Source organism: Alligator mississippiensis, chromosome 5, assembly GCF_030867095.1.
Source record: "Alligator mississippiensis isolate rAllMis1 chromosome 5, rAllMis1, whole genome shotgun sequence".
NCBI lineage: Eukaryota > Metazoa > Chordata > Crocodylia > Alligatoridae > Alligator > Alligator mississippiensis.
In genome coordinates this window covers 220091384-220226083 of record NC_081828.1, presented here as the reverse complement: position 1 = coordinate 220226083, position 134700 = coordinate 220091384, and the positions used below count along the sequence as shown (strand labels likewise).

General features: G+C 64.2%; 2 protein-coding genes across 8 annotated transcripts; one reads left to right on the top strand and one right to left on the bottom strand.

Annotated features, from left to right (window-relative positions):
• Positions 1–5719: 5719 nt before the first annotated feature.
• GBX1 (gastrulation brain homeobox 1) lies at positions 5720–12997 on the top strand. The gene is made up of 2 exons (XM_059729306.1): positions 5720–6271; positions 11960–12997. Exons 1-2 carry the CDS (start codon positions 5836–5838, stop codon positions 12478–12480), a joined length of 957 nt encoding a protein of 318 aa, XP_059585289.1. The 5' UTR covers positions 5720–5835; the 3' UTR covers positions 12481–12997.
• Positions 12998–19727: 6730 nt separating this feature from the next.
• AGAP3 (ArfGAP with GTPase domain, ankyrin repeat and PH domain 3) lies at positions 19728–128622 on the bottom strand. Of its 7 annotated transcripts, none has more exons than XM_059729302.1 (18): positions 128217–128621; positions 81946–82004; positions 76401–76488; positions 76156–76241; positions 75723–75864; positions 74083–74217; positions 68270–68397; positions 64520–64675; positions 61367–61459; positions 55810–55914; positions 52430–52598; positions 35874–36047; positions 31676–31837; positions 23144–23298; positions 22811–22901; positions 22363–22585; positions 21417–21672; positions 19728–20840 (listed from the first exon to the last, which is right to left on the bottom strand). In XM_059729302.1, the coding sequence occupies exons 1-18, from the start codon at positions 128485–128487 to the stop codon at positions 20628–20630; spliced, it is 2706 nt and encodes a 901-aa protein (XP_059585285.1). In that variant the 5' UTR covers positions 128488–128621; the 3' UTR covers positions 19728–20627. The 7 variants fall into 7 exon arrangements, with proteins under 7 accessions (XP_059585285.1, XP_059585282.1, XP_059585286.1 ...); XM_059729299.1 differs by lacking the exon at positions 128217–128621 and adding an exon at positions 89668–90589; XM_059729303.1 differs by lacking the exon at positions 35874–36047 and having other exon boundaries at positions 128217–128622.
• Between the last annotated feature and the right edge of the window lie 6078 nt (positions 128623–134700).

The following is a 134700-nucleotide window of genomic DNA, read 5'->3' as shown; positions in this document are numbered from 1 at the left end:
GGCATGCCTTCAACCCGTCCTTGTAGCGTTTCCTCTGCCCACCGCAGGATCTCAGGCCATTGCTAAGCTGGGAGAAGGGCACTTGTTTTGGGAGTTGAGAGCCAGGGATCTGCACGCAATGTCCGGTGGAGCTTGAGGATCATCGACTCCATGCTGGCAACGTTGGCTTCGACGTGGATGCTGGTGTTTGTGCGGCAATCTTCCCGTTAGATGGGGAGGATATTCCAGAGGCATCGTTGGCGATGGCTTTTGAGATGACAGTGGTCGGTCACCCACATTTCACGTCTGTAGAGGAGGGTGGGGATGATGACTGCACAAACCCCTGGCAAAACCACTGGAGTTTGCCAAGTGCGGGATATCCCCCAGCTCCCGCAGAAGTGCGGGGAGAGTGGGTGGGACTCCGACCCGGTGGATGTGGTGGGGAGCCCAGGATGCTGCGTGCAACAGGGCCTGAGATGAGCAAAGAAACCTCTTCAGTCTCCTTCCAGCCCGGCCCTTCTCTGACTGAGGCAGGCCGAGCCCAAAGAGCAGAACCAGGGGTTACACATGCTCTGGCAGACGGTGCAGCCCCCAGACAGTGCCCGACACCTGGAAATGGGTACCAGTACATCTGTGCTTCCCTTTTCCAGGCTAGTGATGATGTGCAGGATGAGTGGAGAGGACGGTAGTGGTGCTGCCAGCTTGGAGGGGCAGGAGAGGGTGCAGAGATGATGGATGGTAGCAAAAGGGATGCTTGTTGCTTTTCCTCTGGGCTCACAGTGACCCTCGCACTGACAAGGAAGCAGCAAGTGGACACAGGTGGAGCTCAGGCTTTACCGTGGTGACTAAGGGGGATGCGAACTTAGTGCAGGGGTGAATAGAGAATTGGGAAGGGGGCACCCTGTGAAGGTACCGAGGGGGGAAAGTAGCTTGGTTTTTGGGCTAAAATCCTCTTAGTGATGCTGAGAGGCTGCTTTCAGTGCAGGGGCAGGAGGCCAGGACAATTGAGGAAGGATTTGAGGATGGCTGAAGGGGCTGGGATTGCTTGGCAGAGCAGGGCACGCAGGGAAAAGGGCCTGACCCTCTCCCCTCTCGGGCAGGGGCTGGAGCTGGAGCTGCACAGGCTTCCTGCCCGGGGAACCACGGAGAGACGGCAGGTGGAAGAGGAGAGCCGGCAGCGGCTGGTGGTTTTAGGGGAGAGACAGCTGGAACAATTTACTATGGACAGACCCAAAGGACCACGCAGATGTACAGGAAGGGACACAAGGACGTCAGAACGGCCCTTTCCTGGGCCAGACCACAGGTCCGTCTTGCCCGGTCTCCTGCGTCACGCGGGCAGAGAGCGGAGGCTGAGAGGCAGAACGAACAGGGTTGACCAGGGGTTTTCTCCAGTTCTTCCCACTTGCAGCCTCCAGCACTGAAGGTCCGGGCAGGTCTGATGCCGAGGCCGTGCCCCTCGCTCCCCTGCTCAATAGCTCCCGATGCCCCTTTCCGCCAAGCACTTCTCTGATCCCTGTTTGAATCTAGTTAAACTCTCAGCATCCACCACATCTGGTGGCAGCGAGTCCCACACTTCGACGACACACTGCATGAAAAAGAACGTCCTGGTGTTCGTTTTAAATTTATTAATATTTTCCACAGCCCGCAGGGGAAGAAATCAAGGAGTGGGGGCTGAGACATGGCTTCCACAGGCTGCCGGGCTAAGCGTGTTTGGCCCTCGGGGTGTTTCCCAGTTTCTGGAAGTCCGGTGACATTTTGATGCGGGGCAGAGCAGCGCACAGCACAAGCGGAGGCTCCTGGCAGGTCTGGGAAGAGCAGAGCAGCTGCATGAGAGCTCAGGCAACAGAAATGTAGGTTCAGTCCAGCAAGGGGTCAGAGTGGGGCCAAGTCTGTTGCCAGCTTGCCTGTCCCTGCCCACAAGGAGTGTGTCCAAAGATGCCTTAGAGAGTTGAACGATTCGGGGAAGTCTGTACTGAGCCCACCCCCAAACCACCAGTCTGAGCACATGACAGCAACCCGGGGCCCAATGCATGCAGGGCTTAACCAAGAGCCTGAGAAATGGGAGGATTTGGTTGAAAGGCCACAGTCCTGCAGTCCTGTGACAACGAGAGCAAGCCTCGGAGGTGCTGGTGCATGCGTCTTAGGCATCCCCTCTCTACATGGTGCTCAAAGCTGGACGCCGGTCACTTCGGCTACAGCAATACGCTCAAATACAGGCAGAGGCTTGGCACCGAGTCCCGGAGTTTCGTGTCTTTAGTCCCGGGAGGCCAGCGTGACCTGAAAGGGGGTGGTACAGACTGGTACAAGCCTGGGAGAGAGTGGATAGTTGCAGCTGCTCGCTTGTGCAGATAGCTGAGTATGAGCGCCAGAGCTACTGCTGAGGATGAGACCCTGCTACTGGCACAGAGCAGCTTAGCCATCTATTCCCACTCCCTGTCACCGAGTCCAAGGAGAGCTCTTAGTACAGGATGGGATTTTGTGTGAAGGCATCTAGAACTGTTATAGAAGAAGATATGAAAAGGCTGCAAAGGCTATTTGGAGACTGACAAATCCCCAACAGAAGGGCAAGATCCTGGGCTCAGATAGCCAGCATCACCAGAGACTCTGGATGTGTTCATAGTGCCTGCCAACAACACGCACTTGTCCTGAACTTCGCTGACTTCCCTGAGCGGGCCTTGCCAGGAGGTACCACAGTGGCAGGCTGCTGCCGACAGCTTTGGTTGCACATGTATTGTTGGCACAATGATGTGTTGACAACGGGCACAGTTTAGCAGGCTTGAGTTTAAGCAGTGATGTCCCAGCTGCATCACCCAACACTAGTCCCCTTTATCACCTCCGTAGTGAACTGGTCAGGAAGAGTGTCAGAGCAACAAAGCTCCTGCTGAAAAGGGCTGCAGAGTCCACCTCCGATCCATGCCTAGTGCTACTGAATTACAGCAACAACAGTCAATGTGGCTTGATATTTTGTTCAACAAGTGCTCTGCTCCCGACTCAGCTGTGGCCTGAGACCTCATGGCAACCAGAGGAGATGCTACGAGGACACGTTGAAGGCAGACCTCAAGAAAACAGATGCCAACGTGGAGAGCTGGGAGGAGCTGGAGGCTAACCAACTCCCACGGCGCCGCAACCTCCACCAAGCAGCAGCCCACTTCGAGGCTTTGTGTCTTGCCCTCAGAGGACAGAAGACAGCGGAGAAAGGACAAGGAGAAGAACTGACACTCCCTGTGGAAAGACCTGCGGATGGATCCGTGGCTCAAGGACTGGACTCTCCAGGCACCTCAAGACCCATCAGTGAGCTGCGGTAGAGATCATCCTTGAAGCGAGGGACAGCCGATGATGATGTTAAGGGCCTGGTTGGCCTGTATTGCCCAGAAGAGATATCCCGGCCCCCGGGAGCTTGCAGATATAGGGATGGGAGCAGTCTGGCACCAGGCTTCCTCCCAGGAGCAAGGTCTTCCTTCTCTATGAAACATCTCATCTAAGTCCATTGGCTTCCCCACCCTTGTCTCCAGGAAGGGGGGGTCCAGCACTATGGCCTGGGCACAAGCAGCCCTGGCTGCTACCCAGTGCCGCTCCCCGCATAGTGTGGTACACTTGGGACCCGCCAGGGCCTAGGGGCTGTGCCAGCATGCAAGGCTGCAGAGCTGGGACCAAGCTAGCCCCAGACCCTTGCAGCCGAGGTCCGGAGTGGTCACGTGGAGGTGGGAGCTGAGCTGTGTGCAAAGGGGGTTGCAGAGCCCATGGGATCAGTTGTGGGGGGTTGGTGCAGGAGAGAGAGGCCAGAGGGTGCCCTGCCTGGCTCAGTGGGCTCTAGCCAGGGCCTCGGTGCATGGCAGGCAGTGCACACATGCACCGTACAAGCCAGGCCATCTCCAGGTGGGCAACCGGCCACTCCAGCGCCAGGACGAGCTGCAGAATAAGCCGAAGTAGCTCTGCTCTGCGTGGCTGAGAGCTCATCTAGAGCCCTGCAGGGACGGCCGTGCCCCACGGCGGGCACTCGTGGTCAGCATCCCTACAGGTGCTCCAGGAGGCTGGAACTCCTGCCGCGGCAGCAGGCCGCCCCCCTGCTTTGCTGTGCCCCCCACCCAGCAAACAGGGGCAGCTCCCTCCAGCTGCAGATGCCTGAGGCCCCGAAGTACTGGACACTGTCAGGGCAGAGGCCTGGGGGGGAATGTGGACAGGCCCTGCCAGTGTCCTCCCCGTGCTGCTGAGAGACGGGGCACAGGGGGTGTGGAAGGGGCATGCTGCTCTGCTGCTGGATTTTCACAGGCCAAGTGTTGCCCCGGCTGCCGCAGCTGCCTCTGCCTGTTGCTCAGTTTTCTCACTACAGCACAGGAAAGAACTGGCCGGCGGGGCCAGGCGTGGATCCCTGTGCACGGGGGACCTCGTTCAGGGGTACAAGCACAGCCCTTCTGGAGCCATGCAGCCACCCGCACCCCAAGCCCTGCCTCTGTCTGCGGCTGCAGTGCACCCCCCCGCCTTGTGCTGCGGCTGGAGCTGGGAGCCCCTCTGCTGTCAGCAGGGGAGGGGATGGGAGGGGCAAAGCCCTTGTGCTTTGTGCTGTGGCAGCGAGTGGGCGGCAGAGCTGGGGCGGCCGCCCCCAGCAAACTGCCAGGGCCCGGTTCCAGCATGGCAGCTCCTGGCCTGGTGGGATGCACTGTGCAAGGCCTGCGCGGGACTGCAGCTGTGACAGGCCCAGGAGCCACCTCCCCTAGCCAGTAGCAAAAGCCAGAGCACAACCAGGGAGTGGGGCTTAACCCCCCAGACCCCAGCTGTGGTCCTTGCCCCCATGCAGGGTTCCCAGGCTGGAGCTGGGCGCCTGAGCCCTCTCCCTCCTGCTGTCAGAGCCCTATAGACCCGAGAGGCCTCCCCGGGTACGTGGAGCCAGAGCCAGCTGCTCCCGGGAGCAGGCTGAGGGGCGACTGTCCCCACTCCCTGGCACCGAGATGCCTGCGCAATCCGGGCCACGTGTGTGGGCGCTGGACCCTCCACCTGGTGCTGAGGGTCTCTTCAAAGGCTGGGCCCCTGGCACCCAGCCCAGCCCAGTCCTCTGGGTCTCGGTGCAAGAGCCCCGCTGGGGGCTGTGGCCACGATCCTGTTTCGCAGGGCCCCCGGGAGCCGTGCGGAGAGGTGCTGAGCCACGGGGCCCTGGCGGGAGCGGCTCCCGCGGAGGGGCTGCTCGGGAGGCGGGGCGGGCGGCGGGAGCTCCGGGGAGACCGGCGGGGAGCGGCCGGGGCGCGGTGCAGCGGCGGGGAGCCCCGAGGAGTGTGGGGAGCGGGCCGGGGGCGCGGTGCGGGCGGCGAGGAGTCCGGGGGAGCCCCGGGGAGCCCCGAGGGGCGCGGGGGCCGCGGTGCGGGCAGCAGGGAGCCCCGAGAGGCGCGGGGGGAGCGATGCGGGCGGCGGGTAGTCCCGGGGAGCCCCGAGGGGCGCGGGGGGCGCGGTGCGGGCGGCGGGGAGCCCAGGCCCGCCCCGTCCAGCCGCGGCGGCACAAAGCGGCCTTGTGCGGGGCCGGCCCGGGCCGGGCCGGGCGGGCTCCGCATCCATCACCCGCGGGGCGGTGCCTGCGGGGGCGCGGTGGGAACGGCCCGCCCGGCCCGGCCCCGCCGCCGGCGCTGAAGGAGCCACTGAAGCGTAATTTGAGGAAGATGGATGAGTCCGGAGGGCGACACCCGCCCGCCCCGCTCCCCCGCCCCCCGCCCTGAGCGCGGCGCGGCGCGGCGCGGCTCGGCGCGGCTCGGCTCGGCTCGGCGCGGCGCGGCTGGCGGCTCACTGCACTGCTCCGCTCCTGCCAGGCGGCCGCGGGGACCGGACCGGACCGGACCGGGCCGGGCCGGGCCGGGGGCCGGGGGCCGGGCCATGCAGCGCCCCGGCGGGCAGGGCGCCGCCTTCTCCATCGACTCGCTGATCGGGCCGGCGCCGCCGCGCTCCGGCCACCTGCTCTACACCGGCTACCCCATGCTCATGCCCTACCGGCCGCTCGTGCTGCCCCCCGCGCCGCTGCCGTCCGCGCTGCCGCCGCTGCCGCTCGCCTCCTTCGCGGGCCGCTTCTGCGCCGGCCTGGGCCAGGCCGTGCCGTCCATGGTGGCGCTCACGGCGGCGCTGCCCGGCTTCCCCGAGCCCCCCGACGGCTTCTACCCGGCGGCGCCGCAGGAGCTGCCCGCGCCCCGCGCCCCGCCGGAGCCCGGCGGCCGCCGCGCCGACAGCCTGGAGCCCGACGACCTGCCGCCGGCGCGGGACAAGGGCCCCCCCGAGCCGCCGCTGCACTTCCCGGAGCCCTTCCCCGGCCTGGCAGGTAACGCGGCTCGCAGCCCGGCGGGGCGGGCGGCGGGGGACGGGGGGGACGGGACGGGGGGCGGCCCGGAGCGCGGCCGGGGCCGTGGGAAACCGGTGCCCCCGGGGAGGCTCCGCCCCGGCCCCGCCGGAGCTCTCCGAGGTGCTGCTCCGGCCCCGCTCCCCCCGCGGGCGTCGCTCCCCTCCCGGCCCCGCTCCCCGTCGGGGGGCAGCGGCGCGGGGCTCCCGGCGGAGCCGCCCCCGGACCGTCCGTGCCGGGAGCCCCGCCGCTCCGCTCTTCCCCGGCACTTCGCGCCGAGTTGTGGGCGGCTGCGGGAGGCGCCGCCCGGCCCCGCGCCTCCTCCCGGCCCCGCGCCGCCGCCGCCGCTCCTGGGGCCCGCTCCCCGCAGCCAGCGCCCGCGCTGCGTCCCGGCGCCGCAGCCTCCGGTCTCCGGTTCTCCCCGGCCCCCTCGGCCCCGCGTTCCCGAGCTCCGCTCTCGGCTCCCTGCCGCCGGAGCCGCCCGCAGCGGGGAAAGCCCCGTCCCCACGCCCCGCAGCGCCGCTCCTGCCCGGGCCCCGCCGCGGCCCCCCGTGAGCCTGGCAGCCCGCAGCCTGCCCCTGCTCCGGCTCCACAGCCCTCGGGGCTGTGCCCTCCGCCTGGCTCAGGGAACCAGGTGCCCCGTCCCCTGCCCCAGACCCCGGGGGTGAGGCCAGGCCGCGGCGGTGCTGGGGAGGGCCTGTCCTGCCGCCTGGCTGCACCCCGCAGCGCCGCGCCTCTGTCCCTGCGACGCAGGGCGCTGGAGGGGTGCACAGGGTGCTCACGGGAGGGCGAGGGGATCCTGGGGGCTCGGGGCTGTGCAGAGACGGCGCAGACCACCAGCCTCTGCCCCGTGCCTCCCAACCCCGTGGCTTCCTGACTGCAGCCGAGGCCCCGGGCACCGCGGCCGCCAGGCCCAGGGCTCTTGCCGGGCTGAGGCAGGGGCTTCCAGCCGCAACAGGTGTCCGTTGTTTGTGTTTCCCAGCCGCAGTGATCCCAAGCGCGAGGGGATCCGCTCTGCCTCCGGGCTCTGGGCTCTGATCCGTGGCCGCTCACGGACACTTGCGCCCACCCCTCGGCCCCAGGGCAGGGGCCCTCTGAGAGCCGTTGCCCGTCGCTCTCTGGGCAGTGCCTGGAGACTGGCAGGGCGCAGTCCTGCTGGGCTGCCCAGCTATGAGCCAGCTCCCACCTCTCTGCTTGCTGGCGCCGGCCCGGCGGAGTGGTGGAGATGCTCCTTCAGGTCTTGGGGACCGGCGCTGCCTGGAATAAGGAGCTGCCTGGTTCTGCAGCAGCTGGGCCCTTTCCTCCACATGTGGAGGTGCCTGTGGGGGCTGGGCCCTGCTCTTCCCTCTGTGCCCCGTGGGCGCCTTTGAACCCCTGCCGGACCCTCCTTTCACTACCAGCAAAGTGCCGTGCCCGGGGAGGCGTCTGCTGTGGGTCCTCAGCAGGGGAGGTGGTGCAGAGCCGGCCCTCCACCCTTCTCTTCCTCGATGGCCTCCCGAGCCCAGGCACTGTCGCCAGGCCATGGATTCCTGCCCAGGCTCCTGCCTTGCAGAGCCAGGAGGTACGAGGACGGCCATCTCTTTCCTTTGCATTCATTGACCCCCAGCTTGTCACCACGGGGGCCGAGGGTCCCATGCTGCTGTATGCATGGTTCCTGGCCCCGGCTGGGTGCAGGGCTGGGTCGGGCCGTGCAGGGGAGGCACCCCCGTGGAGCTCACTCCCTGGGTGAGAAAAACCGTTCGAGGGAGGCTGGAAATCAGTCCCTGCTTGGGGGAGGGCAGTACTCAGTTCTGGTCCCTGCTCAGCAGCTGCCTGCTTTCTCTGCAGTGCAGACACGTCCCTGGGTGGGTGCTGAGGCCTCTCCAGGATCACAGCCGGAGTGACTGGCTCCGGGGGGAGACCGGGGGGCAGGGACATGCCCGGCTCCCCCAGCTCCTTCCTCCACACCTCTCCCCAAGGCTCTCTAAGCTCCACACGGCCCTGTGCTCTCCCCCACGGAGTCCAGGTCCCGGCTTGCCCGGCACTGAGTTGCAAGGGTCCCCATCCAGCTCCAGCAGCCTGTGTCTGCTGCCGGCTGCACTGGCTGCTTCCCTGCCTTCCCGCTCCCTTTGCTCAGCTGTGTGTGCCCCGCTGCGGCTCCTCCCTGCCCAGCCTTCCCCTCTGCTCCGAGCACCCTGCGCTCTGAGCCCTTCTCCCCTCCAGAGCGGCTGTCCTGAGCTGCCTCCTGGTGCCCCGACCCTGCACTGGGTCCTGGACACGCTTGCACTGCAGGCATTGGTGCTTACGCCCCTTCCTCCCCTGCCTTGGCCCCTGCCTGCTGCATGGGGTCGGGTCCAAAGGGCCCAGCTCTGACTTCGGGCTCCGCAAAAGCATCGAGAAGTCCCCTCTGGCCACTGCCCCTTTCAGCCACCTGCTCAGCCCCTCCAAGGCTGTCTGAAGCCCCCATGAGCAAGGCACCAGCAGCATCCCCCGGCTGTGGAGCAGAGCATTGCAGGGCCCTGGGAAGGGCTCCCCCCCCTCACCTTCCTGGCACCCCCAAAGACACACACTGTGTGCCCATCTAGCCCCTAGCACTGTGCTGAGCCGGGCGTCAGTGCAGGCAGCAATGCTGGTGCCGGCTGGATCCTCTGGCTGCAGTGATGTCCTTGGGACAGGGGACATCCTTGTGGGGGGGCACAGCCTGTGCAGGATGGGGGTGTTTCCTTCCTGCCCTGCCCTCAGGCTTGAGTACTTCCCTCCCACCCCACCTGGCCTGTCCCACATTCAGGGCACATGCACTCTGCCGTGTTTACAGGATGAGGCCCTGGGGCCTGACCTGGTGTGTGGAGGGGTCAGGGCAAAGGGCAGGGGTGGGTGTGGGGGTCACAGACAGCCGGACGGGGGAGGAGGGCAGTCCAGGCCGGTCCGGAGCTCGAAGCGTGGTGGGGACGCCCAGGCAGGTCGGCAGCCATGTGGATGGAGGAGCGGGGTCGTGTCCAGGGCAGAGAGCAGCCTGGATGTCTTCGCTCACCAGCCTGCTTGCAAAGCCGGGGGAAGCGGCTGAGTCGGCACGCTCGCGTGGTTCGGTGCATGGCTGGGAAGTGGTGGGCGGCTTTCCCCTGGACATGCTGGGAGCACCGGGGCCTGGCATGGGAGAAGCTGGTGGGAGCCCTGGGAGTCGGGGCTCTCTCCAGGGGCTGCTGCTGTCCAGGCAGAGCAGGCTGGGCTCACGGGGCCCTGCTGCGGCTGGGGCACGCTTGCTCCCCGGGGGATCTTGACCAGGCTCCGCGCAGGACGCGGGATGGGGGTGTTTCGGGTAGGGGATGCGCCGCGTGGGACCCGCTCCATGGGGCTCCATGGGGGCATCTTGTTGCTGGGGAGGGCTGGGCCCTTCTGGGACTGGAGCTGTGACAGACTTGTGAGTGCATGCATGTGTGCCCCTATCACCCGGGCATAGCCATGCCTCGGGGGCTCAGGGCCCAATCCCTGCAAAGGCGATGCCAGCGGCTTCCCCAGGCACCAACGCTTCCCTGGAGGCTGCACCAGGCCGTGCCCCTGCAGAGCAGTGCTCGGACAGACTCCAATGGCCCCAGGACAGCCCCGCATGTGGCCTCTCAGTCCAGGGCAGGCCCCAGCCCTGAGATCCCCCCCGCTGCATGAAGGGGGTGCATGCTCAGGGCAGGCCTTGGGAGCTCCTGGCAGTGTGGCTCCAGCTCAGTGTTTGGGGCTGCTGCAGCCAGCACTTTTGGAGGCTCCTCTGCACCGTGGCTGTTGTGGGGGAGCTGGCTTTGTCATGCAGGCACGGAGACCTGAGCTCCTCGCTGCAGGGTTGCTCTGGGCTGGCGCTGCAGGGGCATGGCAGGGGTCTGCCAGGCACGGTGTGGGGTGGGTGGCAGGGTGGGAACTCCTCAGCATCTTGTATCCCAGGTAGGCTCTTGCTCATGGCAGGTCCCTTGTGGCTGCACGCTCTGCCCCTTCCCCAGTGCAGCTCTGCAAGCCAGAGGAAGCATCAAGGGGACTAAGACCAGACTGAAACCGGGAATGCGCCAGCAAAGCCGCGGGAGGGGGAATGGAGCTGGTGCCCCTGGGAGCCCAGGCAGACTCCAGCACTGCCTTGCCTGGCCCCGCTGCTTCCCAGCCAGCCCGTGTGCAGCCGTGGCCAGAGTCCCCGTGAGATCCCAGCGCTGGGGTGGCGAATAGGTGACTTCCGGGGCGCAGCTGCTTTTGCGGTGGCGTGGTGCAAGGTGGGGCGCGATGCCGTGTGTCGTTGCTGAGTGATCGCAGAGTGCATGCTGCAGGTGACGGAGCTGGGGGACCAGCAAGGGCTGTACCAGACACGGTGCCCAGGGCAGGGGGTGTTGGGCCCTGCTCCTGGGCAACCTCCCCCGGCGGGCACCGAGCGCTGCCTGCCCAGCTCCCAGCAGCTCCATGCTCACGCGCAGCCTGGTCCTTACAGGCCACAAAGGCTTTGCTGTGCCCAAACAAACCCAGAGTGTGCACTTCAGGGCTCAGCCATGGCTGCGCTGGTGAGCCCGGGTCTCGGCTGTGCAGGGCTTGGCAGTGCCCTGAGCGGGGTGGGGGTGCCCCTTTGCTGCTGTCGGCGTGTGGGCAGGAGGCCAGTTGTGAGGCGTGCAGTCAGCTTAGTTAAGAAAACACTAAGGGATGAAGAGAAAGTCACTAGGGATGTATCACTGACTCCTTGCCCCGGGACCAGAACGAGGGGGCACAGCCTGCAAGGAGCAGGTCGGCAGTTTAAAGCTAACACCAGGGGGGTGCATCCTCTTGTCCACCCGGCGTGGGATTCAAGTGCAGGACGTGTGGCCACCAGCCGTGGGGGAAGCTGAGCATGCCAGATCCACAGGGACTGGACACAGGCTTGGAGGAAAGGGGCAGCAGGAGCTATTGAGCATGGGAGTGAGGGGCACGGCCTTGGCCCTTAAGTGCTGGAGGCTGCAAGGGAGAGGAACGGGGGAAAACCCTGCTCAGACTGTCATCTTCCCTTCAGCCTCCGCTCTGCGACGCTGGCCTTTTGGTGCGCCATGGGGTCGGTGGCTAAAGCCCACCAAGTCAAGCTGTCAGCCCCCCTTAGCAATGGGAGCCACTAAGGCTGCTTCCCTGGGACAAATGCAAACACAGCAGGGACAGGAGTGAGGGTCATGGGTTTGCAAGGAGTGCGTTAAGGGGGCGAGCACCGGACAGAGCTGCAGCGCAGCACAGACCGGGCGGGACGGGCCGATGGTCTGACGCAGTAACTGGCCGCTCTGGTGTTACGCTGTGACCCAAGCGCTGGCTAGATGGTCCCAGAGCAACCCAGCCCCTGCCTCACCTCTAGCTCAGGCCAGACCATCGTGTAGCTTCAGACCAGTTGCAAACTGGGGCTGGCCCCTCCTGGCAGAGAGGCAGCGGGTCCAGGCAGGGCCTGGCACCCAGGACCCTCATGCTCCCCTGGGGCCCTTGTGCGGCTGCAGGAGCCTCTGTCTCCTGAGCTTGCACCCGCACGGGCAGCTGCCTGGGAGCAGGAGGGACTGCAGCTGGTGTGCAAGGCCCCACTGCCCTGGGGTGCCTCTGCACTGTGTGGTGTGGGGGAGCACTGTCTATACTAGGGCCTGGGGGCTGGTTGCAGCCAGGCCCCAGGGGCATGGTTTGCATGCCCCAGCTGGCACCGGCTAACGCTCTGTCTCTCGGCTGCAGATGGGAAGGTGTACAGCTCCGACGAGGAGAAGCTGGAGGTGAAGTCGGCAGCGACGCCCTGCAGCGAGCGGGAGGAGGAGAGCTCCGCGGGGGACAGCGAGGACGAGAGCTTCCTGGATGGGGCCGAGCGCGGCACCCTGGGGCCCAAGCCCAAGCCCAAGGGCAGCACTGGCGGGGAGCAGGCACCGCCTGGGTCCAACCCAGGCAAGAGCCGCCGGCGGCGCACGGCCTTCACCAGCGAGCAGCTGCTGGAGCTGGAGAAGGAGTTTCACTGCAAGAAGTACCTGAGCCTGACCGAGCGCTCCCAGATCGCCCACGCCCTCAAGCTCAGCGAGGTGCAGGTCAAGATCTGGTTCCAGAACCGCCGCGCCAAGTGGAAACGCATCAAGGCCGGCAACGTCAACAACCGCTCAGGGGAGCCCGTCCGCAACCCCAAGATCGTGGTGCCCATCCCCGTGCACGTCAACCGCTTCGCCGTGCGCAGCCAGCACCAGCAGATCGAGCAGGGCAGCCGCCCCTGAGCCCCCGATGACCCCCCCAGGGGATGGGGCCACGCGGCGCTCGGCCGCGCAGGACGGGCCCAGCGCCCCGGGGCGCACGGCAGGCGAGTGCCGGGCCCAGCCTGCAGGACTGCGCCGGGCTGGCGGCCAGCGGAGCTCTGGGCCAGCCCCGCAGCAAGAGGCAGGGGGCATGGACCCCGTGCGGACCCGGGGAGGGGCTGCAGGAGCCACCAGCGCCCCCCCTTCGCTGTAAATGTCCTCTATTTATTCAGTGTAAAGTCTGTACATATGAAATGGTGAGTGTCCGTCTGTCCGTCCGTCTGGGAGAGCCCTGGGCTGCCCCCGGCCCGCGCCAGACTCTGCGCTGCCCAGGCCCGCGTGCAGTGACTGGTCTCGGGGGTCCCCGGGCCCCCACGCTCCGCATGCCCCCCCAACCCCGCTACAGGCCCATGCGGCAGCGTCCCCACGCGGTTCATACCGTGTTGCTGCGGCCAACCGCGTCCGCGCCCTGTCCATGGATCGTCGTGACTTCAATAAATTATTTTCTATGGAAAGGAGACCGGCTTCTTCCCTCCCTCCCTCCCTCCTCTCCTCTCCTCCCTGTGCAGCACAGCTCTGAGCCGCCCCCAGCCCCGGGAGGGCTGCACTGCGTGGGCAGGGACGCGGTGGGTGGAAAAGTCCCAGGCCAGCCTCACGTTTGGGAGCCACGCGGTTCCCTGGGTGCTGAGGCACCAGGCGGCAGAGCCCCGAGGATGGGTCAGCCCGCAGCTCGGTGCATGTGAATGCAGCGCCCACTGCAGAGGGTGCAGCGCCGTGCGTGCTTGTGGGGTGGGGGGAGACCGCATCCGTGCCGGTCCTGGCTGCAAGGACGAGGATAGCCTGTGGGGCCAGGGAAGAGCTGCGAGAAGGACCGGGAGTCTGGTGGGCTAGAGTGGGGCATGACCCCAAACTGCCCATGTCTCCTGAGCCACCTGCCCCACACCTGTGCAGGGACCGGCAGTGCCTCTGGCTGGCCGCACTGTCCCATAAACCCTGTGAGATGTATGGCAACCAGGGCAGAGGCCATGACTGCAGCCTGCCTCTTGCCTCAGAGCAGGTGTCTCCCCCAGCTCTGCCATGCCTGACCTGCCCTGGCCCCGGAGCAAGAGGCTGGAGTCTGGTGGGAGCCTGCACGTTCCCACAGGGGAGCAAACGCAGTCGCCTCTGCAGCTGGGATCCCCCAGGTCCACCCCAGGCCGCTGCCTGTGAGCTGGCTGCATGCATGGCCTGTGTGTACATGTGCATGTGCGTGTACTTGTGCATGTGTGTGGGGAGGGGGGGAGGTTTTGAGAGGCTTTCCCCCCCAGACCCGTAGGGCAGAGTCCTGTTGCTGTGGTCCATAGGGCGTCTGCTCCGGCTGGCTTGTGGCACGGCCTGGGCAGGTCCTGCATTCCCGCTCTGCCCAGGGACAGCCCAGCAACGCCTCTGCCTGCTGCAGGCCGGCGGCCAGTGCCCAGTGTGGTGCTGCCTGGCTGGGGCTGGGGACACGGTGTGAGGGTGCTTGGCACTGCTTTCCCTGGGGCCCTGTGCAGCTGTCGGGGCCTTGCCAGTTTGCACGTGCATGTCCGTGGTGTGTGTATGTGTGTGCACATGTCTATCTGTGTGTGCACGTCTGCATGCACATCTGGCCCCAGCTGCCACCGGCTCAGGGGAGCAGGAGCAGGACCGCATGTGCTTCTGCTGCAGCAGCCAGTGCCTGCGGGAGTGAGGGAGCAGCCAGGAGGCCAGACCCTGCCCCACGGACGCCCCTGGGCACCAGCCAGCGTCACGTGCACCTCGGCCATCACCCCATGCCCTGCATGCCGCCCCCAGCCCAGGCCCAGCCTGCCCCACCATCCCCGCACCGTCTGTTTGTCTCCTGTGTTGCAGCTCCAGCCCGGGGTGGGTTGGGGGTGGCTGGGCAGGAGTGTGTGGGGCTTGTCTCCGCTCCCAGCAACAGCCCCCGAGCAGAGGCAGGGATGGAGGCCACCTCTCAGAGGCCCTGCTGCAGTGCACGGGCCCTGGTGTCCTGCCCAGGATGGTGTCACCCCACGGGCCAGGCTGGCACCAACCGGGCATCTGCCCGCACACCTGGAGCTTGCACACCAGTTAGCAGCTCCCTGCAATGTCGGGCTCCTCAGCCCCACGCTGCAGCAATGGGGTCAGCGCTGCCAGCACAGGGAGAGTGCCCGTCCCCCCACACCCACACACTCTACAGAGCCCCATGGGGGCAGCACTGCCGGGGGGGGCAGGGGGGAAGCACCCCCATGCTGAGATCCTGCAGTGCCCCATTGCAGCGCAGCTCCCCCCAGCCCTGCAGCACAGCCGTGAGGGGCCCAGCTGCTGCGATGCCCCCCGCCAGGGTCCCCGAGCGTGCAGGAAGGCGGCACCATCCGTCACCCAGATCCCGTGTTCCCCGGCGGGGCACGTGGGGCTAGGCTAACGAGCTGTGGCCATGGCTCTGCTAACGAGTCAGCCCAAGCTGGCTGTGCCTGGGCCCAGAAGGGGCTGTCACCAGCGCGTGGCCCGGGGACCCCTGCACCCCGCCACGGCCCTGCCAGCTGGGCTGCCCATGGCTTAGCTCAGGAGAGAAGCTGCCCGAAAACCCAGCCGTGCCGGGGAGCCCAGCCGTGCCCAGCTGCCCAGTGGGTGGGTGGCGCTCCCCTGCTTGCACCGGGCACGTGTCGGCCCCATTTCGTGCCACCGGCCACAGTGTCTGGCAGCACGTTTCGTGCTTGGGGTGGGCTGCAGGGAGGTGGGTGAGGACAGAGCGAGCAGGGCAGGCAGGTGCAGCCACGGGCCTAGAGCGGAGACCGCAGGGTCACTGCCCCGGGACAGGCCACCTTGTGCAGTGCCCAGCACCCGGGTCCCAGCCCAGGGAACCGGGGCCCTGCCTGCAGCCTCCCTCCAGAGCCGATGCAGGCTGGCACCAGGTGTGAGCGCATGTGGGTGTGGGCAGGGCTATGCAGTCAGGTGTGAGCGTGCCCGTGCCAATGTGCTGGTTGCCTCCATCCCCTCCTTTCTGCTCCATGTGTCAGGGCGGTTTTGGCCGCCGTGGCCCCCCTGCTTTCCTCGTAGCAGGTGCAGGCGTGATATTACCTGGTGCTGTGCTGGAGTTGCCAGCAGTCTCATGCAGGGTTCAGATGATGGCTGTCTGGGCTGGTTTGGACGAGGCTGATCCTGCCCGAGGCAGGGTTTGGACTAGATGCGACCCCCGCAGCTCTAGGATGCGATGCTCTGCCCAGAGCTGCAGGGAGGCAGGTGATGGCAGCAAAACACAGCCTGCCCTGGCCCCGCTGACCGTGCCCCACAGCTGGGGTGCAGGGCAGCTGCAGGGACTGCCGTGCCCAGGACCCCCAGTGCTGAGGGGGGTGGGCAGGGAGAAGACCCCAGAACCAGAGGTCCAGAGGTGCCAGTGCCACGGGAAGGTCACAGGCCAGCGCTTGCCCCTGTGAGGACAGGACCGAGCGGGGCTGGGGACAGTGGGGAGATTAAAAGAGTGGTCATGGACATGGCGGGATGGAAAGGCTGGTGGAAGAGCAGAGGCTGGCTCACACCAGCGGCACAGCTGGGTTGGGACTGGGGCCACGTGCAGGACCACGGTGCCCGGAGAGGCCGTGACCCAGCAGCAAGAGCAGTGCCAGGCTGGGGAAAGCCCAGCAGATAAGGTTATGTTGGCAAAGCCGCCTGTGCCAGGGCAGGGTGCCGGGGGGGTCGCACAGCATGCGCTGCGAGCACCCGCTGAGCGTGCCCACCACCCTGGGCTGGACGGGCTCACGCCTGCAGAGGCAAAAGGCAGACAGCGGTGCCCCTTCCAGCCTCAGACCCTCCGACCAGGCCCACGGCAGCAGCTACGGCCCTGCCACCAGCTGAGATAGCCGTGCAGCAGCCGACGTCCTGCCAGCCCTGGAGGGCACTGCTGCTGCCCCAGGGCAAGCGCCTGCAGCGTACATCTGCACGCACGTCCACCTGCACGCATGCTCGTCCGCAGGCTCCTGGCTGGCGCAGACCCTCTCGACCCAGTGAAGTGCCAGGCACGCTGCTTCCACGCTGCTGGCAGCCGGGCCCGGCTCCAGACGGGACAGAGAGCTGGGCATCATGCAGCAAGGGGCAATGTCCCTCCCCTATCCCCGATACAGGGAGGGAGACGGGCAGGACAGCACCGACGGTGCCCTTGCCTGGCCGGGCACGATGGGGCACACGAGGGTCCCTGCACCCTGAGCAGGAGGCACCCCCTCCCTGGGAGCCTAAGCATGGAGCAGGCCCGGTGCTGCAGCCCATGTTGGGCCTCGCCGCGCTCCCAGCCCTGGCGGCTCAGGGACTGCGACAGCCTGCGAGGACGCGCCGTGCACCACCTTTGCTCCCCCTTCCCCTTCCAGCACCTGCCCCAGGCTCTTTCCCGCACAGGGGCTGCAGAGCACGCGGCTGGGGGTCCCTGGGCGCTGGCCCGCACTGCTGCACCATGGCGTGGGAGGCCACGGCCGGCCCCTGCTCAGCTCTGCTGCAGCCTGGGCGAGTGCTCAGCGTGGCCTGGCCCGGTCCTGAGGCTGACAGCGAGCAAGGAGCAAGGCTGCCTTGGCACACGGGGAGGCCATCCCAGCATCACCAGGCTCGCCCCCGCGCATGGCTGCAGCTGCAAATGTGATGCACCGGTCAGGGAGGGGAGCAGGGATGCAGTCCGGCAGCGTGGGCACCTGCTGTGCCCCACGGGCTGGAGGAGCCGTCTGCAGGCCCTGCCAGGGCAGCGTGCAACCAGCAGGCCCTGAGCACCCATAGCCTGATGCTGCAGGGCCAGACCAGCAGCCCCTAGGCTGCGTGCCAGGACCCTGCGCCAGGTCTGTCCTAGCATCTGGAGTCCTGGTGCCGAAGCAGAGCCAGGGCGAGCATCCTGCGCAGTGCTGAGCCCCAGCACCTGCCCCAGAGCACGTCTGTGCTGGCAGCCGCGGCCGGAGGGGCCGCTGCATTGCAGTCACCTGTCACCGGTGGAGAAACCAGCTGTCCCGTCATCCCTGCCCCGTGACACAGGGAGGAGTGGAGCATTCACTTGGGAGGCGTGCCTCAGTTTCCCTGCTCTTGCTAGACCGCCACTTCCAGGAGCCCCCTCCCCTCGGGGCTGGTGGGGCCAAGGGCTGCTGCGCACACATGGGGCTGGAGCCGAGTCTGGGCTCTGCCAAAGCCCTTTCTGGTTTGGACGGGCCAGGGCTGCAGCTGCCGGTGACCCCCCCCGCAGCAGGCCAGGGCGTTGCAGTGGCTGCCAGGCTGCATCCAGAGCACACGTAGCGTCAGGGCACCCCCACGTGCACTGCATGGGTCCACTGGCATCGGCCCGGCCGTGGACGCCGCGTGCACGCAGGGAGCGCGGCTGTGATGCCTGCCTTGGGGGTGGGGAGGCCCTGCTCCACTTCCGACTGAAGGGCCGGGGGGCACCTGTCCTGTCATGTGGAAATTGGGGTGCGACTCAGTTTCCTCGGTCACACTGAACTGCCACCGGCTGGGGGTGATGCAGCCCGTGCCGCCCTGGCTCAGGGGAGCCGGGGGGTGCAGGGGCAGGCCAGCAGGATGGGTAGGTGTTGCACTGCTGCAATGCCGACCCCCCCGGGCAGCACCCCAAGGGGCGACGTCTGCACGGCGCTGAGCTGTGGCGGCACCCCGACAGGAGCTCTCTTGGGCACCGGGGCAGGGTCCGGCCAGGCCTGAGGAGGGGGCCCAGGTGCCCGGCGGGCAGGGCAGGGCAGGGCAGGGCAGGGGGCACGTGGGGCAGGCCAGGGGCTCCGGGGTGGTCGGGGCTGCGGCGCGGGGAGATGATGTATGGGCAGATGTATCAGATCGCACAAGATAAACAAGCAGTGAATTTCATCAGGGCCCATCATGGCTTTAATTTGGCTGCCTAATGAGTCAGATCCAGCCGCGCAGATAAAAGTTGTCAGAGCCGCAGCCCTAATGAATTTCTTGCCACTTGTAATCAAGGCAGCTTGTCTGAGGGGGATGATTAATGGGTCCCCAGAGGAGCCGCGTCCCTGGGCCTCCATTCCCGCTAATGCAGTCGCCAGGAAATTAGCCAAACCCTGCGTGGGGCGGGGGCCTGGGAGGGGGCAGGACTCGCGGGGCAGGGACGCGCGGGGGGCAGCTGGGCACCGACGGCGCCGTGGAGGGGCCGCTCCCCCTGGTAGGGCACGGTCTCCTCCGAATCCCGGGGTCAGGGGACAGAGGGGCCGTGCCGGGTCCTGCCCAGCCCCCCGCCCCTGCAGCGCAAGGTGGAGGTGGAGGTGAGGGTGGCAGGGGGCCTGTCTCCCCCCTTGCCAGGGGGGTCTGCACAGGGTGCAGGTGCTAGCCCTGGGGGCCCGCGGGCAGCTCCTGGCACCGTCCCCTCCACCGGGCACGTGGGGCTGGCTCCCACCTAGCCCAAGGCTGCTGCCATAGCAACCCACCCCCAAAAATGCCCCCGAGCAGGAGGAGCAGGTACCCGCACCGCACGTGCTGGCTGCACAGAGTCCCCCCCCCCCCCCCAGACGCGCTCCAGGAGCTGCAGGGTCCTGGGGGTGGACGCAGGGCCGGGGAGCCAGGGAACGGCCATGCCCAAGCCCATTGCACCAAGGGGCTGGTGCCGGCGTGAAGGACCGTGGCGGCTCAGCCTGGGGTGCTGCTACCAGCGCCTCCGGTGCCCAGGCCTCCGGGTCCTGCCTCTGCCGCTCACCTGGCACAAGGGGCTCACGGTCCAGCGCCAACGCTGCAGACAGAGGCACCCTCTGGGCACGGGGGTCCAGGGTGCTGCTCCAGGGCCACGGGGCCGCCTCTGCCTGGGTGCAAGTGGCCTCCTGTTGCAGCACGTCGCTGCGGGGCCATGTCCCCGTCTCCTCCCTGCTGCCCAGTGCTGCAGCCGCCTGGCCCTGCCCTGGCCACCTCGCAGGCCTCTGGCCCTTGCTTGGCTCCGTTACAAGCCCGGCACTCGCTCCTGAGACGCAAGGTCCCAGCATGGCGGCACGGCTCGCATGACTTGTGCCCCATGTTCTCCCTCGGGGCACCGAGACAGCAACCGCCCCTGCACTGCGCGGGGTCAACTCATCCCAGGCCCCGCGGCAAGGCCCTGATGCATCTCCTGGGGCCACGGCTGCCTCTGCCATAGCCACGGCTGCCCCGACAGCTCATACCTGCAGCGCTGCCGTTCCCAGCGCGGGGCCCGAACCCGGCTGGATCCCCCGCGAGGGAGCGCAGGCAGCACCGGGTGCGGGAACGGGACGGCACAGAGGCAGTGCTGGCAGGGTGCTTTATTGGCCGTTTCTCCTCGGCTGCAGGTCACACACACAGGGCAAAGAAACAGTATTTACAGTGCGTCCATATAAATATTTCCAATGTACATTTTATACACGGGGGCGGGGATGGCCTGGGGGCTGCACCCGCGGCTGGGAGCCCGGTGCCTGGTGCCGGCCGCAGGCTCGTGGGGGGAAGCAGAGCAGCTGTCTGCCCTCGAGCCAGCCGTGCCGTGCCGTGCCGCCGACGCGGGGCAGGGGCACACCGATGCCAGCCTCGGCAGAGAGCCAGGAGGGCAATGGCCCGGTGGGCACACGGATGCAGGCAGTGGGCTCCTGGGGCCACGGTCCCATCCACCCTGCTCTTAGCGGGCACAGAGGCTGCGGGGGAGCAGGGGTCCCTTTACGGTGCGAGGCAGCGGGTCCAGCTCCGTGGCCCCGTAGCAAGAGCAGCATGCACGCAGCCCGGCGCCAGCCTCATGGGGGGCTGCAGGAGGGCGGAGGGGAGCTCGCAGGAACCGTCCCCCCACACTGGCTTTGGGGAGCTCAGAGGAACTGCCCGTTCGTACCTGCCGCAGGCAGCGCCCACGGGGCCGGCCCCCTCGTACCGGCTGGAGGGGGCAAGGGGGGCTGCAGAACTGCCCCCGCACCAGCTGGGGGGCAGCTCATAGGAGCCCCCCCAACCTGATACTGGATATGGGGGCACTCGCCACCCCGCTCTGAGCACTGGGGACTCGGGGGGCAGGCAGCCTGCGCCCCCATCTCCAGGCCAGGACCAGGGCTCCCCGCCCTGGGGACATGCTGGGGCTACTGGCCCCCACCACCTAGCCTGTGCCAGGCAGGGGGGGCCCGTCCCCAGAGCCAGGCCCCCGTGCAGCGGGGTGGGACGGGGCGGGCGGGCGGCTAGTGGGGGCCGGGGCTGGCGCTGAGCTCGGCAGCGTTGTTGTTGGCGTTGGCGTTGCGGCGGGGCAGGCTGGGGGTCAGCGTGGAGAGGGCGGCGTCGCTGGGGCACCCGTGCTGCAGCAGGATGTCGGCACACTCCTGGCTGCCGGCGCGCCGGGCGTACGCCAGGGGCGTCAGTCCGCGGGCGTCCCGGCTCTTCACGTCCACCCCGTACTGCAGGGAGAGAACCGGCGGGTCAGGGCCCGGCAGGTGTCGGGGCGGGAGCAGGGGCTGGAGGGCAGAGGAGTCGGGCTGGCTGCGCGGAGCAGGCGGGCAGGGGCAGATGAGGGCGGGGGGTGTATTCCACTATGGGGATTTCACCAGTTTCTGGGCTGTGCACAACACCCCCCATTTCTGCTCCACATGTCAGGGGGTTTAAGCCTTCCCCTGAGGTGCTGGGTGCAGCCCAGGCTGGGGAAGGGGTTGTGCCAATGCTCCTGCTGGCTCCAACCCCGCAGGGTCCCGGCAGGAGGGTCTTGCCCCCGTGCCCAGGCTCAGCCCCACGCTGCACTGGGGCAGGAAGGGATTCCCCCCTGGGGCTGTGTTGGGGTGACTGTCGTACGGCTCCGAGGTTGGACATGGGGTTTGTCTGGGCTGATCCTGCCCTAAGCAGGGGACTGGATGTGACCCCGCAGCTCGCTGCCAGCCCCCCGGCTCTGGGAGTCTGTGACTGTGAATGGGAGGGGGCCGCGGGGCAGGCGGGCTCGGGGAGGCATGGGAGGGGGTGGGCAGGTGCCGGACGGGGCTCACCCAGATGAGGAGCTGCGTGAAGACGACGTTGGCCATGGCGCAGGAGAGGTGCAGCGCCGTGCGCCCATCGCCATCCCCGTAGGTCTCGTTCACCTCCTCCTTGGTGCCGTGGGCCAGCAGCGTCACCACCAGGCGCAGGTCATCCTCCACCACCGCTCGCAGCAGCTGCTGCCCCAGCGGCACGTCCGACGGCGGCAGCGGGGCCACGAATAGCTTCTGCTCGTACTTAGCCCGGATCCAGCGCTCCTTCTCTTCCCTGCCATGCGGGCGGGATATGGTCAGGGGGGCCATGCGGGCCAGGGCCCGGGGTCCCATGGCCCCTCGTGTGCACACTCATATGTGCAGCCCCGTGCACACCCCGGCCCTCGTGTGCACACTGCCGTGCACGAATGAGCCGGCCCCGGTTGGCACGCGCACCCCATGGCACATGCCACCCTACCAGTGCCCGTGTTGGACATGGCCAGACGGCCTGGCACAGTTCTGTGCGGGCCGGCGGCAGGAACAGGGGGGCGGTGGCGGTGCCGCGGACCGCGGCGGGCGTTATCGCGGCTGCCGTCTCGCCGGCGCACACAAAGGCCGGGCGGCCGCGGGGTCCCGCCGGGGCCCGGATCGATGTGCGCCGCAGGCCCGCTATCTGCTCCCATTCTATCCATCTGCCTGGGGCGGGTGGCGATCAATACACGCTGCGGCGCATGCTCCCTGCCGCCGCCCCCTGACCTGCTCTTATCCGCTGATAAGGCCGCAGAATGGGCTCTTGTCGGGATGACTGACAGGCGGAGGGGACCAGCGAGGCCTGAATGGGATGCACCCCAGGGACCCGCCGCGCCGCGGCACCGCGGCCAAGCTGTCGCCGTTAACCCCTTCCACCCTGTAGCCGGCCGGCGCAGGCCCCGCAGCCAGGCCAGCTCCCCGGCATCAGCCTCTAGACCCCGGCGCCACATCTCACCTGCTGCTCTCAGGGCCGGGCTTGGGGTAGCCCTCGACGGCGCCCTCCCAGACGGCGTTGGCCAGGGCATTGCCGATGGCCGTCATGACGGCGAGCAGCTCGCCAGGCCAGTCGTCCAGGTCCAGGGAGCGGACGCGGGACAGGTGCGTGCCCAGGTTGCGGTGGATGCCGGAGCACTCGATGCACATGAGAGCGCCCAGGTTCAGGCTTGCCCAGTCAGGGTCTGGGGCGGTGATGGAGGGGGTCAGCGCAGAGCAGGGGCCCCATCCTCCCCATGTCCCTCCGTGCTGCGCTCCCCACCCTGGGCACCCACCTCCCCAGGAGCCGGGGACCCCACAGCGCGGGCCGTGGGGTTTCTGGGAGCACAGAGCCCCGGGGGTCCAGGGCAGGGCAGGGCAAGAGGGTCCCAGGCACGATCCCCCCCGGCCCCCCGCACGGGTGGACTCACTGGGTGCATCGCAGTCCACACAGAAGCTGTTGCCGCGGGCGGTGCGGACGGCCTGCAGGGCCAGCGCGTCGCTCTGGCTGCCCAGCCGAGCCTGCAGGGGAGGCAGCAGTGCCGGCGGCATCGGTCACGGCTGGCGGCTGCCCCGGCCCGTCGCCTCCCATCACCGTCCCGGCAGTGCTGCCTGCCAGGCAGCTGCCAGCGCCGCGCGCCGACGGGCACCTGACGGGCAGGCGGGCGGGCGGGGAGGGGGCGATGGGACAGGTGCTGGGGGTGGGGGCAGGGAGCAGGGGCTGGCTGGGGGGCAGGAGCTGGCTGGCGCGCTTGGCCCCGTACCTTGTTCTTGCTGCTCTCGCAGCCCTGCAGGCTGGCCAGGATCTGGCTCTCGATGGCCTGGACCCACAGCTCCCGCTCCTCCGCTGTCGAGGCTTCGAAGAGCCACGTCTGCCCCGTCAGCGACACGATGATGAACTCGAACGGCTCATCCGGCTCTGCAGGAGGAAGAGAAGGGACGGGTCATTGCAGGGTGCGTGGGCACTGCGCTGTGATGCACTGCATTGGGGTGGGATGGGGGGGTCACGGGAGGGACGGGGGCATTGCAGTACTGTTGCACTGTGGGCCATTGCATTATTTGCCAGGGCCAGGCTGGTCGTGATGCTCACTGCCTCCCTCGGCAGGGCAGGACCATCCGCCTCCCAGCTGCCCAAGCCGCGGCCCTGCGGGGCCAAGCCCTGGTTGCATGAAGGGGCAGCGCTCAGCCCTGCCATGCTGAGCCCCCAGGATGCTGGCAGCCCCCTCTCTCCATCCAGGCCAGCGTCTCCCTCTGCTCCGGGACCTCCACATGCCTCAGCAAGTGCCTGCCTGCATGGGCCCTAGAGGAGGCTGGGGTCCCTGCCCCGCTCCCCTGATCCAGGGCAAGGACGTGAGCCTAGGGATGGGAGAGCCTCGGGCTGGGCACAGCACAGCAGTGCTGGGGGGAGGGCACCGAAGGGACAATGGCACTGATAGAGGGACAGCGGTGCCTAAGTGACACACCCAAGGGCACACAGGCAGTCAGTGGCAGAGCAGAGCTGTGATGCTCCCCATCCCGGGCTCCGGCAGGAAGGGCCTGTCGTGGGCCAGGCACGGGGTGGCAGGAGGTGGCAAGTGTCCCCCCGGCCACCCCCTAGCCCGCACGGGCCCCCATGGGTGCAGCGCTCACCTTTTATCACCCAAGTTGGGGCGTTAGTGCCGCGAACGACTTAACTACGCAGGGCTTGAATGGAATGACTAATAAACGTTATGTCACAGCACACGCTTCAGCTCATAGCAAAATGATTTGTAATTACCTAATTAGCGTTATGCAAATAACACCCTCATCTCCATAATGTGCCTTCCCAGCTCTCTATTAAAAGCAGGGAGCCGACTGCGCAGCTCCGGAGCCGGCGGGGAGGCCGAGGGGCGGCCGGGGGGGGGCAGGGCAGGGCAGGGCAGGGCAGGGCAGGGCTCGGATCTGCTCGGCCCCGCAGCCGGGGGGGGTCCCTATGCCCCGACCTGCTGGCCAGGACCAGAGACGCTTTAATGGGCTGCAATCTCACCCCTGTCCCCGGCACCCACGTTGCTGCTGGCTCCGGCATCCCATGGAGGTGTGGACCCGGCTCAGTCCACAGCCCCGTGCCTCGCCTGGGGGCTGGGGCTACTGGTGGGGGGCTCCCGGAGCGTGGCAGCTGCAGGGGCTGAGGCCGAGCCCCTCTAGAGCCACCCGAAGCTGCCGGGGGCTGCAGGGCTGGGCGGAGGCTGGCCCCGTCCGCTGTGTCTGCACTGGCTTTGCCGTGCTCCAGCGAGGGCAGTCGGGCCAAGTAACCCTGGCTCAGCCCAGGGCATGGGTCCCAGACCGTGGCGATCACCACTGCGTGCCAGCAAAGCCTGGCTGTGACCCCTGCACCGCAGGCACCGTTGCTGGGGATGCACCATCCCTGTAGCCCCAGCATGGTCCCCAGGACGCAGTGTGGGGAGATCCTAGGCGGCCGGGGCTGGAGCTGGGACCCGCCTGGGCCGCGGGGCTGGCACGGTCCATGCAGCAGCCCGCGAATGCTGGTGGGCAGTGGAAGCGAGCGCACCAGCCGCTCTCCTGATGATGTTTTGATGATGTTTTAAAGACCGAGCGCTGTGAAGGGCAGCTGCGGAGCGCGGCGCGAGCCGGTGCTGCTAATGGGCATTAACCCCGTGCCCCCGCGCTGCCCGGCCTCCGACGGGGGCAGACTCTGCCGGGTGCCGGGCTGCGGCCATGATTAGCATGTGGCAGCTGGCGGCAGTGGCTGCAGCTGCAAAATTAGCACAAGAGTCTCCCACTGGCGGGGAGCATGCAGGGGCTCCCCACTGCCCGGGACCCAGGGTGGGGAGGGGCTCGAATCCCCAGCACTGCTCAGCGGGGCTGCACCAAGGTGGAGCAGGGCCCGGGCCTGGATGGCATCCCTGGGGCTCCCGGCTCAGCACAAGCATACACAGGGCGGTCGCACCCCCAGCCCGCAGCAGGGACCACTGTGCCACGCCGTGCACACTGCCCATGGCCACAGCCCCACAACCCTCCTCCTCCCACACCCACAGCCCGCCAGCCCTCTCCTGCTCCGCGCTGGCACCCTGGGACGAGGCACCCCGTGCAGGAGAGGGCATGGGCGGGGAGCCGAGCAGCCCCAGCCCCTCCGACCTGCCACCGAGCCAAAGGGCGTGCGGGGCAGCTGCACGGATGCCCTGGCCGGCAGGGCCTCGGGCTGGCGCCGGGAGCAGAGGGCAGGGCGTCCCCAGCCCGGGGTTACGGGGCATCGCCTTCCTTCTCCGAGGCTGGACAGGGGCCGGGGCCGGGGCCGGGGCCTTGCGAGCTGCCAGCGTTCGGCACGGTGACGAGGTGTTTGGGATATCAACAAATTAGCAGGCGTCGGGAAGCGGAGGATGCAGGCGCCATCCGTAAATGTCAGCTCGCTGCCTCCTCATTTTGCAGATCATTAAACCCAATATTCCTAACCTGTATTAGTGTGGCGGGGACGGGCCCCTCCCCACGGAGCCGCCGGGGAGCCGCGCCACCCTCCGCATTGTCATGGAGACTCCCGCCGCGCTCCACCCTGCCCAGTGCTGCCCGAGCGCCACGGTGCCCACGCACCTGCCGGCACGGCCCCGCGCCCAGCGCCTGCCTCCGGGGTCCCTTGAACAGGGGCACGGGTGCAGGGTCCCACTGGGATGTGCGTGTGTGCATGCACGAGGAAGGGCATGGGGCCCGTGTGCATGGCACGTGCCGAGGGGCACCCAGGAGGGGTGAGGAGGTGTTGCCTCAAAGGGCCCTGGGGCAAGAGGCATGTGCAAGAGGTGGGTCATGCTGTGGGCACCAGGCAGGCCAGGGGCACATGCTCTGGGGGTGCAAGGGTTGTGTGCACGTGCTGGTGCTGGGGGCAAATCCGCAGGGGAGGCTGGAGCCAGGGTGCAGCTCGGGAAGACCAAGCTGGGGGCAGGGACCTGGGCACAGGCTGCCGGGGCTGGGGTGCAGCGAGCGAGCGAGAGGCCCTGGCTGCAGCTCCAGGCGCGGGTGCCCCGAGCAGCGTGTTGGCAGCTGCCAGCCCCGGTGACGGGCTGAGAGCAGCTCAGCACGGCGCTCCCAGCCCCCGACGGCCCCGACACCGGCATTAATCACGGCCGTCGCCCGGTGCAGCTCTTCACTGGCCATCAATTTCCCAGGGGGTTTCAAACTCAAAAACAAAGACAAAAGCGCGTCGTTGGCCGCCCCGGCGAAGCCCATTACGGGGCTGTCAGCTTCTCGCCATGCACCCTGCATCACTCTTTAAGCACATGAGAAGTTCATTATCCCCGGAGCTGTGGCAGCCATGGGGGGGCTGGCCCAGGGAGCGTCGCAACGGTGCCTGCCTCTACCCACATGCAGCCTCGCCTTGCCACGCACCCTGCCCCGGCCGGGCGCCACACGGGTCCCCGAGGGGCGGCACGGGGCTTTCCCTGGACACCGCAGGGAGCAGAGCCAGGCCCGCCCTGGTCCCCCGTCACCCGCGGCTGCAGCCACCTGCCGGGCGACAGTCGGCGCTGGGTGCTGGGATGCTCCCCCGTAGCCTGCCGCCGCCGGGCTGACGCTCGCAGACAGCCCCTGGCCGCGCTCGGCGGTTTGGTGACGTTCCCTAGCAGCCCAACGCCGCCACGCTTGCCATAGTTTGTTGATGCTCCCTAGCAACCTGACACGGCGCTCTCCTTAACATGCGCCCATGTAAAAAAGCAACAGCTCGTTTGATTTATGATACTTCAGAACAACTAAGATTCAATTGCTCCGCACGTCCCTGGCTCTGATTACCTCCTAAATGAGATAAACTGATAGCAATTTATCCCCAGACCTCACCAACTTTCCCAGGATGCTAACCTGAGACGCTGGCACCCAGCACGCACGGCTGGCTGCCCCCTCCCGCGGGAGGGCCGGAGAGCGCGCGCGGGGAAGGGGCAGGGCGATGCACGGCTGGGGCGGGGGCAGCATCATCTTGGTCCCCGTGGGAGGGGGACGGCGGATGCCTGTGGGCAGAACAAGGCTCCTCTAGCTGCCCCCAGGGCGTGTGGGGTGCAGGCTGGTGCAGGGAGACTGTCCCCGGAGGTGCCTGGGAGCCCAGCTCGGTGCCGCGGGCCAGCCCTGGCTGTTGTGATGCCCGAGCAGACACATTCGCTTCTCCCTGGGGCGGCTGGGAACAGGTCCGGGTGATGCTATAGGCCCAGGCTCATCCCCAAATCCCTTGCGCACAGCCCTGCCGGGTGGGAAGGAAACTCCTGGAGAATCCCGGGAGACCCGTCACCTCCCGAGTGCTCGACTCGGGCACCCGAGCAGGGTCTGGGCAAAGGGAAGTGCGTTCAACCCCCAAACTGGGGTTTAAAGGAGAGCATTAAACCAGCAGCTCCGCTGCAGGGAGCCACTGGACACTGCAGGGCTGCGGGCATGGCAGCGATGCATGGACCCCTGCTCAGGCACCCACCGCCGGAGCGGGCAGGGAGCAGCCAGCGGTAGACGGCTGTTACCTCCGTGCTTACCAGCCGCTGCAGGGGCCACGACGCACACCTCACCATGGGCTTGTGAATAGGGGAACGCTGGGATCCGGAGAGTTGGGGTGCAACACCATCCTGCCCCCTTGGCCTGTCCCCATCCCTCCCGCCATCCCCTCTCCAGCTGCATGTGTTCAAACCAGCTAGGCTGCCTCCTCCTTCCTCGTCACGGCCCCTGGGCACTGGCAACAGGACCACCAAGCGCACCCCGCTACTCGCCATCCTGGGCCTGACGCTGCCCTGGCCGTGGCAACGGGAAGAAGGGATGGATGCAGCTGGTGCTCAGCGTCGGCCAGCTGGCCCATGCATGAATCGTAGCTCACTCTGGACTGGGCCTCGGTGGCTCGCGCAGAGCACGAGTGGGCTGGGCTCGCCGTGGACAGCGCAGGAGGTGGCACGTGGTACAAGGCAGGGGCAGAAGGGCCAACGTGGTGCCAGGTGCAACGGGGCTAGTGCTGCAGCAGCAGCTTCCTGCGCAGGCCTCCACTAAGGGACCACCGGAGAGACTGGGGCAGGCAGGGAAGCACTGCCTCCAGTCCACGTGCCAACTGCAGCCTTGCTCCAGGGCTGGGCACCGAAGAAGCCTCACCTTGCTGCAGACCCCAGCCCAGGGGGAGCCCCCACTCCAGGCACCGGCCGTGCTGGCATCATCTGCACTGCCCGGGGTGTCAAGGCCAGATTCGGAAACCTTCGTCTGCCACCCGCTGCACCTGCCCAGGCCGCCAATTCCCTGCAGCCTCAAGCCACGGGCCCCTCTGCTCCGAGCCACCTCCCCAGCACCGTGCAGAGACGACCTCTGCCCGCTCCTCCGGCTCCCCCTCAGATGCCCAGCACTGCTCTGCGAGCAATGATCTGCACTGACCCCGTGCCCATCGCAGAGACCGACGTCCCCTGCCAGCCCCGACGGCACCCCGGCCCGTCTGCGGGGCTTGCAGGCGACTATCGTGTGCTGCACCGCATTAAGATCTATTCAGCGGGACGGTGACCATCTTAACCCAGCAACTCTGACAGCTGCGTAAGCCACTTCTCTCCCCAGCCGCTCCGGACCGCCGGCAGACGTCACCAGCACAGATCTCACATCCTTGGGATTGCTGATAAAAGAACTGAATAGCCCCGGACCCCAAGCCAGCCCCAGGAGACGCTGCCTGCTGACCCCTCTCTGTTAACATCTGAGCCTGCTTTCACTGCATCTCACACGCGCCTTGCTAGTGCAAGGAGTGCGCGCTTCCTCCGCCGCGTCGCACGGCTCCGAGTACAACCAAGGAAAACCTCAAAGCGATCGTGGGCACAGCTGACCGAGAAACCGACGCTGAAGTGGGAAATGCTAATGAAAACCGGAGCTGTGGCCAGCGGCTGTACCCCGCACCAGAGACAGAATAATTACACTCGGCAAAAAAGCTTCTTGGTTAAAAGTAGATGTTTCACAGTTTCCTAGCAGTTAGGGGTCAGAAGGGACCTGAACAGATCATCTAGTCTGACCCCCCACCGCTGCTTGGAGCACACGCTGGGATCACACGACCCCAGACACGTGATCATCCAACTTCTTTTTGAATTTACCCAAGGTAGGAGCGAGGACCACTTCCCTAGGAAGTTGGTTCCAGATCCTAGCTACCCTGACAGTGAAATAGTGCCTCCTAATCTCTAACCTGAACCTATTCTCCAGCAGCTTCTGGCCATTGTTCCTTGTCACCCCAGGTGGTGCTGGGAGAAAAGGGCCCTTCCTATTTGCTGTTGATCTCCCCTAATGAGTTTGTAGGCAGCCACCAAATCCCCCGTCAGCCTCCTCTTGCTGAGGCTGAACAGGGTCAGGTCCCTCAGTCTCTCCTCATAGGGCCTGTCCTGCTGCCCTCTCACCAAGCGGGTGGCCGCCTCTGAGCCCTCCCAAGGCAGGCCACATCCTTCTCAAAGTGCAGAGCCCAGTACTGGACGCAGTACTCCAACTGTGACCTGACCAATGTCACGTACAGGGGAGGATCACCTCTCTGGACCGGCTTGAGATGCACCTTTGGATGCATGACAGGGTCTGGCTGGCCTTGCTGGCTGCGGTCTGGCATTGGTGGCTCATGTTCATCTTGGAGTCAATAATGACTCCGAGATCCCTTTTCACCTCTGTGCTCACAAGTAGGGAGCTCCCCAGCCTGTATGTGTGCTGTGGAGTCCTTCTCCCCAGTGCAGCACCCTGCACTTGTCTGCGTTGAACCCCATCCTATTACCATCCACCCACCTCTGTAGTCTAAGTCTAATTGCAGCCTCTCTCTCCCTTCGAGTGTGTCCACCTCTCCCCACATCTTGGTGTCATCAGCAAACTTGGACAGCGTGCTTTCCACCCCCTCGTCCAAGTTGCTGATGAAGATGTTAAACAGTGCGGGCCTGAGGACCGAGCCCTGGGGGACCTCACTGCTCACATCTCGCCAGGTTGAGTACAACCTGTCCACCACTACTCTCTGGGTGCGCCCCATCAGCCAATTTTTGACCCATCCAACTGTGTAGGCATCAATGCTGCAGTCACTTAATTTATTGATGAGGATGGGGTGAGAGACTGTCAAAGGCCTTCTTAAAGTCCAGAAAGACTACGTCCATGGTGACACCATCATCCAGGGATTTAGTTACCTGGTCATAAAAGGCCATCAGGTTGGACAAGCAGCACCTGCCTTTGATGAACCCATGCTGATTTCTCTGGGCATGATCTTCCCTGCCGGCCCCCCACAGATGTGCTCCTTGATGATTATTTCAAGGATTTTCCCCAAGACCAATGTGGCTTATGGGCCTATAGTTTCCCAGGTCCTCCTTCCTCCCTTTCTTATAGATGTGGACCACATTAGCTAGTTTCCAATCTCCGGGCACCTGGCCCGTGGACCACGATCGCTCGTACAGCCGGGCCAAGGGCACAGCAATGTGAAGGCAGCAGTCAGACATGAAAGCTGTACACAAAGCCTGGCAGGGAGGGGAGGGCCAGGGCAACAGATCTAAGTCAGAAGGAAAGCACGGAGGTGACTGATAAAGGAAGCTAAAGAAGCACTGCTAGATCACTGGCCAGTGGGGCTAAATACAGTTATGGGGACTGCAGGATGCAGACAAGGGGGTCAGACATTAAAGCCTCCAAACTGACGGCTTGGAGAAGGCGGATGCAGATTGCCCGCTCTCCCCGACTCAGGATATGGGAGCTCTGCATGGACCGAGGAGAGCAACGTGCCACTTGCGCAGGGTTTCCACACATAGGAGCTGCTGGGAGAGGTGGCCGTCCAGGCCTCGACCTTTGCAGGCGGGACGCAGGATGGGCCACAAACGTCCCAAGTGACTGCGCCGGTGACGGCAATTCTGGGACGGACGCTAAACCGTGTCACGCTCGGGGCGCAGAGATCAGCTTCGCTACTGGAAACTGGGACGCAAGTGGCAGCCTGTCCTGCCTCGGCTCTCACGAGCTCTCACACTGTCGTGAAGCAGGCAGGGCTCTGTGCAAGTTGTTGGGCAAGAGAAGAGGAAAACTGGCTCCCTGAAACAGCCGGACTTTCTGCAGGGAAACCCAGCCTGCGGAGGCCGCGTGGCGTGGACGAGCAGAGGTGCAAATCCACAGGTGATGGGAACAAGGATCTTATGGGATGCGTTTGGCAGCTGCCTCCCCAGGGTGCCAATGTCAGGGGCTCGACCAGCTGATCCCCGAGGTCACGCTCGGCCCCAGGGCTCCACGACCTGGGACTGAGACAGGCAGAGCAGCTGCAGCCGCGCCGGGGGAGCGGAGAGCGTGGCATGCCAGGGAGCAGGGCGGTGGGTTCAGGGGGCCGCCCGCCCAGCTGCACGACAGCCCCTTCCTACCTTCCGCGGCTGCGCTGGGGCCGTCGGGCCGGGTCGTCCCCGTGCTCTTTTTTCTGCGGTGTTTCTTCCTGTTCGCATGCGGGGACGGAGGTGGCTCCAGCTTCGGGCTGGCAGCGTTGGAAATGTTCGGGCTGGAGCTGAGAGAATCTGCCGTGCCGTTAGCTGGAGAAAGAGGGAGAGAAGGCAGTGGAGGGAGATGCTTGACACCTGGCCCTGCTCAGAGCCCCCCGCCCCATCACCGGCACCCAGACCCCTGCCCCGCTCAGAGCCCCCCGCCCCATCACCCGCACCCAGACCCCTGCCCCGCTCAGAGCCCCCCACCCCATCACCCGCACCCAGACCCCTGCCCCGCTCAGAGCCCCCCGCCCCATCACCCTGAACCACTCAGAGGCTCCCACCCCCATCACCCCGGCCCAGACCTCCGTCCCATTCAGGGCTCCCAGCCCCAACACCCAGGCCCACCTCAGGCCCATCGCCTCGGCCCAGACCCCCATCCTGCTCAGAGCCCCCGGCCCCACCACACAGGGATGCCCCCGGCTTTGGGACGCCAGAGCCCCTGCCCCACTGAGAGCGGCCGGGCCCCATGGCAGAATCAGCCCTTGACGCCCATCCCCGTCTCCCCAGACGCTGCACCCACAGCCATGGGGATGTCCCGGGACCCCCGCCCTCCTCAGGACCCGGCTCTGGGGTGCTGTGGGAGGCACTGCTGCTGGGGGGGCTGTGGCCCTCCGCCGGCCACGGTGCCCCGCTACCCCGGATGCACGCGGCCGCCTCCTGCTCCGGGAGGGGCCAGGGTTGCCGCACAGGCGCCCGCGCAGGATGGTCTCCATAGGCTCCCAGTACGGTGCTGAAGAAGCCGCATCCCCAGCAGCAACGCACCAAATTTATCCTCAATCACACTGTTCCTTACAATTAATAGCAGAATTAGAAACAATCAGGGAGCTGCCTAATTACTGTCAATTAGAGCGCGCTAATCAAGCTCCGATCACACACACACACGCTGCCGCTGCACTCACCATTAAATGTCAAATTTCATTAGAGACCAGCAACAAAATCAAAAGCCTGACATTCAATTTCAGCAGCGCACACGGCGCAGGCTTCCAATCAGCATAAAAATGCAGACTCCGGGGAAGGCAGCGCGGGGCGCGAGTCGCTCCACTGTTAACCCTCTCCGAAAGGCGCCCCCGCCTCGCCTGCCCTGGCTGCCCGCACGGGCTGGGCCATGCCCCTGCCCCTGCCCCAGGTCCCGAACCTGATTTCCACGTGCCACAGCGGCTGGAAGCTGGAGGCAGGCAGAAGGAGGGACCCAGGAGTCCTGTTAGCAAGAGACAGCATCCGGGCAGCATCCGGGGGGGCTGGATCCTGCTGGTGGCTCTGCCCGGGACCCCACACTGCTCCGTGTCCCCTCTTTCACACCCCACCCCACGCAGGCCGCGCTCCCTGGGGCTCGGGCTGTGGCTCCTGACCTGTGTGCAGGGCCCTTGGCAAGGTGGAAGGGGTGGTGGGCCACGTCCTGATGGGAAAGAGGCCTGGGGAGCACGCCTGTGCTGCTGGGACACCTTGCCCCGTTCCCACGGGGAAAGGGCAGGGGCTGGGTAAGACCTTCCCTGTCTCTGGCCCTGCCACGGAGGCAGATGCTGGCTGCACGCTCCTGCTACCACCGCCGGGGCAAATCATTTGCCCGGCTGAGAGTCACGGGTACGGACAGCACAGGGTGGCAGGACGGCTCGGCTCGGCAGCTCCTCGCTGGATCCGAACTCACCGGCTGTCCTTGCTGCCGTAGCCGGCTCAGACAGTGCCAGGATGCCGAGCCAGAGCCCCTGGCACAGCGTAGACCGGCATAAGGGAGTGGGGACACAGCCCTATACTGCACGTCACTCGCACCCAGTGCAAAAACTGCCTTGGAAAACATCACAGGTAAAAGCCACACCGGGGTAAGCATGTGTCTGCATTATCCTGGGGTAACTGCCTCTGCCAGGGGTTTTTACTGACAGCGGGATGCCCCTTGCGACCTGGCCAGTGCTGGGGGCTGCCCTCCCCTGCTCCCCCAGGACGCAGCCTCCTGGGAAAGATGCTGCACGAGCATCACGGGTGCAGGGAGCGCTAGCATCGTCTGTTTGGCATCTCGGGATAAAGTACAAACCAGGGCACAACAGCTGTATGTCCAAGCCCACTCACACCAAGCGGAGCAGCTGTCCGGGTGTGCAAGCTTGCCCCGAGCTGCTCGTGGCTGTGAACTGCTTGGCCCCTTGGCTGTCCTGCCGCTCTGAGCCGGGAGGCTCCAGGGACTCGCTGCTCTGCATTTATGCAGCCCCAGCACCTGCTCCTGCACCTACAGACCTGGGGCAGGGGCCTCCGAGCCACCTCGGCCGTGCTCTGGCCCCCCTTGCCAGGGGTCATGCTCCGACCCAGCACTGCATTGGGCCTGGGGGCCAGCATCCCGGGTGTCAGGTTCCCTCCCCACCTCGTCTCCCCTTGCTCACAGCGGCCCTGGTCGTGGGGCAACTCTGCAGAAGATTAGCCCCTTCCCTGCTGGCGTCCCTGTGAATGCACCCAGCGTGGGCAGAGCCAGAGGTGCCGGCAGGGAGGGGGTTCATAGACAGAGGGTCCAGCCCTTGCCTGGGCGTCTCTCATTCTGGTGCAAGGAGCTGGGGCCAGGAGCTGAGAGCCCCCCACGGCGCTCCTGGGGCTGGCGCCCGCCTGCCCACCCCGGGGACCTTGCTGAGAGCAGCCAGGCAAGCGGTGCCTGCGGCGCCCGCAGCGCGCTCCACCCGCCGTGGCACGGGACAGCAGCAGCCACACGTGCCCCCTTTGCATCCAGCCCTGGGTGACGGCACGTGGAGCAGGAGCTGCCAACCCACAGCACTTCCCTGTCCTGTGTGTCATGGCCACGACTGGGGACATGGTCCTGGACGCCAGTGCCATGCGCAGCCACTGCCACTGAGCCCCCGGCCCGATGGGAGCATGGACAGCACTAGGCTGAGCAGCGCTGGGGCCTGGGAGACCCCAGACCCACATTCAGAGGCCATGGCATGGGCAGGGGATGCAGCATCTCAAGCACTCTTGCACTGTGCGAGTGCAGCCCCCAGCCCACGTGAGCTCACAAGACCTCCCTGCCCTGTGCGAGCGCACCATCAGAGGAGCGGGGCTGAAGGGACCGGCAGAGGTCATCTTGTGCGACCCACAGTGTCGCACGCCCCGTGCGAGCGCGCACACCTCGCTGCTGCAGCCGGCACGGGGAAACGTGCCGTTGGGGCTGGGAGCTGCCTCGGGGTCCCCCGTGCCGGCAGGGTGGGACCGAACGGGGCAGGGCTTGAGCCAGGACCCACTGGGGCAGGGGTGCGATGCCAGCCCTGCTCTCGTCCCTGCGCTGGCTCCTCCAGAACCGGAGCCGGAGCCAGAGCCGGCCCCGTCGGGCTCCGTGTCCGATGAGAGGGGGTGGGCGGGGGCGCCGGCACATCACCGCTCGCCGGCTGGCTCGGAGCTGCGCCCTTGCGCTCGCTGCCGCTGCCGGCGCTGCCCCATCAGCAGTAACAGTCTGATTAATTCGCTTCCAGCAGGGAGCTGATGGGGCCGATGATGGAGGCGCTGCACCAGGCGCGCCGAAATTGATAGTTTTTCACAGTTACAAATGAGGAGCCTCCTCAGCTGCAAATGGCGCCGGCACAGTCGGACTCCGGTAATGATCATAAAGAGGCTCTCTTTAAACTGCGAAAGCCCCTGGGACCGCGCGGGGGGGCGGCTGCCGCGCTAATGAGAACGACAAGGGGGCGAGCAGGCATGGAAATGGCTCCTCCACTCTTGATGTGCATTTAACTGCTTTTTTAGTGCGGCGGCGGCAGAGCCCGGCACGCCGGAGTGATGAATGCAGCACAAAAGCATTTATTTTCCAATTCGGCAAAGTGGCTACGTTGGGAAATGTATGAATTATTTTAATTCACTCAACTGTCCTGAAACAGCAGAGACGGGGCGCGTGCAAGGCAGGAGGAGGGGGCCGGCACCGCCCCAGCCTGTGCGCCAGGCGCATGTCAGTCGTGCTCGGCCGCTGTCCCGCCACCCGCCCTGCGTGCCCCGCGGCGGGGTAGGTCCTGCCGGGAAGTCTCTCTGCCCCCTCTCTAGCGTGGGAACCCCCAGGGCCGGACTCTGCATTGCTCCTTGCTGGTGCCAGCAGTGAACCGGGGCCGCACACGCTACTTACGGGGGTTCGGGCAGGCGCCGGGGCCAGCCACGGCCTCGCTCCACTGGTCAGCGCTGGAGACGGAGTAGGAGCGCTGGTGCATGCCATCCGGCTTGGAGCTGAAGCCCACCAGGTTGATGCCACTGATGGAGCGCTCCGAGTGCAGGGAGGTACTGCTGGTCGAGTGCGGGGCACCTGCGGGAGAGGGACACGCTCAGCCGGCACCAGAGCCACCGCTGCAGCCCCCCACCTGCCCACCTTTGACTCGTCCTGCTGTCACCTGGCTGAGGAGGCCCAGCCACCGGCCACACACAGCGTCCCCGAGAACAGGGCCTGCCCCAGCACCCCTGCCAGGTGCCCAGCATGCTCACACATGCCCCCCAGCACCTGCCACTGGGCACCCGGACACACGTACAGCCCCCAGCACCCACTGCTGGGCACCTGGATATGCACGCAGTCCCCGGCACCCGGACACACACACAGGTCCCAGCACTGCCCACGCGGCACGTGACACACACAACCCCAGCACTGCTCCTGTGGGCAACCGGACACAAAAACAACCCCCTGTACCGCCCAGCCGCACACCTGGACACGCACACAACCCCCAACCCCGCCCAGGTGGGCACCTGGACACATGTCCAGCCCCCAACCAGGCACCCAGACACACACAACCCCAGCACTGCTCAGCCGGGCACCCCGCCCCGCTCCCCTGGCAGGGCACCCCCAGTCCACCCGCCAGGCCCCTGCACGCTGGTGCCCCTGCTTGCGAGCGGCTGCAGCTGGGGGCCACGTGCTGCGGGAGGCGGAGGGGGGCTGGCACAGCTCCTGGGAGCAACCTGCCAACTGGGCTGCATTCAGGGACCGAGGCCCGGGGCAGGGGCCAGGCTCTCCTCTTTCAGCACAGCGCGAGATCGGTGGGCACAAGAGCCCGAGAGGTGCTCTGAGCAGGAGGTGTGAGCATGCATGCATGCATGGCCCTCCAGGCCAGAGACCCCGTACCTCCCCCAGGCCAGGGCGGGAGGGCAGGAAGCCTGGGGCACCGGGCACCATCCTTGTTCTCCAGCTGAAGCTGCTTTTCATTTTTCTCAAACCCTGCCGGCCCCACAGGGCCCCCCGCACCGCGACCGGTGTCCTGCACTGCCCATGCAATGCGCACACCTCTGGCCCCGGCTGCAACAGAGGCTGCAGCTGCATGCCCGGGGCCGGGAGCAACGACAGGCTCCCCCTGCCCTGGGCTCTGGGACGCGGGCGTCAGCGGAGGAAGGGCCTGGGCAGCGCGGCCCGCGACCCTCATCGCACGGAGCCGCCAGACTCCCCACCCCACCGATCGGCTGTCCCAGGCTGCCTCTCCTGTGACCTCTGGGCCTGACCTCCGCCAGGACCCCGGGCCAGCACTTCCCCCCCGGGACCCACCGACCGGCGCGTGTGCAGGGAGCCCGGCTCCCCCTCCCTCCCTCCCTCCCTCCCTCCCTGCGTTCAGCGCCACAGAAACACGTGTAAAACCATGACACTGACTTTGCCTCTAATTAGCCCTTAATTTACAAGACACACTCGGAAGGGTAATTAGCTAGCGCTCTGCTCCTGACTGCCGCATCCATCTCCACTCGCCTCCGTACGGGAGGGAAGCCGGCTGCCGCCCGAGCAGGGGGCTGCTCTCCTGGGACGGGGAGAGGCAGGGTGCTGGTGGTGCTCAGCACCCCGAGCATCCATCTGCCCACCCACCCATCCGCCCCACGGCGCTGCACGGGTCGCCTGCGGACAGGGCTCTGCGCCCCGGGAGTCGGGCTCCCGCAGGGCTGCAACCTGAGATGAGCCCCCACCCAGAGCAAGGCGCAGGGCAGACGAGTCACCGCCCCCCCAAAGACCCCAGTGGGGGCCCAGGGGCTCCCACGACCCAGGGGGGCTGCTGCGTCCTCAGCCCACGCCCCAGGTCCCAGCTGGGCAGAACCAGCGCCTGCATCGGCAAAGGGGGGTCACGTGCTCCGCATTGGGGTCCCCGCGCCCCACAGCCGGCCCTGCTCCTTCCAGGCAACACAAGTAGGGAGCCACGGGGAGCTGGGGGCTGCAGCCCGGGATGGAGCTGGGCTCGGGAAGGGGAGGCTGGGGCTGCTCTTCGGTCCCGGCCTGGGAGCGATCAACTGGCCCCTGGGCCGTGAGGGGACGGGGGCTGCTACCCATGCTGCATGCCTGCCTTGCCCTGGACACACTGGCCCCGAACCACCCCTCCCGCAGACGGGCTGGGGGATGCGGCTGGAGGCTTCCGGGAAGGGCAAGGGGTTTCTCAAGGACCTGGGTCACCGCCTGCTTGGCCCCAGCCGCGAGCCCGCTGCCCCAGGGCCGGCAGGGAGGCACCGTCCGGCTGCAAGAGGACCAGACTGCGGCCGGTGGAGCGGGCGAGATGAGACCCAGGTGCGAGGCCAGGAAAGCAGCGCGGCTGCACCATGCCGGGAACGGGACGACAGGGGAAGGCCGGACTGGAGAACATGTGTGCGCCCCACCGTGCTGCCGCTGCGGGAAAGGTGCTGGGGGAGACGCGGGTCAGGCCATCGGGGACTCTGCCTGCAGATCCAGCCTCCCGGCAGGTGGACGGCTGCTCTCGTCCTCTGGGAACTCCCCACGGGGCTCGACGCGGTCCCCCGGGACGACCGTCTCCAACCTGGCAGAGGTGGCTGGGGTCCGAGGCCTCGCATCTGTCTGGAAAGGGTGTGAGCCGCATGCCAGGCACAGGGGAAACACCCCCCACAGCTCAGCCCCTTCTTGCGGGGGCTCGGGGCCCGCCAGCCCTGCTCAGTGGGGTGACGCAGGCAGGGGACAGGATCGGGGTGACATTAGAGACATCCCTGTCCGTGCAATACTGGATGCTGACTCCAGATGGAAGTCTATCAGCAATGAGATGCAGAGTAACTCTGATAGAGATGGAAAAGCGTGTTGGTGCAAACACACCTCCTTGCTCGACTCGAGTTCGACTAGTGAGGGGGTCCGTTTCCAAGCCATTGCTTAGGGCAGCTGCTGTCATGCCGCCGCGAAGAAGTCTGATGATGGTAACAGATTTTGGCGGGCATCCAGATCTCATCAGGATCTTCCATAAGGCGCCTCTGTTGATTGAAGCAAAGGCCTTCGTCAGGTCAATGAAGGCCATGTAAAGATCTCGGCGTTGCCGGTGGCAGCTGTCTAGCAATAAAGATCATATCTATTGTCCCTCCGAGCGGTCCGAAACCACCCCGGGACTCGGGCAGACTCTCCTCAGCAAAGAAGTGAGTCTATTGAGGAGAACGGGGGCAAGGACCTTCCCAGCTACGGACAGGCGTGCAATGCCATGATAACCGCTGCGATCCGGTCCACCTCCTTTCTCGAATACAGTAACAGCTCTGGCACAGCTCGAGTGGCTGGGGGTCTGCTCGTGGATTTGGATTTGAATAGGACGGTTTGGATGGGGGTGATGCTGCCTCAGGCAGGGTCCGGACTAGATGCGATCTCTGGAGGTCCCGTCCAGCCCCACGGCTCTAGGACTCTACGACTCTGTTCCCAGATTTGCACAAGGATGATGTGTAGTTGCCAAGAGCTTTTTTCCACCTCGTGTACAAATTGCAGCAGGCGATCCATCAGGACCACGTGCCTTGCTGTTCTTCACCTGCTCAGTGGCTTTCAAGGCCTCTGGAGACGCTGGTGGACAGCAAGGTAGTCCCTAATGGGGTGGTGTGGAAGGGCTTCAAATCTTGGTTCAGGAGCTCGTGCAAGTGCTGCTTCCACCATGCGTTGATGGTGGAGTCGCCTTTAAAGTGCTGTCCCACCCTGGGATGTCAGCGAGGAGGCTCCTGGTGTGCTTGGCCTGCAGGCAGCTCTGGCCATGCTACAGAAACTACATCCTGTGGCTGCTAGCAAACTTTTGGATCTCTTTTGCTTTGTCCCCCCACCGCATGTTCGTTTGCTCTCGAGTTTTTCTCCGGTCTCAGCTTTAATGCTTCTTTGCTTTAATGAAGCAGCTGTCCTGCTTCTGTTGGGAGCCGACACCGTTCTGCCGAGCTTCAAAGGTTCCCCTTTTTCTGTCAACGAGAGCTTGAGTTTCTGTATCGTTCCCCTCAAACCAGTCCTGACGTTTCTTTGGGCAGACGCCTGGAGATTCTTCGCATGCCTTGTGGATGACTCGTTTGCGGCTCTCCCTGTGATCAGGGCCTCCTCCGGCACAGAGAAGCTCATCCGTGGGACTCGAACTCGCTGTAGGGCTGGGACGAGCTCCTCCAGGAGCCTAGAAGCAACACAAGACCCTCCCCACAGCTCTCCCTGCAACAGCAAGGTGCGTTTCTGGGACCTGCCCTATCTAACACGTAGCAGCAGGCTCCTGCGCACGTGTGCGTGTGTGCAAATACTAGAAAAAGGCACATTAAAGCTGTGCTAAACTCAGACACTCCATAGCACATCACCCTCCTTCCCCAGGGCTGAGGACGAGAGCACGCACGCACACAACAGATGTTCATTGCACCCTCACGACACCACTAGACGATGCCCTGGTGAGCAGCAGCTACAACGGCCTGGAACATGAGACCTGTTGCATGGGGCCGCAGGTGCTGGAGACAGCCTTCCCCCTCCTCCCCATGCAGAGGGGGACGAGTCTGAGCCATGACGCCTTGGCTCCAGCGGTCTAAGGTCACAGCCCCTTACCCAGAGAGCAAGACTGAGCTCCCCACAGTCCATGGCTTTAGGGTTAGAGACTTGCACCAAGCAATCAGCAACACAGGCCGTTCCAACCCCTGGTTAGGCTGAATGCTACTGCACTGAGTCCAGCATCTGCAGCCGCCTGCACAACACGGGCTGGGCGCGCGGGACGCGGCCAAGCCAATGATCTGGATTCCCAGGGGCTGCTCCCAGATGGCATAAAGCTAAATCTCCCCTCCAGGCAGCTTCCTCGGCAGGAAACTCCTCCGGCCCTTCAAGCCCAAGCAGCACTTGGGGGAGCACGTTCCTGGGAACGGTACCTCCAGACTGATCAAGCTGCTCAGGGGTCCATGACAGAGATGCTGCAGCTCCAGGCACAGTCCCAGGTCTGCGGTGCCTGCGACCCATCCTCGCTGCTGCTGCGTGCAGCGCTTTACATGCGGCTGCCGGAAATGCACACAGGACTGGAAGGGGCTTCGGGGTGTGTAGAGCCCGGTCCCCGACTTACGGGGAGGTCAGAGTCGCTCTGCATCAGTGACCTGCCTGCGTGTCCCTGTGCTAGCTCATGCCGGGCTAGATCCTACGTGTCCTTCTGCATCGCTGATAAGAGAGATGCTAAAGAGAGCAAGACCCAGAAGCAATCTTGGGGGGGGGACCATCTAGAAACCACCCAGGTCATGAGGATTCCCTGTTTGAAAGCATACCGTGAGGCCCATCACTTACCCAGCTCTCAGTCCATTTAACATGGGCCACGCTGACCCTGTGCCATCCTTGTTTCCAAAGCAAATTGTTGTATACGGACACGTCGGATGCCTGACAGAAGTCAAAGCTTATTTTATGCTCATAGCTTTATCAAAAAGAGCCCTCAGGAACATACCAAGGGTGACAGGATCCATGTCCCATAAACCGACGTTCCCTTGGCATCAGTTATTTTCCCTCTCTAACTCTTGATTAGTCAAGTCCTGTAGCAGCCGTTCCATTATTTTGACTGGGACCGAAGTCAGGCCGAGAGCAGTTATTACCTGGATTGTCTCATTGACCCGCTTTAAATACTGGCACAACATTAACTTCTTCAAGTCCTCTGGAACGCTGCCCGTATTGTAAGATTCAATGGAAGTACCATTAACAAGGGAGAGAGCTCCTTGGCCAGCTCTTCTAAAACTCTTGGATGCAAGTTATGCAGAGCTGGTGATTAACACCTGCCCAACTGTGGCAGCTGCTGCTTAACATCATTTCTAGTTACTTTTGGGATGGAAAGTGTTTTGCTGTTGCCCTATCATAGGAGCCCATCGCTTTGATGTTCCTAAATAGAGAAGAGAAATACCTGCCGAGTGACTCGGCACCGCTGTTTTATTGTTGCTATCAAGTCAGGGACCGCTGCCATCTCCGCAATTCCTTTTGTTTGATACACTTGAAAAACACCTTGCCGCCCTGTCCTTAACATCTGCCCCAAGCTTCTCCTCGTGCCCTTTTGATAACTTCCTACGGTAGAAAACAGATGTCTGCTAATTACTAATCAGCTTCTCCATTGTTCTTTTTTTTTTAATAACTACCCAACATTATCTCGACGCCCGACTGCATGTCTAAGTCGAGAGGCCTTCTGTCCTGGCTGCGGTTTCTAAAACATGGGGTGAAATAGTCCCAAAGAGGATCATTCCTGCTTTCTTGGTTCAGTTTTTTTCTTCCGGCTGATCTGGCTCATCATTGCTTCCAGGGTCCTGTTAACGTACCAAATACACAGGGCTGGTTCGGTCTCTATCCTCCGTGCCCACAAACACGACCGCACTGAGATCGCCCGCCCCCGAGCTCCCGCGGGGTGTTAGCTCTGCGCTCCCCTGCCACCCTCGCTGCAGAGCGGAGAGCACGGGGTCCTGCGCCTCCGTCGGCGCTGAGCTCCAGCGTCGGGTCTACAGGCTTTGTGCGAAGCGGAGGGAAGGTCTGGGTGGGCAGCGCGAGCCTCCCAGACCCCTCTCACACAGTACAGAAGGGACAGATGCTGGGACATGATCGGGGGGATTGGGGCGAGCCCACGGTGGCAGCGAGTAACCCCGCACTCGCTGCTGCTGGTTTTATGCTCCCCTCTGCAGCACCTGACACCGGCCACCCCTGAACCACGTGGACCTTGTGCCCGAGCCCGGCGATGGTAGTGCCCGGGCCAGCAGGCGAGCGGAGGGACCGTCGCTGGGGCCGACGGGCTGGGAGGCAGGGACGCTGGCTCCCGAGCCAGAGGTACTGGGGTGGCTGCAGAAGTCCCATGTCCCCGGAGGCACCTTGCACGCCCGCCCTCCCGCACTTCCACGCCAAGCCCCGCTCCCCCCCCCTTCTCTCTCTTCCTCCCCCCACCCCCGCACTTCCTCTGTGGCCTTTCCCCCTGCACAGCCCTGCCGCGCGCAGCTCCTTTACTGCTCTAACAAGTAATAAGCGTAGCAAGTCCCAGTAATTATCTCTAATTAGGGTTAGTGATTATACTGTTGGATTGGAGAAAATCAATCTCTGGTTTCCCATCAGGGAGGGCGGCGAGAGCTGAGCGGGGGCAGAGGCAGCAGCTCCCTCCCTCCCTCCCGCGTGCTGGCTCCTCCTGGCGAGCTGCCCCCTGCCCTGGCTGCTGGCAGCCCCCGGCGTGGGGGCGAGCGCAGTGGATGGACAGACGGACAGGGACCGCAGGGAGGCCCTGCCCAGGGCCAGGGCGCCCACGGGGGCACGGCCACCACAGCACCGATGCATGCAGAGATGCACGAAAGCGGCGACGAAGGCGCATCCCTCGCAGCCCTGTGCGCTCGTGCCCAGGGGAGCGGGTCCTTCCAGCTGCCGGGGCCGGGTGCCAAGCAGTCAGGCTCATGCTGCGACACGCTGGTCCTTGTTTCGGGGGCTCTGGCTCGCCTGGAACAGCCCGTGCCGGAGGGCTCGGTGCACGATAGCCCAGGGGTCCCCGGGGCTGGTGGCGGCTCCAGGCACTTTGTGCCCAAGCCCCCTCCCCGTGGGCTGCTGACAGCCGGGGCTGCCAACGCTGTTTGCCACTGGAAAATAAATGAACATGCAACGGAGGGGGCCTGTGCATGTGTCGGAGCAGAGTGACACCTCGGAAAGCTATTTCACAGAGCCGTGCAGCTGGAAAGAGCAGCAGCTCCCCCCGCTCCGGGGGGCGGGGGGACGTGCACACGCACACGCACCTGAGTGTCGGTGCGATCAGCGCAGCATGGGGGGCACGGGCTCACACGCAGGCCGATAGGCTCACACGTGGGCCAGGCAGGGTCTCCAGGGCCTGGGCCAAGGGGGCACCACGACCTCCCTGGGAGTCTCCACGCAAATCGCAGGAGGCAACGCGTGGCAGCTGCACTGGGGCCGGCTCTGCCTCCATGGGGCAAGGCCCTACCAGACGGCCAGGACCCCCCCCCGAAAACACCCCTCACCCTGCATTACACCTCCGATCCCCAAGATTTAGGAGCCTTCTAAGAGACAGACCATGACAAGGCAGGTGTGACCTGCTGGGACCGGAGGAGCCCAGCGGAGAGGTCAGACCCGGGCTACGGCACCCACTTACCGGGGCACAACAGCGGTGCTGCCAGGCGATGTGGTGGTGCCCTGCACGGAGCCTGGCGGGGCTCTCCGGCGACTCCCAGGGAGGGAAGACTGGCTCTAGGCGCAGGCTGTGAACTGCCCCCGTCCCCTCCCGTGCACACACACACGCGGGGTGCAGCCTCCCGAGACAGCAGGCTTACCGGAGCACAGCACGTCTGATCCCGGGATGGCATCACAGGAGCTGGAGCTGCCGGTCATGCCTGCTGCTGCGCTCCCTGGAGAGCCCCGGGACCCCGAGGAAAGCGGGCAGAGGCCATGAAAGCCGTGGCCAGGCAGACACGTTCAAACCCCAGCTCTGGGCCCTGGGACTCGGGGCAGCTTCTCCCCTGGCCACAGAACTGGCCAGAAACACAAGTCTCGACTTCTTGGCCCCTCAGGAGAGCCACAGCCTAGTGCCACGGGGCCAGGCGAGGTTGCACGCTGCCCAGGCACCAACGCTGAGAGGCACCAGGAGGCTGCAGAAACTGGGGCTGAACAGTGCGAGCGTGGAAGTGCAAGTGTCATCCACCCGGTGCCGACTGCACAGGATCCCGGGCTGGAGAGATGAAGAGCGGCTGCAGCCCGAGCGGGTCCAGGGCGGACCCTGGCCGGCCCTGCCAGAGTGCTGGGTGGTCCTGCTGCAGTTGATGTGGTCACTTTACCAAGCCCCTCGAAACAGCCTGGTCCCAGTCCCAGACTGGGACCTGCCGTGGGGTTCACTGTACAGGCCAGGCTCCATGCTCCCTCTGCTCCCCTCGCGCCTGGCTGCAAAGTCACTGTACCTGCATGGCTGCAATGAACACTGCAGCGGTTGGGGAAGAGCAGAGCAGTGTCTTGCCGGGAGCACCGGGCCAGCCGGCACCGCATGGGCACGGCCCTCGGAAGCAAGAGTACGCGCTCATGGCACAGCCAGCAGCACCCGCGCAGCACGACGGGGCGGCGCTCCCCTCCTGGCACCCGAGCCCCAGTGCAGGAGAGCTCCGGCAGCCCGGCCACGCATGCCTGGGTGGGGTGGGGTGGGGTGGGGTGGGGGAGGCAGAACCCAGGGGGCCGCCTGATGCCCCTACCCCTGTTATTCACGTTAGGGCTGGCGCCAGTGCTGGAGCAAATGCCCGCAGGATGCTGCTCATTGCAGCGACCCGCGGAGAGCACGTGCAGCTGCACCCAGAACCAGAGGGGACAGCGCCTCTCTGCGGGGCTCGGGGCCAGCTCTGCCCGGTCCGACTCCGAGCATGCAGGGGAGGCGAGTGGAGACCCCCGCCGCCCCAGCCGGCACTGTGGCAGGGCGCAGCTCCGAGACCTCCCGAGGGGCGACAGCACTGGGCAGAGCCGGGACCGCGGAGGGGCAGCACCGTTGGCTCTGCAGACGCCTCCGACTTGCGCTGGGGCTGGGCTGACAGAGGTGCGGGAGGGGAGTCCTGAGGGCACACCCCAAACCCCCGCCCGAGCCTGGGTGCACCCCACAAAGCCCCTGCTGCCGGGGGGGCCCGCTGCCTCCCCAGCCCAGCCGCTGTCCAGCAGGTCTGCCCTCCTGGATCTGAGCTCCCCTCCTGGTGCACAGACACCCGTCCAGGTCCCGGGGGCGGGAGGGGGGACACCGGCCGTGCCCTGTCCTGCAGGCCAGGGTGGACGGCAGGTCTTGCGTCCTGCCCCGCGTGACCCAGCACAGGCTCCGCCGCCTCGCTCTTCCTTCCTCAATGTCATTGTCCCCCACGGTGAGCAGCAGTGTGCCAGGGAAACAGGTTTTCCCTTTTCTTTGTTAATTCTCCCCTCATTACATTTGAAATTCCACAATCAGTGTGCACTGTAATTGTCGAATTTGATGCTAATGATTAATGAATTAAACATGGATCCATCAATTAGTCCTCGGAGAATAATTCTGCATAAAGCAGCGGATAATGTAATTACAGTAACAAAGATAATGAGATGTTAACATCGACGGAGCCCGACGTGACATGATCACAGCAGGCTCAGCAACCCCGGCCTGGGGGAGCCGGGCCTCACGCTGCCGCACGGAGCATCGGGGGGCCGCGCTCGCCCCAGCCCCTGCCGCAGACGCAGGATCTGGGCCGTGTCGTGCCCCCTGCATGTGGACATGGTCAGCCCCAGGCCACGTGCCCTTGGCTCTGTGCATGCACCCAGCAGAGCCCTTGCCATCCACGTGGGCTCCCAGCGTGGCTCTCGCCCCCATGCACCAGTTAAAAGCAACTCACCAGCAACTTTTCCAGCACCTTCAGCTCCCGGCGCTGCGGAGAGAGGCAGGGCTGCAGGGCCCGGGCCTCACTGTCTGCAAGAGCCCAGCCAGCACCCTGGCCACGGGCACTGCTGCGTGGTACGGGCGCTGCATGCAGCAGGGAAGAGACCCAGACCTCCCAAGGGCCAAGGGAGTCCCCCCTTGCTGCAGAGCAGGCGCTGGTTCCCAGAGCCACGGCATGACCGTCACCCGGGGCTCCGCAGGCACATCCGGGCACCGGGGAGGGAGGCCTGCCTGCTCCGCAGAGCGAGGATGAGGAGGGTCTGGGTAGCACCGGTCCCGGAGTCCACGCTGCAGAGCAGGGACCATCCTGCCTCGCTGCTGCCTCTCCCTGCCAGCAGCATCTCCCACAGCCTGCCCCGTCTCCTCTTCCCCCCACACATCTCCTCCCTCCTCCTCGGTAGCCTGGAGCCTGCCGTGAGCCACCCCCAATGGGGACCCGCACCCCTGGGCAGCCTCCGGTTCTCCCCTGGGGAGCCAGGCAGCCCGTGCTCTGCTCCCGCGCCGCACGCCGGGGTCGCTCTCGCCATAGACAGGAAAGCCAGATCACCCAGGCAGACCCCCGTGAGACCGTGGACCTGGGAAGCCGCACCACGTGCAGGGACAGGACAGCCCCCGGGCACGGGTCTCCAGGGATGCTTCATGCCCACCCCATGCCAGCCCCTCGTTCCACGCACGCCTCTGCCTCCTGCTCCTGGGCACGGGTTTCCACCTGCTCCTGCCCCACCGGCCAAGGGGGATAGCCCCGTGCACCATTGCCCCGCCATGCTCCCCCCTCGCTGCCCCCATGCATGGGGGGCCGTGCACACTCGCCAAGCCTCCCGCCACCCCTTCCTGCCATGCCCACAAGAGCCTCAACGATCCAGGCCCTCCTGATCACGGGGGAAGGGGGTCGGGTCGCGGGGCAGTACCAAGCCTGTGGCGTGACAGGGAAGGGGCTGGCAGCTGGACGCGGCTGGCTGGTGCAGGGGGCTCTTGCACTCAGCGCCAGGGCTGAGAGGGCACAGGGAGAGATGAGTATCCAGCACTGACGCTTCCTGCGCCCGGGCCCATTTCCTGCGCTGTGCCTCCCAGCCAAGCCCAAGTCTCTCTTGCCACAGGGTTGCTGCCCTGTCCCCTCTGCGGCTGCCCGACAAACCCAGCGGGGTCCATCTGGCCCAGGCCATTGCTGCTCGGTACTGCTAGCCATCGCAGGGACCTCCTGCCTGGACGTGCCCACCACGACGCAGTCCAGGCTTGGCTGGCAGGCACGCCGGGCACGGCTCGCTCCAGCTGCTGCCCGGGGAAGCCGCATGGCACCAGCACGGCCGGAAATCAGGCCGAGAGACCGCCAGCCAGCAGCCACCGGCAGCAGAGGTGCCTGGGCCATTAACCCGGTGCATTACTGCAGGAGAGAGAGTCCAGACCCCGGGAGCAGGTGCTCTGCCCTGGCCTGAGCGCTGGCTCCCTCCATCCGCTTGTTCCCAATCCTTCCAGTTCCCCCAGTTCACAGGCGTGCTCCAGAACTGCTGCCAGGTGCTGGAGACAGTGATAAGTAATGCTCGGAGGTGCTCTGAGCAGCCTGCGTGTTTCATCATCATTCACGCGAACTCCCAAGTCCCTTTGTAACAGCTTTTCCTGGGAAACCATCAAGACAGCGAGAGTCAAAGGCAAAGTGCCGGCACAGCCCCAGCACCAGCTGAGACAGGACCAAGGGCTGGAAGAACGAAGCCCTGGACCCAGCGCTGGTGTGGATGTGGTCTGGGAAGGGGGCGAGAAGCAAACCCCCCATGTCACCAGCTGATGCAACTGAGAAGCGCTGGGGAACGAGGGACACAGGCAGCACGGGACCCTGTCACGATAGGAGCAGGAGGCTGCACGTGGAGAGGGGTCTGACTGTCCCGTGGGCATTGCTAGGGCCCGAACTGCAGCATCCGCATGGCACAAACTGGACGTCTGCACGGGGAGCAAAGCAGAGCATCTGCTCGGGGACGGACCCTGCAGCTTCAGGTAAACCCTGCTGACGGGGCAACCATGCTCTTGTCTAGCCCTCTCGGCTCTGGACAGGCACTGACCCGTGGCAGGGGTCACCCTGGGGTCAGGGCCGTGCGGTCAGCCAGGCCTGCGGCAACTGGGCGTGCAATCAGCCCTGGAGTGCCCACTTGCACAGGCACAGAGATGTGGCAGAGGGTGGCACAGAGCCCTGCACACCTCCCGCCTGGGCACAGGCACCATCCCCAGGGCTGAGCGAGGGCTCTTCCTGGCAAGAAGCCTCTCCATTGCCCTCTCTGGGGTCCCCTTGCTGGAGGGCAAGGAGGGACCCACCTGGCTGCAGCGCAGAGGGCAAGACTGGGGGAGAGAGAAAGGTGCTGGGCCAGGGGCTGCAGGGGAGAGGGGCTCGGAGCTGGAGCCGGGGTGCATGGGGAGCCAGGTGGGGACAGGAGCAGAGGAGCCACTTGGTGCGGTGGGACTTTGGTGCAGAAGGTGACAGTGACACCAGGGCTGCTACCGGTGCATACAGCCCCTACGCAGCCTGGATCTGCCGGGCACCCACATCCCCCATCTCAGCATCCCTCCGCTGCCGAGGCAGCAGCTGCAAAACCTGCCGACACCAGGCACAGCTCGCCCCTGCCTAGCACCAGGTCCATGCAGAGGAGAACAGCTTTCTACTGCTACCAGCTACTTCCTTACGCAGAGGACACGAACTTGCACTGGGGACCTACTGACGTGCCAATGCAGCGCCACAAGCACGTTGCATTCACACTTGCCTTAATCGGAAGCGGCGCCTGCCGTTCAGGAGCGCCAGACAGAGGTGGCCCATGCATGGGGGTCTGGCTGCTCGGCACACGTGTCACAATCCCACATGCTGGGCAGGGCTCTGGTGGCAGTCGGGATGGGCCCTGCACCCAGAGTGGCACATGGGGAGGGCAGGAGGAAGCGGGGACGCTGCTGGGTTCTGCCCCGGCCTCAGCACCAGGTCCATGTGCACCTCTAGCAGGTCTGGCCACTTCCTGGTCACCCCTCGCGGTGCCCTGGGCACCAACATCCCGGAGCGCCACGTGCTCCCGTCTCCATCTGCCACAGGGACGGCGCTTTGGGCATGGAAGGCTTTGGAAAAGCCGGGTCCAGAGATGTCCAACCAGGCACATATCTCTGTGCCATGTCCCGCATCGGGAGCACAGGGCAGCCATGCCCTCAGCTCTGGGCCACCAGGCAGGAAAGGCATGGGATGCAGCTGCAGCCCTTGGGGGGCAGCACCGGAGCCGGGCCTGGCCGGGGATGCACCGAGTACGGAGGAGAAGGCACCTCGAGGGGTGAGGCTGGGCTTGACTGCAAGATCCCAGCACGGTCATGGGAGCCAGGACCACGCTGCAAGGGCCCGGGGTCTGCAGTGCGGCCGCACAGGGCACCTGCGTCCTGGCGCTCCCTGGCTCTGGGGCACACGTCCTGTGCAGACCGGGTCTCAAATGCCACGGGGGCTTGTCTGTTGGCCACGTGGGGCTGCGCCGGGCCTGCCCAGGGGTCTATTGACCGCAGGTCCACGTGGAGCCAGCTTGTCATGGTTGTGCCCCATCAGCGACCAGGGCCTGCGGCCTGGGTGGCACTCCACACAGCTCGGCTCAGCCCAGGCACGGCTGGGGGACGAGGGAGGATGGCAGGGGGGGAGGATGGAGGACCCCTGCCCGTCTCCCCAGGCATGGATCGCGATGCCGATGCGCCAGCTGTTCATGGCCCCGGCAGGCGGCGCGGCTCGTGGTTAACACACCAGCAAGAAGTGCAGAGCAGCGGAGGTAACACGGGGCAGGCACCTTCACTTGGGGAATTTCCTGACTTTTAAGGGCTTGATTGCTCAGCCTTAATGCGGCATTAATGCTAGTTATTTGCATTTAATTAGATCTAAAAACTGTTAATAGACCCGGCGCTTGGGCTCAGCGAGTCTTGTCCCTGCCTGGATTTTCTTCCCTGTCTCACTCCATGGAAAAAACCATGATGCTGGAAGAAGGCGAAAGCTGCAAAATGAAGGAGGAGGATGGCGACACAATGCCAGCGTGCCTGACGGGTCCAAGGGGGAAGCATAGTGAGGGCCGCGCGCTCCAGAAAGCTCCCAAAAGTCCTCCCAGAGCCTCCCACTGCAGCCCAGTCTGAGCAGAGCTTCCCTCCAGGCCCAAATCTGGTGTTGGGGGACTTCTGCCCAACGCGAGGTCCAGCCATGGGAGCAGGCCCAGCCCAGACCTCGGCCAGGAGGCAGGAGATCCTCACCACCTCAGAGGATTGGGCCACCTCACCCGGTGCCTTGGCCCCAGCGTGTCAGAGTAAGGTGAGAAACATGTGCACACACGTGTAAACATATGCACGCACACAACACATCTGGACAGCTGTGCATCACGGGACAAATCCCCCCTGACCCGTGCAGCCCTGATGACACGTCGCCTCGAGGCAAGTTGTGCACGTTCTGGCGAGCAGATGTCGATGCAGCGATCCCGTCCCAGTCCCAGGAAGGGAAGAGTTCGGCTCCAGCGTCCAGGGCCAGAGGGGCTGTCACCTTCCCCACCCATGCAAGCAGGCCTGGGCGGGCACCAAGGAGAGGTCTCATCTCGCTGCAGACCCCGGCCTGCATGGAGCCCCCTGCCCCTGTGCGCCTGCTGCGACAGCATCACCCGCGCTGCCAGGAAACTGCACCTTCAAGACTGGCTGTGGATGCCGTCGTCTGCCACCCGCTGAGGCCACTGCGGGCGGCACTGACAGGTCCTTCTCCCGGCCTCCTCCAGAGAAGCAGGGTGGACCGGGCTCCCACGGCCTCAAGCCGGTTCCTCTCCTGGGCCCTGGCTGCAGCCCCCCCGAGCACCTGCTGTCGGGTTACCCCTACCCCACCCCTCCACGCCATCTGAAACCATCACCAGCAAAGCTCTGGCATCGCCTGGTCACTGATGAGGGTGCTGACGAGCTGGGCTAGGAACGGCCGGCCTGGGGCTGGGCTCCGGGAGACCCACCAGCTGCTCTCTCCCCATCTGCACGTGCTGCCAGACCGGTCAGCGAGCCTGTGGTCACCCCTCCAAGGCTGGCGCGATGAGACGGGCTCCACCGGAGAGACACGGGTTCTCTCAGCCGACGGGGTCCCACGTTAGCTGCTCCACCCTCCTGTCCAGGGCCGGCACCGGGCTCTCTGGCCCTCCATCCCCTTTGCCCGCTGCAAAGCCCATTACCCTTTTCCAGGCACTGGAGTGGCGCAGGCAGCCCCCGGGGCTCCAGGGCTTGTTGAGAACAAAGAGGAGCGGGTCAGAGCTCTCACCCCAACCCCTGGCTGTACACGTGCGGCAGGGCTCAGCCTGGCAGCACCCAGCAAAGCCCCCTTCGCTCCGCAGCCCCCACAGTCCTGCGGCTTCACGGCCCACTCCCCACCCAGCCCCGAGGCAGCTCCAGCCGGGCTGAGGCAGCTCAGCGAAACCCTAAGAAACTGCCTCTTCTTGCCCCTCTGAAACGAGCACCTTCCTGCCAGCATCAGGCAGCTCCGGCCGCTCTGACGGTGCTCATCTCCCTGGCGCAGCCGGTCCCCGCACCTCACCGCAACAGAGGGAAACCATTTTCCAGACCGGGGCATTAAAACCGAGGCCCTAAAGCTGCAGAGCTGGCGCCAGACAGCAAGGGAAGGAGGTGCACCGACTTGCCCCTGCCTTGCTGACCCCTCTGCCTGGACGGCAATGAGGCACGATGCCCAAGCACGGAGCAACGTACAATGCTATGCCCCGAGCGACTGCTAACGAACTTGCACAGCCCATCTCCTCTGCAGCGCGGATGCTGCGGCCCGTCCTTGACCCCTGCCCTCCAGCCCCGCAACACCCAGCCAGACCGTGTGTCAGGCCTCGCTGCCACACAGCAGTGAGCGACGCACCGGCTCCTCCGGCACCGTGCATCCGCGCGCCCACAGGCACGCAGCGCCCAGACCGCCCCCACCCCCAGCACTGCCTGTCAGCAGGACAAACTCAGCCCCCCGTGCATAAAACACGACGGGCTGTCAGGCAGGGAGCACCAGGCCCCTCGTGCATCGTGTCAGCTGCCCGCATGGCTAGACAGGGCGCAGCCAGCGTGCAGGGGGAGCACGGGTGCCCGCCGTGGCCGTGGCCGCTGGTCTTACCAGTGTTCCCCGGGAACTGCGTGCTGCTCCGCTCCTTGGCGAGCCCGTTGGTCTTGGGGCTGGCGCTGGGGGCCGTGGCCGTAGTCGCCCTTGGGAGCCGCTTGCCTGGCACCTTCACGGTCGTCCTCAGCAGGTCGATCTCCTTGCCGTGCACGTTTTGCATGTAATCCTGCAGCACAGGCAGCGCGGTCAGGACGCGGCACGGACCCTCCGCCTGCCTCGGAGGCACGCAGCCTCCTCCTGCCCTCCCTGCAGCTGCCGGGCTGGGACCGAGGGGTGGGGGGCTCCAGGCCAGCCCCAGTGCCCATCTCCTGATGCCAGTGCTGCTCCCTAACCCTGGAGAAGCCGGGCGGCCTTTAGGGAGGGGTCCGAACCGGTGCCCTGGAGCAGGTGCTCCTATGAGACCCCGGCTGGACCAGAACAGAGACGTGGGGACCCGGCTGGCAGGGGCTGGGCACTCCTCTCCCAGCTTATGGCTGGTGGGGTCCGGCTCCAGGGACCAGGGCTGGTGGGGTTCGCGCTGTTCACCCCCTAAAAGACTCTGCTGGGACCCGGCTGCAGCAGGTGCGAGTCTCTGCCTCGAAGGAAGGAGGTCAGTGCAGGTTGCGGCCCCCCCACGCCCTGCGGGGTCTCCTCTACCCCCCAGCCATCAGGGTCTCTCTGGGACGGAGGCACCTTGAGGCGAGGGTGCAGCAGCCCCCGGGACCAGGGAAGGGCAGGCAGCGCTGCTCTGGGCAGGGCTTTTTGTGGCTCCCAGGCACCAGTTCCCGGAGCGCAAGGGGGTCCCCTGGGACCCCGGGCAGGGGGTCTGGTCCCTGCTGGGGGCCCAGCCCCCCCCCGCGCAGCCCCCCACCTGCTCCACCGCAGCCGAGCGGCAGCTGGCCGGGAGGAAGCTGCAGCTGCAGCTCTCTCCCCGACGGAGCTTGGGTCTGCTCCAGTTCACAAGCAGGTCACGGAGCAGATGAGCGCTGCCACGGGCCGTGGCGACCCGCGCTGCTCCCAGACTGCCGCGGCCATGGCTCTCCCGGGCCCTGGGCTGGGAGCAGCAGGTGGGGCGGTGCCAGGGGCAGCACATCCCTGACTCGGGGTGCTCGGGGCAGCCAGGCTCCCCTCCGAGCCCAGGGCGCAGCCTGAGCCCTGCGCTCCCCCCGCACCTCCCACGGGCCTGAGACGCTGGGGGTCAAGGGGAGACCGGTCCTGGGGCAGGACGCAGCGTCCGGCAGGGCGGCCGGAGCAGGACCCAACACCGCCTGTGCCCCATGCGCACCCCAGCCGCCGGCCTGGCGCCCCACCGTCCCCAGAGGGGCCGCGGCCGGGCTGAGGGGGAGCCAGGAGAAACCCCTGGGCAGGGAACCTCAGAGGGCCGGGAGGATTTTCCCTACCTCAGCACAATCGGCGCACTAGCCGGCTGCCTGCCGGAGAGAGCGGTCACCAGCGCGCGGCTTTTATTACATGCTATAAAACAGCAATTTCTTCCCAAGCCTCCTCGCTAATTACCCAGCCAGTTCTCTCATTTCATTTTATTACTGGAATTAACAACGAGTTCAAAGCGTGGAAAGCTATTAAGATGTGTGATTAAGCCACATTCAATTAGTTTCTACAAACAATTTAATTGATGTTGCAGATAGAATTAACAGAAGGTGATTGTGTGAATGGCTCCACTGGCTGCAAAATGGGAGATGCTGCCTTCCTGGCTCTGTGCAGCGCCGCGCGGCTCGCCGGAGCCGGGCCGAGCGGCGCGCGGGGCCCCGGGAGCGCTTGGGGCCGGGGCCGCGGCGTCAGAGCGCACGGGCCTCACTTTCCTCACGGCATTGATGCCGTCGGGCACCCACGGAGGGAAGAGAGGCCACGCTGGGATTTGGCCCGTGGGGCACGGCTGCAGCCAGGCTCCAGCCTGGGCCGTCCCATCTGCTGAGCATGGGTCCCAGGGGAAGCCACGAGCCGGGACTTGCTCGATCTGCGGGCCCAGCTGCCAGGGGAGCAGAGCCGTGCAGCCACGTGCCCTGCAGCCACGGGGCTGGGGCAGCTCCCTGAGCCAGCTCACGGGCACCTTGACTCGCACGTCACCGTGCACGTGACCCACGGAGCGAGGGGGAGCCCGTCGCCACCCCCGCCTCAGGTGGGGGGCAGCCTGGGGTGCAGGGGAAAGGCCACGGGGATGCAGAGGCTGCGGCGAGACAGCTCCACCCGCACCTGGGAGTGCAAGGAGGGCTCAGCTCTGCCCCCATTGCAGAGCTGGGCCGCGGGCTGCGAGTAGCTGGAGGACACGTGGGGGTAGGAGCAAGTGAGGGAGCGCTGGGGCCACGTGCGGCTCCCCCGGCCTGCCAGACACCTGGTGATAGGACAGGACCTTGTCCTGGGATGGACATCCCTGCCACGTGCTCTGCAGCCAGCCATCCCTGCCAGGCCGGTGATCCCCACCCCACCCCACCCCACCCCATGGGTGCTGCTGCCCTGGGCATCCCGCATCGCCCCAGGAGCCGGCTCTACCGGCTGCTCAGTAGCACCCGGCACTCCCGCACCGCCGGCACCAGAGGTGATGAAGGCTGGCCGCGGCTCCTTGCACCCGGCGTGCCTCCTCTTGGGGCCTCTGGCTTTTTTTATAGCATGTAATAAAAGCCTGGCTGCTGCTCAAGCACCCACGGGCTTGGGCAGGGAGGTGGGGTGGTGGGAGCGTGCAGGGGACCGGGCACGGGCTGGGAGGAGGGCGGCAGGGCCCAGGATGTGGGATGCTGGGAGCAGGGGAGCACGCCCGGGCTGGGTGCACGGGCAGAGGGGACAGACCTCAGAGCAGCACAAGGGGCTGTGGGTGGGAGCAAGGGCCCCGGGCAGCAATGCAATGCCAGGCCCCAACTCGGAGAGCGCGCCTGCCCATGCCCTGTGCTCAGCCGAGCCGGCCTCCCCCACCCAGCGGCCGGGCGCCGTGCCGCGGTGATCCCCTCCGTCCGGAGGACGCCGCGCTCCACCATGCCACAGGTGCATGCTGTCCCCGCCGCACGCTGTGTGCAAGAGGGAGCGGGGAAAAGCCATTAGCCCCGCAGTGGGTCGGCGACAGAGATGGATGGGGCCAGCAGCTGTGCGCCTGAGCCACGCAGCGGAGAGCCTCGCGCGGCAGGTCCCACACAGCCATGCGGCACCGCTACCCAACACCCAGCTGCCGGGAACGTCGCTGCACCCTGCTCCTCGCCCCTGCTGTACCAAGCCGGGGCACAGCCAGCCCTGGAGAAGGTGTCCAGGGCCCCAAGGAGCAGCCCACCCGGGGAAGGCAGGTCCAGCACACGCTGCAGAGGCTGCAGCATTGCATCTGCCGGGGTCAGGCGGTTCGCACCCCCACCCACTCCTGGGGCTCCCTCTGCCCCGCAAGCCCGGGAGGCACTCACGTGCAGGCTGGGGTGGTAGGTGAGCAGCCCGTTGTCGCACAGCGTCACGTACTTCTTCTTCCACTCCTTGTTGAGGGACTTGCCGCTGCGCTTCAGGAGGATGCCCTACGGGAGAAGAGCTGCGTCAGTGCCCGCCGGGCCGGGAGCCCCCCAGCACGGCTGCAGCGATAGGGGAGAGGGGCAAGGAGATAGGCAAGGGCAAGGCTAGGGCAGCCCTGGATCCTGCTCGCCCCAGTGCTCCTGCCAGGCTCCCAGGCCCTGCCAGCTGCCCAGCACGAGCCAACAGCCATCGCACACCCCTCAGCCCTGCTCGGTCTCCCCAAGGGCCCAGGCTGGCGCTCAGCACCCAGCGGAGGCCTTGCTCAGCCCGGCCCTTGCCACAGCAGGGGCAGAGGAGGCAGGAGCTGGCAGAGGGAGGGTTAGGGAAGAGGCACCGGCCAGGAGATGTCCATATTTTGGGGCTCACAGGAGGGGCCACGATGCCTGGACGGCTCCGAGATTTGTTCCCTCTCCCTGCCCAACCTCGAGGTAACACCCCCGCTCCGCCACGAGCCTCGGCACCACACGGGCCTGGACGCCGCGCTGCACGGAGCCAGCCGCCCCCATGCCCCCCATCACCCCGAGCGGCTCCACGTGCACATGTGCTGTGTGCATCCCGCTGCACATCGGACCCCGCCTGCAGCAGCGCAGCCCTCTTCATGCCCCGGCGGCACACGCTGGCTGACACCAGCACCCATGCCCCACTGCAGCAGGAGTACGGGCCCCACGACGGGGCTGCACGATGGAGTCAGGCGCCAGCGGCACAGGGGCATCGCGTGGAGGCACCGTGGTCACACATGGCCAGAGAAGCAAGGGGCAGAGAGCGTGGGGGCTCTGGGTGAGGGGCTGGGGTGCGGGCACAGGGACCAGAAGCTGCGGGAGGGGGACGAGGCTCCCAAGGCCGCCTGGCACCTCCCGCGTCCCACCAGCAGCTCGGTCGGGTGGGTCTGGAGAGGGCGCGACCGAACCAGCCCCCTTTGCCTCCCCAGCTGGATCCCAACAGCTCCCCAGGATGCGGGGGGACTGCCGGGGCCAAGCAGGGCTACGAAAGGTTGCTGAGCGCCGAGTCCGACTACGGAGAGCGCTGAGCCCAACTATGCGGGGCTCCCACGTCTGCCGGCCCGTGGCTCAGACGTGCAGAAAGAGCCCGGCACCCGTCCCAAGCCCTGCTCCCCCTGAGAGCCCTGCTACCAACCCCGAGCTCGATGCCCACAGCCCCACTCCCAACCCTGAGCCTTGCCCCACAGCCCTGCTCCCAACCTGAGCCCCGCTCTCCCCAAGTCCTATTCTCCACCCCATAGCCCTGTTCACTCCCAAGAGCCCCGTTCCCTGCCCAGAGCCCTGCTCCCCACCCCAAACTCTTGTTCCCCACCCCATAGCCCCTAGAGCCCCTCTCCCAACCCAGAGCCCTGTTCTAGGCCCCAGAGCCCACCCCAAGCGCCGCTCCCCAGCCCAGAGCCTTATTGCCCACGTCAGAGACCTGATCACCGCGCTGCGCCCTGCCCCAGAGTCCCGCTCTCCCCAAGCCCTGCTCCTACCCCTGAGCCCCACTCCCCACCTCAGAGCCTTGCTCCCCCCAAAACCCCACTGCCCTGCTCCAAACCCCAGAGCCCCACTCCCCAGCCAACAGCCCTGCTCGCCAGCCCCTGCTCCTGCCCAGAGCCCTGTTCACTGCCCTCTGCTAACCACCCCAGAGTCCCGCTCCACCCCCGCCCCACAGCCCCGCTCATCACCGGCTACTCCACACCCAAAGCCCTGCTCCCCCCCGAGCCCAGACTCTGCCCCCAGAGCCCTGCTCCACAACCCCTACTCCCCACCCAGAGCCCCAGCTCCCAGACAAGCAGCCCCGACATCCAGCCGTGGCACCAGCCCTGCAGTGCAGGACGAGCAGAGCGCCAAGGCAGGGCAATGGGCTGGGCGCTCGCAGGCTCGGAGGGAGAAAAGCAAGGGCAGAACCAGGGACAAGAGCGATGGAGAGCGGAGTCTGGGGATAGCTGCGTTTGTGACAGACCTGGCAGGTGGCCAAGCTCCCACGGCCCAAGCCTGACGGCTCCTACGCACAGTCTGGGCTCCAGCGCTTCCTCCCGTGGCACTGCAGAGAGCCAGAGATGTCAGCAGACATTTCTGTGCCCCGCTGGGGAAGCAGCAGGACGTGGTGTTCACAGCGTACAGGGAGGAGGAAGCATGTCCTGTGCTCCCCGTAACGAGGAAGGATGTCAGCCCGCAGTTGCTAAAGCCACATGTTTACTGATCCACAGGATCAGGTCACTGCACTCAAGAGTTGTAAAAGAACTGGCCGAGGACCTGAGAATGGCAAAGCAGCTCATGTTAGGCAAATATTTAAAAAGGAAAAAGGGATGACTCAGGTAGTGACAAACCAAGTAGCCTAGCATCAACACCAGGTAAAACCATGGACAAGCCAATGCAGGAAGCCATCGGTAAAGAGCAAAGGAGGATAGTGCAAATCATGCCTGTCAATGGGGTTCATGGGAAACGGATCCTGTCGGGGAAGTCCACTAGCGTGTCTGGTGAGACTGGGATTTATGGCAAAGCGGCCGGAGCCCCAGGCAAGAAATTTCTGTTACTACCAGGCAACTTTCACAGCAGACAGCCATCAATGGGCAAAAACCCAGTTAAATGGCAGAGGCAGTACAACTAGCAAAGAGGTGTCTGAGGTCTTTCTAGCAGGGTTTTACAAGGCCAAGCCCATGGCCCAGCAGCCTTCACTGTCTAGGGATGACCTGGGAGAAGTGCGCACCTGACAAGCACGACCGTGACTCCTGGGGTGGACGGCTCGGTCCCACGGACCAGGCTGGGACAACGTGGCTAGGAGTCTCCTTGGCTCCAGGCCCCAAGGACATGGGCCAGACTGACGGGGGGGAACGGGGACCTAGAGGGCATGGGGCGCCCGGGCAGCGATAGCCAGACCCCAAGTGCCCGGCGTGGCACCTGCAACTGTGCAAGCAGGGGAGCATCAGGGAGTTGGCACCCCTCCCTGCACAGCCCCTTGCCGGGCGCTGGGCCCGGTTCTGGTGCCTGCTCTTCAGGAAGGACGTGGAGCAATTGCAGAGGGTGCAGAAAAGAGTGGCAGGGACGACTCGCAGTCTGGGAAACTGCCTGCAGCAGAGGCCGCGGCAGCTCGAGCCCCTCCAAGAGGGGCCAGGAGATCCCCTGGGGATGGTCTCTAATGAGCGGCATCAGCCCCTGGGGGCAGGATGCCTCTCCGGCACCCCCCCCTCGCCCAGTGTGGAGCAGCAAGCTGGGTCCCTCGGGGAGGTGCTCTGCCGGCCTTGGTGATGCTGGCATGGGGGGTGCACAAGGGCCCCGTGTCTCGGGGCTGGGGTCAGGCCCGGTGGTCCAAGGCAGGGGGTGCAGAGACTCAGCTGCTCCCTGAAACCCGGAGCACAAATGGCCGTAAGACGCAGGCAGACACGAGAGGAAGAAGGGAGAGGAACAAGGCACCGGTGAGATGCGGCAGTGACATGGAGCTGTCAGAAAAAGGCTGCGGTGCCCCCGAGCCAGGAACCTGCTTCCTGCTCCGGTCCCCGCACCGACGCCGCGCAAGGGCTGTGCCCCGTGGACCCTGCACCGGCCCTGACCACCCTGGCGTCCTGCAGCAACTCCCCCGCCGCGGCCTCGCCAGCCACCTTCCCTTTCCCCTCCCCTCCCCTCCCCTCCCCGCGTCGTACCGCGCCGGCTGGCCCGTGTGCCATCGCTGCGCGCGGCGCTTGGATCGTGGCAGCGCACAGTAAAAGCAGCAGCAGCAATATGCAGCGTAATGAAGCAGGGAGCAGCGATGGCCCCCAAAGGACTCGTTTGCTCCACAAATCTCCCTTCCACTCACTTTTCGCGAAGAATTTTAACACCAAACTTAATTGTAAAGTCGCGTATTGATTGGAAAATGCAAATGGCAATTTAAATGTAATCTAAGCTCCCAGCATGATCCTAGCTCCCACCGAGGAGGAGCCGCCCGCGCTGGGCCCCGCTGGAGCGCACGGCCCAAGCCGAGTGGGGCCAGGGGCCCGGGGACGCCGGGTTGGCCGCGCGCACCGCAGCAGCCGGCGCAGAAGGATCCAGCGCATGCACGACGAGGAGCTGGCTCCTAGCAACGGCCAGCCCAGCCTCCCGGCCCAATTAACCCAGTTCTCCGAGGCGCGGAGCAGCTCTCCCGCTGCACAGCCAGCCCGGGCCCCGCAGATCCAGCTGGCTGCAGGCCCCGCCGGGAGGATGCAGGGGACCGGGTGCCCGGGGCAGGGGCCAGAGGGACTGGCTCGGGCCCAGGTAGGTTCCTACTACACCGGGAGGCTCCGTTTCAAGCCTCTGCCGGGGGCTCGAGGGACGAGAAGCAGGTCCCCGGCAGCACCGGTCTGGGACAGGCAGTCGGAGGCAGCACGCTCCCCCCTTCCAGCCTTGCGAGGGCCGCGGGAGCACGGCGACAGTCCGCAGGCAGGATGGGACCCCCTGCAGGGAGCAAACCGGGTCCAGGGCCTGGGGAAAGGGAGTGTGCCTGTGCCTGCGCATGCACCTGCTGGTGCTGCCGCCTCCCGATCTGCACCGAGAGCATGGCCCCGAGCCCCCAGACACCTCTCTCCGGGGCACGGCTCCATGCGCGGGCCCTGAGCGGAGCTGCCAGGGCGCCCGCCCTGCCCTACCCCACGGGGCCTGGGGTCAGGGGAGGAGGGGACGCTGGCAGGGGGCACCCACGGGGCTCCCAGCGATGGAGAAGAGCTGGAAAAGCAACCCCAGGTCACCAGGCGCGGCAAAGGGCCCATGGATTGGGGGGCATCTCAGGGCTAGCAGGAGCTGCCTCGAGGCCTCCCCTTCCCTGGCTGCCTGGTGTCTGCACCGGCTCCGTGCCCTGCCACGAATCACCCCCAGCCCAGCCCAGCCCAGCCCAGCCCAGGCTCTGGGTCCGGGGCAAGGCAGTCACTGAGGAAGGGGCACGGCAGGTGCATGCAGCTGACCTGTCCTCGCCTGCCGAGACCCCCAGCCCTGTCCTGCAGCCAAGCCCCCCCTCCACCAGCCCAGAGGGGCTGCGGGGTGAGACCCAGCACAGGGGCAGCTGCAGCCTGTCTCATCCCTCCTGCAAGCAGCAGCCAGAGGAGAGAGCTGGGCCGATGCTTCTGGGGCACGCGGCGACTCCCGGGGCCCGGGCAGAGGAGCACGGGGCCACCCCTGCAGCCGCTGCGCTCCCCAGGACCAGGGCGGCCTCCTCGCCTGGCAGTGGCGGGCGCAGGCTGCATGGCTGCAGCGGCACACTGCTGCCCTCTGCTGGGGAGCGCCCTGCCAGCAGCGCAGGGCCACCCCATGCAGCTGCCCGCACACATGCCGGGACATGCACACACGCACGCCAGCAAGCTCACAAGTACACGTGCGCAGGGCAGGCACGCCTGCCCAGCAGAGCCGGCGACAGCGACACTTGCATGGAAACACACGATGGACCCGAGACAGATGCGGCCCCACTCCCACGTCCCTCACCGGCCCCCGGTCCCCACCCCAGGGCCCCGCTCTGGCACACCTGCTTGATGGGGATGGCGCGCCCGCTGCCGATGCTGTCCGCCTTGCACTCCGGCACCTTCTTGTCCCGCTCCGGGTCGGCGCCCTTTCGAGACTGGAAGAGAAGAGACACGGGTGCATTAGAGGCTGAGCCGGGGTGGAGGGAACATGCAACCCCCGCCACTCGGTGCCGGCACGCACCCCCGGGCAGGGTCTCGCGGGGCTGGGGGAAGCCGTTGTCTTCCCCCTCCCCTCTAAGGGTGCCACGGCGAGCCGGCCCCCACGCCCCGGCCCAGCCCGTCCGCCTGCCCGGGGCACACAGGACGCGGCGACACAGACAGGATGGCATGGGATGCAGGGCAGCACGGATGGAAGCGGGGGGCTCAGGCAGTGAAAGGAACGGACACCGCTACTAATCCAACAGGTTTATTCCGTGAACACACTTGCACCATACAAAGTAGCACAGGTCACTGGGCGGAGAGACCCACCCCTTACAAAAGAGCATGGACAATAAATACCGATCACACGTCTAGAGAGCCAAGAGCAAAACCGGCCGGTCCCCGGCGGCGGTGAGAGCAAACTCCAATAAATACAATATGAACTATACAGTCTGTCGAGCAGAACTCGGTCAAAGTGCGTCAGACAGAGGGAAATACCAAGTCATACACGGCATGGAGCACAATCAATACATTCAGGGTCACAACAATGGCAGGGGGGCAGCGCGGGGCCGGCCCCTCCGGCCTCCCGCGCCGCCCCGCGGGGTCTGCCCCACGCGCCCGGGGCACCGAGCCGCTGGCTTTGGGGGCCCAGACCGAACAAGGAGGTTGAAAGAGAGGAGAACTAGAGAGACACAGATGGCTGCTCTGCGCGAGGAGGAGGAGGAGAGGAGGAGCAGGAGTCCATGCAGCGGCAGGAAATGCAGGAGGAAGGAGGGGGCCGGAGTGCGAGCAGCAGGCGCTAAGGCAGCAAAGCGTCCCTCGGCCCCTCCAGCTCCGCTCGCGGCCGTCGCCTGGTCCCGGCGGCTCTGCAGGTCTTTCCATCCCGCGAGGGTCGTCGCCCGGCATCCCCGGAGCGCGGAAAGTGCCTAGGCAGCATCCGGCAGGCCCGGAAATGTCCCAGCTTAAAGTGCAGGCGCAGGCCGTCTCCGCGCTTCCTAGACTTTACATTGGGGGGGGCTTAAAAGGCTCCTGCGTGTCTCCGGGAGGGGGGCCCATGCTGGCTGGAGGGCGGGCGAGCCTTTAATCTTAGATCAATCCCAGTGCCCATCCCTTATCCGGCCCTGGAGAGGCAATGAAAAGTGAGAGAATTTGTACAGAGGTGCCGCGTGTAACCACCTGGATCTTCTAATTTGGAAGGAGTTGGAAAGGCCTTTTTGTTGATGAAAAGTTGGAAACAGTGGCACATATCTGCAAATATCGAAAGAATAAAGAGTTTGGCAAGTTAGACTCAGAACCCGGACACGCGGCTGCAGGCGGGCGGGCGGGCGGGCGCCGGAGGACACAGACAGACAGCGGCCGCGGGCGGACCGGAGGCAGCAGCAGGCTCAGCGCGGGGCAGGCGCTCCGGGCTACCTAGGGCGTCGGGACGCGGCCTCCGCCGCGAACAGGAGTCTGTCTCCGCCTGACGGCCACCGAGACGCACACCCGTCCTGGTCCAGAGCTCGGGGCCTGCACGCACGGGGGAGCGGGCACAGCTCGGAGCAGAGCGCGGCAGGAGGGAGGGAGGGAGGGAGGGAGGAAACGGAAGAGACCGCGTGCGCCGCTCGGACCCAGGGCACAGGGCTCGGTGCCCCTGCCCATGTCAGACCCCTTTCAGGGGCCCTGCACACCCACCCCTGGGGCCGGCGCCCTCTGGGGACACGCTGCTGGCCACCCCCTCTGCAAAGAGACCGGGGGTCCCCTGCCCCGCACGCACGGGGGTGGGAGAGGGACGCACGGCAGGACTGGCCCTGCCGGCCCAGCGTGGCCAAAGAAGTGCCCTGCCCTGCCCTGCCCTGCCCTGCCCCAGCCGCGGGAAGGGGCGAATCGGCGCCATCAGGAGCTGCTGCCGCCACCGCCACCAAATGGGGTGAAGCCTCCAACGGGAGCCGTGTGCACGCGCCAGCGAGCAAGCGAGCGGGAGCCCCGGCACCAGGGCGACGTCCACAGCGAGCAAGCGCAAGCCCCGCAGCAAGCCCCACCGCCCCCCAAGCACAAGAGCAGCGAGCAAGCGAGCGGGGGACGGCAGCTAACAGCCGGAGCGGGGGTGAGCCGCCGGCAAGCTCAGGACCGGCCGGGCGAGCAGCGGGATGAGCGCGATGGAGCACGAGCGCGGCAGCAAGCGTGAGCGTGAGCAGACGGAACGGCGGGTGAAGGCGGGCGCGCGCCGTGAGGACGAGAGTGCAGCAGGGCCGCGGGCTGGTGCACGCGCGGGGAGCCGTGGGACGTGGCTGGCAGGGGCTGCGTGTGTGCGCAGGGGCAGGGGAGCTGCGTGGGAGCATAGGACAGTGTCTGCAAGGCACGGGCACGTGTGCAGGTGCATCCAGGTGGGGGAAGGGGCTGGAGGACGCCCCGGGGGTCGTGGAGGTGGCGGGGGGCAGCACAGGGAGCGTGTGGGCACGGAGCCGACGGGGGGACGGGGCCGCGTGTGCCCGGGGCGGGTGCAAACACAACCAGCAGACAGCGCCCCGGGGAGAGGGGTCCCCAAGCCAGGCCGGCTCCTCGGACCCCTGCTTCGTTTCGGTCCCCCACCCCAGACTCACCCGGGCCCCACAGCAGCTCCCTGGTGCCCGGCGAGAGCCACAGCCGGCGCAGGTCTGGGCGCCAGAGAAGAGGGGCTCCGACACCACGGAGGGAACCGGTCGGCACCGAGCGCCCAGCCCGGCGGGTGCCGTTCCCTGCGGGGCAGGAGAGAGGGTGCCCACGCTCCCTGCCGCCGGCAGGGCACTGCCACCCCCACCCGTGCGCACCCCGGTGTGGGCAGCAGCCGGCCCAGAGCCACATGCCCGCCGGGCACAGCCCTCTCCCCCACGGCCGCAGCTGTGGCCGTCCCCACCAGGCCCCTGCACCCTCCAAGGGGCCGTCACGGGCGCAGGGCACCGCTCTGCCCGCGGCCCGCCCCCCAGCCCCGTGCACGGCCGCGGGCACGTGCAGCCCCGCTCCCCCGTCCCCGACCGGCCTGGCCCCGCGGCGCTTACCGTGAAAATGTTGGAACGACGCTTTGACTGCTTGCGAATGGGGGTGGGCGTGTTGGAAGCGGCGATGGTCTCGATCCGCAGCTCCCGCTGGCTGATGCTGGGGGTGGAGGGCACAGAGGAGGAGTAGTCACTAAAGGCTCCGCTGCCGTTGGTGGCCTGAGAGGCAGAGACAGAGGGTGAGCGGGGCCGGGCGGGACAGCTGCTGGAGGCATCCCATTCCCCTGCCCCCCATCATGGCTCCGGGGCCGGGGGCACTGGCCTGGGACACAGCAAACCAGGGCTCCGTTCCCAGGCCGCAGGGCCGGAGAGAGCCGTGCCCCTTTGCGCCTCAGTGTCCCCACCTCTAAAACGGAGCTAAAGATGCCATGCTGCTTGGCAACGGGAGAGCTGCAGGCGAAAGGGACCGGGCGATTTCCGGAGACGCCCCTCGGGGTCAGGCCGGCCGTGTCGGCTGGGGTCACACCGGTGCCTCGACCGCAGGCAGTGGGGCTCGAGGGAGGCACGGCCAAGACTGGGGTGATGGCTCCCCTCTCGCCAGGCCGCGTGCCTCTGGCCACGTGGGAGTGCAGGCTCCACGCGGGCTGCTGGGAGCTCTGTCCATCCGGACACGGCTCTGCACGAGTGCTGGGGGGGCCGGCCAGCACAGCCAAGCCCCCGCCCCGGGGCACGAGCAGGCACCCCCTGCCCTGGGAGCAGCAAGCAGGGGCCAGGCATCAAAGCAGCCCCTGCAGACCGCAGCTGGTCCCAGCTTTGGTCCCGGGAGAAGCAGGCTCCGGAGGGCCCCGGACCACGGTCGTGGAGGCGACTGATGCATCCCTGCAGCCCATGCACGGGGGGCTGTCGCCAGCTCTGCTCCAGGGACGACACGTGAAAGGACACGTCTGCTGCTGGCTGTCCCGGCAAGGCTGGGTGCTGTCCTCTGCCCCGTGACCAGCCTGGGCAGAGGACTTCTCTGCTGCTTCGAGGACAAGACTCGGGATGGTTGGGGCTGGGATCCAGGCCTGAGGCATCAGGGCTTATCGGCCTCGTGTGCGTCAGCCCCGGGGCGCGGGGGTCTGCCCGGGGTGGGCCAAGGCGTCGGGAAGCATCACGGGCTTGGAGAGCGCCTGCAGCACCGCACTGGTCCCATGCTGCTGGGGTAGCGGGAGGGGGCTCCAATGATGCACGGACACGGCGGGGCCCGTGCAGCCCTGAGAAAGCTGCTGGCCAGACGCCCCCGCTTCTTAACCCTAACCCCGCTCCAGACGCGAGCCGGCACAGCCACGCGGGCAGTGGGGACAGGCAGTCGTGGAGGAGGGACCCGGCACGGACCCGGCTCGTCTCACAGGGTGGCTTCCTCCCTGCCTGCCCGGAGCAGGGATTTCGGGGGACCCCACAGAGACCCTGGGCACTTTCTGGGGCGCTGCAATTTGTGGGTGTCCCACCTGGGCGCAGGCGACGAGTCCCATGGTCCCTCCTGTGCTGGCTGCTGGCTCTCCGGCCCGTGGCCATGTGCCGGGCTCAGCCCCGCAGGCCGTTGCACAGACTTGGCTTGTGCCAACCCCACATTGTCCCGAGGCCTCCGCCGTAACCTGGCCCAGGTCCTCAGCCTCTGGCCACAGCTGGCCGCAGCCTCTGTCCTACTCGTCAAGCTAGTTTTCGGGTGCCCTGAACGATGCCAGCAAGACACCCCTCTCCTGGAGCAGCTGGGTCCACTGTTGCCCTCTCCCTGGGGCACCCGGAGGCTCAGACAAGCCGCCCCCTGCCCGGGCTCAGCCCCCCGCTCCCCACAGCTCCAGGGTGCAGCGGCATCCACTCCTGGGGACTGGCCGAGCCGTCAGGCTGATCCCACGCCTGCTCCTTAGCCCTCAGCCCATGCTGGCTCCTCTGGGCACCCTGCAGGGCATGCCCTGCCGCAGGACAGGTGCTAAATGACTGCTTCGCTCCCCACCAAGGTCCTGACCCACCTGCCCCGTGCCCAGCGGCTCCTGCTTCTCTACAGCTCCCGCCTCTGACCAGCTGGTGCATTTCTAGGCGGCGATTGCAGCCCAAGGGCTCACCAGGGCGGGCACAGCGATGCAGATATGTCCCATCCCAGCTGCATGCTCCGTGCCTGACAGGACTGCCTGTCGCCATCCCGTGACCGGCTGGGGCGCCAGACCCCGCTCCTCCGTGGCTGTTCCCGATGCACGCGCGCTGGCCTCGGGGCAGCAGCTCTTGTCCGTGGCTCCCCCGGGCACGACCCTGCCTCGTGCGCCACTGAACTTCAGCCCATCCTCTCGCCTCAACCGACCGCCTCTTCCGGGCGATGCCCTGGTCCTACCATGGAGCCGCGGGGCTGGCAGGGAGCTCGAGGTCACATCTAGTCCAGCTCCCGCCTGAGGCGGGACCAGCCCTGTCCAAACCAGCCCAGACAAGTCTACAATCCAACCACTTAAGCAAAACTAATTACCCCCATCCCTGCCCCCAGGATAAGGGGGGCCGCGGCTGCCAATGTCCTGCTGCTGCCGGGGGGGGTCATGGGTACTGCAGTGACCCAGGCCGAGGCCGCGACCCTGCTGCAGAGAGAGGCAAAACCCCCCAGTCTGGACCAGTCTGAGCATGGGGAAAATCCCTTCCTGACCCAAAATATAACCAATGCTTTGAACCTGAGTGGAGGGGCCATTGCTTTGATCCCACGAGCCGGTCCTGATGATGCATGTTGAGGTTGTAGATGGACACATGACATCACGCCCGTCCCAAGGACATGCCAAGAGCCTCCTTGCAGCACACTAGTTCCCTGCTGGCATGGTGCACCGTCGTCCCATCGTCCCCTCCCGTTTCACCAGTGCCTTCATCCCATGCGGCTCGTGCGGCAACCCCGCTTCAGCCAACGCTTTCCCACAAGGCGCCAGACCAGATGCTTTGCTGAAGCCTGGAGCAACGGTTTCTTCTGCGTCCCTTCTACAGCTCCCAGGGTGGAAGTGGCAGCAGGTGGGTCCATCTGGCAAACGCACGCCCGGCTGTATACCCTCTTCCATTCTCCTCGGGGCTTTTTCCACTGCCTGATGCAGCACCGCGACTGGACCTGCAGCTGCCCAGGACCACATGCTTCCCTTTTCCCATTCCCAGCACCCATGCAGGATCCTCTCCAGTCACACAGGGCCATGCCAGCCTTGCTGGACTCGTTACAGGTCCTTGCTAAGAGGCTGCAGGGCCACGTGCCAGGGCTTTCCAATTCAAAGCTCTCCAAGCTTGGCTGCCAGCGCTGTCACAGCCACCCAGTTTCTGTGCCCTCGTTCCAGTCGTCCGGCCTTCGCCCCTGTGCTCGGCATCGCCAACATTGCTGAAAGCCAAGGCCAAGCGCCCAAGGGGTCATTTCTAGGTTGTCTCTTGGCCCGCTCTGCCGCTGCCTGGTTCCCTCGGGGTCTGGTGGAGCTGGCCCCTGCTGCACGGACTCTGCTTCCTCCCAGGGCTGCAAAGCCCCCTCCCCGGCATGGGGGAAGCAGCACAGCAGGGCCCCCATGGGCTCTCCTGGCATCTCTGAGCCCTGCCTCCCTGATGCCTACGATGACTCCCCTGCCCCCCATCTGTGCCCCATCCCGGGGGGGGACCCTTGTGCTGCAGGAGGGACCGTCCCCATCCCCAGCCTTCGGGCAGCAGGGCCGAGCCGCGGAGCTTGCACCCAGCGCTCTCCCCGTGGGCGTGGGAGGCATCTCCTGTGGGGCCTGGTCGGAAGGGGGTGCCCCGGGGCGGGTGGGGGAGGCAGCCCTGCCGCGGCCCCGCTCTCACCTGGTTGATGTGCACAGAGGGGATGGAGGCCGCAGAGACGGACGAGTGGCTGGGCGAGTTGGGCAGGGACTTGCAGGGGCCGATGGAGAGCTGCTGCTTCTTGCGCAGGGCGACCACCTTCTGCGCCACTGCAAGAGGAGAAGAGGGTCAGGGGCCAGGCCAGGCGGCAGCTTTCCTAGAGGCCCCAGCCCCGCTGTGAGCTACAGTCAGTCCCTGGGCTTGGCCCTGGGGAAATCTAACCCCTGACCTGCTCACACCCGGCTCCCCAGTGACCAGGACTGGGGATGCAGCCCCGCACGTGCCCCAAATGGCCCCGACCACCCAGCTCCAGCCCAGACACCAAGCTCCCTCCCCTGGGCTGCCCTGCCATAACCCCCGGCAGCCCACGGTCCAGTCTGCCCACCTCCCAGCATGCAGCACTGAGGGCTGCTGTGCCAGCCACGTGCACGGGCTGTCCAGGCTGCAGCAGGCAGCGTGGGAGGCGGGGAGCCCCCGACCAGCAGCGCTCCCCTGCAACAAGGGGCCAGGCGCCTCTGGTCTCCTCCACCACGGGGCCGAGCCGGACAGCCCCGGCCCCACAAACAGGAGCAGGCCCACCCTGCACGCCCTTTCCCACCTCCTCGCTGGACTGGGCCTCGACTGGAGGGCCCCCATCACGCCGGGCACTGGCCCCATGCAGGGCTGGGGACCGTGTCCACGGGGCTGTGACCACGGCCTGGCGAGATGCAGATGCAACGAGACGGGCTGGGCAGCAACAGTTGCGTCACTCCAAGTGGAGGGAGGAGGCTTCTCGCCCTCTCCGTGGCCCAGGCGAGGGCCAGCAGGCCCCAATGCACACAGGCTACGCCACCGGGGCAGCTGCTGGCAGATGCCCAGGCCAAGCACGTGGACCAGAGCCTCCTGGACTCTTCAGGAGCCGGCTGAGGATGGCTGCTCGCCCACGACCTGCACGGTGGGTCTGGGGGGCATTGGTGCTTCGGCACCCACCCCCTTTGGTCCCTGCTCCACCCAAACCTTAAACCCAACGGTCTGGCGCTGACACTGGCAGTGGCATTTCTAGTCAGGCAACACTGAGGGAGTCACATGACTTCACAGCTCGCTGCCATCTACCCGTTTCCTGCTAATCTCTGCACTCCACATGTTAACGACGCGCTCCTCTTTGCAACCATCTGGACGTTTCACCAATGACGCTCTCCTCTGTTCCGCCTCCCTGTCTGTTGGCTGCTCCTGGGCACGAACCTCCTATTTCACAGCCCCGCAGGGTGCTTTCATCTCATTCCGATGAAGTGATATTTGGGTTTGCTTCGATCTTAAACCAAATCACACAGACCTGAACCCCCAGGATATCAGTGAAGCTTCTAGTTTACTTTTAACTGGACAAAACTGTGTCATGTTCACCATCCACACGCCCTTTCCAAAGTTCAGGATCTGCTCAGGCCACCTTGTCTGGATCCCTCCAGGGGCTCCGAGTGCATGCGTGCTCCCCACGGCTCCCGGGCGGTTGGAAACGGAGCAGGGCAGGACAAGGCAAGCAGGGGAGGAGGCTGCAGGTCCGTGGTGCAGTTCAGTGGGGAGCCCCTGGCCCTTGGTCTGTGGCAGGAGGAGGCTACTTTGGTGTGCCATGACCTGCCCTCCCCACGTGGTCTGTCATGCTCCTCCCAGCCAGTTCCCTCTGCGGAGATTGCAGCACAGCTGGGCTCGGTGAGGTCCGACCGTGCTGGGACCCTGGCTTGGAGCTCCTCTATCCAGCAAGCGCGCACCCCCAGACCACCAGCATATGAACCATGGGGGAGGCGATGGCTCCGAGCCACGGGCAGCAGGAAGCGTGGGGCATACGCAGCTCAGGAGGCTTCACCTGAGGAGAGGCAGGCAGGGGATGGAGCAAGGGTGAACCGCACAGCGCTGTGCATGGGGCGGGGGCGCAGGAGCCTGCAGCCAGCACTGCCAGTCACCCTCAATGCTGCAGCGCAGCCAGTGGTCCCTGCGCCTCGCCGCTGGCCTCTCCTGTGCCTCCAGCCCCGAGAGCTGGGCTTACGGGTGAGTGCTTCAGACTAGGCCCGAGGTGGCAGAGCTGCTGACACTGGTGGGAGAAGCAGGAGCCCCAACCCCAGACTTGCCGGGGCAAGCACGGCACCGGGAGGGTGAATGGAAGCGGTACGAAGTGCCACGTCCCGCATCCGACAGGGTCTCCAACCAGCCGCCTGGGACCCCGCTGCACCAAGGAGGACCCCGCTGCTCTGGAGCCCGTGCCCAGCTCTTGGCACCTCCCTGCCTGCCCGACAGAGACCGCACCATGCCAGATGCCGGCCCCAGCCCCCAGGCCGCCTAACGATGTAACACGCTGCCCCAAGTGTCCTGCAGCTGATGATCTCGCCCCCAGCCCAGCCCGCAGCAGTGGTCTTGTCCCAGACCTTCCTGGGGAACCCCCTGCCATGAGCAGGCTGGCCAGCACCGCGGTGACGCGTGAAGTCCCGTAATCCCAGCCACGTCTCTCCTGCCCCAGGGGAGAAACACATGGCAGGCGTCCCAGGAGCCTCTCCTGGGAGACGCGCCTTGGCCAGACCCAAGCCCGAGGAGGCTCCAGAGGAGACTCGGGGCCCTCAGACCCCGCTGCATCTCTGCCCTGCCACACACTTGCACGGCGCTCCCAGAGGCCTCCAAGCCAGGTGCAGACACAGGCAGGTCCAGCTCTGCTAGCCTGACAGTGACCGCGACGCGTGCGTCCCCTTCCTTTAGCCGGCCCCGTCCTCCTGGGGCTAAAGCAGAGGGGCTGGCAGGTTCCCAGCACCGTGGGAGAGACCATTTGAGCTGGCCCCCGGGGTTAACGAGCAAAGGAAATTAAAGTGGCCAATTCAGGGGAAGCGGTGATGGTGGCAGAGAGCCCCGGCACTGCTGCAGTGGCAGCCGTGGGGTGCAGCTCCGACCGTCTGGGCTCTGGAAGACCCTGCTCCAGTGTGCGGCTCCGACAGGAGCGGGCTCCAGCACCGCAGCTGCATGCTCCATCCCAGGCTCCTGCAGTGGGTACCCCAGCATGGGCCAGAAACCCTGCCAGCCCTTGGAGCCCTCCTGCCACGGGGAGGCCAGGTCCCGGGGCAGAGGCAGCCTCTGTGCATGACAGCCACGGACCTCAGCACCCAGCAGAGGCTTCCTGGCCTGGCTCTGAAGCCCACGAGGCCGCACTTCAAGTGCGTTTGGTCTAAACCTGCTTTGCTGCAACCTCCAGCCCCAAAGAGCCATGGCTCACCTGCAGGACAGGCTTCTCCCCCTGCAGCACCAGCACGGCCCCCCGCCCTGCCACCGCTTGCACCCCACAACCTCCCTGAGCAACCCTGGGGCCAGGGGTGTCAAGCACATGGCACCTCGTCCCTGCTTTGCACGTTTCATGTCTCACTCCTCACCTCGTGCTGCAGCCTGGGCCCGCAGCCCATCGTGCCATCGCATGGACTAGCGCTGGATCTCCCCGTGGCTGCACATCAGCTGCCACTGCCAGCACGGACCAAGAACTGGGCGAAGGCGGAGAGGTCCTGAGGCTGTTGGTGCCAGCAAGCGGGCACACAGGGGCTCCACACCGTGCACGGCAGCACTTGCCCCACGGCTTCCAGTGAAGAGCACAACCCAGCACAGCAGCCCGAAGCAAGCGGGCACGGCACATCGCAGCCTGAAGGGACAGGGTCTGATCGGCAAATCCCAGCTGCAGAATTTCATGACGGTCCCTGGTGCTGAGCCCAGGGCTCGCACCTGTCTCAGCACCCGGCAGGCAGGCCTCATCCACGTCTGAAAACCGCAGTCAGTGGAGGTGGCTGCCCTCACTGGTCTGCTCCAGCTGCTGACTCCCCAGATGCTGCGTTCCCAGCTGGAGCTGCCCGTCTTCTCCCTCTGGCCTCAGCTGCTCATTTCTGCACCGTGCGCTGAGCACTGCTGTCCTCTCCCTGCGAAGGTCCTTGCACGCTGTGACCAGTCACTCCATCTCCCTGCACCAAGATGAACCGCTCAAGCTCTCCAGCCTCCGCTGCCCACAGCTCCCTCCAGCCCCTGTATCACTCTTGCGGCTCTTCTTTGCCCCTCATCAGGGTCTCGGTGCGGACGCTTCGACGCTTCAGTGCTGCAGCCTCCCAGCGCCACAGCCTCCCAGTGCCGCTCTCACCAGTTCCATGTGCAGGCGGGAATGCCCCTCACCGATCCTGGTCCCAGGTCCTCCCCTGAGGGTGGCCTGCGCTCAGTGCTGCAGCATCGCATGGGCCGCTCGCATCGAGTCGTGGGTTTGCAGGAGAGCAGCTGCCTTCAGCTATGCCCTCCATCCTCCAGGTGTAATTTGTCTTCCAGCTGTACCGTTTTGCTCACGCAGACTGAGGTTTCCACACGATGGGATTGCCCTGACCCCGGCCTTACCCCCCACACAGCCAGTTTCTGTCTCACCTGCAGATTTAAAAGTAGCAGCTGATTTTACATTTATTTTCAGGGCACTGGCAAAAGTCTTGGATAGCAGCAGAGCTCGCACTGACTGGCAGCACCCCGCAGATGCGCCCAGGCGCTCCCAGGACGATCCCTGCTGCAAGGCTGTCGTGCAGCCAGAATTAAGTCACGCACGTGTTGACCCCGCGCAGGGCGGGCTCCGATCAGCGCTGGGCGGCACAGGGACAACTGCCCCTCACCCTGCGCTGGGCAGGGGACCCGATGCAGCACCAGGACGGATGTGTAGGTCGCCTGGGGAAGCGGATCGGCTGCGGCAGGATGCATCCCACCACAGCAGACCTGCTTCGGCTTGGCGATGCCTGCCTCTACCCACAGCACTCACTGCAGGGCAAGCGGCTCTGGGGAAGTTGTTAGGTTTTCTGCAGAAAAGGAGACTCAGCAGCTAGTGAGCACGGGAACAAGGGGCACGACCTCTGAATCCGAACCTCCTCGACCTGCAATGCTGGAGACTGCAAGGGAGAGGGAACAGGGGAAAACCCTGCTCAGGCCCAGTCGCTCTCCCTTCCAGCCTCTGTTCTCTGCCTGTGGGACGCCGGAGCCTGGGCCAGATGGACCTGGGGTCTGACCCAACACCTGGCACCTCAGATGTACTTTCTCTGCAGTCGGACAACGGGTCGTGTAGCCGCTCCAGGCAATCAGCTCCTGGCAGGACGCATGCCGTGTGCCTGCACCCTCCGCTGCACTGCTCCCACTTCTGCCACCCTTTTGGCCCAGGACGGGCTCCTCGTTCTCTGCCTCAGGCAGAGCCTGGGCGCAGGGCAGGGAGCAGCGGGGCAGAGGCCCAGGCAAACGCACTCCCGACGAGCCAGAAATCACGCAGCAGCTAACGAGGCCCTCTCTGGGAGGCAGCTGCTGCTTTGCCTTGCCCGCTCCCTGCCATGTCCTCCTTCTTTCCAGTCTGCAGCACCTTGCTCCTGACCCACGTTGCTCCAGAGCCCCTTTCCAGTGACTGCAGATGCTGAGAAATTAGTCCAGAGCCAACGCCATGAATTGCACATTGCCAGTGCCCACAGCTGGGCCCTGAGCCCTGGTCGCCAGCCCCCGAGGGGTGAAAGGCTTGCTTAAAGGGATCCCTCGCTGCCCGTGGAGGGGCAGGACATGCAGGGGGAAGGGGGCAACCACGCGGGCACCACCTGCCCACTCTGTCACAAGAAGAGCAGCTGGCGAGCTCCCAGACCCGCCGCAACACAAACCCTGCAGCTGCCTCTCATGCAGGCACCCTTCCTCAGGGCTGCCATCACACCCCACGGCACAGCTCGAACGACAAGCACCAGCCCGAGAACAGCGTGGAGGAAGGGAGAGGGCGCCGTGCCCTGTCCGGCCCGCCCCTGCACAGTTACCGTCCTGGAAGACTCGCTCCACATTCAGGCCGTAGGTGGCACAGGTCTCGTAGTACGTGCAGCGCTTCAAGTCGTTGGAGAGCTTCCGGGCCCGGGAGTCGTCGATGACGCGAGGGTTCGTGGCGCTGATGGCATCTGGAAGCAGAGGGGTGGGGGGCAGGTCAGAGAGCTGGGACCACTCCCCTGCCCCGCTGGGGGCCAAGACAGCACCCACCAGGGCCACCAGGTCCGTCCAGCTCTCCCCAGACAGGATACGGACCCTGCACAGCCCCGTCCTGGGCACAGGCCCAGGGCTCCCAGCTTGGAGGCCTGAAGGGTTAATACCATGTCTTGCCTGCACGGCTCCAGAGGTGCCACCAGGGGGCTGGCGAGCAGGGGCGGGGCTAGGGGTTCCACCCTGCTGGGGGGCTGGGAGCAGTGCATCCTGGGATGCTGGAAGACTGCAAAATGCCCGTTTTATCCCCATGGAGCAGATTGAAGTTACCCTAATGCGAGCTGGGAGCACGGCCCAGAGCTCAACTCTGCCTGAAGTGGGTCACTTAGAGATGCTCAGGGGCAGTTAACACGCGTTAACGAGCTTTAATGTGCAGACACTCGTGTCTGAACTGCCCTCAGTACGGGCCACGTGTGGTGTAACTTCACCCTGGTATGTCATGGGTGTGCCGCCCGCCTCCCGGGGCTGCCCTCATCACGCCCATGGGGCCAACTCCTTCACTGCGGCGCAGCAGGGTTCGATGTCCCGAGCACGGCAGGCTCCATAGGGACGGCTATTACGGCCCGAACGGCTGACCAGCTGTGAGCTGGTGACGACAGCCAGGGAGCAAGGACTGGACAGTGGTTGGTAATGACTGGGAGGCAGAGCTCGGGCCCAGGTGTGAAGATGCCAGCGGCTGGGACGGGGCTGCGGGCAGGCGAGAGGGGCCAGGGCTGGGATCGCAGGCGGTGACAGCGCGGGGCTGATGCAGAGCCGTGTTCTGCACCCCACGCATCCCTGCCTGCAGAGCCGGCACTAATCACAGGGGCGTGCGGGCAGCGGGTCGCGGCTCAGCCCCGGGTCCATCCCACGCTGTCACGGTCCCCTGGTCCTGCCCTGTAATCTCAGCCCCGCACCGCTCAACCTCCGTGTTGCAGCCGGGGGCGGTGGGACCGGCCACACGCACTATGGCCTGGGCTGCCCCCATGCCTGGGCTGAGGGACCCGCTACTGGCCGGACAAAATCCCTTGGTGGGCCAAATCTGGCCCATGAGCTGCATTTTGCCTGCTCCTGGGCTGCAGCCTGGTACAGGGCCCAGTGGAGACCCCCGTGAGGCCCTGGGGCAGGGCAGGGCAAGGCAGGGGCCTGGCAGGACGGGCTCTGAGCTGGCCTGGCTCGGCCGTGCCGTTGTGGTGGGGAGCAGCCGCAGCCCAGACCCCCCCCCCCCCCCCCCCCCCCCGACTAGACCTGGCAGTGGCAGGCTCAAAGGAGACTGGGACGCACCTGGCTCCAAAGGGCTCACCACGGGGCCGGCCCAGAGCTCAGCCAGGTGCACGCAGACGCCAGCAGCCTCTAGGGTGCTGGGGCAAGCCCGAGGGCCGGGGGAGTCCTGCCCCATTTCGGGGATGCGGGGAGGCCCCGACGCCCGGCTCGCAGCCGCCCTCACCTTGCGTACCCACCAGCACCATGGGCACCTCGGCCGTGTTGCGGTAGCTGCAGAGCCGCAGGTAGTAGTTATACACCGTCTGGAAGCTGATCTCATCCTCCAAGCTGAAGACAAACACCACGGCATCCACCCAAGCCGCGAACTGGCAGGGAAACACCGGGCATCACCGTGCAGTCCGGGCTCCGTGCCCCCTTCGGGGACATCGGCCGAGGGCAAAGCTAGCAGCCGCGGGGACCTGGGGCCAGCTTGGGCAGCAGGGACAGCACCCTGAGCAAGACCCTGTAGCTGCAAGCCCCTCTCGGCCTCCCCGCAGTGTAGTGAGATCCAGCTCCCCGCGCCCCAGACCACAGCCCCTTCCCAGGGCTTCTGGAGGACAGGCTGGGGACAGGGGTCTCGGAGGCAGGTGCCATGGGGGCGAGAGGGGTCCCCTTACCTGGAGCTCAGGGGGGCCCCCTTCGTCTCGAATCAGCAGCAGGTAACTCTGACCGTCCACGACGATCTCCTTCTTAAACCGTCCGCCTGGAGAGCAGGGCAGAGCAGAGCAGCTCGTCAGGCACGGGGGCAGCCGCAGCACTGAGGCCGGAGCTGCCCAGAGGGAGATCTGGCTAGGGGAACCCCCAGGCCACAGTGCAGGTTACCCCACGAGGTGCCCAGGGCTGCAGCTGGGGATGGCCTTACCTTCTGGGGACTCCTCCTGCACGTAGGTGCCGGTCAGGTAGCGATGCACCAGCGCCGACTTGCCGCTGGAGAGGTTCCCCACGATGCCCTGCAATAGAGGTGAGCATGAGTGCGCGCTCCCCCAGCCGGCTCCTTCCTCCCCCGGGCACTGCCAAGCCACAGCACCATTCAGACGCAGCCGCGGGACCCCCATGCCCTGCCACGACCCCATGAAACCCGGGTCAGTGGCCAGGCCGCACCCCCGGGATACAAGCCAGCATCCGCCCCTCGCTTTGCAGGCAGGGCCTAGGGCAGAGCGGGGCTGGGCAGACGCCGTTCTCAGCCAGGAGCCTGTATTGCAGCTCCCACACGGCAGCAGCTGGATGGTGGAAAGGATGGGGCACGCTCAGCTAAGGGAACGGTGATCGGGGAGGGGTGGGACAGAAGCCCCCGATAGCTGAGAGCCTGGGTGGATCGAGGATTTTGGAAAGGTGGGCACAGATGGCATGGTATATCATCACATGCGACAACGCATGTCTCTCCAGGTAAAGAGAAATAAGAAGCTTTACTAAAATGCCGGGAAGCTAGAGCTATATTATTCAAGATCAAAGCAAAAACACATATAACTACTGGACCATGCATTAATTTGCTGGATAATATGTTTAAAAAACTCAAATTAAGCACACAAAAAAAAAAGTGTCAAAATAATCAGCAGGCATCACATTATTAGTCCTGTAGTCGTCACAGTGAACGTACATTGCTTAGTCAGACCCCCAAAGCAATATCGAGTCTCTTGGCACTGCCCCCAACACTGCGCTGTCAGTCATTTCTACACCGGAGTTAAGGTGTTTAGCGAGCGCTACAAACAGTCGGCAGGGCTACGAAGCAGGAGAGAGATGCCAGGACTGGCGGGATAGAAATGCCGTTGCCCCTCCCGGCAGTGTGGATGGAGCAGGCGTCAAAGGGGCGTGCAACTGCCCCACCGCAGCCGCCCCTGCCCGAGAGAAGGGAGAGCAGCGGTGCCCTGCTGCAGAAGGCAGGGCACGGGGCAATGCCGTTACAGGGCAGGAAAGCAGATCTAGCACAGCTCTCAGGACAAACAGGTACCTGTGCTCCAGGACGTGACGCCCTTTGTGCACGGGTGCTGCTCTAGGAAGCAGCCCCGCCGGTGCCCGCTGGGCAGAGCTCCCGTGCCCAGCTTCCCGAGCATCCCAGCACAGGATGGTGCCGCCAGCGGGTGTGTGGCTGGGCAAGGGCCTGCCCTGAGGAGGGCGATGCTCCCAATGCATCACCGCCACGCTCAAGAGCCTGTTCTCAAGACGAAGGGCAAACAAAAATAGGGGCCAGGAGAGGGACGGGATGCAGCCACCGGCGGCTGCAGCCATACGCTGCAAGTGCCCAATGTGAGACACAGAGCCCCAAGGGCCTTCAAACCCCTGAGCCGGCACCCTCAGCCTGAAGACAGTCATAGACAATGAGGGTTGGAAGGGACCCCAGGAGGTCACATCTAGTCCATCTCCCTGCTCCAAGCAGGGCCAGCCCCAACTGCATCATCCCAGCCAAGGCTTTGTGTAGCCAGGTCTTAAACACCTCCAAGGATGGCAAGTTTGCTACCTCTCTGGGGAGCCTGTCCCAGTGCTTCATCACTCTCCTCATCAGAAAGCATTTCCTAATATCCAACCTCAACTTCCCTCGCTGCAGCTGGAGCCCATTGCTCCTTGTCCTGTCGTCTGCCCCCACTGAGACCAGCCCAGCTCCATCCTCTTTGCAGCCCCCCAGCAGGGAGGTGAAGGCTGCTATTCAATCCCCCTCGGTCTTCTCTTCTGCAGACTAAATCAGCCCATTCACTGAGCCTCTTCTTACCAGTCCTGTCCCCCAGCCTCCAACCATTTTCATTGTCCTCGGCTGGACTCCCTCTAACTTGTCCACTTCCTTTCTGTAGTGGGGGCCCACAGCTGGACACCGGACTCCAGATGTGGCCTCCCCAGTGCTGAATAGAGAAGTATCACTTCCCTTGACCTGCTGGTAACAGCTATCGATGCAGCTCAGCATGCTGTTAGCTTTCTTGGCACAAGGGCACACTGCTTGCCCCCTGTCCCCCCAGGTCCTTTCTGCAGAGCGGCTGCCCAGCCCGTCCCGCAGCCTGCACCGGTGCAGGGGATTGCTCCCTCCTCAGTGCAGGACTTTGCACTTGTTCTTGTTGAACCTCGTTTCTTTTGGTCCAATCCTCCAGTGTGTTAAGGTCTCTAAATCCTAGCCCTACCCTCCAGCGCGTTCACGACTCCCCCCAGCTTGGTCATCCGAGGTCAGCATCTCATGGCAGCAGGCCTGTTCGGACCCCTGCCCTGCCCAGGCTCAGCCCACGACTCCAGCACCAGCCCAGCCTGGCCAGCAGAGCTGGAAGCTGGACTCTTAGGGGATGAACAGGGGTCGCTGATCCGCGTCACTGGGTGACACAAACGCTGCCCGTTGTCCCGCATTGGGCAGGGGCCTGATCCCGAGACAGCGGGCGGCATGCTCCCCATGTCCCCGGGGAATCTCCGCGGCACGTCTCGACACAGGGAAAGCAACGGTCCCCTGCTGATAGAGATGTGCCCCAGAGCTTGCGCCAGGCGTCTCTGCAAGCAGCAAACCCCGGCTCTGCCCCAGGGCACGTCTCTAGAGGAGGGGAAAGCCACACAGGCGCTCCTGGGGCTTGAGGGGCCTGATTCTGCATGGGGGTTCCCAAAGCACACAGAATTGGGCCCCTCAAGCCCTGGGAGCGCCAGCCCCGCACAGCTGGAAGGCTCAGGCTGCCCACGCTCCTGCATCATAAGGAAAACATCTGTTTGCTGCAGTAAAACAGCAAGAGAAACCACTACTGCATTTGCCACGGCCACAGCTCTGGGGCATTTGTAGGGCAACAAGGGGCACGGCCAAGTTTGCTTGGCCTTTGTGCTGCCATCACCATTTTTATGGAGGCACAAAGATGCCGTCTGTTTCCACCCCAAGACGCAGGGGAAGGCACTGCCATGGCCTTGGGGCAGCCGTCCGGGGAGCTCCTAGCACCAGGAGATGCTTGCACCTGGCCGGGCCCCCGAAGCTCACAGCTAGCGCAACCCCTGCCTGCGGCAGGATCAGCCCCATCCAGAGCACCTCGGACACGGCCTTGTCCGACCTGTTGCTAACACTACATGACAGCCCTGTGCACAGCTACAAGACCCACTGCCCCAGACGCCAACAGCCCCTGAATTTGTCCTGGGTCAAGCAGGGGGACGAGGGCTGGCAATGCCCCACTGCGACAGGGGTGTTAAATGCTGAGGTCCAGAAGCCTCTGGGTTTGCTAAGTGTAGGGATTTCAAATGGATGCTCCAAAATACTGCAAGAGCCTTGTCAGACGTTGCACTTAGCACGCACTAACTGCACTTACAGCCAAGCTTTCAAGCAGCAAAACACAAGCTGGCTACAACACAAACAATGCGTGCTAAGTGTAACGTGCAACAAGACCATCACAAAACGCCAGCTCTGCATTAGGCGGCAAGGCCTTACCGTGGCCACGCTCAGCCCGGGATCCCAGCGCCAGGGCGGCAGCCGGGCCAGCAAGGGAGGTTCCCGCTGCCCCGGGCTGGCCGGCTCCAGCGGACAGCTGACGCCAGCCAACAGCCCGTCTCTCCCGAACCTCTAGTCACACCAGTGTCCCACGTTTCCGGCCCGCCTGCCTTGTTCTTCCCTTCCCGCTTGATCTCTCTCTTCCCGGGGGTTTCCTTCTAGCTGCCCAGAGCCAAGCGCTCACTGCCAATCTCCTCGCCACGGCGTGCCCACCTCTCCTCCGGCACCCCCTATCCTGGGCTCGCCGTGCTCCCTCCTGCCAGCACCAGCTTACGTCTGTCCACTTACGTCGCGCTTCCCGAAAAGAGCGCCAAGCTTGCACGCGACAATGTCTACCCCCATGTCGCTTGCTGCAATCGCAGCCCACGTCCGAGTCCCTGCACCGTCGCCAGGGAAGCAGATGTGGCCGCTCCAGCTCTCGCTACCCGCAGGCATCACAAAGGTCTGCACCGCCACATGCACCGCTCTGGCTCTGACCCGGGGCGGGGGACTGACAGCGCCTTTGGGCAGCATCCACGTGCATGGCGCAGCCCCTCGCGCCCTCCTGGTTAGCGATTAGCACCGTGCAGAACCGGCGTGGGACAAGGGGCACGCATGAAAGCCTGGCTCCCTCGCAGCTCCCAGAACGGGACTGCAATGGCCATCGCCAGGGACAGGAGCGCTCCTAGCCGGACCCGAGCTGTCCGACAGCTCAGTCGATGGAGCACCGGGATGGGCTCGACCTACGCCAGCGGTTACCGAACAGGGGAGAGATCTGGGGGTCGCTGTGAACAATTAAAATGTCGGCTCCAACAGCAAACCCAATGGTAGGGACAATGCAGGAGGGAACTGCAAACAAAGCGGAAGGAATCACGATGCCCTTTTATACATCCACACCTTGAATACAGTGCCCAGATCTGGCCCCTGCGCCTCAGAAAGGAGAGCGAGAAGGTGCAGAGAAGGGCAACAAGAATGCTGAGTGCTAGCGAGGGGCTTCCCTAGGAGGAGAGACTAACGAGGCCAGGCCTGGCCAGGGTAGGAAAGAGGTGCTGGAGAGGGGACGGAGAAGGTTTGCAACACGCTCTACGGAGAAGAGAAAGGCACCCGGGATTTGTCTTCCCCAGCAAGCACAAGGGGTCAGAACATGGGACGAGCGGGCAGTAAGTCTAGCACCGACAAGGAAGATCTTAGTCACCGGCGTGGCATTAAAGGGTGGACTCACGGCACCAGACGTGGTTGGAGCCAAGAGCTCATCCAGGTTCACAAGGGCTTGGAGGAAAGGGGCATCGGTGGCTCTGGGGCAGGGCGTGAGGGGCATGGGCTCTGCATAGACCTGCCTAGAGCTGAAATGATGGAGGATGCAAGTGGGAGAGGAGCAGGGGAAAACCCGCTCAGACCCTGACGCTCTCCCTTCAGCCTCCGCTTCCTGCCCTGTGGGACACGGGGGACAGCACGACAGACCTGCGTCTGACCCAGCACGTGGCTGCAGTGATGCTCTGCTGTGAAACAGAGACAAGCCCCTGACACGCAGCCGAGGAGCAGCACGCAGAGAACACGCGTGTCAGTGCAGCCAGGCGCAGGTCCCGAGTGCGAGGTGAAGGATGCACCTCGGCGGCCCTGGCCAAGAGCGCCATGGCGTGACGGCAGACAAGCCGCTGAGCAGAGGAAATGCATGGTGTCACGGGGAACCGTGCGCAGGAGCGGAGAAGGCACCGTGCCCAGTGAGACCTCCTTCAGACAGGCCCCTCCAGCCCGGGCGGGCGAGCTCAGCTAGCACAGGAGTCACTGGATAGGCTCCAAGTTGCACCCTAGGTCGACCTCTACGACCTCTGCCCCAGGCCAGGACCCATCCCAATCCGCAGGAATGACCCCCGCCCGAGCCCCATGCAAGGAACTGACCCCTTTTCCAGCGGGCAGGGGTGTAGCCCCCAGCACAGGGCCGGGGGTCCCGGGACAGCCACGGCTGCAGGCAACACCGGCCGGCGCAGCTCGTACTCACCACTTTGAGCTCCGGCACCGAGCGGCTCAGGGTCCACTCCTGGCTGTTCACAAATGAATCTGCAGAGACAGAAAAGCAGCGGTCAGGCCCGGGCAGAGGAGATGAGGACTCAGGATCCCGCCCGCCCACCCTGCAGAGAGGGGTGGGCTCCCGGCAAGGCTGTGTGAAGAGCTCGGCCGCACCGGGACCCCACAGGGGTGATGCACTGTGGCCCCCGGCGCACCCCCACCCCCAGGCCACACTGGCCGAGGAAGCCAAATCCTGGGAGGAGCTGCCCCGTGGGGCCAAAGACAGCGGTGGCGATGGGAGCAAGGGCAGACGTGTCCTTAGCCGTGGGGCTGGCAGGGAGCTCCAGGGGTCACATCTAGTCCAGCCCTGGCCTGAACCGGACTAGCCCTGTCCAAACCCAGTGCCAGCAGGAGCACTGGCGCAGCCCAGTGCCCATCCCCGGGCTGCACTGCAGCAGCACCAGTGCAATGCGCAGGCCAGGGCTGCAGCAGAGGGTGGGGGCACAGCTGGAGCAGCTGCATGCAAGCAGGGCGGGGATGGCGGGTGCCCACGTGGGGGGATAGCTGCACTGGTCTCGGGTCCCTCGGGGGCTCACAACGGCTCCTTCCCACTACCCACCCGCCCCTGCTGCCCACGCAGACCCCTCCCTTCTCCACCTCCTCCACTGAGCTCCCCGCCCCTGCCCTGGTCGCAACCCTGGCTGCCTCCCCCCAGCAGGCAACAGCGCCCACGGCCCTGGGCACCCGGAGCCAGGTCCCAGCCCCGGCAGCGCCCCGGCTCTGGCACCAGAGGCTCCGGTTTTTCCCGATGTCAGCATCATCCCGTGGCACCACCCAGACTGGTCGGGCGAGTCGAGTGGCTGCCGGGCTCGGCTCCCCCGGCACGCCACAGTGCCAGCCAGCGCTCCAAGCAGCGCCGCGGTCGGGCGCGGGGGCAAGGCCCAGCCTGGCGCACCGCGCCGCTCTGTACCACACCTCCATCCCGCCGTACGGGCAAAGGGCCAACCCAGCTGGCAGTTCATTGCCACGGCCACCCCTGCACTCAGCTAACACGCACCCCACTTGGAGCAGGAGTCCCTGCAATCGACCCTACATCGACCACATGTGCCCAGGCTGCCGGGACTAGAAGAGCCAAGGACCGTGGCATGGCGTGCCTGCCGGGGGATTGCCGCCTGCCCGAGGGACCACTGCTGGCCCCGCACCACAGCATGGTGCACGCCTGTCTGCACCCACGTGGACCGCGCTGCTCCTCTGCCTCCAGCTGGGGCTGACCGGGAGCACAGGCAGCGCAGGGCAAGGAACGGCGTCCTTCACGGCGGGGCAGGGGACTAGTCCTATGCCTGGAGGTGCTGGCCCTGGTCACATCCACCCTGCTGGGACACCCATGCTGGACGTGGCAGCAGGCCCACAGGTGCAGCCACACCTGAGGACACCCCCTCCATTGCCTCTGGGATGGGGAAGGGCCATCTCCATTGTACCCCAGCTCTGTCCGTCCGCCTGTCCGTCCAGACCAGAGGGGCTCTGGGATCGTCGGGCCTGAGCTCCCGTCTCCCACACGCTGCCCGGCGTCCAGGACCCAGCTCCGCTCTGCAGCAGAGCAAGGATCCTTCCCAAAACCCCTCCATGCTCAAATGACGCCACCGCGATGGCAATGCCCTGCGCCAACCCCCGCAATGGCGAGTCACCTGTACCACCCAAACTTTGCCCCTTGCCCCTTGCCTGGGCTTGCCAGACCTCGCTGCTGGACTGCACTCAGGCACCTTGGCCTCCTTTGGAAAGTGAGACAGACGAGACGGAGCTGCCCGCGGGACGATGGGAGAGCCCAGCAGACCCGTGCCGACACGACACTGGCACCGTGAGCGTGGAAGAAGCCAGGACGGGCCGCCTGGACATGGAGCTGGAATCGGTGCCGCCCTTGCTGGGGTCGCGAGCCGGCTCCTCGGGTGCTGTGAGCTCCTGCCGGGGTGGCTGCACTCTCCCCTGCGCCCCGAAAGGAAAGGGGGGACGGAAGAGCCGTGCTCCTGTCACGGGCTGCTGAAACAGCCCCAGCCAGGCACCCTGCCCGCGCTCGGCTCCGCGCAACCCTGCAGACCAGACACCGCGATCGGCCCCTATCCCCCCACCGACGCTGACCAGCCTCCAGCGGGAGAGGAGCCTGCATCCGAGTCCCCCCGTCCCGCCTGCGCTCATCCTGCTCCAGCCCCTCAAAGCCAGACTCGCCGTCAAAGGGAACAGGGGAGCCCAAAACCCACGCGCCGGGCACGGCTGCACCCGTTCTTGCTGCTCAGCATCGTCCCTGCTCCGGCGATCGGCATCTCCTCGCGGTGAGAGCGAGCACGGAGGAAGCCCATGGAGCTGGGCCCCAGATGCCAAGACCAGTTGCTCCAGCCCCCAAAGCAGAGGACCATGGAAAATCCCAGAGCCACGGGGTCACATCCAGTCCTGCCCCAGCTGAGGCAGGATCAGCCCCACTCAAACCAGCTCAGATAAACCCCTTGTCCAACCTCGGAGCAACACAACAGTGGCCCCTGACGCAGCCCCAGGCATTGCCCCTGCCCTTGCCCCGGGATGCAGGGGGGCTGCAGCCACCAACGTCCTGCTGCTGCCGGGGGGTCGTGGGCGCTGCAGAGACCCCAGGCCCAGGCCGTGCCCCCGCTGCAGAGACACGGCCAGCACATGTGAACGTACGAGGATACCGCTGCATCTCCCATGGCACTGCTGACCGAGGCTGCATGCACCCAGGCGGGGTAAGGGGTGGGAAGGCAACAAGGTTGACATGCCCTCGACGCCTGCCCTTTCCATGGGATGCTGCCAAGCCCCTCTCAAAGAGCCCCATGCCAGGGGCGTCTGGGCTCCTGCCATGGACAGATGCACCTAATCATTAACAAAGCCGCTCTCCGAGTCGCTGCAGGACTTGCATGAACATTGAACCTCCGGGCGCTGAAATCCCAGCCCTGAAACCTGGCCAGAGGCTGTGCAAACATGCCCCGTGGCCCTGCCGGCTGCCCAGCCCAGCTCCCAGCACCCACGGCCGGGGCAGCACGGCTCCGACAGGCACCAGCAACCCCAGCCCTGGGCTGCCCGGGTGCAGCTGCGGGCACCTCCCAGGCTAGGGGAGGGCCAGGGAAGCTGGAGGGGGAGAGGCGGGAGTCCCAGCTCGGAGCCAGCCCAGCGCAGGGATCGAGGTGACCAGGAGCCCCTCCACCAAACCGTGCCCTGCTCAGCCTGGCCTCCCCACAGCGAGCGGCTTGTGCTTCTGTGGCAAGGCGAGGGCTGGTGTCCCACCAGTGCTGCGTGGCCAAGGCGAAAGCCCCATTGGGGCAAGGGTGGAGGGGGCGACAGGCCTCCTCCAGTAGTTTCTGCTGCCCCTTCATAGATTCATAGATGTTAGGGTCAGAAGGGACCTCAATAGATCATCGAGTCCGACCCCCTGCATAGGCAGGAAAGAGTGCTGGGTCTAGATGACCCCAGCTAGATGCTTATCTAACCTCCTCTTGAAGACCCCCAGGGTAGGGGAGAGCACCACCTCCCTTGGGAGCCCGTTCCAGACCTTGGCCACTCGAACCGTGAAGAAGTTCTTCCTAATGTCCAGTCTAAATCTGCTCTCTGCTAGCTTGTGGCCATTGTTTCTTGTAACCCCCGGGGGCGCCTTGGTGAATAAATCCTCACCAATTCCCTTCTGTGCCCCTGTGATGAACTTATAGGCGGCCACAAGGTCGCCTCTCAACCTTCTCTTGTGGAGGCTGAAAAGATCCAGTTTCTCTAGTCTCTCCTCGTAGGGCTTGGTCTGCAGGCCCTTAACCATACGAGTTGCCCTTCTCTGGACCCTCTCCAGGTTATCCGCATCCTTCTTGAAGTGCGGCGCCCAGAATTGCACGCAGTACTCCAACTGCGGTCTGACCAGCGCCCGATAGAGGGGAAGTATCACCTCCTTGGACCTATTCGTCATGCATCTGCTGATGCACAATAAAGTGCCGTTAGCTTTTCTGATGGCTTCGTCACACTGCCGACTCATGTTCATCTTGGAGTCCACTAGGACTCCGAGATCCCTTTCCACCTCTGTGCCACCCAGCAGGCCATTCCCTAGGCTGTAGGTGTGCTGGACATTTCTCCTCCCTAGGTGCAGCACTTTGCATTTCTCCTTGTTGAACTGCATCCTGTTGTTTTCTGCCCACTTGTCCAACCTGGCCAGGTCTGCTTGCAGCTGTTCCCTGCCTTCCCGCTCCCTCCAGTCCTGTCAGACCCAGTCCTTAGTGGATGCAGCAGAGCAACCCCCCCATTACTGAGCAGTGTTCAAATGCCCCCCCGATGCAGCCGGACACCCACCCACGCCTGCACCACGCTTCCCACGAGCAGGAGGCCTGCGCTCCCAGGCCAAAGCTGGTGCCCCAGAGCCAGGCTGCGCATCCTGGGACCCTGCGCAGGACCGTGCCCATCTGGGAACGCAAGCACCGGGATCCCGGTGCCCGTGGGGGAGCACGGCAGGGAGGGGGTCAGTCCCCAAGGAACCTGACCCCTGCCTGGCAGGACAGGCTGGCGGCTGGGGCCCTCGCAGCCCAGCCAGCTCCACGCACGCTGCTACAGGAGCCTCGGGGAGCGTGGGGCAGGACACCAACACCGCGAGCCCGGGAGGGACGGCTGCAAGCACCCAGTTGGAGCTGGCGGCACGGCCCACAGCCTCACTGAGCGCTGCCCGCGTGCAGCCCCGGGCTGCTGGTCTGGAGAGACACCCGAACCCGGTACACCAGCACACAGCCGCTAGCACGCATCAGCTAGCAACCCTGCCTTCCCCGCTAGTACACGCCTACTGGTACACACCTGCTTCCTCCTAGCACACACCTGCTTCCCTTGCTATACACACACCTGCTAGTACACAACAGCTAGTACATCCTGGTTCCCCAGCTAGCATATACCTGCTGGTACAAACCAGCTAGTATCCCCAGCTAGCGCACACCAGTGAGCACACACCCGCTGGTCACCCTGCGCCCCAGGGAGCTGGCGCAGCCTCCCCTCTGGCACGGCGTCGTGCCGTACGGGTGCAGCCACGCTCCCTGCTGCAGACACGCTCTGCACAGTAAGAGGGACGGAGGAGCAGCCAAGCAAGGCATGGCACGGCACGCTGCCCCCCGCCCCCCTTGCAACCTGCCCTGGGCTAGGGCGGGTAACGCATGTCCAACCCCTCCAAAAGCATCGCGGGTGCTGAGGGCTTCTGGCCCACGGGTCTGACACGGGGCAGCAGGGACGGTCAGACCAGTGCTCCAACGGGACGAGTTTGGAGCGGCCTCCCACTTAGCCGCTCGCTGGCAGGGGTCCTCCACCCACTTCAAACCCTGGCCACAGTCACGAGGCGCAGCTCCCCTGGCACGGTCGGGAAGCCAAGGCCCAGCCAGCGCCTGGCCTGGCTGCGACGGGGCCAGCAGTTACCGATGCTCAGCGCTCCAGGGACGAGGGCCTGCGCCCGCTGCAGAGCCAGGCAAAGCGGCATGCACTATGCCAGTCTGGCCCGGGAGGGTAGGTGCTGCCCGATGCCCAGCCAGGAGCATCAGACCTGCGCCTCGGCTGCGGCCCGCGGCCCAGCGCTCCGGAGGAAAGCAAAGCAGCCCCGAGGCCGGCAGCCTTCCCTCCCGGACCGGCCACCTGCAGAACCTGAGCACAAGACAGGGCCTGGTCCCACCACGGCCACCGCGAGGCATCGGGTATGAGGCCGGAAATCTCCTCATCCCCATCCCAGAGGCATCCGCAGCCGAGGTTTTCCAGCCCAAACAGCTCTTCTCCCCGTGGACACCCTGTGAAGAGTGATACCAGCCCCTCGCCGTCCCCATCCTCCTGAACTGAGCCAGCCCTTCCCCACCAGCACAGCCCTTTCCGAATTCACTCTGCGTTAAGCCCATCTGCTTCATGCGCTGATGCCCAGACTCATGCACACGGTGCCAACGCTCCTGCTGCACCGACCCCGCGGGGTCCCGGCTGGAGGGTCTGGCCCCCGCGCTCACGCTCAGCCCCACGCTGCACTGGGACAGGAAGGGATTTCCCCCCCGCTCACACTGGTGCGAACTGGGGGGTTTGCCTTCTTCTGCAGCGCCGGCTCTCTGGAGCATCTATTAACACCCTTTTATAGAAGCAGGACACTGGCTGCCGCGGCCCCCCTGCTTTCCCTGAATCCGGGTCAGGTGCAAGGCCTGCGGCTGTGTCAGGATGGACGGCAGTTTTGCTCAGAGCTCGGACACGGAGTTTGTCCGAGCTGGTTTAGTCGGGGCTGATCCTACCTCAGGCAGGGGTTGGACTGGATGTGACCCCGCAGCTCCCTCCAGCCCCGCGGCTCTACGAGGCCCCGACAGGACCGGTGGCTCCCATGCACACCCTGCCAGATGCGCGAGGCTATAACAGGAGTCAGACCAGCACAGGACGTAGCGTGCACACTCAGCGCACAGCTCTAAGACCTCGGGGGATGCCAGGGTCCTCCCCACCCTGCAAAGGCAGGGTCCAGGCCCCCAAGGGCCCTGGGCTCAGCAGCACCCCATCGCAGGGGACACGGGCTGTGGAACAGGAGCAGCCAAGAGGGTTTTGCTTTGGCAACTGTGCTCCTGGCCCCCCTGTGCCAGCGCCCTGCTGCAGCCCACCAGACATCCTTGCAAAAGGGCACCCCAGCCTGACCCTGGCTCGAGCTGCCCCGGGGTCACCACCCCCCCAAATGTGGGCCCCGCAGCAGCTTCGGCCCCTTCCCCTCCAGCCGGGCGGGTGGAGGACGCCGCCATCCCGAGCTCCCGGCGCCAGCGGCCCCGAGCTCCCTGCTGCGAGAGCGCGCTGCCGGCAAGCAGCGACAGGTCCTGCCGCGAGGGAAGGGGCCAAGCCCTCCTCGGCGCGCAACACACCCACATTCCTGAGCCATGAACGCGGCTTCCCCGCGGCCTGGGAACCTCCTGCTGCGGCCACAAGTCCCTTCGCCCTGGCCGTGGCAGCTGGGCCAGACCCTCGCAGCACCCGGCGCCCGGCCCCATCCCAGCCAGCGCCCCGGGCCCATGGGCAGCTCCGCTCCGAGCCCCGCAGCCCAGGGGGCGAGCGGTCTCCTCCGGTGCGATGCGCCCCTCTGCACGACCCCAGGAGGAGCGGGGTGGGAGCTGGGGGGCACCACGCTGTGGGCATCACTCGGCAAAGCACTTTGGGCACGGCCCCCTCTGCCCTTTGGCTGCTCTCCCAATGGCCCAGACACTGCCCTCACGTCACCATGCAGGCCCTGGCATCAGCGATGCTGCCAGGGCCCGGGACCAACACCCAGCGTGGCCCCTCGCATGTCCGTGGCCGGGCGGCTCCCTGCACGGGGCCTGGCTGGGCGGCACCCTGCACCCGGTGCATGCCCATGGGCGCGCCACCTCGGTGAGGTGCAGGGAGCTGCCCTGCCCTGCCCGGGAGAGCAGGATGGGGCCCTAGGCCCAGCCGTGCCTGGGGGTTGTGGGGCTGTGGCTGCCGCCCCAGGGAGCAGGAAGGCACCCCTGCAGATCACCCACGGCTGGAGCCTGCTGCTGTTCATTCAGCACCAGCCCCGCAGCCTCCCTCTCCGGACCACATCCAGACCACGAAAACTGCAGGGCACGGTGCTCGGGCCCTTCCTGGGAACAGCCAGAAAGTGCCTCCCCCAGCACCCAGGGTGGCCAGGCACCCCAGCACCCCGCCCCGGGCAGAGACGGCCCCGTGGCCGTCCCCCCACCCCACTTACCCAGGGCTCGCAGCGCGCTGCTCCCGAGCAGACAGGGCTCGGCCCCTCTCTGGGGGTCCCGGGGGCCGGCGTCGCCGTCGCTGCCTCGCTCCCGCCTGCGGAAGCGGCTGGTGAGGAGTCTCCAGAAGCCGCCGGGCTGGCTGGCCCCCGGGGGCCGCGAGCCACCGGGCCGGGGCAGGTCAGGGTAGAGCAGGTCACGCTTGCTGGGGCAGGTGTGCAGGGAGCTGGCGTCGCCCTCGCTGCGCGTGCGGAGGCGCGGGGGCCGCGGCAAGGCGCCCGACTCTGAGCGCCGCAGTCCGTGGCCCCGGCGCAGCCGGAAGCTGAAGCTCTTGCGCAGCGACCCGAAGCTGCGGTGGGGGCTCGGGCTGCTCTGGCCCCCGCCGCCCCCGAAGAGGTTCCAGCGCCGGCTGCTCCACAGCGAGCCGCCCCGCAGGAAGCCGGTGCCCTCGGCCGGGGGCGTCGGGGGCGGCAGGGTCATGCTGGCGGGGCGCGGGCAAGGCCCCCCGGCCGGCCCTGGGGACAGCAGCGGTGCGGCACCTGCGCCCCCCTCGTCGCCGTCGCCGTCCCTGTCCTCGGGCCGCCGGCGCGGTGAGCGCAGCCGGAAGAAGTCCAGCAGGCTGCCGCGGGATCTGGCGGGGGCCGGCAGGGCCAGGGGGCTGGGGCCCAGGCCATTGCCCACGGAGCACAGGCTCTTGGGCCTCCTCCTCTGCTGCTGGGCGGCGCGGAGGGCTGCCTGGACGGCGGGGACGCCCTGCAGGTCCAGCGACTCGCAGACGCTCACGGCCCGCCGGGGGCCTCGGCCGGCCCCGCTCCATCGCCAGCCCTCGGCCATCTCAGCGCCGCGGCCCCATGCCCCCGGCGACCCAGCCCGGCCCGGCAGGACGGGGCAGGGACGCAGGCAGGCGCTGGGGCTGGCGGCTGCACCTCCTCCCGGAGCCGCCTCTCCCAGCGGACTTGCAAGCCCAGACGGGCTCCAGCGCAGCACAAACTCCGGGGCTGGATCCCGCCCCGGAACAGGAGCCAAGGCCCCCGGGCCGGCGCCGGGACCTGCCGGGGTGGGCAGGAGGCCAAGGCCAAGGCCCACAGCTCGGAGGGCGGTGGCGTGAAAGGAGCCGGGCACGGGCCTGTCGCTCCGTCGGCCACGGGGCAGAGCCACGGCCAAGGCGCCGGGGGCACCGGTGCCACACAGCTGGGAGGGCTGCACGGCACGTGGGAGCTCCTGCCCTTCTCTGCCCCGGTGCCCCGTGCCCCCGGGAGCAGCCCCCAGACCCCCACGCCTTGAGTCCCCGTGGCCCGGTGCAGCAGCACCCCCTGCTGGACCGTGGCAGCTGTGGCTGGGGAGGAGCAGGTGTGTGTATGGCGGGGGGGGGGGAGGCAGGGCGATGCCCCCGTCCAGCTCCCCTGGCACTCGCCCAGGAGGGACCGGCTGCGCTGGCACACCTCCACGTCCCTGCACCCATTCCCCAGACTTGACCTTGGCCGCGGCGAGGCAGCTAGGCTGGAGCAGACGCCCTCACGTGGGGACAACCCCCACAGTCTGCGGGAGCCGGCTCCAGCAGCTGACCCCCATGGGGAGCGCCGGGTGCCCCCCTCCAGCCCTGCACCCCTGGGAGTCACTGCCCCGAAGCATCATCTCCCTCTTCTCTGCTGAGCCGAACACACCGAGCCCGGGGTCTCCGGCCACGGCACGACAGAGCGTTCAGCCTCACCCCAGTGCCCATCACCGCACGACCCTCCCTCGTGCCCCCCACGTGCAGCCCTGCACTCCTTCCCCCACCCAGGGGGTCTGGGCGGCACAGAGGGGCAGGGGCACGTCCTGCCCCGGCAGCGCCCAGCTCCGCGGTGAAGCACGGCGGCCCCAACTCACCAGGCCACCCCGGCTGGCCGGGCCCCAGAGGCTGGGGCAGGCCAGGGGCTCGCGAGGAGTGCTTGGGCTCCTCCAGGAGCTGCAGGGGGGCACTGGGTAGAGACAGGTACCCGCTGCAGGATCAGGACCCGGATCAGGACCCTCGCATCCCCCGTGATGGCCACCAGGTGGCAGCAGAGCCCCTCTGCAGAGAGAAGGGGGGGGGGTGAAGGTCCGGGTACCCAGGATGGGGTGGGGGGAGGAGGGGGGGCGTTCACAGGTTTTAAGCCCAGAAAGGGCTGTCCCGACCACCCCAACCCAGGCGACGAGCCCCGGCCGTGACTGCTGCCCCAGGCCTGGCTCCTGCAGCAGAACGTCCGCAGGCTGGAGATGCCCGGGCGGGGGGCAGCAGGATGGCCACCTCCCTCGCGGCAGCCCCAGGGGCTGCCCCCACACTGTGCCCCGCGCTGGGCTGCATGTTGAGCATCCCTGGCTCTCACCAAGCACGGCGCGCTGCCCCACGTCCCGGCACTGATCCGCACACATCCAGCACTTCCCAGCCCAGCATCGCACCCAGGGCTCGTGGCTCACTGCCCCCGCCACGGCCCCGTGTGCCCTCCTGCACGCTGCCCAGAGGGGTCCGGGATGTGGAGGCTGCAGAGCTGTGCACCCCTGCCCGGACCGGGGAGCACGGCCCCGCAGCGCAGCTCCCCATGCAACCCCACAGCAGACCCCGAGGGACGGGGGACCGCACTGCTGACACCCACAAGGCTCCTGGAGCCGCATGCAGGGCCCGCGGGGGCTCCTCTGGGCTGCAGGCTCGCTCCCCTCCTTCCCCCGTCCCCTTCTCTCCTCATGCCCCGGCACTGCCCATGGGATGCCACAGGGTCCTTCTGGGGAGGGGACCCCAGTAGCACGACCCCCCCATGTCTCCTTTTGCAGCCAGCACAGGGGCCCAAGCGGTACCCCTTCCCCAAGGGTCCTCTCCCCTGCCCCCCAAAACCACAGGGATCCCAGGGCTGTGGGAGTCCGGCCACGGCCTGAGGCAGGATCAGCCCTGTCCAAACCCACCCACACAAACCCCGTATCCAACACGACACAGTCACCCCGACACAGCCCAGGCATCACCCCCGGCCCCCGGGAAAGCAGGGGGGCCGTGGCCCCAACATCCTGCTGCTGCAAAAGGGGTTCATGGATGCTTCAGAGACCCCGAGCCAGGCCGTGCCCCTACTGCAGAGAGGCAAACCCCCCAGTTGGGACCAGTCTGAGCAGGGGGGAGATCCCTTCCTGCTGCAGTGCAGCGTGGGGCTGAGCCTGAGCACAGGGACAAGACCCCCCAGCCAGGACCCCACGGGGCCGGTGCCAGCAGGAGCATTGGCCCAGCCCAGCCCCAGCCCCGGCTGCAGCAGCACCAGCATCTCAGGGGGAGGTGGAAACAAAAAGACAAAAAACATTTCTGACATGTACCATCAAGAGGGGAAAAAAATCCTTCCTGGCCCCATGCGGTAACGGGCAAAGCCCAGAAGCCTGGGAGACACCCCCAGGAGAACGCAGGCACCGCTGCACCTAGAGCATCTCTTGAGCAGCGCCTGTCCAACCTCTCCGGTGATGGGGGGTCCCCCCTTCCCTAGCGTCGGCCCCACAGCCTCCTTGCTCAGACAGGGAGGATGTTCTTCCCGAGACCCTGTCTGCACTTCCTGCTGCCCCTCTTGCTCTCGCTTTCCAGCACACGCAAGGTTTGACCTCCCCATCCTCGCACAGAAGCTGCCTTGTTCCCTGCAGATTCCTGCCCTCCATGCCCCTGCCTGCGCAGCACCGTCTTGCACCTCCTGCAGCCGCAGCATCCCCAGCACCTGCCTCTTGTACCGAATCTCAGACAAGGAGGGCTGGAAGGGACCTCGGGCGGTCACATCTAGTCCAACCCCCTGCTCAGAGCAGGACCAGCCCCACCTACATCATCCCAGACGAGGCTTTTTCTGCTTAGCTCTTAAACACCTCCAAAGATGGAGAGTTCACAACCTTTCTGGGTAACCTGTCCCAGTGCTTTAGCACCCTCCTCGTGAGAAAGTTTTCCTAACATCCAACCTCAACTTCCCTTGCTGCAGCTTGAGCCCATTGCTCCTTGTCCTGTATCTGCCCCCACTGAGAACAGCCCAGCTCTGTCCTCTTTGCACCCCTCTGCGGGGAGGTGAAGGCTGCTATTCAATCCCCCTCGGTCTTCCCTTCTGCAGACTCAATCAGCCCATTTCCTCAGCCTCTCCTCACCAGTCCTGTCCCCCAGCCCCACAACCATTTTTACTGCCCTCCACTGGACTCTCTCCAATGTGTCCACATCCTTTCTGTTGTGGGGGGCCGACAGCTGGACACAGGATTCCAGATGTGGCCTCCCCAGTGCTGAATAGAGGGGAGGAATCACTGCCCTCCATCTGCTGGCACCGCTCCTACCAATGCAGCCCAGGATACCAGTGGCCTTCTTGGCACCAAGGGCACACTGCTGGCTCCTGTCCATCTTCTTGTCACGTCACCCCCACCAGGCCCTTTTCTGCAGAGCTGCTGATTAGCCAGCTGGCCCCCAAACTGCACCGGCGCATGGGATTGTTTCCTCCGCAGAGCAGGACTCTGCACTTGTCCTTGTTGAACCTCATGAGATGTCTTTTGGCCCAATCCTCCAATTTGTCGAGGTCTCTCTGAATCCTAGCCCGACCCTCCAGCGTATCTACTGCTCCCCGCAGCTCGGCGTCATCTGGGAACTTGCAGAGGGTGCACTGCATCCCATCTTCCAGGTCGCTGATGGAGACATTGAACAAAATCGGCCCCGGGACCAACCCCTAGGGCATCCGCTTGATACCAGCTGCCAACTGGGCATTGAATGGTTTTGGTATGCAGGCAGTAGAAGGAAAACAAATGGGAGTGTGGGACCCCTGCTCAACACCTCGAGGCAGCTGGTAACCGACATCCAGGAAAAAACTGAACTCCTGAATGCCCACTTTGCTTCGGTATTTCACCGGACCAAGGGGAAAGTCAAGCGAGATAAGGCTCATAGCGGGACATGTCAGGAGTGACAGGCTCCCCACCGTGGATGCTGAGCGGGTGCAATACCAACTAGAAAAGCTAGACATTTATAAGTCACCCGGACCGGATGGACTCCATCCAAGAGTGCTGAAGGAGCTGGCTGAGGTCATTGCGGGACCTCTGGCAAAGATCTTCTAGAATTCATGGCGCTCACAGGAGATCCCTGAAGACTGGAAGAGGGCCAACATTGTGCCCATCTTCAAGAAGGGGAACAGGGAGGACCCGGGAAACGATAGGCCAGTCAGACTAACCTCCATGCCAGGGACAATCCCGGAAAAGCTTTAAAAAAATATATGTGCGATACCTTCGCAGAAGGTAAGATCCTGAATGACAGCCAGCACGGCTTTGTCATGGATAGGTCTTGTCTTACCGATCTCATCTCCTTCTACGACCACATCTCTCACCACCTGGACACAGGAGACGAGGTAGACGTTATATACCTCGACTTCCAAAAGGCTTTTGATCTAGTGTCCCACGCTATTCTTGTGGAAAACCAGGAAGATTGTGGGCTCAGCTGTTCGACGGTTCAGTGGATGAGAAACTGGCTCCAGGGTAGGACTCGGAGAGTCCTCATGAACGGATCCGTGTCGTCCTCGTGCGAAGTGGTGTCCTTCAGGGGTCTGTACAGGCTCGGTGGTGACAGCTTGACTTGCACCTCGGCCAAAAGGGACCTCGGGGTAGTGACCACTGCATGAACATGAGCCGTCAGTGCGATGCGGTGGTCAGCAGGGCAGACAACACGCTGGCATGCATCAACCCATGCATCTCGTGTAAAACTAAGGCAGCAATACTCCTGCTGTACTCAGCACCGGTGAGACCGCAGCTGGAGGACTGCGTCCAGTTCTGGACACCGCACTTCAACAAGGACGTGGAAAAACTTGAGCGGGTCCCGAGAAGAGCCACACGTATGATCAGGGACATGCAAGGCAGCCCTACGAGGAGAGGCCGAGGGAGCTGGGCCTCTTTAGGCTACAGAAGAGCAGGCTGAGAGGGGACGTGGTAGCGACTTACCGCTACATCCGAGGAGTGCATCAGGAGCTCGGTGAACACCTGTGCACTAGGGCACTCTGGGGAAGACCGAGACCAATGGGTACAAACCCCTGGGAGGCCATTTCAGGCTTAATACCAGGAAAAACTCCTTCATAGTCGAGGTGTCCAGACTGGAATAAACTCCCTGCAGAGGTGGTGCGGTCACCTACCCCGGGGGTTTTCAAGAGGAGACTGGACAGTCACCGCGCTGGGGCCACCTAACCCCAGCTGTCTTCCTGCCTAGAGCAGGGGGGCTGGACCGATGATCTGCAAGGTCCCATCCAGCCCCGACAACGTGTGAATCTATGAATAATAGCCTCTGAGTCCGATGCTCCAGCCAGTTTTCTGTGCACCTTACAGGCCATTCATCCAGCCCGTGCTTCCTTAGCTTGCCTGCGTGAATGCTGTGGGAGCCCGTATCAAAGCCTTGCTCAAGTCAAGATGTACCACATCTGCTTGTCTCCCTCCATCCAGAGCCAGTCACCTCGACAAAGAAGGCATCAGGTCGGTCCGGCTTGACTTGCCCTCGGTGGATCCATGCTGACTGCTCCTAACCACCTTCTTCTCCTTCAAGTGCTTACAGATGGATCCCTTGACGATCTGCGCCATGATTTTTCCAGGGACTGAGGTGAGCCTGATGGGTCTGTAGTTCCCTGGATCCTCCTTCTTCCCTTTCTAAAATACGGGCCCTATGCTTGCCCTTTTCCAATGGTCCGGGACCTCTCCTGATCGTCATGAGTTTTCAAAGATGATGGCCAATGGCTCTGCAATCACATCAATCAACTCCTCCAGCCCCTTTGGATGCATCCCATCCGGCTCCATGGACTTGCACACGTCCAGCTTTTCTAAGCAGTCCCTAACCTGTCCTTTCACCACTGTGGGTTGCTCCCCTCCTCCCCAAACTGTGCGGCCCCGTGCAGTCGTCTGGGAGCTGCCCTTGCCTGTGAAGAACGAGGCAGAAAAGGCAGTGAGCACTTCAGCCCTTTCTGCATCCTCCGTCATGTTCAGTAAGGGACCCACTTTCCCTGATCCTCTTGCTACCGACATACTTGAAGAAACCCTTCTCTCCTCTCTGCCCGCACTCGGGCCACGGCTGTGCCTCAGCAGCTGCCACTGCCTGTCTGGTCTCGACCAGGACTGCCCACCCGAGTCCAATGCACCCGGGGCGGCCACAACCGGGCTGGTGGCTTCAGTGTCACCGCCGACCCCTCGCTGCACCGACACACGCCCGCCCTTCCCTGCACGCCCCTGGCAGGTGGCCCCAAGCACCAGGCCCACCTGGGACGTGGGTCAAGGCGTGGACACCTGCCTCTGCTCCCCCAGCGGTGCCAGGCCCGGTGCTCACTGGGGCCTCCGTGCTCCCTCCGAACGTCCCACAGCGAAAACACTCGCTGCTGCAGCCTCCGTCCGTCACGGACCGGCGGGGCTGGCAGGGAGCTCCGGGGGTCCCACCTAATGCAAACCCGGCCTGAGGCAGGATCAGCCCCGTCCAAACCGGCCCAGACAAACCTTCTGTCCAACCTCGGACCAGTCTGAGCCTTGCGTATCGGCGCCCTGTCCAGGCACCCCGAAACGACCTGCCTCTGGCAGCAGCGCCGCACCGCCGTGGGCTGCCTCGACAGCGCGTGGCAATGGTTTCCAGGGGCTGACGGTGCTATCGCGGCCGTCCACCTCGCAGAGGAACAGGAGGCAGCTGAACACATCCAGGACGACACAGACGCTGCTCCTGATGTGCAACAAGGCAGCCGCTGGCAGCACTCTCGTGCCAAGAGAAGCAGCTCGAGTCTGCCCGGGCCTGGGTGCAGGCGTCGTGACCGAGGAGGTGCTATAGCAGGAGGTGTCCCGAGAACAAGGCACGGCCGGGATCAAAAGCCAGGTTTGGAGACGGTCACCCCTGCCAAACGCCTGGGTGCTGCTCCTCACCCTTCAACGCACCCATCGCTTGGTGCCATCAGTCTGCGGGTGCTGGGTCGGCGGCTGTAGGGTTTTATTCGCACAGCGTGTGTGCAGCACCGAGCACCGTGGGCTCCTGCTCCTGGGGAAAGCCTTGGGGTTCTAGCGTGGGAAACAGCAGGGCATGGCCCCTTATCCTGATGGGGGCCCAGGCGGTAATCCTGACCCCAGCAGGCTGGGCAACCAGGCCCATGACCCAGTCAGCCTCGCACCAGCATGTAAGCGTGCCGTGCCGTTATTACCGACAGGCATTTGACAGGAACCGATGAAGCCCCGAGGGCTGGGCTGAGCTGAGCTGAGCACCGCCCAGAACCGCTTTGGGAGCCTCCATCCCCAACTGGCCCCGGAGATGAGGACCAGGGCCGAGGCCGGGGCAGGGGGGCTGCCCCAGCGCTGCATGCTGCAGCTCCCCATCTCTGCCCGGCGGCAGGGACGAAGGCTGCGGCACCGTTGGCTGCACGTGCAAGGGACACCCAGGGGGACCAGTCACCGTGCTCAGGATGCGGCCGGCCTCCGAGACCACCGCTCAGCACCGCGCCAGCAGCCCTGGGCTCGGAGGACCTCCGCAGACAGCTGGGGGCAAAGCAGTGCAGGTGTGGGCCCTGTACACCCGCAGCGGGGAGGCTGGAGCCCGAGGCGCAGGGTCCGGCTGTGGCCCCGCTGCCCGTTTCCCAGCCCCGCGAGGGCAGGGGACGGCTGGGCCAGGTCCAGGGAGAGGGGTCCTGAGGAAGCTGCGAGTCCTACCGACCCCCAGGACAGGATCGTGCTCCTGCTCCAGATGACAGCTGTGGCCGTGGCCGGGGACCATCCGGGAGCAGGGTCAGACAGAGGCGTGGGCTGCCGGGAACACAGCTCCCGCCCAGGAGGATTGCAGCCCGATACGGTGGCAGGCAGCAGCTGCTAATCCCCGAACGCTGCGGCTGCGGAGCCAGGCCGGCCGTGCCAGGAGCCTGCTGGGGGGAGCTGCCGCCCCCTCCGCGCGCCGCGAGACCAGCTCCAGCCGGCTCCGCCGCGCGCTGCGAATACCAATGAGGCCCTGCACAAATTGGGAGCATCCGGGGGCCTGCGGGCTCTGCGGGGGGGCCGAGCCGCAGCCCCCACCGTCCCACGTCACAGCCTCGCAAGGGCCCGGTGCAGGGGGTGGCGGGAGACAACTGCGGCCCTGCAATGGGACGCATTAGGACCCCAGGCTCTGCCTGGGGCTGCCCCCACTGCAGCCACGTTAACCTCTCACCTTGGTCACCTCCTCGCACCCTTGACCCGTTGGCATCTGCCACCCTCTGCCCCCCGGCCCCCGAGAGCGCCGGTACCAAGGGGACACGCGGCCCGCGCCACGGAGCCGCCTGGCCACACCTGGCCACTGCAGCCTGCCCCGTGGCCCATGCACTGGGGACAATGCAGGGGGGTGCCTGGCAGCCGGACAGCACGGCAGCCACGGCCCCCGCACACTCACGGCCCCCGGGGGTCCCGGGAGCCAGCACTGCAGCCCCAGAGCCCCCGGCCGGCTGCACCGTGCTCAGCTCCCCAAGACGAGCGCCGTGCTTCAGGCACCAAGCGGTTAACGAGAAGCAAGCAGACGATGCGACGCGCAAGCACTTGGCTCCAGCGCCTTCCTCCCACGCGCCCCCCGCACGCCCCCGGCTCAGCCCCTGCCTGCGTCCACGCCACGCTGCTGACGGGGAAATTATCACCCTCCTCTCCCTGGGACCGGAGCAAGCTGTCTCCTTCCCACACACATGAGGTCACCCCCCGTCACTCCATGCCACCCCCGGGCCCAGGAGAGCCCACGGGGGCCAGTCCCACGCAGGCGCCGGTGCGGAGCCAGACGCAGCCCCTGGTCGCAAGCCCCCGCCGGTCCCGAGCTGCTGACGGTGCCGTTCGCTGCGCTCGCTGCAACATCAGGCTCTGGCTGCCGTGCTCATTAACGCTCTCCCCGCACTTCTAGACGCAGCATCACGTCAAACCCGGCGTCCTGGCCAGAGCCCAGCGTCTCCCCTCCCGAGCCACCAGCCCGGGTGCCAAGGGGAGGCTGGCTGGGCGCCGGGCAGGGGGGAGCGAGGTGCTCTGCTGCAGACATTTCTCAGGCTCCTGGCTTTGCCGGGTGCCACACGGGGCCAAGAAGGAATTGTTTTCCCCTCCTGCTGTTCCATATATCAGAGGTTTTTCACCTTCCTCCATGGTGTTGGCTGCAGCCGAGGCTGGGGATGGGGACTGGGCCATGCCAGGGTTGGGGGCAGTTTTGCTCAGAGGTGGGACAGGGGGTTTGTCTGGGCTGGTTTGGACAGGACTGGTCCTGCCTCAGGCAGGGCTTGGACTGGATGTGACCGCGCGGCTCTGCATCTCCTCCGCTGCACGGACCCCGGGGCGATAAGCAGGGGCCAGCCCTGACCAGGGCAGGAGGCAGAGGCTCACCGAGCTCTGCAACGCACAGCGCGGAGGACCCCCCCCCGCACCCCGGCCCTGCCTCTGCACACAGGACCCCTGCCCAGACCCCCGGCTCAGCCCCGCAGGACGGCAGAGCGGGGCCAGGAAAGCTGGGACAAGCAGACAAGGGAAAGGGCAAGAGGCCCCACAGTCTCCCACGTTTCCCCGTCTGGCTGATGGAGCGCGTGGCCAGGGCCAGGAGGAGGTTAGCCAGGGCTCTGTGGCACAGCAGGCCGGCCAGACTGGTCAGACCTAGCCGGGCATTTCTTACCGTCTCACAAAGGGACTTGCCCGAGGCCACACGGGCAGCCTGTGTCGGAGCAGGGGCCGGACCCGAGTACCATGAGCTGCAGGAACACCTCGGACATCCCGACCGCGGGAGCCGCATGACCTGATAGTGTGAGGGCCTCCGAGACAGCAGCTCTTCTCCAGGGACCCCCGTGCCCTCGGTGCCGCTCCCCCCGCCCCAGAAGCTGCTGGTGGACGCGGCGGACGCCCCCGCGCAGGCAGACGGAGCCTCGCACCAGCAGGAACGCAGGGCCGGAGGCAAACCCGACAGCAGGCGCCTCCCCCCGGGGTCACAGGTCTGGGCCGAATGACGCCCCATCCTAACGAGATGCAAGCTGGATCCGCTGCCAGCTGTCGCCTCAAACAGGTCCCCGCAGCCAGCATCCCTGGGGAGCCACCAAACCACGAGCTCCCGGCCCCGGCGCCTGACGGGCCACCTGGGCTGGCCAGCACAGACCGCCCAGGGACAATGCAGCCGCAACGGGGGCGGAGGTCAGGACCGGGGCTGCGAGCGCTTCTGCCCAACCCTGCCTCCTGGCTCCCAGCCCTCCCCTTGCTTCCAGACAGCACCGAGCACGAGCCGGGAGGAAGAGCCCCTGGCTGGGGCAAGCACGCCCGGCTCACGCGGCTGCAGCTCTGACCAGCAAGACTCGGGGCCGAGCACGCGCTTGGATGGCAGAGACTCTGCAGGGAGGCTCCTAAATCACGCCCGGGCACGACACCCTCTGCCCGCTCCCGGCCTCGAGGCCCCAGGCGCCGGGGCGAAGAAAACTTCCTTGTGTTCATTTTAAACTTTCTACTTGCTCGGTTCATGCTGTGTCCCCTCGAGAGACGGTCATAAATCCCTAGTAGCTTCCCCTCACCATGTCGTGTGTTGTGAACCCTTCTCCTCTCCCTGCTCCTTCCTAACCCGACCAGCCCGGCCAGGTTAGTCTCTCCTCCTAGAGAAGCCCCTCCATAGCTCTCATCAACCCCGTCGCCCTTTTCTGCACCTTCTCTAGCTCTTCTTGGACAGGGTGGATAAAAAAAATCAATGACTTAATAAAAAAAAAAAAAATATATCATTTAAAAAAAATAAAAGAATCAGATTTTATTATTTAAATCAGACTTTTTGATTTAATTGTATTTTGATTTTTTTTGTTAAGGTTCTTTTAAAAAAAACAACCCTATATATAAAGACAGTTTTAATTTAAGATATATTAAAGCTCAAAGATATCATCCTGGGATAAGGATTATCACTTCTAACTATATACTATTTGAGATGATATATTCATGTATAAAACTTTTTTAGAAAAGTTTTATAACTAGGTCACAACAGGCCATGGACTATATTAGGGGCCCAATCTTATGGCATTCCCAGATTAGTAAAGATTAAAGAAAACCACTCTACCCAGTGGGACGCAGTGCTCGGTGCAGAAGATCCCATGAAGCATCTCTGCGATGCTCGGTTTCAGGTCTCAAACCACACATTTGTGACTCCAGAGATGACAGCACTACGTGGGGATGAGAGGTAGCAGACACGATACCCACCCATCAGCCCCCTCGCCCCTCTGCAAGTCTGTGCACACAGAGTTAAGCTCTTTTCTCTCTCTAAAAGTGCAGTTTCAAGAAGTTAAATAAATAAAGGATATCAAACCAGAATGCACTTTTTGTAGAAAACAATGATTCAATTGAGGTTTCCTGACCAGTGATTGAAATCGTGATTTGAATCAAAACCACTCTGCTTTTGAAGGTGTGGGGACCAGACCTGGCACAGCAGTCCAGGTGTGGACGCACCAGGGATGTACAAAGGGGCATCACGATACCTCCTGCTTTGGTTACGATTCCTGTCGGAATTATTCCCAATGGGCCACGGCTTGTTCTAGACGGGGGTCTGCAACGTTTGTGGGCAGAGTATCGAAAATACCTGCAAACCTCACCATTGGCGTGCTGGGGCGGGTGGCAGGGGAGCCACGAGGGGCGCATACCTTGTTGTGGGGGTGCAGCCCGTCCCTCCCCCAAGACACGTGTGCCAAGCAAAACACCTTCACGTGCCATGCTCTGCCACGCGTGCCAGGGTCTGCCCACCCCTAGATTCATAGATGTTAGGGTCAGAAGGGACCTCAACAGATCATCGAGTCCGACCCCCTGCATAAGCAGGAAAGAGCGCTGGGTTTAGATGACCCCAGCTAGATACTCATGTAACCTCCTCTTGAAGACCCCCAGGGTAGGGGAGAGCACCACCTCCCTTGGGAGCCCGTTCCAGACCTTGGCCACTCGAACTGGGAAGAAGTTCTTCCTAATGTCCAGTCTGAATCTGCTCTCTGCTAGCTTGTGGCCATTGTTTCTTGTAACCCCCGGGGGCGCCTTGGTGAATAAATCCTCACCAATTCCCTTCTGTGCCCCCGTGATGAACTTAAAGGCAGCCACAAGGTCGCCTCTCAACCTTCTCTTGCGGAGGCTGAAAACATCCAGTTTCTCCAGTCTCTCCTCGTAGGTGAGACTAAAGTGCCGTTAGCTTTTCTGATGGCTTCGTCACACTGCCGGCTCATGTTCATCTTGGAGTCCACTAGGACTCCAAGATCCCTTTCCACCTCTGTGCCACCCACAGGTCATTCCCTAGGCTGTAGGTGTGCTGGACATTTTTCCTCCCTAGGTGCAGCACTTTGCATTTCTCCTTGTTGAACTGCATCCTGTTGTTTTCTGCCCACTTGTCCAACCTGTCCAGGTCTGCCTGCGGTTGTTCTCTGCCCTCCGGCGTGTCCACTTCTCCCCATAGCTTTGTGTCATCTGCAAACTTGGACAGAGTACACTTCACTCCCTCGTCCAAGTCGCTGATGAAGACATTAAAGAGTATCGGTCCAAGGACCGAGCCCTGCGGGACCCCACTGCCCACACCCTTCCAGGTTGATACTGACCCATCCACCACGACTCTCTGGGTGCGACCCTCCAGCCAATTCGCCACCCACCGGACTGTGTAGTCGTCCAAGTCACAGCCTCTTAACTTGTTCACCAGTATGGGGTGGGATACCATATCGAAGGCCTTCCTGAAGTCTAAGTATACAACATCCACCCCTCCTCCTGTGTCCAGGCGTTTCGTAACCTGGTCATAAAAAGAGACTAGATTGGTCAGGCACGATCTGCCTGCCACGAACCCGTGCTGGTTTCCCCTCAGCATAATTTGCCCTGCCGGGCTCTCACAAATGTGAGCCTTGATAATTTTTTCAAAGACTTTGCCAAGGATGGAGGTGAGACCCCTGTCTAAAGCGACCTGGCAGACTATTCCTGCGCGGCGCTGGACCAGCCAGGCAGGGACGATCTCATGGTCCTTCTGGCTGGGAACGGGGACCCTGCACCCTTCAGGTCAGCACCCCTTCCCTGCTCCCCAGCAAGCCCGTGCATTTCTGCTGCCGACCCCACGTCCCAGTGAGGTCCGACTGTGGGGCTGGGGCTATGCCAACAGCCCCGGCTGGGTAACACTACGGGACGTTACCCCCAAGCAGCGGCACCTGCCAGGAGGTGCGGACGGCGATGCCGAGCAAGGCAGCTGGAAATGCAGAAGAGGGCCCGGGCTCACTGCAAGGATCTGCACAGAAAGGCCCCAAAAGCACTTGTCCCCCATTGCAGGCCAGACCCGCCGGGGCACGGGGAGCAGCTGCTCATCGATGCCAGGCCTCAGCTTCACAAGGCCTGCGTCTACCCTCGCCCCATTCAAGCTCATTACAGACCTTGAACTAGCTCCCCTGAAAGGGCACGACGAGATACCAAGTCCCGGCAATCAGGGAACACCAAGCCCCACTGTCCGCGCAGGCTGGACTCGGCCCCTCAGCGTGTCCTCGGTGCAGTGGAAGCCGCCATACGTGATCGTGCCACCGCAGACGTACATGATGCAGACGTGCAAGGGGCTGCAAAGGCAGCCAAGAGTCCGGCACTCCCGAGCATCCAAGAGTCAGACCTTGCCACCACGGCCGTAGGATCAGAGAGAGCCCAAGAGCCGCGGGAGCTGAGGAGGTCACGTCTCGTCCAGGATCAGGCATCCAAACCAGCCCAGACAAACCATCGTCTAAACTACGCAGGACATCCCCACAGCAGAGCACAGGCATTGATGCACACAGGTCATCCCCCACCAGTGGCTGCCCAATCGCTCCTGGACACCTCCAGCAACGAGAGCCCCCCTTTCCCGGGCATCTCTCCCACGGCCCCCCTGCTCTGACATTGCAGAACCGTTTCCTGATCTCCAGTCTAAACCAGCTTTGCTGCAACTTCCAGCCACTGCTCCGCGTCCTGCTCTCTGCATCAGGAGAGGAAAGGGCTTTCCTGCAGCCGTGTCCCTTCAGTGAGACTCCCTTGAGCACCAGCCCGTCACACCTGCCCCAGCACCCACGTCCGACCTCCGCCCCAGCCCTGCAGCGCAGACCCCCGCACGAGCCACGTGCAGGCCGGCAACGGGTCCCCAGGTGTGCCAGGGGTGGGGGCACGTCCTTCTCCCCTGCAAACCGGCAGCGGCTGCCTTCTGCCATCCCTCAAAGAAGGGGCAAAAAGCCACAAGCCAGGCATCAAGCCCAGAGGTCCCCCTAGTACTCCCGGGACTTCCCCGAGCAGGACGGGCCGTGGCCCCGGCAGCCACTCGAGCTCTGCTCCCGAGACGTCCCTGCCTGGTTACGACTGCATCTTCCTGAGGAACAGACACGAGAGGGAGCGCAGCCGCGACCACGAGCCACTCGCATCGGGCCAGGAAAGGCGAGTCTTCGGGCAGGACAGCTTCACCCAGCGCAGCGCCGCAACCTGACGGGCTCGGGCCAAAGCCTCGCTGGGGCATGGGGCAACAGGCCAGGACGAATGCATGGGTGGGCAGGAGGGTGGCCCGGGGCCCTGCAGGGTTCGGCGCCGGCTCTGCACCCCGGGAAGGCTCCCTCGAGCCAGCAGTGCCGAGGGCGAGCAAGAAGCAGAGCTGGCTGTTGCACCTTGGCGTCCCCAGCTCCGAGCCGTCCCGGCCCCTGCACCCCTTTCTGCCCTGGGGGGGGATCCATGCCCCGCTCGTCCCGACAGGCAGGAAGGTCCAGTGCATGGGCAGACGGATGCAGGGCACCTGGGCTCTGCTCCCTGCCCTGCCACAGACTCTCCCCGCATGCCCCTGGGGTGTCCCTTAGTCTGCATCTCAGCCTGGCCTCAGGCCCCAAGCCCAAGGGAGGAAGCCCCTTGAGCCTGGCCTGGCCCTGGACTCTAGGATCCTGCCCTCGCTCAGGGGAGCCTCCTCCCCATACAGCCCCGAGCACCCCCACGGCCTCCAGCCCGCAGCAGGCAGCTCCCGGGGGCTGCGGGGCCCAGCTGCTCAGCAGACTCGCCTGTGCCGGGAGGCTCTGCACCACCTCCCGCAGCCCCGCCAAAGCCAGCGGTGCCAGCTGTTCTTTTGTGTCCTGGTCAGGACTGGGCTCCTGGGTCCCTCGGTCTGGCCAGGCCTGGGGAACATTTGTGCAGACAGCTGGGAAAGAAGAGGTCTGGGCAGGTACCCGGGGACCGGGACAGAGCCCACCTAGAAAGCACCAGAGAGCTCGGGGAGGGATGAACCGGCACGGTCCCCTGCCCCTCTGGGCATGTCACAGGTGCGTTTTGAAGCCCATCGGTTGCTTTATCAAAAAATCTCCACACCGATGCCATGGATGCAAGATCTGCTCTTCAAACTGCTGTTTGCTGCATTTCCTCCGTTTAATTCTTGACCAGTCCAGTCCTGCATTAGCCATCTCGCTGTTTTGCCTGGGACGCACGTCACGCTGAGAGCCGTTATTACCCAGATCATCTTACTGACCCTTTTTAAGCACTGGCACTTCCCATCCTTGGCACCAGGATCCCAGGAGCTCCAGAGAGCTCCTCGGCCTACTTTTTTAAAACTCATGGACAGGGGCTATCCACGGCTGGTTTCGCTTTGTGAGCTGCCGTTTGACAGCCTCCGAGTTGCCGTTGAAGTGGAAGGTGTTTCCTTCCCATCCTGCCGTACGATTGTGTCACCTGGCGTTTTCCCAAGCAGAGCACAGACCTATTTACTGAACGCTTCTGCCTTGCCACAACGACGCAGCCAATTCCTACTGCTTGCATCTGCCGGTAGTACGAACAAATGCCATTACTGGGATTCACTTTGCTCCGTCCCTCCCATATCGATTTCCTACAGTTTCTAGCTTTGATTTAGATTCGTCGGCATCTGCTTTTCCCCCCGTGCATTAGTGCTCTTGTTGCATAAAGGTGGGTCCGTTGTTCGCTCCAACCCAGGCTGACTCCAGAACTGGAGTGGCCTCCTAACTCAGTTGCACGACCTCGGCTTGTGGGCACCTGGAAAGGCTTTCTTCATCAACTTCCAGCTCTCAACCACATCCCTCTATTTCAGGTTTTCCTCCCAATTGTTTGGCTTACAATTATTTTCCGGGTTGTGAAGCTGGCCCTTCAAGGTGCCCAGTATAAGCGGTACCAGTTTGGGCGTAACCCGCACGACCAGTCAGGGTTACTTGTCGTGAAGAACGTGGCAATTTCACGCGTATGAACCACGTGAGCGCTCGGTCTCCCCTTGCACTGTGCCACCAGCCGCGCACAACCGGGTGGACCTGGACCGGGGCAGTGGCTAGCAGCACGCTCACTGCTCTCTGGGCATGCCTGGAAGATGAGAGCCCAGCACAGCTCACCCCGCTAGCATCGAAGACACTGACTGAGGGCTTGAACAACCTTTGCACCAGTGATACCTGCCGTGCGACGCAATGGATTTGCCCTGAATGATTCCTCTTTTACCTGCTTCCATTCCCTTGTTATCTGGGGTCACTGCAAGCAACCTCCTTGCAAGCACTCAGCTGTGCCTGGAGCCAGCCTGGGTCTCCGCAGGCTCCCGGTGCCCTGCTATGCCCCTGGCACACCTGTTCCTTGGGTCAAGGAGGTCCCTCCATGCATCTGTGCAGCCCCCCCGGGTAGCTTGTTGCACGCTACATGCTTTGATGGTAGGAATGGCAACACCGGTGCCAAAGCACTGAATGCCACGAGTTACTTGATTCCAGCTAGCGCAAACCCCGGCCACTCAGCTCAGAGGCACGGGGCTCTGCAAACCCAAACCCATCGCCAAGCGCTGCTGGTTGCACCCAGGTCTCTGCCCCTAGCAATGACCGTGACTCCACACCGGGCTCTGATGGAGCACGAGCCTGCTGAGCAGAGACAGCGGGGTGCTTTCCCGCAGCTGGGCACAGCCTGCAGACCCCGTGGGCACAGGCAAGAGGAGACCCTCGGCTGCCCTGCCAGCGGGGCCAAGGAGGCGCGGGGGAGCCGACAGAGCTCCCTGCTCCGAGCAGCGTTGCAGCCAGGTCGAGAAGGGGCGCAGACCGACTGCCGTAGTGTGGCTGGCAAGGCAGCCAGTGCCCACTGCCTCCACCCTGCACACAAGAGGGTAAGGGGAAAGGCAGGACATGCTTTGCTCATTTTACCAGTATAAATATAGCCCAGAGGCACTCGGAGAGCAAGCACAGACCCCCCCACCAGCTGCACCACTCTTCCTGCAGACTGAGCTTTCAGAGCGCCTGCAGCGCCTGCCTGCCCCGCGCTGCACGTCCTTCTCCCCGTCCTGCAGACCCCGTCCCCCGGCCGGCCCAGGCAGCGATGCTGTGATGCCGTCAACACGGGGGCACGCACTGTGCTCAACACCCCGACACGGAGCCCGCTCACCGCAGCGCAACCTTCCTGCGGCGCTCCAGGGCCTTGCTTGAAGCTAACGGACACCTCTTGCAAAGTCCAGTATTCGCGTCCTGGCTGAGCCCCCCTTGCAGCTCAAACCTCCCGGTTATTTCAAAGCAGGGAGAAATTCCCTGCCCCACCTTGGGACTGGTTCTGCACTGCCCAGGCACGGTGCTGGGAGCCCCCACCCCAGGGTCCCGTACCAGAGAAGGCAGGCCCCCCCAGAAACTACAGCGCCCGGCAGGAGCTGCTCTCAAGGTGCCGGTGGGGCTCACTACAACCCCCCATTGCCGGTGCGTGCAGCAACCGAGGCCTGGCAGCTGGAAGGACCTTGCCCCTGCAATCAGGGGGTTCACACGGTGGGGGGTGGGGGCATCTCTGCCTTGATCAAGACTGGGGCAGCTCAAGCGTCGGACACGGACGTGAAGCGCCTGGCCTCCAGTGCTGCAGCTGGGGTCCAGGAGCTGCACTGGGTATCCTCGCCAGAGCCGCAGCGATGCTGCACCGCAGGCCAGGGCACCACCCGCGAGCACGGCGGCAGCGAGAACCTCTTCAGCTTATTGAAGTCCTCTGAGCCACGCAACCCCTCTCCGCCTGGGACCCGGGCTCATGCCCACCTCAGTGCCAGGAGACCTAGGACAGCCGCGGCCACGACCCGCTGGGGCAACTACCCAAGTCCAACAACCTCCCCCAGGAGCTGCAGCCCCACAGGGCCTCCGCACAGCTCCTGCTGTACCAAACCCCTGGACAGGAGTGGCAGACAGCCGAGCCCAGGGCTGCAGCACAGCCCGGGATGATGCTGGAGCACGGGACCACGGCAGCACTGGGTGCCCCGGCGCAGGACAGGGAAGGGAGCCGGTGCAAGCCCTGGGCTGCGCCCTGGCCACCCTGGTGCGGGCAGGGACTGCCCTCGGTTGCTGCATGCTTGGAGGACCTCAGAAGAGGCTTCCCGCCCCATGCCACAGAGACAGGAGCAAAACCCACCGTGGCGGCCAGCTGGACACGGGGGAACAGCTCCTTCATGGTCCCGAACCTGGGAATGGGTTTCACCCTGGGCGCACAAACGGGACCCTCCAGGCAGGTCCTGGAGAGGCCTCTCAAGGCACGAGTGCCTCCCTGCCAAGCCCGTGCCCCTCCTGGTGCGCCCGCCAGCGGATGCCTCAGGCAGAGGGTAAAAAATAAAACCCCCGAAGCCAAATAAAGCCTCTGAATTCACCTCCGTTCCCTGTTTGGGGCAAACCTGGAGACACGATGCAGGTTTTCCAGCTTCACCTCATTCCTGCGGCTCCCTCCCGAGCCCTTTCCGATGCACTGCCATCCTTTAAACAACTTTGGAGGGCAACACTGCATGCAGGACCCACGAAAGGTCTCTGTAGGCAGAGGTAACCCCACCCCGCAGCCCCCGGGGATGCCCCAGGTCACACTGGGAGCTCGCGCTCAGCTGGTTTTTATCATGAATACAAGTGCTTTTCAGTCACGGGCTTCCAGGACACGTCCCCGTCCCACACCCAACCAGCGTGTCACTTCCAGATGCGTGGTCGCATGCTGGTCACCAGCACGTGCACAGGTTGTGCCGTGGGATGAAGTGACTTGCTCAAGGTCACGCTGGAAGTCTGGCAGGGCTGGAACCAACACGAGGCTCAGCCCAGGACCAACCTGGTGTCGCCCAGCCAGGTCCTCCCTGAACGTGCGGTCACCTGGCTCCAGCTCTCCAGGGACTCACCGGCTTTGCTTGCCCCTGTAGCAGAGCCTCAGCAGGACCACGAGACGCAGCTTGTGGTGCAGCGAGAAGACCCCTGGCTCCTGCTTTCTGTCCTAACCTGAGCCAGGGTTCGCCCCACACCAGGACGGCAAGGTGCGCTCTGGACAACCACGGTTCGGCTCTGCCATCTGGCCCCGACCTGTGCCTCGGTCTTTCGACCGCGGTGCCCGTTCTGGGACCAGGGCAGGCAGCCCTGCCACACCGTCAGCACTCGGCCCTGCCATCAGTCACGGGGCTGGAGGCCACGCTGGCTCACAGACCACGACCTCTGCCCGGAGGCAGTGGCCGGACCAGGAGTCTTCCAGGCTCCAGGGCAGGTCCAACAAGGGTCTGGCGCAGACCACGGTGCCAGGAGAAAGGCTTTGGCTTTGCAGAGCAGGAGCATTCACACCACGGCGCTGGCATCCTAGAGCCTCGGAGCTGCCAGCTCCGCGCTGAACGGCCTCTCCGTCAGCTCCTCCTGCCACCCTGCCCTGCCGCGGGCAGCTAAATTTAGCGCTTGCACATCTGCTGCTACCCCAGGCCCGAGAAACCTGGCCCCGTGCCGCATGCCTGCCACGGTCACGGGCACATTCCTGAGCCCCTTCCCAGTGGGTGAGGACAGCAGCCCCCTCCGCTCCGCTCCGCTCCGCAGCGCAGCACGTGCAAGCCCCAGCCCTGCCCTGGGATGAGAACAACGCCTGCCAGACGGGAAGGAAATTCCTTGCCTTGCCCCTGGCCCCGGTAGGACATTGCAAGGGCTCCATTGCACCCAGCAGCGGCCGAGCCTCACGAGCGGCCGTATCGGGGGCTAGAGCAGATGGATGGACGGCCAAGGCCAGGACCCTTCTCCAAAGCTCCAGCTGCCACCGCAGGGGCACAAACTCCCATCGCAGCCCTGAGACCCGTCTGAGGCCAGAACAAAGCCTCCTGCACCCTCCGCCGAAGGAAAGCAACAGTCCCGGTGCCCCTTCGTTCCTATGCAGACCCCGATCCAGCTGTACACGAAGACCCCACATGCTTCCCTGGGAGGCTGCTACGCAGCACCGGCAAGGCAACCCAGAGCAGGGGCCACGCTCCTCACCGGGGGCCCGTCCAGCGGGCAAGGGGCACGGTGTGTCACGCCGGGCAGCCTCGCTGCTCTGGGTTTGCCAGCCGAGGCCAGTGTCCCCTCCTCTCCTTGAGCTAGATCCACAGGTCCCTGGCCGCGGGTGAAGGCGCCAAATGTAGGGTGACGCATTCAATTAGATTCACCGCTAATGAGATTTCCTGCTATTTTGCTGCTTAATTAACTGGTGAGAGGCATGGGTGCCCTCAAAGCAGAGGGCAATAGTTGGCAGGACCTCTGCTCAGAGCACGACCCCGCGCCAGGCAGAAACCCTTGCTCCCGGGCCGTCTCACGCCGACCGCGGCCCCTGTCCACCCGGAGGCCCAGGGCACAGACCCCGGCTTCAAGCTGAGGCCCCAAAGCCCTGAAGCCACGTCTGTGGCTGAAATGCACGTCCCGAAGGACAGCCCGGGGCCGTGCCGGGCATGCAGCCCAGGAGCTCCCCTGCCTCCCCGGCAGCAGGCACAGAGCTGCAGCATCCGTCCGACCTCCGCGCAGCCTCCGGCACCGCGCACGGCGCAGCAGCCTCCGCTACGGCCAGGCAGGCCAACGGCGATGCTCCCCCGTGGCAGCACGGAGCGGCGGGGCCGGCTGGGCACCGTCGGCCCCGTCCCTCAGCACCCCCGGCAGCTCGGCTGCCTGAGAGTGACTCAGCGCGGCGCTCGGTGACTCAGCTGCCACCTCCCACGTGCTGCGCTGCTGGAGCCTGACTCACCGCGCTGCCGGGGAGGGAGGGAGGGAGCAGAGCCCGGGGCTGCACCTGATGCCTGCCCCACCACCTCCCCCGCGGTGCCAGGTGGGCAGGGTCCCCGCAGCCCAGCGAGGGGGAGCAGGACACGCGAGCTGGAGCCTCCCCAGCTCGGGGAAGCATGGGAGACACGCCAGCACACATGTGAGACCTAGCTGGACCATGGGGTGAGGGCAGAAGCATGCTGGACACATGTGGGACCCAGCTGGGCCGCGAGTCGCAGAGCCGTGGTGCTGGCAGGGAGCTCCAGAGGTCACATCCAGCCCAGCCCCGGCCCGAGGCAGGACCAGCCCTGCCCAAATCGGACACAGTCGCCCCTGCCAGCCCCGGGCATCACTCCCGCCCCTGCCACCAACGTCCTGCTGCTGCAAAGGGTGTCCACACGCACTCAAGAAAAAAGCCCACACACCCCACTGCAGAGGAAGGCAAACCTCCCCAGTTCATACCAGTCTGACCAGGGGAAAAACTCTTTCCTGACCCCAGATATGGTACTGAACGTGCCCTGCTCCCAGCTGACCGGGCACTGATGCCACGAGGCCTCGCCGAGCCTGCAGGAAGCCAGGCACGTCCAGCCAGGACGTACCTGCCCTCCTCAGCTCCAGATGCCCAGCGCCGACATGGCCAAGCATGCCCCCGTTGACCGTGCACAGAGGGAAGAGGATGCTCCACTGCCCCTAGCGCCTCGCGGCACCCAGCGGACCGAGCACAGGTGCATGCACAGCTGTGGGGAAAAGCAGCCTCTGCTCCCACTGGACCCATCAGGAGGAACCACTGGAAGCCACGCGAGCCCCATCCATGACAGCCGGGACCAACCATGGAGGAGAGGGACCCCAGACTGCAACCGGGTTCACTTCCACGTGTCAAGGTCACAGGGTGCGGAAAGGACACGGAGGGGGAAGGACAGGGGCTGCCCCGCACCGCAAATGCCCCTCGCTGCTCCCGAGGCACAGGCAAGCGCAGAACCACGGGGCCCTGGACCCATCTGGATCTGTATGCGAGCTGACAGGCCCGGGAGGGCACCCACGGGGGTCTTGCAACGGGAACTGCAGTCGGCCACGGCCTCGCGGGTACCAGCTCCCCGCAAGGCGAGCCAGCGGGCCCAGGAGGGCTCCCGCAGGGTCTGGTAGAGAGGTTCGATTAAAGCAGAGAACAACGTGAGTTGCTCTGTAAGCACCTCTCTGTTGTGCATGGAAAGGGAAAACCCTGGTTGCGGGCACTTCTCCTTGGGGGCACACATCAGACCCTCAGGCGGGCATCATCAGACCACTTCTCTGGGAGGCACGATGAATTTCTAGCACAAAGGGGCAGGAACAGGAGGTTACTCTGTGCTGGACCTCGCTCGGATGGATGAAGACGAGCTGGCAGACGCCTAGGGACCGCGGATCAAGACCCGACTGCATTTGGCCTGGGCACAGAGAAGGCTGTCCCAACAAGTACGCGTGTGAACTTACTTGGTGCTCCAAAGCGTGCAACCCTCCCACAGCTGGAGAGCAGGTGAGCAAAGCCGACTGGGTGGGAAGATTAACCAAAAAACAGGAATGAAAATTAAAAAAAAAAAAAAAATGCTTTTTGGTAAACCAAAACACCCGCAATTCACCACGTAAAAAAAGGACGACCTTGGCTTAAACCTCGGCCAGATTCAGCAGTAACGCAAAAGCAACAAACAGGAACTAGAAAAGGAAGAAATAACAAACAAAAGAGGAAGCAGCAATCGGTAGAACTTGGGCGCTGTCGAAAATTGATAAGGGAAGCCCAAGATGAGAGGGAAAAAAAGTGCTAAAGCCAACAGGAAAGTGCTTTTTCAATGAATTAGAGACAAAACTTCCTAGAGAGGATACACATCGATAATACGGAGATGGTAAAAATGCCAATAAGGACACCGAGAGAGCACGAGCCTTCGACCAGCCCTCCTGCTCTGCATCTGGAACCGCAGGGCCACGTCCTCGCAGACGATGAAAACAAGAAACGATTTTCTAGACTATTAGCAACTCAGAAGGATGTCAGCATCTACGAGAGATCGATGTTTTCCAACCAGGAAGTACGAGCTGCAGCGGTGCCGTGCAAGAGACCTAGAGGAGCTGGCAGAGGGGCATCTGGTCCGCTGCCGATGGGCATTTTCAATAAAACTGGGAATAACGGAGAGGTTCCTGGAGCGCCAGGAAAGTGCCTATGTCACACCAACGCTCACGAGGGGGCGCGCGCTGTGACCCCAGGCACAACAGGCGGCCCGGCCCCAGTTTGCTCCCAGACAAAATAACGGAGAAGTCGAAACAAGGTTTAATTGATAAAGGAATTAATAGATAACAAAATAACTGCTATCGCCAGCACGGCCTCATGGGAAACAGGGCTCGTCAAACAAACTGATTGCCTTTGGAGGGGAGACCGCTGGCCTGGCTGATAAAGGTAACTGCAGATACAAGCTGTTTGCCTTTCGGGAGGAGTGTGACCGAGTGCCACACAATGGTCTTGCTCCAGCCAGCGCCGAGCAGTCGTGAAAACACACGGGACCTGGGTCAGGACACCGAAGCACGGGAGCATTGAGCCCGATCACTGCATGCGATCCAAGGACAGCAAGAGACTTAGGCGATTTGTTCAGGTTATTAGCAAGACCGAGAGGCACCTCGATCACAGCCTCTTAGCACCTTCGGGGAGGAAACGCGGGGGCTCAAGGGCTTTCCAATCCAGCGGAGAAAGGCAACACTGAAAGCTGAAGTCAAATAAATGCTAATTAAAAAGTAGGTCCCAACTGTGAACCGTGGGGGTAATTCAGCACAGGACCATGGGGAAGTGACGGACTCTCCATCTCTGGACGAATCCAGGCCGGAGCCTGCAGGAAGATGCTGCAGTCAGCAAGTTTGTCGGCCCAAGACTGGGGTAATGAGGAGAGGAGGAAAGACCTGTAATATCCAGGACCACAGGCTACATGAGCTAAAACCCCTCTAATTGGGACCCCTACGAAGCCCCAGCATTGCCCTGCCTGGCACTAAAGCACAGCCGTCTATTCCACCTTTAACAACCTGCCTTTGACCCCTTGCAGCCCCGGACCCGCCAGGTCCTGCTCGTGCAACGTCCGCAGCACCAGCGCCTGCCACCCCTCCAGCCCGTCCTCCGTGCTCCCCAGTTCGGCGCCTGCACCTCCCAATGGGGCCGCGCAGAGTCCCGGAGCCGTGGGGCCGGCAGGGAGCCGCAGAGCTCACGTCTGGTCCAAGCCTGCCTGAGGCAGGACCAGCTGCGTCCAAACCAGCCCAGACAAACCCCATGTCCAACCTCTTCGTTAACCCGGACCCCGGCCCTGCCCCAGGCGAAGCAGGGGCATCGCAGAGCCGGTCTCCAGCAACCAGCCCTGCAGCCAGTCTCGCGGTTAGCACCCTCATCCCATCTCCTCCCACCCGTCAGCTGCCTTCGTCCGGACTTTTCTGGGCATTTCGTCCTCCCTTGGCTTTGCATCGCTGCCCTGGCTCTGCAATGGCACTTTCAGTGTCTCCTCCTCCTCCTCTGTAGGCATCCCGCAGGCTCTGCCCTCAGTCCCGTCTCTGCTCCTTCTGCCCGACCTCTGGACCATCTCATCCCCAAACACAAAACCCCACCGCTGCCTCCCTGCAGATCCTGCCCAGGTTTGCGCTCCACTCCAGACCCGTCTTCTCATCCCAATGCTGATCTTGGCCTGTCCCGATGATGCACCCGGGACCCGGCTGTGCAGGGGTAAAACCAAGCTCCGACTCGCTCTGCCCAACACCCCCATGTCTCGATCCCCCGGGCATTGCCAGCATCCTACCCATGCCCAAGAGCACAACGTGGGTGTCACCTGCAACACACCTGCACAGGCCCCCGCAGCCCCGCAGGTGGAAATCCTGGCAATTCTTCCCGCACCACATCTGAGACAGCCTTCCCTGTCCCTGCACACGCCGAAAGCTCAAGCGCAGGCTCTCAGCATAACACGTCTTACTTACTGAAACATCCTTGTTTCTGGCAAATCACAAAGCAGTGGGGCTGGAAGGGACCTCAGGAGGTCATGTCCAGCCCGACCCTGCCTGAGGCAGGATCAGCCCAGTCCCATCCCCAGCCTGGCTGCACCTTGGAGGGAGGTGAAAAAAACCCTGTGACACTTGTAGCAACAGGAGGGGAAAAAATTCCTTCCTAGTCCCACCAAAACCTGCCAACAGCTCTGCCACCGACGTGGTGAGACCACTGATGCCACGCAGCCCCCAACAGCTCTACACCTCCCCATCTGCCTCTCCCTGGCTGTTGTCTCTCCACTGCTGGACTGCCGCGGCTTAGTGTTTCTGTACAGCGCCAGGCACACCGAGGTCCCGACAGGGCTGAGGTTCCTGGACAATGCAAATAAGCAGCAGCGAGCATGTTAACGCTTCCACCTCCGCAGCAATGGATGTCTGGCTGGAGAAGGAACGTCAGTCAAACCTGCCAGCAGCTTCCTGCAGCCCGCGGCTCCCCTCATGGATGCACAACCTCTGCACACACCCAGAGACCCAGAGGCTGTGAAAGAAACAAGTGTCCTCCAAGCCAGAGTCCCTGCTCAGGCCCGCATCACAACAGCAGTCCCAAGAGCAATGCTAGGAAAGGAAGGACGCCGTACCCCTGCCCCAGGAGCAGACAGCCATTGGAGCAGATAGCCAGCCCCAGCAATCGCAGCCGTTCATGGGAGAGGAGATAAACTGATGTGCGATGGTTCCCCCACTGCACCCAGAGCATGGCATCAGCCTTACATGGCCAGGATCTCGGCTTGACTAGCCAGAGCCAGAGGCTTCCCTGTTCTCTGCTCTGCTGGCATGGGGGCTGCTCCGACCACAGCGGGGTGTCACGCCGCCCGGCACACTGTGAGGAAGGACTGTGTTCGCAGAACAAATCACCCGAGCTGCGGTGCGCAGGAGCGGCTCTGGCTTGGCCTGGCTAGCAGAGGCCTCCCCTTCCCGACAGCAGAGCGCCGGCCCAAGGCATGCCAGCCCCACTTAGGTCTCCCCTGCACACGTTCCAGTCCAGGCTGGGGACACACACACATCAGTCCCATTGCACATGGATGGCACAGTCAATGCACGCATGCCATCTCGGCCCTGGTGCTCTTCGCAACACCCCCAATGCAGGCGAGCTGCTGCAGCCCTGGGCAGCACATCCACCACACGACCGGCCCGGCCCTGGGGCAGGAAGAAATCTCCCTCGGCAAGGGCACGGCTGTTGATGCCAGTGGGATCTAAGACTCCATTTAAACAGGGTTTCTGGCTCTACAGCTCTAGTGGGACTGCCGGCCATGACCATGGCACCCGCCAGAGCTGGCTGGCGCTGCCCAAGCACCAGATGGGAATTCAAGAGACTCCTCACTTTCCCCCTGCTCCAACGCCCACCAGGATCGGTGCCTCGGTCTATTTGCAGCTCTCGGCCGGCCGTGATGCCTTGTGACAGCCGGAGGAGGCCCCCACAGGCACGTGAGACGAGCAGCTCATCTACGGGCCGTTATCAGGAACTACCAGGTACCATCTGGCAGGGACAGGGGCAGCGCCTTCCCCTCCATCTCGCAGCTCAGCACCTCAGTCCCTGGAGCTGATATGGGCCACGGCCATTCTGGGACCAGGGCAGGATGGAGCTGGCTCTCAGAGGGCAGGCAGCCCTGCCAGGCCATCAGCACTCGGCCCTGCCATCAGACACGGGGCTGGAGGCCACGCTGGCTTGCAGGCCACGACCTCTGCCTGGAAGTGGCTGCCAGACCAGGAGTCTTCCAGACTCCACGGCAGGTCCCACAAGGGTCCAGCACTGACCGTGGTGCCAGAAGAAAGGCCTTGGCCCTGCAGAACAGGAGAATTCATGCCACCGTGTCAGCATCCCCCGGCTCTGGAAGCCCGTGGTCAGCAGCCGCTCTGCCCGTGCTGGCGCTGGGGCAGCTCCAGGCTATTCATGGAAGAGGTTAGAACAGGGATGCAGAGGAAAAACCCTGGGGAAGCGGGGAACACTGCTCTGACCAGCTGCTGGAGATATGGCCTACACCACCCTCTCCCTCATGCCCCATACAACCCCTAAGGTCAGCTGAGAGCAACATCCTCCAAGTACATCGGTGCACCAAGTCTTGGTGAAAACACGTGAAAGGTCATTCTCAGCAGCTGCTCCTTGGCTCTGCGATGCCCTCCTTCTTGAGGCCGCCACAACCTGAGCCCGGAAATCTCCCAGAACCTCTGTGAGGCCTTCCTATTTGGGCTGTCAATTAGCAAAAAAAGCTAGACTGAGCTATGGTTCAGGTTGTCTCTGTTTTATACTGATATCCTGATTCCCTTTTAAGTTGTTTTTTTTTCCTATTGTTGCTGTCTTGTTGCATAAGTTATTCTGTTCTCTTAGGGCCCTGCAGGACATTGCATTTATCATGTGATTCACATGTTAATTACACTATAAATTGTAACATGCCCACACATTCATCCAATTTCTGGCATCAAAACCAGCCACAAAGATGTTCCATATATATATGGAACATCTTTGTGGCTGGTCCGCATAGTGCTTTAGTTTGAGTGTGGGGCACATCTGGCTTTGGGCTTCACCAGCAGCTTTAGGGGAGCTCATCCCTACACACCCACACACAAGCCACATGGGCCAGGCAGATGCAGGGCTACACAGCACGGCTTTCAACTCACTGGACTGCCTGGAACCCACCAGTTCAGCTCCCCAAACCCATCCCAAAACCTGGCTCCCCATGTGCACAGCTGTGCGACTGGGATCTGACAAATTTTGTCCCAGACCCCCAAAACTGCACGCCCTACCAAGACAAACCCTGAGACTGCAGTGAAGAGCCAGAGTGCTAAAACCCTCCTGCCCTGCCATGGGCCAAGCTGCCTGCAACACAAGAACTGCTCTGGTATTTTCCATTGCCAAAACCCGAGTGAAAGCTAAGAGCTGGCATGCTCTGCAGGGCGCCTTGAGGCCGAGAACCGCTGCTCCAGAGCTCCAGCACGCTCCGCTGGCACAGAAGAGAACCGGTGACCAGGACATTTTCTCGGGCTCTCCCCGTCTAAGGGCTCAGTAGCATGCCTGCACTTCCTCTCCCAGCCGGCCCAGGGCATCTCCCCCTGCAGTGACCCTGGGCTGCAGACTCTGGGTGGCCAAAGGAAGGAGCAAGATGCCAAAGGCAAGGAGTCGAAAAGGATTCCCAGCCCTGCTCTACCGGGAACGCCCCTGGAGCTCCAGCGCTGTGCTTATGAGGCACTAGGAGAAGTTTTTCCACTGCCCCCTCCCAGCCGTTCCTCGCGGTTTCCGAAGCAGTGGGAACGCGCAGGCACGCAAATGGGACAATTCTGCAGAGATCGCGGCGCGAGCAGGAAAGCAGCTGGCTAAGCAGAACGCGCGCCCTCCCCGAGGGTCTAATTGACTCCAGGCTGATTCAGCTGAGCAGGGATGAGGCAGCGAGCGCCTGGCCGCCTGGATCAACCAGGCTCCACATGAGCCAGAGGAAGGAAATGGGGAGCAATCCCAAAAGACACCACCTCCCTCTTCTCTTGAAGACCCTGCACCAAGCAGCAGCCCCCTCCCCGCTCGGTTTGACGAGCCCAGGCCCTGGGAACGCACGTCCCAGTTAAAAAAGGAGCTGAAAAACAGGCCAGGCCAGGAAAGAGCCACAAAACCGACACGGGTTAGAGAAATGCCTGACAGCACAAGCTCAATCTGTTTAGCTCATCAAGAAGGAAATGGAGAGGGTGACTTAATTACACTGTACAAATGCCTTCAAGGGAAGAAACCCCAGGTTCCTACAGCAAGAACAGCAGTGCAAGGACCAGCGGAGGGAGCTGAGGCCAGGACAATCCTACGTACAAACCTCACCCATGTGTGTGTTGAACCAGTGCTGGTGCCCGAGCTCTGGGGATCACGCTCCCAGGGGAGGAGGACGTAGGTACCCACCTCGCCGTGTCCTCAGGGCGCTTTCCTGGAGCCACATACAGGGGATGGGGCTCCCATGCACACGGCCTCCTGGACAGGACGCCGGACTGGACGCTGCTTCGGACCGAGACCACAGGAATCTGAACTGGCCGATGGCGAGGCCAGCCCTGGCGCATGGGGGGGGTGGTCTCTGAATGCAGGGTGCAGAGGTAAAGGCTCCTTACAAATGTCTTGGGGCCGTGGGGGCTAGCCAGCATCCCTGCTCACGTGCCCCAGGACCCCTGGTTGTTCCCCCGCGTGATGCACGGACCCAACGAGGAGAAACACGAGGCAGAGCAACAGGCAGCCCTGCCACGTGCCCTCCTGCTCCTCCTTGCTTGGCCATTTGGCCCTTCGCTGGCTCCACTGCACTGTCGCCACCACCGCAGCCCTACCCCCTGCCTTGGTTTCAGGCCAACTCCAGTCCCTTCACTCTGCTCACAGCGTCCGTCCATCAGCCTCTTGCCCAAGCATGTCCTCACCTTCCTTCCTGCCATCCCGGCCAGGGCTCTGCACGGCAATCTGTCCCAAAAAGCCATTTCTGTCAAGAAACCTGCTCACCAGGTCATCCTGGAGCCAACCCGAGCTGGACACGTCTCACAAGTTGCACTGATGCGAGGACTGCGGTACCCGACGCAGCAAAACTGCCGATGGTCCCGCACCACGACCCCTCCAGGGCTCCCAGCAAGGCCCCGATCCTGGCACGGGCCCCGCACGGGGCAGGAAGTGCCCTGCTCTGGGCTCCTAAAATCCCACCCGGACTCAGCAGACTTGCACATTACGGAAAACTGCCATTTCCTGCCTGTGGTTTGGTGGGTTTTACCCATGTGCCAAAACCCCCTCGTATTCCCAAGCCCTGAACATGCCCAGGACTGCTGATCGGTGCAGACTTTCACATGCTGTGAGCTCGGGACTGGAGACCAAGATCGAGACCGGGCTCTCCTCTTCCCGCTACCGCACCCAGCAAAACCCCCTTCCTCAGAGCAGGGACTAGGACCCCTCAGACCCAGCTTTGCTGGGTGCCAATAACGTTGTCCCCTTCACTCTCCTGGTCAAGCAAGGCCTGGTTCACTACTGATAGGGCAGAACACGGGTCTCTATCGCAGCAGACCCCAAACCCGTCCAGGTGGCCACGGGGAACCTGCCACGAGAACATTACTGAACCAGAGGGGAGCGGGGCTCGAAGGGACCTCCCGAAGCCACATCTGGTCCAGCCTCTGCTTCCCCCGTGCCAAGGTCGGGGGTGATGTCTGTGCTGGGTCAGGGCTGACCGCCGTCTTGCACAGCGTTCAGATGATGGTTTGTCTGGACTGGGCTGGTCTGTCAGGGTTGATCTTGCCCTAGGCCGGGGTTGGGCTAGATGTGACCTCTGCGGCTCGCTGCCAGCCCCACTGCTCCGTGAGCCTACGATCCCTGTCCAAACCACCCGGGATAAACGCAGAGTCTAAACTCTTTGTAAAACCACCCTCAACCCTGACACAGCGCAGACCTAACACCCACACTTGCTGCAGGGAAAGCAGGGGCACCGCGGCCACCAATGTCCTGCTTCTGTAGGAGGTTGTTAATGTACACACAGGAGAGCCCAGGCTGAGGCCGTGCCCCTGCTAGAGGAAGGCAAATCCCCCCCGGTACAGACCAGTCTGAGCAGGGGGGAAATCCCTTCCTGCTCCCAGTGCAGTATGAGTGCAGGGGCAAGACCCTCCAGCCCGGACCCTGCGGGGTCAGTGCAGCAGGAGCATTGGCACAGCCCAGCCCCATCCCCATCCCCATCCCCAGCCTGGGCTGCAGCAGCACCCAGCGCCTCTGGGGAAGGCTTTAAAACCCCCTGAGCGGGAGGGGATGGGGGCAACCAGCACAGAAAATATAACCACTATATAATATAACCATATACTGCCTCAGACTAGGGGCCCACCTTATTGAGGATCTGGCTGCACTTTTCTCCACACCTTTTATTTTATGCACACCCTATCCAGAGCCGTGCAAAGTCCTGGGACCTTGTAGTCAACCTCCTCCTGGCCCTGGCCAGGCCGTCCATGGACCAGACCAGGCAGTGGGCGCTGGCTGGAGCTCTCTGCACCCCAGCTGGTGACGCGTAACCTGCGCGGCTGTCCCTGTCGTCTCACGGCCGGTCCCACAGAAGTAGCTGCCGCACGTGCAGAGGTCTTCTCTAGCCTTGTCGACAGCGGGTGGCAGATAGGTTGTCTCTCAACGGCAGGGAGCGGTCACTGCAGGGAAGAGCATTTCTCCGGGGCCTGATCCGTCCTCTGCCCCTCTTCTCGGACAGCGGCCAGCCTTCAGAGACCCGGGAAGCCACACCGTGGAGCTGCCCCATGTGCGTGCATTTCTGGCCGCCAGCCGAAGCCCCAGGGCCGGGTACCCATCCCAAGGACCTGAACTGTCCGCATCCAACCTCGGGAGGTGAAGTGCTCGGGGGCCTCGGTGCAACAGATCCAAGCGGAACGGGGCTTTGCCTTTTTCCTTTAAACAAATCTAGAAGTTGCCTGCAAAAGAAATCTGTTAAAAGAACATGAGGGAAGCGGAGAGTCCGGCACTCGGCGCAACAGACGGTCTCCGGCGCAACCTCCACCTGTACGTCTGAAGGCCAGAGACCATCGGGACCCCCCGCCTGGCTCCTGGCGACAGACCCGCGCTCACTGCTCCTCTCTCTGCCAAGGGTCGCCCACACCCAGGCGAGGCCTTCCAGCAGAGACGGCTCTACTGCACTTCTTTGAGACAAGCTGTGCCAGGGATAAATCACCTTTGCTTACCTCAGGCCCTCATGAATATGCATGACGACAAACTTTAGTTACACCATCACACCGTACTTTCACCCCGGATCAGGGTTGCACAGGGAGCGTGGGAAGGAGAACAGGGAAGGCACGTGCAGCGCCTAGCACAGGATCCCAGAGCCGTGGGGCCGGCAGGGAGATGCAGGGTCGCATCCAGTCCAAGACTGGCCTGAGGCAGGATCGGCCCTGTCCGAACCAGCCCTCTGAACAACACAACACAAGTCACCCAACAGAGACCCAGGCATCCCCCTGCCCCCCAGAAAGCAGGGGGGCCACGGGGACCAATGTCTATAAAAGTTCATTAATAACCGCTCCAGAGACCCCAGGCCATGGCCGTGGCCCTGCTGCAGAGGAAGGCAACCCCCCCAGTCCGGACCAGTCTAAGCAGCGGGGAAATCCCTTCCTGCCCCCAAACAGGGCGATCACTTGAAGCCTGAGCCCAGGGCGCTGCAGCACAGGCTGCGCAGGACGAACGAGCGATGCGGAGGGAGACGACTGGGAGCGTCTGTCTGTTTTACCACCTCAAACAGGAGGACCCCCTGCCTCAGGCAGGCCCGTGGCCCTGGTCATGTCTGGCTGCGACAGAGGCCGGCACCCGATGGCCCAGCGGATGTGCGATAACCCCAGCCGTGGGACAGTCTTCCCCACTTTGCCTCATCCACCTTTCTCCGTTGGACACCGACGTGACCCCCATACGGGGACCTCCGCACCCCTTCCAGCCGCTGTCCTGACCTGGGCTCTGGAGACGCCGGTGCCCCCCAACCTCCCATCTCCTTCCGAATCCTGCTCAGCTCAGGGCCCCAGAGGCTTCCGCGGCAGCACGGTCACGTTGCGCAAAAAAGCATTTCCCTTCGTCGGCCTGGAATTTCCTGCCTTTTGCCTCGTGTCACGTCCCCCGTTCGTGCCCCGGGGGGCAGGTGGGAGAGACGTCCTCCGTCGGCTGCACTGCATCGGGGCTGACGGCACTTTTACAAAGAGTTTAGATGATAGGCTGCACGGGATGGTTTGGACGGTGCTGATCCAACCTCACGTCCCTGCCAGCCCCGCTTCTCTCCGATTTCTCAGACCGGCACCCAACCTTTCGGAGTCCGGCGGGCTTGGATCGCGGTCAGTCTCGAGTCTCCCACACAAGGGCTTGCGCAGACAACCTGGGGGCAGGCAGGTGGAAGGGACGGGGCAGCACAGCCCACGCTCACCCTCGGCAGCTGGAACGGCCACAACAGCTCAGCCGTCGGTGAGAGGGCCAGGCGAGCAGGGGGCAAATTTCCTCTGCTGTACGGTGCACGCGCAGTCACGAGCAGAGGACGGGTGGCAGAACCCACTCCCTCATAACCTACGGGGTCTGATTTGTCTGCCCCTAGCCTAAGTAGCTGTGGCCAACCCGTGGCACGTCTGACGCTCGTGGCATGGGCAGCCTTCCCATGCAACATGCAGCAGATTGGAGGGGACAGCAAACAGAGCTGCACATAGGGCAGGGAGCACAAGGCAGAGTAGCAGAACAGACAGGGAGCATAGGACTGGGAGCAGAGAGCAGAGCAGCAGAGCAGGCAGGGAGCAGTAAAGCAAAGCAGCAGAACAGACAGGGAGCATAGGACTGGGAGCAGAGAGCAGAGCAGCAGAGCAGGCAGGGAGCAGTAAAGCAAAGCAGCAGGGCAGGCAGGGAGCATAGGACTAGGAGCAGAGAGCAGAGCAGCAGGGCAGGCGTGGAGCATGGGGCTGGGAGCAGAAGGCAGAGCAATCAGTTGGGCAGGAGATGGGCACTAGGATGGCAGGCGTGAGCACAGGGGCTGGTTTGTGGCACGCCTACCAAAGCATTTGGCTGGTGCTGCCCTGAAGAAGGAGCTTTCCCAGGCCCCTGCCACGCTCTCCTCTGGCCCTACCTCCCCGAGCTGGTGACTGGCACTGCATGCAGCGCCCAGAAGAGCAGCACCGTGGCCATGTGCAGACCCACACGCACGTGGCCATGTGCAGTTCCCTCCCTTGCTCTCCAAGCATCACGCGTGCATGGTCTGACCATCGCTGCGCGGCAAAAGGGGTCTCCACTGCCACCTGCCACCGCACCACGGTCCCTGGCTGACATGGAAGGGAACGCAGCACCTGCCAACAGGGCACATGCCCAGGGAGGATGAACCTTCCCCTCCGCCCCATGTCCCCCAGCACTGGATTTCACTCCAGCCGCTCCCACGACTTCTCCAGCTGGGGCCGTAGCACTGCCCACGCTGGCAGCTGCAGAGGAGGCTCTTGCAGAAGCAAAGCAGCCACCAGAAGGATGCATCACTACCCTGTCCTGGCAGCCCTGACGCGCAGGCAGCATCACAAAGACAGCGGCATGGCAAGCTGCACCCGAGAGCACCGCGGCAAGCAGATGGGCCTGCAGTCTGGCGGAGATGAGGTCTGGGTTATGGCCCCGCCTGGTAATCTCTCCGTGGGTGCAGCTCGTCTCAGCTCGGAGGGGTGCAGAGGAGGGACAGCCGTCCAAGGGAGCAGCCAGGCACAGCTGTCATTTGTCTCGACTCCAGATGTTCTTGGCCCAGGCAACAGAAGCAGGAGGTGCTTGCTGGGCAAAGCGGACCCCATCACATGCCCCTCTGACGGGCAGCGTGTCACTCTGATAGTGGTCTCTGAAAGGGAAGGATGTCCCCAGCCTGGGAGTCATGGGTGAAGGGTGCTGGAGGGAGCAGCTTTAAGAAGAGGTTAGGGTTAGACAAGCCCTTGTCTGCAGCAGGGGCTGGACCAGAGGTGACCTGCCAGCCCGGCCACGCTATGCCAGCGCATCTCCCGTCACCGCTGCTCCGGGACTGGAGAGACCGCTTCTCTTCCAGGGGGTCCTAGCACAGCTCGACCCCTTGGGACGGCTTTGGTGGCACCGACCCAGGCCTACAACCATCGGGGCTGCCAGAATCACGCTGCGATAGCGCAGACTACAGCTGCAAACACGGGTGCTCTTTGGCTTGTGCCCTGCCAGATCTAAACAGGATTCTGGAGAGGAAGCAAAGGGCACATCTCCAGCCCTCGGGGCTTTTCTGCTCAAGGTCACAGAGTCACGGAGAAGCGGGGCTGGCAGGGCAGGGAGCTGCGGGGTCACATCCAGTCCAACCCTTGCCTGAGGCAGGATCAGCCCCATCCAAACCAGCCCAGACAAATCCATAATTTAAACGCATTGTAAAACTACCCTCAACCCTGACACAGCACAAGACACAATACTGGAACCGGCCACAGATAAAGCGGAGGGCACCGCAGCCGCCAACGTCCTGCTTCTGCAAGAGGCCATTAACACAGACAAAATACAAGACAGCCCAGACCCAGGCCGTGCCCCCCTGCAGAGGAAGGCAAACCCCCCAGTCCAGACCAGTCTGAGCAGGGGGGAAATCCCTTCCTGCCCCAGTGCAGCGTGGGGCTGAGCCCAAGTGTGAGGGCAAGACCCTCCAGCCAGGACCCTGCAAGGTTGGTGCCAGCAGGAGCATTGGCACAGCCCAGCCCCATGCCCAGCCTGGGCTGCAGCAGCCCCCAGGCTTAAAAACCCCAACACGTGGAGCAGAACAGGGGGCAACCAGCATAGCCCAGAAGCCTGGCATGAGACAGGCATCGCTGCACCTAGATCATCCCTGCGCAGTGGCTGCCCACCCTCTCCTCGGCATCTCCAGGGATGGAGAACCCCCCCCCTTCCCTGGCGTCTCTCCCACGGCCTCCCCGTCCGCCAGAGAAGAGGTGTTTCCTGATCTCGCCTCTGCTGCACCCTCAAGCCACTGCTCCGCGTCCTGCTCCTGCAGCAAAGGTCAAGGCCTTGCCGCACACAATGGAGATGAGATGATCACAGACAGCCACAGGCGCCTCTCCCGCCTCCCCTGCGACACGTGGCAGCTTCGCTCTAGCTGCTGCCCGGTCCCCCCTGCTCTCCGTGCTTTCCCTTTGCTCTTTACCGGGGCAGCACCTCAGGGCAGGGAATGGGGCTGCCTCTTTATCTGGAAAGGTCCAGGCATCTTGCGAGCACCGATGGAAATAATTAACGACTGCTGCTAACATCAGCCACAATTAGCCCATCCTTTTCACGCAAAACCAGCTCGGGTGGGAAACCGTGGGGAAGATGAAGGTCCCTGCCGGCCAATCCCACAGGAAGCTTCTGCCTTTGCAGACAGCTGGTCCCCGGCAGGGAGCCGCGGGCTGCTGGTCCCAGAGCTCAGCCTGGCCCAGGGATACGAGCAGTTCCTGCGGAGGCCGACACAAGGCCGCATCCGGGAACATCTGCAATCAAATTAACGATGCAAACAGCGCTTGGCGCAGAGCGGAAGGGAAGGCCGGAGGTCACTGGGGAGAATCAACAGAGGCCAGGGACAAGCAGGGGACACGTCCTGCGGCCAGCCCAGCGGCGAGCGCCGATCCCCGTGCAGAAGCAAGGGTTAACCAGCAATGGGAGGGCCCACGGAGCCAGCCAGTGCCAGCAATGCCTGGAAGCCCAGCTCCCACCCACCGTGCCCAGCTCCCCGGCTGCCAGGCACAGCCGCAGTCGCCAGGCAGCCCTTCCCTTGCACGCACGGATCAGCTCCCCCCGCACCGGATTAGGTTTCAGACGCTCCGTGGGCCCAGCAGCCCTGGCTGCGGATACCCGGCTTCCTCCGGCCCAGCTGCGAACGCATGTGCTGCAAACGCTGGAGGGATAAACAAGCTAGAGCACAGCGGGCGCTGGCTGGAGCACTGCACCTGTCCCCGGGCCTGGCCTGGCAGGCCTTCCACGCTGCCAGCCGCCTGCTTTCCCGGCTGAGCGTGCAAATGGTGTTGTGTTGCAAAGAGCCCGTGTCCCCGACACCCCCCCCTCCCAGGGGACGCCGTGCGCTCGCTCGCCGGTGCCCAGGCGGCTGCGGAGCGCCCTGACCTGCCTGCACCGACACGTGCCGGGAGCCCACAGCGCTTCCCATTCGCACAAGCGCAAACACCCGGGAGCCAGCGGTCTCCCCTCCACCTCCACCTCCACGCACGCCTGCCACGTGACCGTGGCTACCTGGCGAGCTCCTGCCCCGAGCCACTCGGGCTACGAAGCCCAGGCAGGGAGAGGGGGCTCTGACGGCCTTCCCCAGCCAGCGAGAGTGTCCATCGAAAAGGAGAAAGGAAGGACGGCGCGAGACGCCAGGAGGCCCAAGTCTGCCCATCACCACCGGATTTTGTGCCTCTCCGCACCCACCCTCCGGGAATCCCCCCGGCATTGCCTCCCCCGCGCTAGTCCACGTCCACGGGCCCGGGACAGCTGTGGCTCCCCCGCAAGGCAGCCTCCCGCCCCCCCCTTGGCTCCAGCAAGGAAGGGCCTTGCCTCGCGGAGGCCCCGGTTCCAGCCCTGCCTCCGGCTGCGGGAGAGGGGCCGGGACAGCACAAGCCACCGCTGCGGTGGCCTGGGAGGAGGCAGCGTCCCGCTCCGCTCCGCTCGCCGCGTGCCCGGAACAAAGGCCGGTGGGCTTTGCCGCGCCGCGCCGCGCCACGCCGGCCGCGCTCATGAATAAACACGCGGTGCGGAGGCACGGAGGAGCCGTGCGACACGCAGCCACTGAATCACTGCGAACTCTGCAGAGCCCCGAGCCAGCACAGCCGCTCCAGGCTCCATTTTCTGCCGCAGCAGCCCCGGTGCCTGGGGGAGGCCGGGTGGGCCCCGATCCTCGCCCCTCGCCCAGCGTGCCCCGACAGCCGTGCAAGCGGGGCAGGGCGGTGGGTCAGACCCCACATTCCCGGGGTGCAGCGGAGGGGCCGTGGCCCTCCCCACGGAGACCGGCCGTGCCAAGGCCGGGGCACCGCGCTCGCGGCTGGGGTGCAGCCGAGCTGCATGGAGCAGCACCCCTGCCGGAGATGCCACGCTGGTGGCACCCCTGCGCGCACTCCCACCCGGGGCGCCGCGCCTGCCGGCCCCGCGGCACCCCTGCACGCGGGCGAGACGCTGGCGGCCCCCCGCCCGCCCGCCCGCGGCACCCCTGGGCCGCGCTCACCCTCGATGGAGATGACGTGCTCGCGGATCTGGCTCTGCAGCGCCAGGTCCTCGACGCGCTCGATGAGGTCGTAGATGGCGTAGATGTTGGGGTGCACCGACTCGAAGCGCCCGATCTCGGCGCGGATGGCGGCCGAGTTGGAGAGCCCGAACTGCGGCGGCGGCGCCCCGCCCGCCTGCGGCCCCGACGGCCCCGGCACCGGCACCGGCCCGCCCGGCGCCGACAGGCTCTGCGACTGCGGGCTCTGCCCCGGCCCCGCCTGGAAGTTCATGGCTGCGGCGCGGGGCTCAGCGGCGCGGGAGCGGCTGCATGGCGGTGCGGGAGCGGGTGCGGGTGCGGGCGCGGGGCGTGCGGGCTCCTGCGGCTGCTCCGCTCCGCTCCCGGCCCGGCCCGGCCCGGCCCCAGCCCCAGCGCCGCGCAGCCGCGACCGCCCCCGCCTCCGCCTCCGCCTCCCGCGTCAGCGCCCGCTCCGGCTCCGGCTCCGGCTCCGGCTCGGGGACGGGAGCGCCCTGCTCCGCCTCCCGCTCCCGCCTCCTTCCCTCCCTCCCTCCCGGCCCGGCCCCGCCGGAAAACGGGGGGCAGAGGCGGGCGCCGCGGGGTGCGGGATGCGGCAGCACCTGGGAGCCGCGAGGCCGGGGCGCGGGCAGGTGCTGCCCGGGGGCACCTTGTCCGCCAGCCTCGCCCCGCCACACCTCGCCCCTTCCCTTCCCTTCCCGCGCCGGGAGCGGCCCGAGCTGCACCCGCCGCTCGCGCCCTGTCAGTGCCCCGGGGAGTTCAGCTCTCCTGCGCGGGTGGGTGCGTGACCATGGCCGGGACCGCCTGTTCTCCCTGTCTCTGCTGCAAATGCAGTACACACCGGCCCGTCCAAATGCCTTTTTTAGGCTGGTCGTTCGCCAAGCGTGCCCGCCGCAGTGCGAGGATTGTCCCCGTGCCCCCCTGCTACCTGCAAACGTTCGCACGCAGCAGCCCCACGAACGCGCGGTGGCGTGGGGCTGGTGCGGAGCATCTCTCTGCAGCGAGGCTCGGGGCCCCAGTCTCCGACCTGCCTGAGGGCGACGGCGGCAGGGTACGTCCACACCTGCGGCCTGGTCGCAGACCCCGAAAGGGCAGCCCAGGCCCTGTGCCGTTCTCCCAGCGCTCCTCTGCGCTCTGCTCCTGGAGCTGGTCACCCCCGGTTCCCCCTCGGCCGCGGCTGGGGCCAGCCCTCCAGCCAGGTGCCCCGACCTGCAGCCGGTCTCGGGCAGACGCAGCCATCAAGTGAGAGCCAAGACCAGAACGGTGCCAAGACCGGTCCTGGAGGAACGTGGCTCATAACTGCCCTCCAGCCGTCCTGCTCCTTCGTGCCCGCTCGTTACTCACCCCGCCGTTCTTCTGCTAATGCCTTTCAGTCCCCTCGTCTTTTTGCAGCACCGTATCAAAAGCTTTGCTGGCATCCGGATAGCTCACTTCGCTGTGTAGACAGTCCAAGAGAACGTAGCGCGGAGAGGTGTCCGGCTCTATCGGTCAGGTGGAACAGCTTTGTCAAGGCCTGAATCGCTCTTGTTTCCCTTCTCATCTGTGGGGAATATATCCTGCTCTTTTCCGGCCACGCAGCACCTCCTCAGAGTTCACAGGTTTGTAAATGCCAGAAATGTCATGCACCGCTTCCCTGAGAATTCGGAGAGGGGAGAGAGCTGATCTCCCCCCCGGTTTGAATGCGCTGAGCTCTCAGCTCCCACCTCCTCTTGCTCCATTTCTTCCTTCCCTGTTCCCTTTTGGCTGAGGCTGAAGAACCATCTGCCATTCGTTTCAATATCCTTTGTAAGGCCTAACTCAGCTTGCCTTGGGCACGTCGCACGTTATGCCTATGTTTTTTCAGTTCTAAACCAGGTTTCTTTCTTGATCACCTTTTCCCACATTCCTTGCAGGTTTTCCTCTTACTCCTAACATGCTCAGAGGCGGTCATTTGTCCAGTTAAGTTTGGGGACTTTCCCTACATGTTTTCCCTCTTGCTTGGGGTATGCATTCAGATGGGTTTTGCACCTTTGACCAGAAAAAATTCCAAGACTCTGCCACATGCAAGTGCTTGAGTGTCTCAGTCCAGTTGACTTCATTAACAAATGCCCCTAGTCTACCAGAGCTTTCCATCTTGGCACCAAGAACCTCAGTTCCAGAGCTGCTTGTGTTTAACCTTTCCGTGTCATTCAAATAAATCAGCTCACGGTCACTTGATCCAAGGCCATTATTTATGCCCAGGTCTTCTATGATGTCCTCACTATTCACCAAAACCCAGTCTATAATAGCATTGCTTCTTGTTAGGTCAGTGATTATCTGGGGAACAATCTGTGAGCTATGAAGTCAAGAAGTATAGGCCCTACCATTTTTACGTGGTGGCCACGTCTATGTGAGACGTTTGCTGTGCAGTTGCCTAATTAGCCACAGTACATATCTCAGCGTCTACACGCACACCCCTATTCGGATGCATAAAACTAATAAACCCCACAGCAGGGTAGAACTTGTAAATACAAGTCCTACCTGCTGTGGGGTTTTTTCATGTGCAGCAGTGCACACGTGATGCTGCCCCAGCTGGCTGGGGCGCGAGGGTGCCTTGGTGCAGGGGCTGCGTGCTGGCTAGCCCCACAATGAACCACCCTTGTGCCCCAGCCAGCCCCTCCCTCCGCAGCACACTGCGCCCGGTCGGAGCAGCCCCAGGCTGGCAGGCTGATCCCGGGGGGCTCAATGTGCTGCGGTCCAGGTGCACGTGCAGACACGTGCCCAGCAGCAATAAACTCCGGAGCAATAAGCGTTGGAGCTTAGTGCTGCATGTTAATAGGCACTTGTAGACGCGCCCAGTAACAATTTTTCTCCAGTTAATATCCAGGAAGTTAAAATCTCTCCAAAGGACACAATCCCCAGTAACATTTATCTTTCTTATACGGCAGTGTGCTCTTTCCATCTCCAGATGCGGCTGAAGACGGAGTTAGCAGACGTCCAGCCGTATCCCAGTGGTGTTTCTTATCTACTCCATCCCAACGGGATCTGGACTTCTTTGCCAATGATTTCCTCTCGTTTCAGTGCATCACGTCTTAAACGTACAGCGTTACCGGACCGGCCTCGCCTTTATGTCTGCCGTTCCTGAACAAGCACGTGTCCTCCAGTGCCCGTGTTGTGGTCGCGGCTGTTCCACCCCGGTCGTGGCGTGCCCTGCTGCAATCGTCGATTGCTCCGTTCTGTGTTCTTCTCAGGGCATTGTGGGATACCACCCAAAACCAACAGGCATTCTGGGAACTGGGGCCAAACTAGCAGATCCCCTTGACTCCTCTCTTCTTCGTCTTCTTTTGGCCAGCTTGAAAAATCCCCTTGGCAGCAGCGCTCTGGGGAGATGTGGGTATGGAGGGGAGGGGGTACGGCTCCGTTTATTACAGCCAGGGCCTGCTGCAGTAATCGCGATGCAAGACGATGACAGCCTAGGTGAGGGTCCCACGCGCTGATGCCGAGGGGGCCAGGGAGCCCCTGTTCCAGGATCCTGAGAGGGCTGGCACGTGAAACCGCAAGCCCGGTCTCAAGTAGTTTTTACTAAATCAGTTAAATATGGGGAAATACCGTGGGATCAGAGCACTGCAAATACAGTAACAATATTGCAGAAGGAAAGGAAAAACGTGATCCAGGCGACCCTAGCATGCACGGTTTTAGGACAAATATGGAAAGAAAGAATAAGGATACAGAAATAAGCGGGACGCAGGATAACATACGGCATCAGTGTAACAAAGGTAGTTTGTGCAAGGGGAAGAACATGGGCACGCGATCAAGTTACCAGGAGATAAGGCAGGTGTGATCTTACAGCTACCCATGGTAACTGCCTGTGTGCACGCTCTCGTCTAGCCGGCGCTACTTCCACTGCGGTTCCTCGTTGGTACGTCCGCATCCTGCCCTGATATCCCCCTTGCGTCTCTTCTTTGTTTCTGATGTTCTAGGCAAATGAACTGAAGGACATCTCATCTATCTGGACTTAACATGGGGCCACGTGGTGAAGTATTTGTTCATCTGAAGAGGGTGGGCGTTAGCAGAAGAGGGATGAGGTGGGTAAGAAACTGGCAAAAGAAGATGGGGCTGAGGGTTGTGTTCAAAGGGGAAGCATCAGGCCGGAGATGTCAAGAGTGGGTTTTGGAACCGTTCTGGTTTCATACTTTCACCACTGACCTTGGCCCAAAAAGTAGGCGTGCACCAAGGAAAACTGGCAATGACACACATTCGGAGGTGTCGGCAGTACTGGAAAGACCAGGATATCACAGGAGCAGACTTAGACGACTTTGAGGACCAAAATGACAGAAACAGGATGAAATCCAGTAGTGCATATGTAAGGTTGTGTGTGCAGGGACTAATGGCCAACTTATCAGTGGGGAACGAGAGCGGGGAGCAGGACAGGCGTGCACTAGTTGATGGCAGGATGACCGCGAGCCATGAGTGTGATGCGGTCATGAAACAGGCAGTTGTGATCCTAGGACATCAGGTGTGGTGTTTGCAGTAGAGATCGGGGAGAATTAGAGGCATTTTATAGGGCACCGTGGAGACCTTGCTTGGAAGGCTGTGTATGCCGCTGGGCAAGGAGAGGCAAATGCGAGCAGGAACAAGGCCAGCAGGAAGCCTGCTGAGATGAGAAGAGGTGAAAAGAGTTTAGCTTGCATCGTCGTCCAGCAAAACAAAGGCAGAGAGGGGAGGGGAGCGTGAGCTCTGCTTCAAATACATCAAGGAGTTAATGCCAGGAGACGTCAGAGCCATTTAAGCTAAAAGAGTGTGCTGGATACGGACATTAAATGAGCCTGGATAAATTTAGGCTGAAAAAGTCGATGAAGGTTTCTAGCCGTAGGAGCAGTGGCTTTCTGAAGCAACTTCCCAGTATGAGCAGCAAGGCCAAAAATCATTCCTCCTTTTAAGAAGCAGCTAGGTCAGTTGATGAGAGGGATTACGCATTGTGGTGCTTGTGCAAGCAGGGAGCTGGCCTCAGTGACCCAGAGGTCCCTTCTGGCCCCGTGCTCCTAACGGGAGGAGTTATTTTTAAGCGCCCGTCTGTGATGCATGTCAAGTTTACAAACAAGCTGTTGTTACAGGGGACTTGGATGTAAGGGGCCAGGGCGGGAGTTACTAGGACATCAGCATGACATGCCCTAAGCATTGCCGGTTTGGAAACTAAAGGGACTGCAGCAAATGTGTGTGACGCTATTTTGGAACGGGGCAGAGATGAACGAATCGCTGGATGGTGAGAGCGCTGGCTTTTACGTGCACGTCGGTGCTCACGGCACGGTCATGTTCAGTTTGGGCACAACGAAGACAGCCCCTGTCGGTAAGGCAGACAGATACTTGGTGCTTCAAAAGAGTTCATTTCAGGAAGTGAAGGGAAATTATTCATTAAATTGACTGGATTGAAATATTTAGCAAAAAAACTATAAATGAAAACGGGGAGTGCCTTCAGACAGCCAAAACGCACGGTCCCACGAGCCAGCAAAAGCACATTTTAAAATGAAAGAGGATCCTAGTTCACTTGGCCAATGAAGGCAGCAATTAAAAATTAATAGAACCGTATATAACAAATGGAAAAGAGGGGGCATAGATGCAAATCAATAAAATCCATCGCTGGAAGAGCCAAGACAAAAACAACCAGGGCTTTTTTTTTTCCTTTTCGTTTAACAGAAACAAAAGAAATCCTGGCAATGGAATTAGGCCCATTACCAGAGGGAAACGGGAAGCCCTCTGCAACAATACTTTTATTTGTTTGTTTGGAAAGAAGTCGGACGATGAACTGGAATTACGTGAGTAATGCGAGGATGGGATATGCTGCTACTTAGCAGTCCATTAGGAAGAGGGGAGCGCGAGATGGGAGGGCCTCCCAGCCATCGAGTCCAGACATCTGCAAGGCCAGCAGCCTTTTGTCATGCGCCCGCAAGATCTGCCATCCCAAGCCCCCGGGGAACAAGCCCTGCAGGGAGGGCACGGGCACTGCTGACGCGCTGCCCCTGCACCGGCCACGAACGTGCGAGCCTAGGAATAAATAATAATGCGCTCAGACAGTTCTGGGCAGAGGCCCGTGCCCCGTGCTATGGAGGGAAGCAAAAAAACCCATGCTGCTTGCTCCCTGGGAGACATCCTTCCTGGTCCCAAATCAGGCGGTTTGACCCTGAGTGCACAAGCCAGACCTTCCAGCAGCAGCAGCAATCCCTCGCCACCGAGGATGATCGTCTTGCACTGTTGTCTCGTGGGTGCAAAGACGGGTGACGAGGCCGATCCGGGATCGCCGCAGTCTGCTGCAGCTCAGGCCCGTGTTTCTGCGCGGGGCGGGAACGTCTGCAGGCAGCGTCGGTGGCACTTCTCCAGCACCTCGAGGTGTCTCCTGTATGTTGTCCGCATCTCAGGTCCGTACCCCGAGGTGGGGATCACGACTGCTTGAGAAACCTGGAGCGTGGTTTCGAATCTGAAGTCACGATCTTCAAACGCCCGTTTCCTCAGGCAT

Bases quoted from the DNA above. Each gene is read 5' to 3' on its own strand.
- GBX1 (XM_059729306.1), top strand. From the start codon at position 5,836: ATGCAGCGCCCCGGCGGGCAGGGCGCCGCCTTCTCCATCGACTCGCTG. The intron at 6,272-11,959 runs GTAACGCGGCTC...TCTCGGCTGCAG, and splicing joins GCCCTTCCCCGGCCTGGCAG to ATGGGAAGGTGTACAGCTCC.
- AGAP3 (XM_059729299.1), bottom strand. From the start codon at position 90,499: ATGGCCGAGGGCTGGCGATGGAGCGGGGCCGGCCGAGGCCCCCGGCGG. The intron at 76,242-76,400 runs GTAAGGCCATCC...CCTGCTCTCCAG, and splicing joins GCAGGAGGAGTCCCCAGAAG to GCGGACGGTTTAAGAAGGAG. The intron at 22,902-23,143 runs GTACGGGGCCAA...CCTCCCCTGCAG, and splicing joins GCGAGAGCAGCAAGAACAAG to GCTCGGCTGGGCAGCCAGAG.